General features: G+C 41.1%; 3 protein-coding genes across 10 annotated transcripts; 1 reads left to right on the top strand and 2 right to left on the bottom strand.

Moving 5' to 3' along the window:
* Nucleotides 1–8,764: 8,764 nt before the first annotated feature.
* THOC1 (THO complex subunit 1) lies at nucleotides 8,765–27,861 on the top strand. 2 transcript variants are annotated; one of them, XM_072328280.1, is made up of 22 exons: nucleotides 8,765–8,906; nucleotides 9,174–9,247; nucleotides 9,341–9,401; nucleotides 10,669–10,735; nucleotides 11,589–11,707; nucleotides 12,815–12,863; nucleotides 13,381–13,476; nucleotides 13,759–13,841; nucleotides 14,182–14,255; nucleotides 15,830–15,938; nucleotides 17,011–17,142; nucleotides 18,633–18,733; nucleotides 19,351–19,417; nucleotides 19,609–19,659; nucleotides 20,445–20,515; nucleotides 21,334–21,357; nucleotides 21,799–21,894; nucleotides 22,162–22,227; nucleotides 23,604–23,687; nucleotides 24,000–24,147; nucleotides 25,555–25,633; nucleotides 27,450–27,851. In XM_072328280.1, exons 1-22 carry the CDS (start codon nucleotides 8,814–8,816, stop codon nucleotides 27,743–27,745), a joined length of 2,040 nt encoding a protein of 679 aa, XP_072184381.1. In that variant the 5' UTR covers nucleotides 8,765–8,813; the 3' UTR covers nucleotides 27,746–27,851. The 2 variants fall into 2 exon arrangements, with proteins under 2 accessions (XP_072184381.1, XP_072184382.1); XM_072328281.1 differs by lacking the exon at nucleotides 21,334–21,357 and having other exon boundaries at nucleotides 27,450–27,861.
* Nucleotides 27,862–28,864: 1,003 nt separating this feature from the next.
* USP14 (ubiquitin specific peptidase 14) lies at nucleotides 28,865–44,856 on the bottom strand. Of its 2 annotated transcripts, XM_072328283.1 has the most exons (16): nucleotides 44,673–44,856; nucleotides 43,094–43,239; nucleotides 42,485–42,517; nucleotides 40,971–41,075; nucleotides 39,593–39,696; nucleotides 38,010–38,068; nucleotides 36,020–36,150; nucleotides 35,640–35,720; nucleotides 34,790–34,863; nucleotides 33,246–33,360; nucleotides 32,048–32,113; nucleotides 31,637–31,729; nucleotides 30,667–30,795; nucleotides 30,023–30,083; nucleotides 29,679–29,786; nucleotides 28,865–29,595 (listed from the first exon to the last, which is right to left on the bottom strand). In XM_072328283.1, exons 1-16 carry the CDS (start codon nucleotides 44,686–44,688, stop codon nucleotides 29,444–29,446), a joined length of 1,473 nt encoding a protein of 490 aa, XP_072184384.1. In that variant the 5' UTR covers nucleotides 44,689–44,856; the 3' UTR covers nucleotides 28,865–29,443. The 2 variants fall into 2 exon arrangements, with proteins under 2 accessions (XP_072184384.1, XP_072184385.1); XM_072328284.1 differs by lacking the exon at nucleotides 44,673–44,856 and having other exon boundaries at nucleotides 43,094–43,255.
* A 2,895-nt stretch (nucleotides 44,857–47,751) lies between these two features.
* ROCK1 (Rho associated coiled-coil containing protein kinase 1) lies at nucleotides 47,752–121,082 on the bottom strand. Of its 6 annotated transcripts, XM_072329125.1 has the most exons (34): nucleotides 120,189–121,082; nucleotides 94,070–94,151; nucleotides 90,007–90,107; nucleotides 89,132–89,269; nucleotides 87,768–87,943; nucleotides 86,240–86,324; nucleotides 84,387–84,531; nucleotides 83,956–84,094; nucleotides 83,311–83,402; nucleotides 82,934–83,093; nucleotides 80,533–80,599; nucleotides 76,886–76,974; nucleotides 75,484–75,532; nucleotides 75,129–75,264; nucleotides 74,398–74,489; nucleotides 74,021–74,267; nucleotides 72,214–72,320; nucleotides 70,983–71,133; nucleotides 70,070–70,230; nucleotides 69,644–69,828; nucleotides 68,911–68,980; nucleotides 67,396–67,490; nucleotides 65,724–65,889; nucleotides 64,125–64,218; nucleotides 63,427–63,515; nucleotides 62,159–62,347; nucleotides 61,515–61,680; nucleotides 57,345–57,415; nucleotides 54,845–54,933; nucleotides 53,309–53,387; nucleotides 52,926–53,187; nucleotides 52,156–52,363; nucleotides 50,933–51,010; nucleotides 47,752–49,263 (listed from the first exon to the last, which is right to left on the bottom strand). In XM_072329125.1, exons 1-34 carry the CDS (start codon nucleotides 120,279–120,281, stop codon nucleotides 49,260–49,262), a joined length of 4,155 nt encoding a protein of 1,384 aa, XP_072185226.1. In that variant the 5' UTR covers nucleotides 120,282–121,082; the 3' UTR covers nucleotides 47,752–49,259. The 6 variants fall into 6 exon arrangements, 4 of the variants coding, with proteins under 4 accessions (XP_072185226.1, XP_072185223.1, XP_072185224.1 ...); XM_072329122.1 differs by lacking the exon at nucleotides 50,933–51,010; XM_072329123.1 differs by lacking the exon at nucleotides 50,933–51,010 and having other exon boundaries at nucleotides 76,886–76,959.
* Nucleotides 121,083–121,964: the final 882 nt, after the last annotated feature.

The raw sequence follows: 121,964 nt of genomic DNA, 5'->3' as shown, positions 1-121,964 counted from the left end.
TAGAACGTGTCCTTTGCTAAAGCACAAGAGAGAAGCGGTAGCTTACAGAGAACAGCAGCTTCTTCTGATCTCAGGACTTTTCCCAGATAGTTTTCTTGGTTAGGGGAAGTTTTTGGATGAATTCCTAGTCTAAAGCCTGAGAAAATCTTTTTCACAGTGTATTTCTGTAGTTTGAACTACAATAGCTGATTCCTTTTTTTTCACTTGTTCGTACATGTGAGAGGTTATTTGGACTAGACTGAACTCTGATTAAGGACCACTTCCTAATTAAACAGGCTCCTAATGGACATAGTTATTGGGCTACCAAAAGATAAACATTTGCAGTGCAGCAAGGTGGATTTCTTCTATTTCTGCTTTGCAATAAGGTCAGTTCTCACTGCCTTTAGCTTCTCTTCTGTTCCTCCAAAGGTTTCTTTCCCCTTTCCTTAACTTGGCCAAGCTCTTCCTCCAGACCTTCAAGTTTCTGACTCTTGTCTCCTTGTGACTTAACTCCCATTCTTTTCCTCAGTGACTGTCTAGGATTCTCACTTTCCTGTCGTCTTCCACCTCCACCCAAAGCTCGTATTGTTGAGCTTTGTTGCCCTTCTACAAATTCATTCTCAAAGAAAAACCCATTTGCAAAATGTTACAGCCACTGTTAGCTGCTTTGTTCTGTTTTTAATGTTCATGTTTGAACCAGACTTCAAGCTCTTTGGGGGCAGAGCTGTATTTTAACCAAATATTGACAAGGAAGGTAAAAAAGAGAATGACAAGGAGGAAGGAAAGAGTTTTAGTAGCGCAGCCTGCAGGAACTGAATCTGCAAAAATCCTATCATTTTTCAGCTGCATGACCTGAAAACAATGTGGTGTCTCAAATTCATACCAGCAACAAATGTACACGAAGTAACCTCAGGCACTTGCGGTACAGAAACATAGGTAAATGGTCCAGAAAATGCCTTCCAGCATTCTTTCATAACAACAGCTGAAATGATGAGGCACTTGTGGTGAAAATTAAAGAGGTCCATATCAGAATATGCTACAAATGGGAGGTGTTTCACAAGGAAATAGTAGCTAAAACTGTCACGCTAGTCCAAGTTTTCTGCTTAGCTCACAGTAGTTTTATTAGGTTATAACCTAAAAGATAATACTGACTGAGGGAAGGAGCTGTTGATACCGGGATTACTGTGAATGGCAGCCAGATGTGTGACACTGTGCTTCTGAAAAAGGCCAGATTTCTGCAGTAACAGTGACACAGAGATACAAAGCTTAGTAAATTCTTTTGGCAACAAAAACGACATGTTCTCTGCACTGAGATATAACAAGCAATGTACAGTAATCACTTTCACAGAGTGAGGCTTGGGACACACAGGCGATGATAAACGAGCCAAATTCAAAGGATATTTTCAAAGACAGCAAATAAGACTAATAGAAAACATTTTGTGGACTTTTATTTCTTCAAAACAGTAATATTTATGTAAAAGTACGTTAATAAGTCTGATAATGACAATAATAAAATAATAAAGTTTTAGAAACATCACCCCCCCACACCCACAAAATAATAATAATAATAATAATAATAATAATAATAATAATAATAATAATAATAATTCTTTTCCCGACCTTACCACTCAGCGTCAGTGACAAACGAGTCTTTCTACTCTGGGTTTTATTGCAAGTATGCAGCTACAGCAAGTTTTCTGGTCATCACCCTCAGATAGAATAGCACAGTGTAATTGGGTCAGTGTCGATGAAGGTGATGGACTCTAGTTTGGGCAGAATCCACCCACAAGCATCTTCAAGAACACCTCTCTGTGCTCCCAGCTTCTACTGACTCCCATTTTATTCTACTGCAAGGTCAGAACCCTGGTCTTGATCATTAACAGGCTGGATTCATTTCCATTTGGAAAGCAGCAGCATTCTAGGACCACCGTTCTAGTATACCCCATGTCCCAGATGAAAGACAAGAGTAAAAAATCAGCCATTTTCAGTAAAATGGAAGACATGTCTGTGGAACAATGTCACAGGTTACCCTAAAATCTACCGGCACCCATGACTGGGGTATAGACGGCCTGCAGGGCCGCTATCCCAAAAGGAAAAGAAAACAAGGAAAGAGAAAATAAATACAGCAGCAGTGATCTAAGGAGGCACACTATTTTACTAAATACTATATCTGAATACAGAATAACACAATATAATGCAATATAATTGGAATTAAGGCTAACAGATCAAGTAAAATAAGAGAGAGTGAGTCCCGAAACCGAGAGGCCTACTGTAACTCTAGGCGAAACGGCTGCAACGCTCCCACACGGCTCTCCCCCTGGCTGGCAGGATCCAAGAGAGCGAGTCCAGCACTGAAGTGAGATTATATAGTCCTGGTCATATGACTGACCGTGGTGCTCCCTGGGACATGTAGTCTTCTTTCTGTGAGCAGCAGATTCGTCAAAATTATCCATGCTTAACATGATGTTATGATGTGGAATACAGATAGCAAAATTACAAAATTGCAAAACCATGACATTCCACCCCTTATTCTACATCATTACATTATGCTTATTACACACACACACACATATATAGTTGTGAGCAATCAGCGAACTTATTGTTCTTAACAACTTATATCTATTTTCATGCAAATCCTTAAGCTGAAAATAAAACTCCGTAACTTAACACACCATTATTTACTAAATCGAGGAAATGGCAAAACTGCCGGAAAGAGGAACATGATAACAGTGGAGGGAAGAAAGGGGAAAGGCAGCACTAGCGGGGCGTCCCCCACATCATGGTGCACTCATCCTTTCCCTAAGCTACAGGGCCGCTGCATGGAGGACTTCTTGGGACTGTCCTCCTCTGTCTCCATCAATCTGGATGTCAGGCAGGAGCCCAGAGCATAAGCAGAGGGGAGAAGCAGACCAGCATCACTGCTGGTGGTATGGCCATCCTCCAGGTATCTGTTCCGTCCAGTGGAACAGAAGCATCAAGGAGAGGCTCATCAAGAAACTCCCCAGCAGGTGATCACAGTATCACAGTATTGTGCAAGTTGGAAGGGACCTTAGAGATCACTGAGTCCAACTCCCGGGATCCGAGACTTCTGTGTAGCAGAGCGGCACTTCTACCACTTGCGCCACAGGGGGAATTCGAACCCGGACCTCCGGTGTTACAAGCAGCAGTTCTACCACTGCGCCACCGGGGCACACATTGGTGCCAGCAGCTTCACATCCTGGCCTGGAGAGTCCAGCTCCAAACCCTCATAGGGGAACAGCGAACCCAGGCCTCGTGGCTGCAGGATGACCCCCCCTCACTGCGGGGTGGCTCACTTGGCACATCCACACCATTCTCACCATGGGCTCCTGCTTCTTGCCCAGGTGACAGGGATAGGAGTGGAACTGCTGGGGCAGTGTCTGGAGTACCATGCCTCCATAGAACTTGCTTCTCCAGCCCTAATATGGTATTTTCGGGCGATAGCATGGGGTACTGGTATGTTTCAAGCCACCCAGTGGTTGCCTCCACCATGGTGAGCACATAACGGTTACCATTGCGAGATCATGGCAAGGTGATATAATCAATCTACCATGCCTCCCCATATTTATATTTTTGCCATCGCCCTTCCCCCCAAAAAGTTTTCATCCTCTTGGCTTGTTTAATTATGGCGCATATTTCACAGTCATGAATGACCTGAGCAATAGCATGCATAATTAAGTCCACCCCTCGATCTCTGGACCACTTGTATGTTGCATCTGTTGCTTGATGGCCTGAGGTCTCATGGGCCCATCGAGCTAGGAATAATTCAGTCTTGTTCTGCCAGTCCAAGTCTATTTGAGCCACCTCAGTTTTGGCAGCTCGATCAACCTGATGGTTATTTTGATGTTCTTCAGTAGCCTTACTCTTAGGCACGTGAGCATCTACATGGCGCACCTTTACAACAATGTTTCTTATTTGGGCAGCAATGTTTTTCCACAGTTCAGCAGCCCAAATAGGTTTACCTCTTCGTTGCCAGTTGTCTTGTTCCCACTGCTGCAACCACCCCCATAAGGCATTTTCCACCATCCATGAGTCAGTATAAAGATGAAGCATTGGCCACCTCTCCCGTTCAGCCACATCTAAGGCCACCCCTCATGCCGGACAGCCGGGCCTCCAGTGGGCTGGATGGGGGCAGTGCAGTTCTCCTGCCCCATGGCCATAGCGGTGGGCGCCTGCTCAGCCTGGAAGCGCACCAACCCCTTCCAGATATGGAACAGACCCACCGGGAGAGCTGAGACCGGTGACGTCCGCTTGGGGTTGCGCTGCTCCGCTACAGGCTGCCTCGCCTGGGCTCGGGAAGGAGCCTTGCTCTGACCGGAGGTTGTTACACTCAGACTGGAGGGCGTCGTGCTCAGACTGGAGAGTGTCACGCTCGGACTGGAGAGTGTCACGCTCGGACCGAAGGGCATCTCGCTCAGACCGAAGGGCGTCTCGCTCAGACTGGGGTGTGTCTTGCCTGGACCAGAGGGCATCAAGTTCGGACCGGAGGGTGTCACGCTGATATAGGAGGTCATTTCTCTCAGCTCTGAGACTCTCCATCTCAGTTCTGAGACTCTCTATCTCAGCTTCAGAAACTTTTTCCCTCTCTGCCTTTTCAGCTCTGAGACTCTCTCTCTCAGCTTCAAAATTGAATAAGGCCCAATAGGCATTAGCCAGGCCCCAAATCATTTGTGCCTCCTGAGATCTGCCTGTGCTGCAACATTCCTGCCTCAAATATGCGATCAAGCTCTCAGGATACTTCAAGTGTTCAGGAGTAAAGCTCCATGACGCTGAAGATGTCTGCCTTTTTAAAGTCTCCTCAAAGCCTCTCCACACTCCCTGCCACTCAGTATTCTCTGGTTCTGGGGAAGACTTCCTCAGAATGTTATAAATCCAGATACTGAGTGAGATTAATAAAATAACCAACAGTATGTTCAGGGAAATTAACAGTGTGGTCAAATGGGCATTCAAAAACTGCATAATGGATTCAGGGAAGGGACAAGGAGCATGCAGTCCCCTGAAAAGCAGTTTTACTAGCAGTTTTAACAGAGCACACATTTTTTTTTCCTCTCTCCAATAACGAGATAGCAGAGCTAAAAGTTTACAAAATATTCTGGGGTATTGGCCGTCCGCCTGGACTTTCAAGGTCAAGCTCCCAGGTGCCGAAACGTAAACTTTAGATAGCTCCTTAACGAAAAAAAAACTCGTAGCTCTGTAAAAGCTAAAGGAACAGCAGGGAAAACAGCAGCTTTTGCAGTTTTTCCCCACTTTTGCCCCTTTTTGCCCAAATTTCTTGGCAATCTCCCCGGCATCTCCACCAATTATGTCACAGGTTACCCTAAAATCTACCGGCACCCATGACTGGGGTATAGACGGCCTGCAGGGCCGCTATCCCAAAAGGAAAAGAAAACAAGGAAAGAGAAAATAAATACAGCAGCAGTGATCTAAGGAGGCACACTATTTTACTAAATACTATATCTGAATACAGAATAACACAATATAATGCAATATAATTGGAATTAAGGCTAACAGATCAAGTAAAATAAGAGAGAGTGAGTCCCGAAACCGAGAGGCCTACTGTAACTCTAGGCGAAACGGCTGCAACGCTCCCACACGGCTCTCCCCCTGGCTGGCAGGATCCAAGAGAGCGAGTCCAGCACTGAAGTGAGATTATATAGTCCTGGTCATATGACTGACCGTGGTGCTCCCTGGGACATGTAGTCTTCTTTCTGTGAGCAGCAGATTCGTCAAAATTATCCATGCTTAACATGATGTTATGATGTGGAATACAGATAGCAAAATTACAAAATTGCAAAACCATGACAAACAAACTTCTAACTAAGTCCAAGGAAATTAAGCTTTTCTAGGTACACTAAACAAATTATCTGAAAAATGCCATGAAAACTCATTGGTGAAACATTTCTGCTGCAATAAGCATGATAGAATGGGATCATACGGAACATATTCCCCAGCAATTTACCCAAGAAACTGAGTGGAAAAACAGAAAGTATTAAATGCATAAAACTATTACATACTAATAAAAGGTAGAATTCACTGCTAAACTCTTTAAAAATGTAATTTAAATTTTCCTGAGGGGCTCCTTTTTGCGTCAGTCTAGTTTCTCATTCACTGGTCCATGCACTTTTAGTTGTATCTCACAGTCTGTAACAAACTAAAGTGGCTGGAATGGATGCCACATAAAAATTAAGTACTCTGTCTTCTGCAACATCCCATGACTGGTTCAGAAATTCTAAGTAAGCTCCTTGTCCTAGGCTGATAAGGCAATTTACCCACTTTTCACCCCAGTCCTTCTACACTGGATATTGTGCATTATTGCCCGTTGAATAGAAGAGCTCTCTGAGCACAAGGGAGAGCAATGAGGGGAGGAGAGCAAAGCACCGAACACTAGTGCCATCAGAGACAGAGACTTCAGAGGCTCTGTTCAACAGGAATGTTAGCAGAGTTAAAATGAAAACTCAGCTTGGTCTTGGGAAGGATTTTATCCATAAAGATAGCATCTGGTTTAGGTGAAGCTTTTTGTAATTCAAACTACACACCCTACTGACATAAGGTAATTCGATCTCTGTTGCATCAATTGCCCTCAGAGCACTGCAATACTCCAATATACTGGTTTTGTTAATTGCTTTCATCCATCTGGACTTTCAGCTGGCTATAGCTTTTAATTCTGAGCTGAAAACTGATCTAGTTTGCACTAGCTTTAAAGAAAGCAATATTAACTATTTTCTTCCCCTCTTACCTTCTTACCCAGCATATACTAGAAAACAGACTGATCAATGCTGTACTTTTCTAACATATTGTTAGTCAATGTAGGACATTGACTTCCCTTCATATTTTCATCGCTACCACACTCCACTGAGCTTATGATCCCTAAAGCAGAGCACTTTGTCTGGCAATCCAGTTAATTGTTTGGCTTCTTGTGCCAACCTCATTAAATTCAACAAAGCCGAGTGCAAGGTCCTGCACCTTGATTGGGGCAATCCCAAGCACAGATACAGGCTAGGTGGAGAATGGCTTCTCACGGCTGGAGAAAGAGCAGCCCTGAGAAGAAGGACTTGGGAGTGTTGGTTGATGAAAGACTCAACATGAGCCAGCAATGTGCAATTGCAGCCCAGAAGGCCAACCGGATCCTGGGTTGCATCAAGAGAAGCGTGACCAGCAGGCCAAGGGAGGTAGTTCTACTCTTCTGCTCTGCCTTCATGAGACCCCATGTGGAGTACTACATCTTGTCCTGGGGCCCACAACACAAGAAGGGCATCAATTTGGCCTAAGGAATATCTGCATTCTGAAAAAGACTCAATTTACATTGGCTGCATGTCCTTAGCACACTTCTAATCGGCTTCTTACTGACTTCATAAAAGGTAAATGCTTTGTTTTCTCCTCTTTGGAGAGTTCTGCTCTGTTCTTCTTTCATACAGCTCTGGAGGGGGATGATGACTCTAGAATAATCTCATTTTCTTCTGTGAGGTACTTTATTCATCTGATAAGACACTTTATCAAAATAAGAGATAAGGAATAGTGAAAAGACCTCATAGAGAGCTGAACAAACGTTCTTCCACGCCTGAACGGGTGATTTTCGGAATGCCTCACGGTGTATGCAGGTGACTCGTTCAAAATGATAACTCAGGCCTCATAAGATATGCTGCCTGAGTGAACACTTCCCTCTGCTGGCAGGAACACTTACCAGCACACAGAAAAACTGGCCTTCGCTGTTCGTACTCGGCACCAGTGAGGCCGTGCCTGGAGCACTGTGTAGTTATAGCCCCTCATACAAGAATGACATCGAGGGCCTGGAGTGTGTCCAGAGAAGGGCAACGAAGCTGTGAGGGGTCTGGAGCACAAGTCTTATGGGGAGTGACTGAGGGAGCTGAGATTGTCACTTGACCTGAAAGGAGGTTGTGGTGAGGTGGGGGTCAGCATCTTCTCAGAAGTAACAGCAATAGGATGAGAGGGAACGGCCTCAGGATGTGTCAGGGGTGGTTCAGGTTGGATATTAGGAGGAATTTCTCCTCAGAAAGAGCGGTGCTGCAGTGGCACAGGCTGCCCAGGAAGGTGGTGCAGCCACCATCCATGGAGGTGCTCATGAACCGTGTGGCTGTGGCACTGAGGGATGCGGTCAGTGGGCATGGTGGGGATGGGCTGATGGTTGGACTGGGTGATCTTAGTGGCCTTTTCCAACCTTAACAAGTCTATTATGTTTAATATTTACCTTTTATAATAGCAAATGTAATTAACTATAATGAGTAAAACACTGTAAATATTTGCCTTTCCTGATGAGAGTGGGATTACAGATGGATGGTTTCATTCCCTATGCTACAGGAATCGGGCAGCACCAGAGCTGGTGCGTGACTCTTAAAGAGGGAGGGCTGTGAGGAGGAAAAGCGAAAAACTCAGCGAGTTCAGGATGACGACTGGACAAAAACAAACGAAGCGGGATGGATTCGCGTAACCCAGCTGCCAACAACGCTCTCACTCAGAACGCGGTCAGGGGATACGGCGGTCCGTACATAGCAACGGCGCTCGCAGCGCGACGGGACGGCCCGCAGCGCGCCATGACCGGGCAGCGCTCAGCTCCACACACAACCCACAGCTCCTGCCCTCACAGCGCCGCGCATGCGAGCAGCCGAGAGCGACGCGCGTGTCCCGCCCAGCCCCGCCAGCCCTCGGAGCGGCGGCGTTGCCTCTCTCGCAGCCTCCCGCTAGGGTGGCGCTTTGGCGGCGCTCGGAAGGAGGCTCCCCCATGCGGCGGCGGCGTCCAGCGCGCTGCCCGCCCGTGGAGGCGGGAAGAGAAGCGCGGGGCGGGCGGTGGGGACGGCGCTATGGCGTCATCAGCGCGCGTCGCGGAGCGCCGCTCGGCCGGAGCGATGTCGCCGCCGCTTTTCAGCCTGCCCGAAGCGCGGCACCGCTTCACGGTGAGCTCGGCGGGAGGGCGGTGGTTCTGATCCGCGGCGGACGCGCGAAGCCGGGCCGCGCCGCTGTGGAGCTCGGCCTTTCTTTGCCCGCGTTCGCCCCTGGGCCGGGCCCTGTTCCGGGCCGCCGTGAGGGGAGAGCAGTGTGAGAAGTGATGTGCGGCCGCGCTTTCCTCAGGCGGAAGAAGGAGGCGATCCCTCAGAGCGGCGTTAACAGCCTCCTGCTTTAGTGCTGGGTTTGGTAACTTCTGTTTGTTTGCGTCTCGGTAGATCTCCACCAGAGAAGCTCTGCACCACAAAACCCTCAAACCGCTGTTGAACGCCTTTAATCAGATTCCCGGGAGGTGAGTGGCTGCCCATGTGCGTTCGGGTCGGTGTTGGTGATCTTGTTCCCGCTAGTCGTGCTTTTAACTGATGGGAGGTGTTTGTGTTTGCAGCGAAAATGAGAAGAAGTGTACCCTGGATCAAGCTTTCAGAGTGATTGTAGAAGAGGAAATAGTAAGTAGTACAGCTTATCAGCTGATATAAAACAAACTTGCATCTCCAGGTTCACGGGGTTTGGGAGGTAACCCTGGAAATCATCCAGTTCAGCCCCCAGCTAAAGCAGGTTCCCTACAGCAGGATACACAGGAAAGCATCCAGGTGGGGTTTTAATACCTCCAGAGATGGAGGCTCCACAGGCTCTCTGGGCATCTTGTTCCAGTGCTCTGGCACCCTCAAAGTCAGGAAGTTCTTCCTCATGTTCACATGGGACTTCCTGTGTTGTCGTTTGTGCCCGTAGCCCCTTATTCTGTGGCTGGGCACCACCAAAAAGAGCCTGGTCCCATCTCCATGACTCCCACCCATCAGATACTTATAAACAGTGATAAGATCCCACCTCAGCCCCAGGTCTTATCCTTTCCTCTTAAGTGAGATGCTCCAGGTCCCCATTTATCTTTGCTGCCTTTTGCTGGACTCTCTGTAGAAGTTTCCTGTCTTTCTTGAACTGAGGAACCCAGAACTGAACATGGTGTTCCAGATGCGACCTAAGCAGAACAGAACAGAGGGGGAACATCACCCCCCTTGACCTGGCTGCACTCTTGTTGGTGTGCCCCAGGATCCCATTGACTTTCTTGGCCACAGGGGCATACTGCAGGCTCGCGGTCAAAAAAGAGCGAACAAGTTAATTGAGCAGCTTCATATAGGATCAGGAAATACTGCTTATTACAAACGTTAGTGATACAGATGTTATATAATTAATGTTAAAGACAGATGGTTAAAGGAGATGGTAGTTGGGGCAGAATGGCAGTGTTCTGCAAGTGCCTTCCTGTGCTGGGAGATGCTGGCATGTCCTTTTCCAGTGGCTCTTTGTAATGCTGATGGAATTCTGCTTAGAATTAAAGCCACAGTTCATTGCTTTACACCAAGGAGTCGGGTGGAGCAGGCTACCTGTTTTTAGCACGTAACAAAGCTGCTATACAGTCGGTGAGAGGAGTCAAAGAATGCTTTTGTTACTGCTTGATTGTAGGTAGAATGTGGGATGCTTATATTCAGAGGTAAATGGCTCCGAGTAAGTGTGGAAGGGACAGAAGCGATCAAGTTGCTCACTCAGCACAACCCATATGTACATATACATAACTGATATGTCTGACTTAATAGACCGAAATGTTGGGAACTTGAATATCAGTATATGCTATAACTATGCCTGCTTGGAAACAAGAGCTCTGATTTCATTAAGTATACTGATGTGTGAATGGGGAAGTTTAATGCTACTCCTTTTGTTTAGATAAACAAAGCTCCGTGTGAAAACCTGCTGGCGATTATTTCTCTTGCTATTAATGGAGTCACTGAAGGTGAGCGTATTTTTCTCTAATTTGTTGGCAGCTTTAGGGGCTGCTGGGTTGCTTTTAGTTTTAATTTCTTGATTTTTGGTAAGGTGTTTTCAGCAGTTGTCTTTGAATATATGGTCCTTAGGCTAGTGGTTAAGTCTGGTGAAATATAATGTAATAGAATTTGGTTATATGCGTGGCATTTGTGTTGGAACCTTTTTTGTCAGTTCTACTGAATATCTGGGCTCATCTCCCACATACTGACCTGTCAGTACTCCAGTGTTTATAGATGTTTATATCTGCTTTGATAACTTCTTGTGTGTGTCGGAAACTGTGGTGCTGATCTCTTCTGAAGAGTCTCTCCCGCCCTTGCATTTGTTCATTTGTTCACATTGCTTTTCAAATACTCATTTGTTTTATTAAGCGTAGCTGAATTAGATCTGCACTTTATCAAATGGAGAATAAAGTGGCCTCTGATTGTGATGAATGTAGGCATTACCAAGGTACAGGGAGTGGGCAGACAGACTTGGAGTGCTGCTTCAGCAGTGCTTAGCTTGAGAGAAAGATTCTCAGTTATCCTAGATGTGTGCAGGGGAACAAGCTGTGGGCTTAGAAGTCTAAAAGAGTTCACCCACAGTCTGCAAAGACGCATTTAAAACTTCTGAGATTTTTAAAATAGATCCAGTTTATTATTTGTTATACGTTAGTGCATATATAGACAAATGGTTTCCGTGCAAGCTCATTTCTTGAGCCTGAGCTTTTTGTGAGGCATTGTAGCAACTTTTCTTCTTATTGAACATGATGTCTGCCAAATGCCATACATTATATAGCGTTTGTGTTCAGATTTGCTGAACGCAATATTCCCTGTTCCTCACAGGTATCTGCACTGCATCGACACCTTTTGTGCTTCTGGGAGATGTTCTGGATTGCTTGCCTTTGGATCAGTGTGATAAAATCTTCACTTTTGTGGAGAAGAATGTTGCTACGTGGAAATCAGTAAGTAGTTTTCCATACTAGGATGTTAGACCAAAGCGTTTATGTACCTGAAACACTTTTTATAAGGAGACTTTAATCGTCTTTGTGTCTGTTTATGTTAAAATATTAGCATTAAACATTTTCTCTTTTGCAACTTATAAGTGTCAGATGGCAGAAGTCAGGAAAGTAACAGTAGAAGAGATTATTATAATGTCGATGGTTCTGCTTCTATCTCATTTCTCTCCTATCTGTGATATGTATCACTTATAGAAAGTGGAAAATTTACTTGAGATACACAGTTCCTGTGAATGTTTTCTCTTGACTTAGGCAGCTTCTTCCTCTGCAGGAAGGAAGGAAGCTGCAGGAGATTCCTCCATCTTCAGCTTGTAGGGGAAGAAGTCTTGGCCACTTGTTTAATGACCTTTCCTATACAAGACTGTAGCAGTTGTGAATAGGTTGCCTTGAAATACTTTTGCTCTTGAACAATTTGAGATTTGAGGCCCGTGTGAGGTTCTGCATTCTTGCTATGTGGTTGTGTCATGGCAGGAGTAGAGTTGTGGTTACAGACTGCTCAGCTTCTTGTGCTGCAGGCATTGCTAATTGAAGAGGGAGTTCAGGGTCTCAGGCAGAAGTCTTAGCCTGCCTGCATTTCTTGACCACTTCTGTAGGCATTCAGGCTGTTGTATTTCAGATAACATTGTCCTCTCCAGTGTATTCATAAACCATACCTTATAATTATGTAAAGTAACTCCTATTTTCTTTCTCCCACTGCCAAATGATTACTTCCCATGAATACTCAAAATCTTCTATGCAGTGCTCTTCATATATGCATAGAAATAACATGGAAGAATAAAGGCAGTGAGTGTCATAAATTTGTTTGAGGGGAAAAAAGTGGATCCTTCTCTTGCAACTCATTGTTATGTGTGCAAATTGTGTTGTTTGGTTGTGCTTTTTGGTTTGTTTCATATGAAGACTGGATTTAAATGTTTCGTTTCATGCTTTCTTGAGATTTGTGGGACTGTTTGATTTATGTTGGCTTTACAAACTCATGGCTTATAACTGAATTCAAAACTGCTCCAAAAAGCTTTGCTGTCTCTTGCTGATCTAAATACCTTTTCTCCATTTCAGAACATGTTTTATTCTGCAGGGAAGAACTACTTGCTACGAATGTGCAATGGTGAGTTTTAGTTTTTCATGGGTGCCGGTTGAGAATTCAAGAACTCCCTGAAAGTGAATGGAAGTGAGTTCAGTAATTTAATGTAGACACAGATTTGTTCAATAAGCAATAAAGGTAAAAAGCAGATCACCCATCTTAGCAGTTAGTCATGAATATTATTAATATACAAGTCGTTCTTACCTGAGAGATATCCTCTTCATCGGTGCAGGCAGTTAGGGAGGAACATCAGATACGTATTTATTTCTCAGCAAAGACAAGGCCCCTATCAGGGGAAATACACAAGTAGGATTTGTTTAAACTAACCTTTCTTCACCATTGCAGGAATTCAGAGAATAGTTAGAGTGCATTTGGGAAAACTGTGGCTAATCAGAGGTTGTTACGAATACTTAAATTTACAAATTCTAGTTCCTTTTCAGTATTTAAGTGGGACTTGTAATAAAAAAAGTCCGAAGTTCTAATGTGTGAAAAATTGGAAGCAAGACACATACTAATATTCTTTGCTTTTTTCAATATGTAGACCTTCTAAGGAGGTTGTCGAAATCACAAAACACAGTCTTTTGTGGGAGGATTCAGCTGTTCTTGGCTAGGTTGTTTCCGCTATCTGAAAAGTCAGGTAAGATTTTTCTGTTTCGTCACACTTAAAAGGTTCGGTGTATTTAGTGTTTGTCATATGATAAGCCTATGATAGCTGCAGACCAAATCCACTTGGTGAAAATTGCTTTGCATTTGTATTTTATTTCTTCTACCTTTACTATTGGAAGTGGCTTTCATTTGTTGTCATTTCAGATATACTACTACTCAGAAATACTATTTCTGAGTAGAGGTATCTCATAAACAACCAACTGAAAGGCTTAAAAACTCACAGCTTCTAAGATTGACCGTCTGTTTTCCACAGGACTGAACCTGCAGAGTCAGTTTAACCTGGAAAATGTGACTGTTTTCAATACTAATGAGCATGAGAGCACTCTTGGGCAGAAGGTGAGAATTCCTACATTGTTTTTTCACTCGCTCTGCAGAAAACAGTCCTGCAAACATATGAGGTTGTTTGCACAGAAATGATGGTTCTAACTTAATTGTTATTCTTCCAGACCAAGCTGTTGATACCTGAAATGGGCACCTTTGTCAGTACAGTAAACTGTGCAGGCTTTGAGGGGGACAATTGTTGATTAGGTGTGAGAGCTATGAGCTGTTACTTACAATAGGTTTTCCCTACAGCCTGCAGAGGGGAGTGATTTTTTCCTACAGCTGTTTTCCTGTAGAAAATATATACAAATTATAGTGGCACTGATACTGAGTTCTAATTATCTTTTTCTGTTAGCACTCAGAGGAGAGAGATGAAGGAATGGATGTAGAAGAGGGTGAGATGGGAGATGATGAAGCACCAACAAGTTGGTGAGTTTATAACAATTCTGAAAGTGGAAATAATTTTATGAAGTGAAAGGATTCTTATTTCTTATTCTCTTTACATAGAAACAAGCAGTGTTTCGGTTTCTTTAAGTGGAAATTGCCTGGGTCGGAAAGAAACCTACAGGCTGTTTGGAAATGTTACATACTCTAACTGGTGTTCTTTCACAGCGAGCCCAAATACCTTGGCAAAACTTGTTCTAGTAAACTGTGCTTAGAGATCACACAGAATCACACAGAATGACCCGGGTTGGAAGGGACCTCAAGGATCATGTAGTTCCAACCCCCCTGCCTAGCAGGGCCACCAAACATACGCCTTTACTAGATCAGGTTGCCCAGAGCCCTGTCCAACCTGGTCTTGAACACCTCCAAGGACGGGGCATCCACAACCTCCCTGGGCAGCCTGTTCCAGGACCTAACCACTCTCCTAGTAAAGAACTTCCCCCTAACATCCAACCTAAATCTTCCCTCTTTTAACTTAAAACCATTTCCCCTAGTCCTGCTATTATCAGCCCTTTTGAAGAGTTTGCTCCCCTCCTGGGAGTAAGTTCCCTTCAGGTATTGAAAGGCTGCAATGAGGTCACCCCGCAACCTTCTCTTCTCCAGGCTGAACAAACCCAACTCCCTCAGCCTGTCCTCATAGGGGAGGTGCTCCAGCCCCCTGATCATCTTTGTGGCCCTCCTCTGGACCCTTTCCAAAATCTCCATATCTTTTTTGTACTGAGGGCTCCACACCTGGACACAGTACTCCAGATGGGGCCTCACAAGAGCAGAGTAGAGAGGGACAATCACCTCCCTATCCCTGCTGACCACCCCTCTCCTGATGGAACCCAGGATCCCATTTGCCTTCCGGGCCGCCAGAGCGCACTGCTGGCTCATGTTGAGTTTCTCATCTATTAGGACCCCTAGGTCTTTCTCTGCCGAGCTGCTCTCAAGGACAACTCCTCCCAGCCTGTACAGGTGCCTGGGGTTCTTCCGGCCCAAGTGCAAAACCTTGCACTTTGCCGTGTTGAACCTCATTAGGTTCACCTGAGCCCAGCTTTCCAGCCTGTCGAGGTCCTTCTGAATGGCATCCGTTCCCTCCACCGTATCGACTGCACCACTCAGCTTGGTGTCATCAGCAAACTTGCTGAGGGTGCACTCCATTCCCTCATCAATGTCATTAATAAAGATGTTAAAGAGCACCGGTCCCAAGACAGACCCTTGAGGGACACCGCTCGTTACCGGCCTCCACAGATAATGAGTAAACTCTGTGTATGCTTCTAGAGGACAAGAATATGCTCCTCTTCATTCTCTAGTCGGTGTAAAACTCCTCTAAGATGGCTTTTGCTTCAGTGTGCTTTTATTGTAAAGAAGTAACAGACTGCATGGAAGATTCTCTTAGGGACAAATCTGGATTTACAGACTTCTCAACAGGATTCACTGCTGACATCATTGTTTCACTTACAAAATGAACAGTGTTCTCTAGGACTGTGCATTCCTGAGTGGACTTCAATTGAATCTGACGTTTTCTGTATAGATTTTCATTACCATTGGGATTTTCTGCTTGTTTTTTTTTCCAGTTCTATTCCAATCGATTATAACCTGTATAGAAAATTCTGGTCGCTTCAGGATTACTTTAGAAATCCTGTGCAGTGCTATGAGAAGGTCTCATGGAAAACCTTCCTTAAGGTAATGCATCTGCATGCTTTCAACTAGACATCCTAAGTAAAAATCACTGTTTATGCGATTGAAAGTGAGCATAATGACAGAAGGTGTTGAAAATGATAGCGCACGAGGAAGTAAGTGCATTTTACTGTGTTTTAAAGTGAGCCTTTAGATAGTAAACAGCATATTAAGATGCAGAGTAAATCTCCTAATAACATTTTCAGAAGCACTTGACACGCAGTAATGTCAGAAGTACCTTTTTTGTTATTAATCCAGTTACAAAGAGCAGAACTTCTTTTTATCTCATAATAAGAAAAAATAGCTCTACTAGTCCTAAGTCTTAACTTTGGAATATTGATTATTTTTGAATATTAATCCCACTAGAATCCTAAAATCGACAAGATTCTAATGAAACAGATCTCTATAGAAGCATTGACCTGAGGGTCCCCTTCAGCCAGCTGTTTCAGGTTTGCTTACGATGAAGACTGAGGATGATTTATTGCAAAGATAACATATTTCTTCACGCTTGGTCAGTCAGTTTCTATTTCATAGTAAGAAGCTCCCTTTTTTTTTCCTTTTTTTCCTTTTTTTCTTAATCTTCATTCTCTGTATTCTGGAAATAAGAGGTAACGGCTGCACAGACATCCCGATATCAATCTGGTTAATAAAGCCTACCTTGTCAGCTTTAACAAAGATAACAAAATAACAAGAAAGCCGTGATCGAGAGAATGAAGATAAGGTTTAAGTCTTTCACATGACTTTTACTGACAGATTTTTCTTCCGTTTTAAGGCTCTGAATTGTTTTTTAAGAGCAGGAGTGCAAACTTAACTCTTAACTTATTTACCTTTGCTCGTATATGTTCTGAACATCTCTAATGGTGTTTGGATGTAAGCACTGTCATCACGTAAACCTTTTATTCTTCATAACATCTCTCAAGAAAGCATTGGTGCAGTGTTTGCACGTAACATGTTTCTATTAGTACCTTTTAAAGGTGCTGTTTTGGCACATTTGCAAATGATTTTATTTGCTTGGCACTAAGACTCTTACAGTATTCTAATGAAATTCTTTTTCCCATGGTAAATAACTGTTTTATAGTACTCAGAAGAAGTTCTGGCTGTTTTCAAAAGTTACAAGTTGGACGACACTCAGGCTTCCCGAAAGAAGTTGGAAGAGCTAAAAACAGGAGGAGAACACGTGTACTTTGCCAAGTTCCTGACCAGTGAAAAGGTACAGCATCTCCTGACTCACCATCAGGCTAGGGGAGGTCGAAAGGAGCTTGGAGGGAGAATCTAGTTCAGCCTCCCTGCTCAGAGCTCTCAGCTGGAGCAGACTTTGATCCAGCTGGGTTACGACGGTCTCCACAGTTTCTCAGAGTATCTCACTGCGTTATTTCACCCCATTGATAATGAAGATCAGTTCATTCCGTGTTTTTAAATTTAATCTTCTCTGTGAATTCCCTCTCTTGGTTTATGATTCAGAGACTAATGTTGCTGGAATAAGAGTCTGCTTATTCCAGAAAAGCTTATTCCAGTACAGCTCTTATTTATTTATTGGTTTTGATGTGTTTTGTTGCATTCTAAAAAAGAGTGTTGAAAGAAGAGCTGATGTAAAGGCAATTAAAAACCACCACTATAGTGTTTCCTGAACTTGACTGGTGATGTGTTAACCCCATTTCCTGCCTCTTAAGAGCCTTCTTTAAAATTGCTTTGAAAAAGATATTGGGAGTTTTGATCTCTGTCAGAGTTAACTCAAAACCACAGCAATATCAGATTTAATCCGAAAATGTTTGTCTTTAGTTTGGAATAATTTGTAGCTTTAACTTTTACAGACGTACATGAATGGATGACAGAATGCAAGTCACAGTGCAAAATGAGTTTTCTCTTTCTGGAATAGACAGAAGAGGCTTACAAGCCTTTGGCTTGTGTATCAGCAATTTTATCATAGTGTTGTAAAGAAGTGATTGCTAAATAAGCCCATAAAGTCTTTAAGGAAAAAGAATCTTCAATGTTCTCTTTGTATGAGCTATCAAGTTGCAGCCATGGGGGGAACCAAGCAGTGTCAGCATGCAGATGTAGATGAATGAACCATTTTTTGGTAGCCAGGTCCTTACGTTGCAGCTGGTAGTTCATAGGAAAAGGAGGCAAGCTGTCCTTCAGCTACTAAAAACACTAAAGATTTGTTTTTCTGAATTCTTGTTCATTTCAAGGTGATTAACACGTTAGAATAGGCAGTATAAAACGACTTTAAAAAAGAATTTATAGAATCATAGAATTACCCAGGTTGGAAAAGACCTTGAAGATCATCAAGTCCAACCGCAGCCTAACCAGTACCCCATCTCTAAAAAACCCTCTGCTAAATCATATCCCTGAGTGCCACATCCAAACAGCTCTTAAACACATCCAGGGATGGCGATTCAACCACCTCCCTGGGGAGCCTATTCCAGTACCTAACTACCATTTAAGAACGTGATGTCTATTTTACAAGCAGTTCTAAGAAACTGAAAAGCTCTGATGACTGGCTTTCCTAAACTGTAGTAAATGCCAGTTGCACTGATCTTTGTACTTTGTGGAGTCTTAAAAGTACAGGTGAAACTCAATAGCTTTGTTGTGAAAACAGTCCCCAGCTGACTTAGCTAAAAAGCTATTTTATGGATTTTTATATATTCTATCAGTTATGCACGTCTTTAAAATATGTGCAACTCTTCTGTTTTTGTCTAGCTGATGGATTTACAGCTGAGCGACAGTAACTTCCGCCGTCACATCTTGTTGCAGTATCTAATATTATTTCAGTATCTGAAGGGACAGGTCAAATTTAAAAGGTAATGTGAAAACATTTGTGTTTGGAGATTGGGAAGTGAAGATGTGGTTAAATAAACCAGATATTTTACAAGAGCTTATATCTGTTCATTCCAAGGCTTTTGTGAAATCTGGGGAACCTTGCATTGGTAAATGGAAACTGGCTGTGGTTGTTTTACAGCAGCATGGGGCTGGTCTCATTGTTACCTCTCTGTGCTCCTCTTAGTGTGATTTCCTACCCTCTCTTCCAGCACCTCTGGTGTCTGTTAGGCTGTGTAAAGTTTGTGAGCTTTACTAAGCTAGTAAAAAACCATCTGCTTGTTTTTGCAGAGTCAGTTTTCTGCCAGGTTACTGAGTTCGTTGGGGTCTCAGAATTGCGATACAATTGGATATTGTATTTCTCTCTCTGTGTTGCTTTCACTTTCACTTACTAATTGTTATTAGCAATCACACAAATGGACTTCCTTTGGCATGAAGTTAAACCTAACAGTACAAGCCCCTCTAATTAACTCCACAAACCAAGAGGTGGTCAGCTCATGGGACTAGGTTAGAGCAAATACAAAGGATGTTCCTCAGCTCCTCTGCAGCTCCTCTCAGGAAGCATGTGGTGTAAATGGTTTTGTTGTGGTTTTTCTTCCAGTTCAAACTACGTTCTAACAGATGAGCAGTCTCTTTGGATTGAAGATACTACAAAAGCAGTTTACCAGGTTGGTACAGTAGATACTTCTATAAAAATGGGCACAGACAAAGTGATAACCTCATATAATATTGTCAAGGACACTTAAAGCGAAAGACCACCATTTTCTTTGTTGTTGTTTGGTTTTTTTGCTAAGTATTCTGCTGCAAATAACAGTGCAATAAGTTTACTCTTTGTTTTTTTTTCCCCTCCCAACTGTAGCTTCTGTCAGAAAATCCTCCAGATGGAGAAAGATTCTCAAAAATGGTAGAGGTCAGTACGTTGGTGCATGTCATAATATCATCATAGTATCACAGTATCGTGCGAGTTGGAAGGGACCTTAGAGATCATCGAGTCCAACTCCTGGGTTTCGAGCCCCCTGTGTAGCGAAGCGGCACTTCTACCCCTGCACCACAGGGGGGATTCGAACCCGGGCCCTCCGGTGCCGCAAGCAGCAGCTTATACCACTGCGCCACCGGGGGCACACAATGTCTGAACCTAACTCTGAGTGTAAGGAGGGAAAAAGGCTGTAGTGGTTTAAACTGGCTTTTGTAACACAGGTGTTACATCCAGGAGACTTCTTGTCTTATTCCACTAAAGAAGATCTCAGAGCATCTTTCTATTTTGTAGCCACGTTTTCTCCATGTTTTTGTGAATGTGCATTTCCTGTTTCTCCTGGGGAAAAGTGGAAATGTGCATGTATGTGCTCTTATACATGCATGAGATGCTGATGGGGTCTTTACAGGAAGGAATGCTATGTCCTGGGAATAAGACACAAGTGGAATTACTTCTTTATTTTAGCTTCTTTTCTCCTTTTTTCTTCTACTTTGAGCACCTCTCCTTGTTCACAGAAGCCTTCTCCACAGTCATTGAAGCATGGAAGCGCACTGCTTTTGAATAAGCAAAATTAGCTGCCCAAGATTATACTGTCGACCTTATGACCGAAATGCTCTAAATCAGTTTTTCCTTTAGTTATAATAGCTAAATTAAAATTTGTGGGGCCAAATGTTAAGGTTATTATGATCCTAATAATGTGAAATAATATTCTGTTTCTCCAGCATATATTAAATACTGAAGAAAACTGGAACTCATGGAAAAATGAAGGCTGCCCAAGCTTTGTTAAAGAAAGGTACCTCTCTTACTAAGTAGAAACTTGCTGCTTACTTGAAACGGTGGCTTAGCTTTAGAGTATTTAGCCACAGTGTCTTTGAACTTAATCGGAGAACCTTGACATTATTGTAGTTGGATGTCCCTTCTGTGTGTGCAGAATGCTCTTACATGTGGGTCTCAGGAAGGCATTTCTCATTGTCTAGTGGCAGCATTTTGTTCTCTCAATAGGAAGGGCCCTGTGACTGGGGAGGCTGGATAGTGTCGTCTCCCTTCCTGCCCTTGGAAGATGCTGCAATGAATAAGTGAATGCCTCATACAAATACCGGCATGGATTGCCTCTACAGGAGCCATGGGCACTATGGCTTTAGTAGGGTAGCAAACCTGGAATTTTGTGTTACAGTTTTCCTCTTATATACCTTTATTGACTAAGTTTTCCACTTGGTGATCACTTAGCTGAAAGGAAACTATAGGTAGATGGCTACAGCCATCCAAAGATTTCCTGTGTAGTTAGTTACTAACTAGTGCCAAACTTGAGCTTAGTCTCCGTATGTCTACTTGACTACTGTGAGGCAATGACCGAACCATTTCCCTTCCATCCCTGTTCCTTCTACCCACTGCCACAGCCCTGTTTTGGTGAGGAGCAGCCTGCTCACCACTTCTATGCAAGTTTCCATTTGTGGAGGGCTCAGGCGGAGCCGTCTCTTCCTGACTTCAGCTGTTTGCAAAAACAGGGTGGGGGGTGGTGAGAAAAGAGAAGTTACTTTTAAGGGGGGGGAAAAGGGAAAAGTAAAGTTTTGAAATTTGACTTATTTATAAATGTTCTGTCTCCTTCTTTAGATCTCAGCCAGAGTTTCAGCTTGGGTAGGTTTTACCCCATAACCTCAGTGATTTGGGATCTCCATTCTCTTGATCCCATGAAATCAGGTGCAGCTGGGGAAGGAGAACTTGCAGTCATAGTGCAGACGATCCCAGCAGCAGAGTAGATCACTCTTAGTATGTGCTGCTGGAGTAAATGTGATTTGCTTCTTTCTCTGTAACGGGACTCTAATAAGCCTTTACTTTTGTGAGTTAACTGATCTTGGTGTATGGGAAATCTCTTTCTTTACCCCCTAATTTATGTTCTCCATTCTCCTCTTTCCCCTTCTCTCTTTCCACTCTGACAATCACCATCCTTCTGAATACTTTCACTGTAATTTAACTGTGTCTGAAAGCTGTCTGAAATGAATTAACGTGATTTTCTTTTATTAGATATTACTGCTTTGATCCTAAAGAGCACCTTTGTTGTTTGTTTGTTTTCTGTAGGCCTCCTGATTCTAAGCCAATGAGGCCTGCAAGAAAGAGGCCAGCACCAGAGGACTTCTTAGGAAAGGGACCAAACAAAAAAATCCTTATGGGGAAGTATGTTGGGGCTTTATTTTTCTCTCATTTTGTTGTGGTGTTTTATTCTCCTGTTTCTTTCTTTCTTAGAGGGTTTCTGTGGGATCTCTTCTGTTCGTTCCTCCCGTGTCTGTAGTACAAACCTCCTGTCACGTGCTTTAGTGTAAAGACTAGGATGGGAATTTCTATAGCACCGTTTTGTCTGTCTGTCTTTATTGACTAATGGAATGTGGAATGTTAGAGTGATGAATGTAGAGTTTAATGCGTGTCTGTGGTTCACTTTTTCAGTGAGGAACTGACCCGACTCTGGAATTTATGTCCTGATAACATGGAAGCTTGTAAATCTGAGAGCAGGTAGGTGAGAAACGGCGTGTCATTGTCTGAAGAAAACAGATGTGGTGCAGATGTAACAAAATGCAGTTATGAGCTATCCCTTCTGCTTGTACAACTGTAGGAAATACTGAAAATACCCTTTTACTTAACTGTGTGATGTGGAAGTTTGGGAACCGTCCCGTTTCTTTTCCAAAGAGGGCTTTGCTGGTGGCATCCATAAAGGCTGTAGGTGCCTGTGGAGAGGAGCTAGCTAACAAGCATCCTGAATGGAGGAACTGCTTCTCCAAGGGTTGAGAGCTCTGCTGAGCAAAGCGCCTTCCCTTCTTGTGAGGCTACGATACGCGGGAGGGCCCCTATGAGCACAGAGGCTGAAGGAGTTGAGCTTGGAACCTGAGCTTCTGATTCCTTGTGCATGAAGAGGAGGGAGAAAAACAAAGCAAAATAACAACAACAGAACCACATACACAAATGCATGCTGTGGTTAACAGGAAAGAAAAGGTCCCAGGGAGTCTAGATTGACTTCTGGATTTTGTTATGGGCGCTGTGGCTAGACACTGTCAAGGCACTGTACCTTTTTGCTTTGGATTCTCTTGTCTTCATCAAAATGGCATAATCCTGCTTTACCTGCCTTCCTTTTAGCCTGTCAAGGTCCTTCTGAATACAACACGGTGACCATAATAATTGAAATTGAGTGGGGAGAGCATTGTAGCTTTCTGTGATTGCGAGTGAAACTGGAGTGACTGCATGTGTATAGAGGAGGAGACCATGTTTGTTTACTCTGTCTTATCAAATCACAGCAGGTGAAGCAGCCATTTTACATTCCTGAGTGTGAGCTGTGCATGTGAGAGCACATCTCAAATACAGCCAGCCAGTTGTTACAGATACTTTTACTAAAGTCTGTTTGCCAGAAGTCATGTCTTGTTCTGTATTCCTTTGTCACCAAACATGCTTTAAGATATCAGTGTGAAGAGAGCTTATAAGCAGGAAGGGGACCAGTGATTTAGATAGTGGTATGATGAGGGGGAAATGGCTAAAAGAGGGGAAATTTAGGTGAGGTGTCAGGAAAAAATGCTTCACTCAGAGGGTGGTGAGGCGCTGGCACAGCTGCCCATAGAAGCTGTGGTGTCCCATCCCTGGAGGTGCTCAAGGCCAGGTTGGATGGGGCCCTGGGCAGCTGAGCTGCTGGGGAGCAGCCCTGCCCATGGCACGGGGTGGAACTGGGTGGGCTTTGAGGTCCCTTTCAGCCCAAACCACTGAGCGATTCTATGATAGATTCACCTTTCCATATGGCAAAAGGGCTAAGTGCTTGTAATAGGCATACGTTTATGAAGAAACTGAAAAACACTTGTTTTAGAGTAATATGCAAGTAATATTAAGCTCCATATTTTATTTTCTAGGGAATATATGCCAACACTGGAAGAATTCTTTGAAGAAGCCATTGAACAAGCAGATCCTGAAAACATGGTTGAAAATAAGTACAAGTACGTGCGCCTTTGTTTTGTTTCACTTCGTTTTCGTGTCTTTCATGTTTGGATTGCTAAGGAAAACAAACTGCTCTCTGTGGTACTTTATATTTGTGTCAAACTCTATTAATCATAGAACCTTAGAATGGCCTGGGTTGAAAAGGACCATAACGATTATCTGGTTTCAATCCCCCTGCTTTGTGCAGGGTCGCCGATATACGAGTCTTTATAGGTTTGGACAGAGTCATTATACAATTAGGAAATTACTCCGATCTTTTAGTCCTTTTATATGTGACAGACTGTAACCAGCTGGATTTGTGTTCATTGCAGGGCTGTGAACAACTCTAACTATGGATGGAGGGCGCTAAGACTACTGGCACGCAGAAGCCCTCATTTCTTCCAGCCAACAAATCAACAATTCAAGAGCTTACCAGAATATCTAGAAAACATGGTAATCAAATTAGCCAAGGAGCTGCCTGTAAGTGGTATTATCCTATAATAATGATAATAATAAATGAATTAATGTGACTTCCTGCTTGTCTCTTTCTGCAGTCCATTTGGCACATGGGGACAAACACAAGGAAAGAGTTTGTCCAGTGAAGGACAGATTGCAAAGGAAATTGATTTAATCTGCGAGGCTGCTGTTAAATTTCAGATAGCATTGTCTAGCAGCTGAACTGCTGAGCTCTGCCTTCTGTTCTGTGAACAAACAGCTGTGGCGATGCGAGCATTTCTGCACCCATTGCAAAGTTGCTAGACAGGAATGTTTGTGCTGAGCTGCTTGGGCTCAGTGTTGTGGTGCAAAGCACTTCTGTGGAGGATACAAGCTGTGTTACAGCTCTGGTGTGAGTAGCTGTCATCATTGGGCAGCTGCCTGCAGCTGAGGATACTGTGGGAGATGATTGTAACAAAGCTTACCAGAGTTCTGGCAGCCCCCTGACTTTTAATTTGCATGTAAAGACGGGTAGAGCTGGTGGAGCTGTAAATCCAAAGGCATTGTCTCTTGGCATGCTCAACAGTACAGATTTGAGGCAAGGGCCCTTAGGGGTCTTTCAGGTTTGTCTGTATGCAGTGGTAAGGAAGGCTATAATGCTGGGGAGGAGGATGCTTCTAAGCCTTTGAGTTAGAACCCAGCAGTTCCTTATGAATATAAACCCGTGGTTCTATACGTGAGACCTTTCTTGTCTGCAGAGTACAATGACTGAGGTGTAATGGTTGGTTTGTAACGTGTAGCTTTCATGTTTGTTCAGCCATCAAAGCTAACTGGATGCTAAAAGTGATTTGGAAACAGTACTGGGAAGGGAGGGCAGTTAAAAAGGCACTCGATGCAGCATTTCTGATACTCCTCCTGTCAGGTAGCAGGTGTTATGGCAGGAAACAAATACCTGGGTAAGGCCTGTGAACCTTTTGTTCATCTTGTCTGATGTACGGCTTACTCAGAGAGCGAGAAATCTGCTGTTTGCTTACATGTTTGCCACCTGTAATGGTCTGCTGGGGAGTCTGACAGTACAGAGAAGCTGAGGAATTCTCAACAGGGGAAGGAAATAAGTTTCCCAGTGGTGCAGGCTTAAAGAACATTCTGAGCTTTGAACTTTTTCTTTGTTTTAAAGAAAGTAGTATTGTAATATAAGCAGTGCCCTCCTAGTACTTAGCATAGAAAGGAGAGAATGCTGTGAAGGCAGCGGGACCGTTGTTAGGCTTTTTAATTGCTACGGTGTTGTATTATTACTGCTGGATCCAAAGGGCTGTGGGAGAGTTTTAGTCCATCGCTGTGGGACCACGTTAGATTTTTCCATTCAAACCCACGTGCCAGGCGCCATCGTAGAGCTGTAAAGTTTCTTTAAACACAAAATTCATCCAATGATGTTTAGTTCTCTCATTGTAGCCTCCTTCTGAAGAGATAAAAACAGGCGAAGATGAAGATGAGGAAGATAATGATGCTTTATTAAAGGAGAACAATGAAAGTAAGACTTGCATGTTCTTAGTATTTTCACAGTTCTCTTGACGCATAGAGTAGAAGCTGTGTTTAATGGTAGTTTCTTCTGAGGGTTACCGCTCTCGGTTGCCCTGGCACTCCTCACTTGTGCCCACATTCGTACCAAATAATGTGGCCTTATGCAGCTGCAGCACCCCTTGGTCTCATGCTCAGCAATGCTGACACTGTCTGACTTGTCCACGTTGGAGAGGTGATTTTGTTGGGAGCCCCTTCTGCTGTTTGTGCTGCAAGGTGTATGTGTAGAGAACTGCTGGGCAGCTGTAGCTGAAGGGTCTGTACCGCTGCGTACAAACCTCCTTGAGCGTTCCTCTGCACCTTTCCTCTTCTTTCTGCCCTTTAGATGCCATGGGTGAGGGCCTCCCTAAAGCTGGATGTGTAGCTATGAGACTTTGAGAAACAGATCTGTTCCTCTTCTCATCTCTTTACCTCATCTTCATTTAAAGGCAAAAGCTTCTCTGATGGAGGAGACAGGAGCCTTGCTGACAAATGCCTTCCCTCATTCCCCTCCACCAGCCAACCCCTTCCTTTTTGCCTCTTGCCCATAACCCTGGTTGTTGTGCTCTCACATTTCCTCCCATCTCCCGTGTCTGTGAACTGCTTCCTCCATCCTCATTCACACCTTCATCTTGTAGCACCTTCTCCCCTGTGCTCCGTACCCTTGTCCTTGAGCTCTTGTCCACAGTGCAGGCAGGAGGGTTATGCAAGGCAGGGAGCTCCCACCTGAGGGCCTCAGCATTTGGTTGAGCGTTTTGTTGCTGAGCTGCCGGTGGGCCTGTGTCCATATGGCTCCCGTTGCCTCCTCCATCAGCCCCTGGCCTCTTCATTTCCTGTCTTCGTGCTGGTAGTGGAGTTCTCTTGAGCCTAATGCTGCCCAAATCTACCACCTGAGTTTCACTGTGTTGAATTCACATTTTTCTTTACACGTTGTCTTAAAGCGAAGACTGTGGTCTGTGTGGCGTGTTTATTGCTAATGGAAGTGATCTGGGTGCTCTTTGTTCTGTCGTCCGTGCTCCTTGGGTCTTTCCCCTGGCTGTGGTGGGTTTAGCTCTGATCCGTGAGCTGAGTCCACACGTACCTGAACGAGGGTGAACTGGTCCTTAAAATCAGGAATATGCCGACTTCCTGTGCGTAAATAATTCAGTCATTACATGGTTTTCCTTTGGAAGTGCGTAAAATAACCCACCAGTGTCAAACCAGAGGTTGTAACGGTGATGAGCTGTGGAGCAGCAATTGGCTTGTGTGGTCACCTGGCTTCTCAGCAGAGCACAGGAGTCAGCGTTGTTGCTGTGATGCTGGAATGGGAGAAGCCCTCAGAGGACTGACTACACACTGAAGCTGTTCCCCACTCTGCCCGGAGGCTCCTTAGCAGCTCTTTGCAAACCAACACAGCGTTACCTGGGTGAAGGCTGTAAAGTTCTGTTGGAGCTCAGTGCGTTGTGCCACCGCGGCTGACTCACATTGTGGAGCGCCGGCTCCCCGTACAGATCCCTGTACAGCTTTCACTTGGCAGAGGCAGCTCTGATGTATGTGAGGCTTCAGCAGTTCTCTCTCAGTCATGCAGGCTCTCCTTCAGAGCGGTGACTAATATGGGATGTTCTGCTTGAAACCCAAGTTGTACAACCGTATGAAGCCTGCGCTGCTGAGCGGCTTTTCAAGGCTCACCGAGGGGGCTGTTGGCAATGAAATCAGAGGTTCAGAGTGGGGCAGCCCAGGGAGGGATCGCAGTATCTGCTTGAGACACTCCCTGAGTCTCGCCTTGATTCTTTTGTTTTCTTTTCCTCCAGGTCCGGAGGTACAACGGGACAAACCCATGACGGGGGAACAAATGGAGGCATTTGCCATCAGGCTGGGGGAGCACTGGAGGGTTTTGGCCCCTTACTTGGAAATGAAGGATTCCGACATCCGTCAGATCGAGGCGGATAGTGACGACGTGAAGATGAGAGCCAAGCAGCTGCTGGTTGCCTGGCAGGACCAGGAGGGTGCACACGCCACACCGGAGAACCTGATCACTGCGCTGAGCAAAGCGGGGCTGGGGGACCTTGCCGAGAGTTTGAGCAACGACACCGACAGCAGCAGCTAGCGTGCTGCCTCCCTTCTGGGTGAGGTAATGGTGATACCCTCGGTACTAGGAGCAGGTCTTTGATAGGTATCTCATGTCGAAAAGAAACAATAAACACTTTTTATATAATACTCATCAGTTTCTCTCGTTTTCTGAGAAAATGATTATTCATCCTTTGCGTGCTACATCAGACGTGATGGAAATGGAATAGGGAGGCTGGAGACTGGCAGGGCAGCATAGGGTTGCTTGGAGTAGGGCTCAGGAGGAATGACTCCTACATCCTCCTGTGGGCTTTGGCAGCTCTGGAGCACACAGCTGTACCTGCCGGCAAATGAGTCACTGAGGATACGGGGCTGGGTGGGAGACCCAGGGCAGTGCATCCATCCTCAGAGTGCTGCAGGCTTTGTTCAGCCTGGAGAGTTCTCCCTGTGTGGGAACTCCTCCCTCATGGTGTGAATTGGGGACAGAGAAATTCCTTGTTTGTGAAGCAGCAGCAGTGTGTTCTGGGGCAGGGAGCGGCTTGATGAGTACAAGCTGTTCCTGTACCTGGGTTTGTTCTTAGGAAAAGATCAAGTGTTTCATTTGTTACATTATGTTGTAGCCCGCTCCAGCTTTGGCTGGGGCCTCTTGTGGCACCACTACCATTGGGGAAGCGCCTCTGATGGCCATTTGGATTGGAGCATCTCTTAACACCCATGACTTCCCCTGGTGTTCTATAGCAATGTGGCCACCCTGGCACTGGGAAGGCTGGTGCTAAGGAAGGCCCCATTGGATAGTGAATGAAGCAGCTGTGCTTGGTGACTTGTTACCAATTGCTGCAGCATGAGCTGTAATCTCAGTGCTTGTGTTCGAGGCACGAGGCTGGCGTGGAGCTGCCCCCAGTCTGGATGTGATCCTTTTCCGAGCTGTTTGGTGTCACTCTGTGCACAGTGAAGTAAGTGCAGATTCTGCTCCAGACTAACTCACTGTCATCAATACCACCAGCAGTGCTCTGACCCGTGGGGGAAGATGCTAAACATGCCTGAGCACTGATCCATGTCCCTCTCTACAGCTTAAAAACAAAGTGCCTTTCCTCAGTGCCTGCTGTAAGACATTGACCAGCGATGGCCCAAGGAGTGAAAACAGACACGTACTAAACTACGCTATCAAGCCACCGACTTTCTTTTTTTCTTTTAATGGAGACACAGTGTTGATCACAATTTATTTGTAAAGTCATGAAATGGCAGCAACAGCACAGACTGATCAGCAGGTCAGGCTGGGCAAAACCCTTGATTGTAGCCACAGCTGTTGGCTATGGGCAGCAGCACTGAGTTACGCGAGGAGGCAACAGTTTGTCTTCCACCCGGCCGCCAGCAGCGCCGCGGGAGGCAGAGGACGGACAGCCACTGCACTGTGGTACGAACCATGCAAGAGTAACAGATGTGAGAGTAGGTGTGTAATAAATACTTGATGACAGAAGAGAGGAAGAGGGGGGGGGAAAAAAGAGGGTCGTTTAAAATAAAAATGATCTTCTGCAAGACATTAAAGCTATTGTAGGTACGGTCACTACGGCAGTGGGCAGTCCAGTCTCGTAGTGACTAACTGGTACAACAACGTCCCTCTTCACAAGAAAAGGTCTGAACGAATTATGTATATCCACCTGCGAAAGCTCTGGGGTTAAAGAAGTGATCAGTAATCAACATTTATTTCACACCTAGGCAGAATGATGAGAACCGAAGGCTACTGTTCAGCTTCGTCTTCAATTACTTCAATTCTGCGCGGCCCGTAGAGTAGAACGTAGGCTATATGCCAGTCTCCTCCCCCAGATAACCTCAGGATGTCTTCAGGTGTGACAATGCTGACTTTGTCATCATCAAACTTAATCCACTCATCTGTAAGGAAAACACAGGCATCGCTTGTAACGGAGGGACAGCACCAACAGGCCCTCAGCTCCCTCCTTTTACTTTCTTCTCACCTTGTTTCCTTTTAACCCAGGACACGTAATGCCCAGAGGAACTCGATCTGCCCTGATGCGTTAGCACTGCCTGCAGGTCATAGTAGCCACAGTTATTAGAACCAATATCTGAAAGGAAGAAAAAAAAGAAAGGAAAAAAAAGACTTACAGCTTTTCTTAAAGGACCAATCTTAGTATTAAGAGCACACTGAAGCACCTAAACTTTCAATTCCTTTATTTCCATCACATTCTGAAGGTTAATACGCACCGAAAGGAGGGTCCTCAAGTATTCCTTCTATCTGCTCCCACTTCAGCATGAGCAAATAGAAAATGACTTTAAACCAGATACGTTTGCCCATACTCACCGTCAGGAAAAGAAAAGGGCTCATATTTAACTTCTTTCTGTGCACCGTCGCTTTTACTCAGCTGGAAAACAGAATGAACCGAATTAACGCGGACGTGCTTTAAAAAAGCTTTGGCACAATCACCTCGCCCAATAAATACCCACTGTGCATTTCATTAAGCGGGTTTCTACAGCTCAACTTCTTTTTATTCCAATCTGAAACAGATTCTACTGCAATTACTTCTAGCTGAACCTCCACAAACCTCACCTAGATAGCACCAGTTTCCCAAAGCAACCTGCTGCAGGGAACGGCTTTAGCGGTGGGTTGGACTTTAAGACCCCCAGAAGTCCCTTCCACCCCCTACAATTCTATTTAACCACTGCAGCACACGCTGCCCTGACCATGCCCGCCAAAGCCACCCTGCAACTGAAGGTTCCATTCCTTGCCAGGGACTTGCTGGCAGAAGAAGGTGGTAATGAGAAAATCAAGTGCCAACACGCATTGCTTTAGAACTATCAGCGAAGACTCTTATTAATAAGAGTAGGAAACACTGGAATAAGCATGTAATGCCACAGCCCATAGCATTGATACACAAGATTGGTTTGAAAGCATGTCAGGTGTGCGATGCGTTTAATCGGTGTCCACGGAATTGCCACAGGACTCACATTCTTTGGCTGTTGATTTACTTTTTTGTCTTCAAGGTCTTTGAATTTTGATCGGTAGGAAACCATTTTTTCCTGAAGATCTGGCGTACACAGCTCATACACATCCAGCATGAGAGGAAATTTCACATCCTAGGAAGTAAACAGCAGAAAGAAACCGTGCACAATTTTGTACTCTACGTGGAAGCATTCTCCCTAAGTCACCAAATCCAACTACATGTGACTCAGTGTATTGTGATAACTTCATCTGCTGAAGCGTGTACAGCAATATATATTCTACCATCCCTCACTTCCCCCCTCCAGCCTATTTTGGTAGCACAGCTTGCCATGTAGCACCACTGGGTCCCTCACAACAAGTCAGACATCAAGCATGTCCACAGAAGGGCAACAAAGCTGTGAGGGGTCTGGAGCACAGGTCTTACAGGGAGCAGCTGAGGGAGCTGGGAGTGTTCAGTCTGGAGAAGAGGAGGCTCAGGGGAGACCTGATCGCTCTCTACAACTGCCTGAAGGGAGGTCATGGCAAGGTGGGGGTCAGCCTCTTCTCCCAGGAACAAGACAAAATGGCTCCAGTTGTGCCAGGGGAGGTTCAAGTTGGATATCAGGAGAAATTTCTTCTCAGGAGGAGCGGTGCTGCAGTGGCACAGGCTGCACAGGGAGGTGGTGCAGCCACCCTCTTAGAGGCGCTTCAAGAGCTGCGTGGCTGTGGCACTGAGGGACGTGGTCAGTGGGCACGGTGGGGATGGGCTGATGGCTGGACTAGGTGATCTTAGTGGTTTTTCCAACCTTAGTGATTCTGGTTTTCCATGGTAACAAGGAGCAAAGTTGCTTCACACTCAAACAATGAAGCCGTATTGTTAATATTGCTAAAGTAATTCTAAAGAAAACAATTTAGTAAACAACACGCAAACATTAGTCATCTACCCATAATGAAAAGCATGAAGAATAACTAAGCTCTAATATGCAGAAAGCTTACCTTAAGAACTTTGGCATTCACAGACTCTTTCTCTTTGTAAAAAAATCTAACCATCTGAATGGTCAGGTACGCTGGCAAGCGACTTATTTTAGACTAAAAAAGAAGTTTAGAAGATGCTATTAATTCAGACATATTCATTTGTACCTTAAAGACCATTCATGCTAAGGCATAGGGTACTGCAGGAACATCTTTGTACATAAGAATAAAAGAAGGCCTCCCCTCTTGTAGTCGTATATAGTATTGTACTCAAAGAAATCATCTAGAACTGAACTTAACTCTCTCAGTAGTGGGTACTGAGATACAGGTACTTTATATAAACATCAGTCGCGTGCAGTGATCAGTTTGTGTTTTAGGATAGAAAATAAGCAGCATTTAAAAAACATCAGAAAGAACAACAGAATCACCACTCACAGATTTGATATAGAGTGCGTTTCTCTGCAAAGTCGGAGACAGTTTGGTGATCTCCTCTTGAAGACGCTGTTCAAAAAAGCACAACAGACACGTCCATCATAAAGCACTGAGCTTCAAGCACAGCATGGATAAACAAACTCAACGTTTTTCTGTTGATCCGTTCCATTGCTATCAGCCATTAAGTCATAAGGCATTTTGAAATCCCTTGGCACAACCACCACAGCCATTCATTTGTCCAGCTCCATGTCCACCATTCAGGAGACCTCACAAGACTGTTTCTCTCTGCAGAAAATATTGCTCTACAAGAAAACCACAGTCGAGAACTGAAGAACCCAGGTCTGGTTACAGATGTGTTGTGCCGTGTCATGCTTGGAACACAACTCCATTTTCCAGTTTCCTGCGGCACAAATATTTGCAATATCAGCTGCTGGTTTGAAGTGGGCAGAGCTGTGTATAAGGAGGTGGGGGACAAAGATCTGCTTCTGGGGACCTTCCCCAAGTCAGGGAAGGACCGACCTGGTTGTTTGTACTGGGACTCTGTCGGTACAGGCAATCCAGCATCAGAATTCCAGATCATTCTTTTCTCACTGGTGACAGGTGACAAGACGAGGGGAAATGGCCTCAAGTTGTGCCGGGGGAGGTTTAGGTTGGATATCAGGAAACACTTCTTTACAGAAAAGGTTGTGAAGCACTGCAATAGGCTCCCCAGGGAGGTGGTTGAGACACCAGCCCTGGGTGTGTTTAAAAACTGTTTGGATGCGGTGCTCAGGGACATGATTTAGCAGAGGGTTGTTAGTTAGGGTAGCATGGTTTGGTTATGGTTGGACTTAATGACCTATAAGGTCTTTTCCAACCTGAGTAATTCTATGATTCTATTCAGTCTGAAACGCAAGACAGAAGAAAAATATCTCCTGTTAAAACTATAGCGCATTGGTTTGCATACGGATACCTGCTTGAGAAAGACCACGGCGGGGTGAAAACCAATAAAAAGCTCTGCTGAAGTCTGCTTTGTATGAACACATAATTCATTCCCACTTCTATCTACAACACCCCAAAGAGCCTTGGAACTTACCGAAGTTCAGACAGCAGAGGTGAATTCCAAGTCAGGGGTAAATTAAAAACAATCAATAAATAAAACCACCACCACAAAACCCAGATCACTTGGAATTTCAATTAAATAAAAATCGTAACAACTTACCAGTTTTAGTCCCGTAAACAGATATTTCACTTCTTGATTGATAAAGCAGCTGAGCTGGAGCTGATTCTCCTTTCCTTTAGTTACCTCTTCTTCTTCAGCTTCTGTACATTTCATGCTTCACAAAATTAAGGAAAACCATTGTGCACCAAGGAGCTGAACTACTGAACGAGCTGCTCTAGTAAAAACTGTCCCCCTCATTGAAATTAAGTCTATTTCTTCATTTCTTTCCACACATTCTTCTAATCAATATATTCAAGTTGTTGCGTATGGGGCTTTTTTAATCTACTTTCTTCTAACAAGGTACTTTATGACTGCTTGGAATGCACTCATCCTACAAATGCTGCCACTCAGGAGGCTTGCAACCCAACTTTCCTAACAGGCCTCCTTCTCCTGCCATTGGCCTATCCATCATTCCCTCTTAACTACTCATTCTGCTCCTCTCAAATACTTGAGGAATAGAAGACATCACAGTGCAAGGAGAAAGATGTATGACCCAAAATATGAGATCTTTACTCTTCAGCTTCTTCACTCCTTCCAATACTTGAAGGAAGCATATAAACAGGAGGGGGAACAGCTGTTTACAAGGGGGAATAGTTTTAAACTGAGACAAGGGAGGTTTAGGCATGACATTATAGAGGAAGTTTTTCACAGAGAGGGTGGTGACGCACTGGAACAGGTTGCCCAAGGAGGCTGTGGATGCCCCATCCTTGGAGGCATTCAAGGCCAGGCTGCATGTGGCTCTGGGCAGCCTGGTCTGGTGGTTGATGACCCTGCACGTAGCAGGGGGGTTGAAACTGGATGAGCATTGTGGTGCTTTTCAACCCAGGTCATTCTATGATTCTTCATTACTACCAAGCTATGAGATACAACATTTTGTCTTAGGGGATGCTTCCTTATTTCAAAAAAGTAAAGCCCGCAGTAGAATTCTTTCAGGCAAGTGGTGCTCAGTTGAATGATTTTGTGATGGAAAAAAGAAAAGAGTGACTGCTTGGCTGGACACATAATCCCCATGTGGTCATCTCCTTTTAGTTTTTACTGTAAAAATGTTACTAGAAAGTTGGGAGCTGAGTACATTTCTTACATGTTGTTCCATAAGTGTCTAATTTATTGCTAGAGAAATCAATCTCATCTCAAGCCATCATGTGTCCATGTTAAGTACACCAAGATTATCTGCAAAGCTCAAGGGAAAAAAAAAAACAAAAGGCTATTTTAGGCAGGTAATTACTTTTACTTGGATAAAACATCTCAGAACCCTCACCACAGATAACTGGAAGCCTTTTCTGGGAAGGAAATCTGGTATTTAAATTCATTGGGGTGTTTTTTTTCCAGCAAATTTCCATTATTTTCCTTCCTCTCCTTCTCAAAATATACACAAACTTAACTTCAATTGCTGATGTATCCTGCAATACATCATTCCCTTTATTTCCCAACAAGTCTCTGTTTTCCATGCTACTTCAGATGATGCTTTTCATCCTCCCTGCACTCCATTAAAGAAGCACAAAATCATCAACACCCCGTATGCCTTGCCTTAGTCCTTAGGATACGCAGTTTCAAATTCAATGCTGAAGAACTGATCAATTAAACTCTTCTTTTTAGAAGCTGTAGCTCCAGAGTCTGTCTGTAAAACAAATCCTCTTATGATGCAACTTTAAATAACATGTAAAAACCATCTTCTTAATAACCCCAGTTATTTCAATTCCCTGAAGCCTGTACCTTCACTTCTCTTCAGGTGCATTTTTCCTAGTCCATCCCCTTATGCAGTATAAAGCTTTTTAGAAGAAGAGCATTTATAGCACTGCTGCTGTTAAGGCCACCTCAAAGCATACCAGCAAGCAAGATTTCAATCAAAACGTGCCACATCACAAGTTAAATCTGTCTTTAAATTTTAGAGTAGCCTATCAATGTTTTCTTTCTGCTGCCATGATTCTCCAGAATTCCAGAGGAAGAAAAGAGTCGCTTTTTCCCCATGATTTTATCATATAAACTTATTTCTTATCAGGTTGTCAGTTCTCTGTTTAGAACAGAAACTGTATATCTAAGAACGTTGGTGTTTTGTTTTTTTCCAGACACAAAGATGTTCTTTCAGCAGTTTTTGATTCTTGCATACTAGACTCATAGGCTACTGCAGTGAGCTGCCACATACTGACATGCGCCTCTACCCTGGTCCAAAACACTCCCTAAAAGGTCCAAATGAAAAGTACTCAAAAAAAATACACTACAGCACAGCTTGCAAAATAGACATCACTACCCCAATCAGTCACCAGAAAGCAGTTTCACTTACTGGACTACAGACACGTGTTAAAGAACTCAGTGAGCAGATGATTTCAAAACTTATATGAAGTTTAAGTACAATATTATAAGTTCTGTCTCCAGTTAGAGTGAGACCACAATTACCTCCATCACTGTATCACCTTCTATGCCTTCCAGCTTCTGCTGTAGCACCCTCATCATCTGCACCCAGCACTCATTGGCATCCTAGGGACAGGAACAGAACATGAAACAGGACTAACAGCAGAACGATTTAAAGGACAGCATTACAATCATCCATCCTCACACCGTAAAACCAAACGTAACAATTCCCTAACTAATAAGTTATCTCCGTATCCTTTCAGAAATAGGGCATGAAATTACACTTCACTTTTCTACACGATACAAAAGCCAAAACGTACTGGGTTACATCACTTTCACAGAAGAAGGAAAGCAAACATATAAGCGTTAAGACTTCCAAGATAATGCAGAACTTTCAAGCAAGTGAGTTAATAATCGCTCTTTACCTGTTGGAGGTATTGCCCTTGATCACCTTTCTCTGCAAACTGCGGGAAGGCCATATGTAAAAACTGCAGGAGAATGATAGGTGGGATACTGGAGGAAGTTTTATCCATGGAATCAAACAAGTCTCTAAGAGCTTGAAAAAAAAGTGAATGTTTTGAGAAGTGGAAAAACATTTCTAACATGTCAGGAGGTTTAAAAAGAACAGCAAAATGACAGCAACATTTAAAGACTGAGCATTTCATAGCACCCAACTTGATCTTTCCCAGACGGGGCCAAATTGTCAAGGCAGCAAAACAGGTGCACCTAAAATCTCATTTGCCAACATGACTTTGCAAAGGTAAAGATGACAATTCTGAGTTTGACGCTTCATGCTTCGTCTTTCCTGGCTGCTAACAGAAGAACATTTCTCAGCAGTTCGGATTTAAGACGCATCTAAGGAACAATGTTTCCACACTACGACAACAGCTAAAGAGACCAGCAGGCACTCACAATCCATACTCTAGAGCAGCTCAAGTTTCACCAGCTACTTGGAAAGAAAAAACAAACCATTTTTTTGCCCAACTAAAATATCTAGAAAACACTCATACTTGGTTTAATAGCCAGGAAAAAAAGTAGTGTGGATACATGCGTGCAGACAGTTCAATGACTGTGTGCAATTTAGCGATTGATGTGATTGCATGACAATACATGCAGCTTTCTTTTTGGTTCTGGACACACTATCATGTACACCTTAACAAGCCATTTGATAGCAGTTCACATCAACAGATCACTTCAGAAACATCTCCTAACCCTCATAACCAGCCCGTGAAGTAGGGTCACTCAGTCACTAACCCACAAGCGGAGAGACCACTGAACAGAACTCTTGAACTGGTGAGTATAGGCAACATGATATGTAACCAAGGTTAATTTCTGCCCCTCTTTAAAGAATACGTTCATAGACCTTGGGGAAACTGAAATGACACAGCAACTAACAAAAATGCCCTACGTGTCATGCAGGAGATCTTGACCATCTCGGCACCAGACAGTTAACTAGGAGTAACTGTGACCTTTAATGATTACAACTCCTACAAAGCAGAGCTGTCACCTTAAAAAGAAAATAAGGGACACAAAGTAAAGGCAGTGGAAAGGGGAGGGGCAGGCATGGTTGTACAGAATAACCATTGAACTTACCACCCCAAAATTCGATCAGCAGGCATACCCACAAACTTGACCTCTCCTTCCTTACATTGTTTTGTTTTTCCTTACATGGACTGGTAGAAATCCCAGTGTCCTGGCCCAGCATCATAGTGGGGCAATGAAATAGAGTAAAAAAAGAAAGAGTGGACAAGTAGTACCCTTGCTCATGTCTAAGGGGTCTAACTAGAATTCTAGTTAGAACTTGGAGTTAAGGGGCCATCGTGAGCTCCCACATTGCGAGCACCCAAATCACCACAACTAAGAGTAACTTTCCTTTTCAAAAAGTTACTTTATGTCAGTAGGGTTCTTCAGGGTAAAGGCCAAGACCAGCCTTAACCACTAAGGCCACTGCGACCACTAAGCATCAGCTACCACCCAAACAATAAAGCATTCAAAAAATAAGTAGACAAATAAAATGCATATGCTATGGGTGCGGCATTAGCCTACCATCAACTGAATCCAAGAACTGCTCATGAAAATATTCCTACACAAAACGACCCAAACAGCAGATGGATGGAGTCTGCCATAGAGAGCTCCAATTCTACGTGCCTACGTGTAACACAGTATGACATGAATGCCTGTTATCTAAGCCTAGCCAACGCCGAGTATATTTCTCCTAGCGTGTGGCCACGTATGCTTTGCATGCCATTAAAGCCATAAGCCAAGTGAAATGAGTTCTCCAATGCTAGCAGATCTGAAATTCCTAAGGTGTATGCATTGAAGAAACACACGCTGGGCTCTAGCTGCAATTTTCAGCTCCGTTTATCAGGAAATCACACTCTAGCCTAAAATCCAGTGGTTTCTCTAAACACCAACCTGCAGTAATGTACTGAGCAGAGGCCATTTCTCCTGAAGCTCTTAAGGCACCACCATATCTAGAAGAGAAGAATTTCTTATGGTTTACACTCAAATCTTGAAAAGCAGTCAAGTTGGCAAGCAAATGTAAAGAAATGGATCAAAAGAAGTCAATCATTAAAATCAAAGTAACTGAAGAAAACACCCGTGGCAAAGTCTTGGCTATTCTGCAAGCACATGGAAGCGCAGAAAAACTGGCAACCTTGAGAACACAGAAATGCTGCCTCCCTGATCCATTTTCCTCAAAGATGCTTTCTTTCTTTAAAGAAACTAAGAAAATACTTGAGTAGAAGCTACCCTATTTCTGAAACATATGCCACAGCTGCTTTAGATGCATGGAAAAAAACACGTTCACAAACAGGAGATAAAACGCACAGAGATTGAGGGCAGTCCTCCTCTCTTCGTAGCAGAAGAAAAACAGAAAGAGGTGATGCATTTTGGAGCAGACAGCAGCGTTTCCCACACTGTAAATATGGGAGAGCCTGTGAGAACTTAGTACCTCCCTTTGATTTCTTACTTGACCACCTGCATGGGGAACATCAGCCCTCCTCAAAGGACATAAGCCTTAGAGCCAAAGGAAGGCCTCATGTATTCTTACGCAATCTCATACTGGACTTCAAGTGATGAACAGGAGGCTTGTCTCAATGTCATGCCTCAAAAATGGGAATATCCTTGCAGAAATGAACTGAACAGCCGAATCAAAGCCATATTGTAAGTTTCCCCATTCAAGACCATTCACCTCTCTACCACTGCCAAATACCATCCCATGTCATTACCAAGCAGAGAAGGCCAAACAGAGGCCAGCTCTCCAGTGGAGAATTCCATGCTAATGATTCTTTCGCAGTAATTCATCTGGAGGCAGCCTGGTCTAGTATTAAACGTGGAAGCTGGTGGCCCTGCCTGTGTTAGAGAGGTTGGAGATTCACAATCCTTGAGGTCCCTTCCAACCCGGGCCATTCTATGTGATTCTGTGCGTGAGGACAAATTCAGGCTCATCATTCTTTTCCTCCTCTGATCTTTATGAAATTCAAGAGTTTCTTGTAGATTCCTCACAAAAATAAGATTGGTCATTTCAATATTTTAGTCCAGAGTCGCAGATATTCTACAGTCAGAACTAATGAAACGGATGCTGATGGACACGGCCTTTGTTCCTCACCCACTGCTGAAACCCCAGTTTCTTCCTGTAACATCCACGGCTTTCCCCCAAAATCCTACTTCTTTTATCTCCAAGTACCAAAGGGGCAATAATAACTTCAGAATCTCACAGTTGAAAGCACATTATGCTACAAAGTCATCAAATCTTAAAGACATTCTTCAGAGGAAGAAGAGCCACGTACAATTCTTTCACACAGAGCATGGCCATACAAGTAACACAAAGAAGGTTCAGAGTTCAGCACACTTTAATTAATTGTTCTATTAATCCTTACCAGATTTAATGAGCGTTGAGGTAATCCATAGTATTAAAAGACCGTTCCACAAAATACATGCAATTTCATAAGCTAAAGAAAACATTCTGGTCACGGTATTTTTATACCGAGTCCTACCTTTTAAGGGCCTCTTTCACTTCTGGCACTGAGCGGATACACTGAACTGTAGCATTCATGTAGCAAGTGTTGCCAAGGTTTGTCAATCCACATGGTAACTCCATCTACCAAAACATTTACAAGGGCGATTGAATAGAGCGGTGGAAGCCTTTCTTTCAGAAAAGCTATAATTGAACATAAACTTTCAAGAAAAGGAACCATTGGAGATGAGTAAAACCTAGAACATTCCATCAGACTGCTCTGTTGAGTTTTCCAGAGCCGTTTTCTGACTGTATTAATCTATTTCACAATTCATTGCTTTCAGAGGACATCCAAGAACGCTTTGTTTCCCTTTTGCTCTGCGCGTTTAATTTATCGAGCATGTTCTTCAAGCAGGCAGTCACTTAGAAAGTTCAATTATGATTCGATTCAAGTTTTGACCTTAAAATTCTATTTCCGTGAAACTTCCACATGAATTCACTTGTAAGTAACACTGGTGTTGTAATTATAAACAGTTTTCAGCACGGCTCTGAATGGGATAAAGTTCACAGTCAGAGACAAAAGCATTATTTAAATTCTTCTCTGGAATTCTGTGACAGACCGTCCATCTGCTCTTTTTTACACAACTTCTGACTAACGTGAAGGCCAAGCAATAACTGCGCTAACCAGTTTCGGCAACCACCATAAATCACAACCTAACAGCTCTTTGTTTTTTTTGGAGATATCCTGCATACTTGAGCAGCTGTCAAGGAAAAGCATGAAGCTTAATGATTCCATTATTACCAGGGAAACATAATCCAATCCCAGCCCAATAATGTCAAACCTACTTTGATTTTAGAAAGACAAGTTTATGTGGCATCATGATTGCAAGGAGAACAAACGAGAACACAACCCACCTCTGGTTTCCCTTCAGAAACATGAAGACATATCACGTCCCTGTGCTCAAGGGACATGATTCAGCAGAGGGTTGTTAGTTAGAGTAGTATGGTTAGGTTGTGGTTGGACTCGATGATCTTTAAGGTCTTTTCCAACCTGATTCTACTCTATGAAGGCAGGAAACACCTTGTTGCATCTCTCACCCAGGCAGAGCTCAGGACAGCAGTACGAGGGCAGTATAAGTCATTTCTAAAAGCACCAGTAATGCTCTTTTTAGAGTATTTACTCAACTGCCTGCTTAAAGACAGCATTAGAGATTGGACTTCTAAAGTACGTCCCATACTTTAACTGGGTTACCCATATAAATTTCACGTTTAAGAAGATATAAATGTTAAACAAAAGAAATACAGACTCGAAACACAATTTTAAGCAACTTAAAAAGAAGTACTTAAAAAACTTAAGCACTTAAAAACTTGCCGCTATTCAGAAGTTTACAAGGAAGTGAAGCTGGGAATATGCTTACAGCAGAAGCCAGCTGCTCCTCTGTCATGTCCTCCACAAAGACAGGCCGAGCAATGGGCTCTTCCGGGAGCGCGTCTGCAGAGCCCATCATTAATAAGGTCATCCCCTTGGAACACAATAAAAACAGCAATAAATGTTTAAGCTCAGTTATCATTTTAATAACGAGAAGACACGAAGTCCTTAACATACTAGAGGTATTTCCCCAGAAATAAGCTATTTTTTTCTCTTACGATGATAGAACTCATCTCTTGCCAGTAGCTGACAACTTGAGATTCCAATCAGGACTAAATTTAACATCACAGTGTAACCCAAACGTGAAGTGCTCAAAAAAGCTCCCTTCCTGATAGACGCTGGGGATTATTCATCTTGAAGACTTCAGAGCTAATGTTCTTCTTTCCCTTAACTTTCAGAAAGAACCTCAGAACCAAGGATCACCGAGCAGCTGACTTCCAATTGGAAAACAGTTGCAGCACTTGAGATCCTCAATCGAAAAAAAAAAGCCCACAAGACCTCACAATGAGAATTCTCAAAACAAAAAGGATCCTCCTGTTTAGCCAAGAGCCAGGGGAAACACGTCAGACAGATGCTGGCCAAAACTGGGACCACAGACTTTTATTTTCCCCCCCTGCAAAGCAAGTGGGACAGGAAGTAACACCCTTTGGCCTGGCACATTCCAAGGATGTTAAACTCATCAAAAAGTCAGTTCAGGCACGAGGACAAATTCAAGGGATAAAAAAGAAATCCCGTTACCATGCCTCCTGGAGTGCTACAAGAAAAAGGAGTCTGTTAGCATTCAAGAGGAAAACATCTATACAGAGTAAGGTCCATCAGAGGGGAAAAATGGCTATCTGAGCACCTTAAGGAAAAGGATGAGCTGAAGAGAAAAACTGCTTTAACAATATTTAATAAAATAAATCCCTACAAGTTGAACAAATTGTTGCTAAAATGATAAAGGCAGCTGTAAGCGTGAGAGTACGCAGAAAAGAATGAGACTGTGATATACTGGAGCAACTTTGCTACATCAGCTGCAGCTTATTGCTACAGGCTCCAACAGGTGCTCAGGAACTAACGGCAAGGGTAAGAATCACACTAACTTGCTCGATCTGCTCAATACAACAGTCTCTGTGGTTGCCTGTTTCAGCATTATACAGGTAAGAAACACATTCACTTCTCATTTCCTCACTGAGCGGATTGAAAAGTGTGAATAAGCACAACCCACAGCTTTGCTTTTAACAACAGCCATCTAGTACAGCAGAACAAGTTTCAGAAGGCTGATGAGAAAGGCAGCAGGCAGAGCGGCTGCTTCAGCATCCCCAGCACAGGGAGCAGCAGTGAGAAGCCAGTAAGAACACCTGGGTGCAACAACTCTACAACTATTTTCCATCAAGGGCTGGCTTTTAGAAAAGCAACTACCCGCTCAAACAGAGCTCACACAGAAACAAAAGCTTTACGCTCTTCTTTAGAGGCCAAAATGAATCTCGAGGCAGTAAAATGCAGGTATTGCTTAGAACTTACGTTTTTTATTTTTATGTTCCCCCAGTCATCATCCTGTAAGTAAAGGGAAATAAAAGAGAGGTTATTCGCTTTCCACCAAAAGACATGTGAGCATTCTCCTTAATATTAATCACTCATTTCTAAATATACGACCTCGTTTCATCCAAAATTCTCAGTTATGATGGATTTACACATCATTAGCCTCGTCTAAGGAAAATAAAAAGCAGCCAAACAAGCCACCCTCTCAATAAGGTGCTCGGATATAAACCAGTTTGCTAGGAAAGTTGTCCATGTTGCGTCACACAGAGGTAAGCCTCCAGCAAAGCACCGGACAAAGTTTCCTTCAGCTAAAAAGTTGCATCCAGATTCTGAACGTTCAAAAGGAACAGCAAAACAACTGAACAAGCACAGCAGTTTGGTGAAAACCAGTGAGAAGGTGATTTAAAACTGCAGTCCACCTCACAGCCATTCAGCAACAAACTCAGCAGCTACTTCCAGCAGCAGGCAACGAATCACACAGATTAAACTGTCTGTACTTCTCAGAGATAGAGAAGCACTCAAATATGGTTGCTGTTAATTATGCCACAGTGTTATTAGATCAGAAATAATGCGGAAAAAATGGGTTTCTACCTTTAGGGTTCCTCCTTTAAGCATGACCTTCTGTCGAGCCGGCTGAACCCCAGTCAGGGCAAACAGCTGAGCCTTGAAGACCATTGGAGGCTCATCCGTGTTCAGCTCCACACCATCGAATTTCTCTTTTCCCCATTTCACGTTAACTGCAAACAGAAGCATTTTGAAACCAGATTATTTCCTAAACTGGAAGGACAGAATTACCAAGTCGGAACCAACGTTTTAGTGTCACGGACTTTATAACATGTCAAAACAGTTTGACACCCTTGACGTTAGGGGACACCAAAGCCTAAAGGAGATCCTACTGTAGGCAGCACGCGTACTGAGAACTTCTACAAACAATAAGTGCACAGGAGAGAATCAGAAACTCTTTTGGCAAGTCTTCACCAAAGCAGACATAAAGTGAACTCTTCTGATCTCATGGTGCTGTCCGCTGCAAACAAATTTCTGTAGGAAGCTGGGACATGCATTCAGGGAAGCTTTCTGTTCTCTTTCAGCCGGTTTTAAAAGCCATAGTTTTGGCTCCAAACATTACCTATCCACACTGAGCAACATAAGGTGGTAAGCATGTATTGACACAAGCCCCAAAGAACAGCACACCTCCCGCTTCCTTTAATGCAACACTAACCTGAAAGTACCATGTTAGCAGGGGAGTTGGACTTGATGATCTCCAAAGTCCTTTCCAACCCAGGAACTCAGTAATTTGGCAGTCTGAACTACACTGCTGCCTTCCTTAGTTTCAGCAGCACCTACCATACCTGCATGGAAACACAGCTGCTGGAGCCCTGTCCCCAGTATAGGTGCAGGCCTGGAACCAAGCAGTCACACGGTATTCAGCTGTGCTAGCAGGAACAGGATCACAGAGATGTAAGGGTTAGAAAGGAGCTTTGGAGACAGGCCCAATCCCCAGCCAGCAGGGTGCACAGGAAAGCATCCAGGTGTGTCTTGGATATCTCCAGAGAAGAAAACTCCTCTGGGCAGACTGTTCCAGTGTTCTGTCACCATCACAGCAAATCAGTGTGAGGGAGCTCCCTGTGTTGCACTTTGCACCCACTCCCTGGTTCTCTTGCTGCACACGAGTGAGGACAGCCTGTGTCACCAGTGCAGCACCCAGCAGAGAGGCACAGGAGGGCACGCTACCTGCATCCTGCAAGGCCAGCTCGCACAGGGCAGAGAGGCACACAGCAAACAGCGTGTTTTTAAACAACACCTGTTTGATGGCTTCACATCAGTCGCCCTCACGTGTACATAAGGCTGAGAGCACAAAGTAACACTGACCCACGTGCGTGTTAAGCAGTTAGCAGACCTTGCCCGCAGCCAGCCCTCTCCTCACGTCCCACGACCCCACAATTAGCCCCACCTGAACGACGCGCGTTACGCGGCGCACGGGACCCCCCCAGGCATGGCCCTTCCCCACGTGCCCCAGGACGGCCGCCCACCGCCGCCATCAGCCGTGAGGGCCGCTCCATCGCGGTACCCGGCGGCTCAGAGCGGGCGCCGAGCTTCCTCCCTCCCGCCCGCAGCTCGCAGCTCCCCGCCCGCCTCCCCTCAGCGGGCACCGCCCGGCCCGCCGCCTCACCTGAGAAGAGCGGCATGGCGGAGGGCGCGCAGCCGGAGGCGGGAGCGGCGTTACCGGAGGGAAGCGGCGGGCGGGCGGGAGGGGCGGACGGCGGCGGCGGCAGGTCGGGAGCGGCCCCCTCCCTCGGGCTCTCATTCAAACCGGCCCCTCAGGATGACGCTGCAACGCGGCCGCTGCCGGAAGCGGGGCGGGGTGCGCGCGCAGCGCCGGAAGGGCAGGGACGAGCGGGCGGGAGGGAGCGGGAGCGCGCGTGGTGCTGCCGCTTCCTCCTCACAGACGGGCGGGAGCGCGCACACGGCGTGTCTGTAGGCTAGATCTGCGGCCAATAAAGTAACCGCTGTTAAGCATGTAGAAAGGAGGAGAATGCCACAGTGAAACGTCCCCACACCGTCCCGCAGGTTTCCTCACGCTCCTTCGGGATGTGCCTCTGGAAACCCCAACGCTGCTTCACTGTTCCACAGCATTTCTGGTCGTGCTATCACTGAACTAGCTCATGCTAAGCAAAACACACCAGGGCTGATGATGGGAAAAACATCCTCCGCGTTCTCCAGCTGCCCCGTACATCGCCGTTATCTCAGTCAGTGCCGGGCCCTCTCCTCTACATCGCTCTGAAACTGCCGACCTGGAAAAGAACAGGAGGGCAATTTGCAGCCATGAGGAGAAAAGCTGCTTAATTCACCCTGCAGGGTCTGGAGAATCACACTCAGAATCTGTACTGACTGGGAAGCCTTCTGATATGTAACACAAGTAACGAACATAAGCTGAAGGTCTTTTGTTCGGTGTGTGTGCAGTTAGGGTGGAAATATCCCCTCGTGCATCCCATGTCATAAGAATGCCTACTGACTGACACCACACTGGAGTTAATGGGTTTGTTCCCAAATTTTGGATGGCGGTCGTTCTTTTGTGAACATTCTGCTCTCTAAATACAGTTCTCACTTCCAAACAGTTGACGTGGTCACAAAACAGCCATAGAGATTATCCGGGGCCTGAAAACAAGCTTTTGGATTCAGCAAGGGTGCTGGATCTTTAGTGGGTTGGGGCTGCTCAGAGGAGATGAGTTCGCCTCTTAGGAAAGCTTTGGTCCAGTTCTCTGGTAAGAACCTGCAGACCTGGCTAATGCAGGGCTTGGCCACAATGGTCCCCCGAGGTCCCTTCCAGCCCCTACCGTTCTGATTCTGAGACCACCTGTTCAAGTCAGAGCAGATCCCAGCTGTCTGCTCATGGGTGTAACTGTGGGATATTTCCAGTCCAGCAGTTCATTAACACCATCAGAGACCCGTATAGAGACCATTTATTCATGGCTTCTAAATGAACGTGGAACGGCCTGCAGTCCTGCTGAACTGAAGACGTCCTCCCCTGTAGTGTAACCATCGGAGGATCGGGTCTCATCCCAAGCAAACGCAAACTGCTTCCGGAGTTTGGGAAAGGCACTAGAGGGTGCTGTGCTGAAAGAGAAGAAACGGGATTTGTATCTGCTGGAAAACTTCACCAACGTGACAACCGCTACCTCCCTACACACCTTCACCTGCATCAACAGAGCCATGTTGATTTATGTCAGCTCTTCTTAGCTTGCACATTCACTTGATGACTCTGGCACTGAATTCAATGAGAGCAGGCAAAGCACTTCTATGGGAGAAGAATCAATAATGGCATAGGTAAAAGCAAATTAAAAGGTGGCAAGAGCCAAACAAAAAACAAAACCAAAACAGAGGCTGTATTGAAAGTAGCAGTAAATCTTTTGTTCCCCCAAAATATATTCTCACACTGTTGAGATTACAGGCATTGCTTTTCCAAGCACCAGAAACCTGTGATGGAATTCGTTATGCAAAATATTGCTGCAGATGGGCCCCTTGCTTAGAGTAAGCAAATGCTAACAGCGGTATAAGCGGAGCAAGCCATGATCTGCATGTCTAGACTTCTTCATTACAGTATCTCAGTTGCAACCTATCCTAGACAGACAAGTCAACTTCATTTTACACATCATTACGGCTGCTGCTTCTTTCCCAAGCAAAATCAGCATTTAGAACTGCGGAATTCAACCTTGGCACATGCCACCACTTTCATAGCTTTTTACACCATGCAACCTGTAGAAGAAATCCATCTTTTCTACAAGCCCTCTCCCCTCTTTCCTCTGGTCAGTATCTGTTCGCAGCAGCTTTTATGCAATTCTCCTCATATTCATAAAACGTGGAATCACAAGATATGAGAACTTCTTTTAAGGAAGGTTAAGAAATCATTCAGAAAAGAGGTAGACAGTTAAAAAAGGTGGAAAAGCAATATAAAAACTAATCCAGCCTGGTGAATGACCTGGCTTACAAGGCATTCTCAATTGCTCTAGATATTGCTCTGTACAGGTATAGGAATATCATAGCATAAGGTATATATAATCACATTTACGTATTATTTCCCCTCTCAATACAGAGTAGGGGTACAAAGCAGGTCAGAGTGGCCCCGTTTGTTTTGCAATCTGACAACACTGCAAGTGACTCTAGATCTGAAAGGTCATCTTTAGTGTGCTTCATTCACAGCTCTGGAAGTTGCTGATATTGCCAATACAGCACGCTCCATATAGAGGAACTTTCCGAAATTACATCATCTCCTTCTGCTGATCTGCGTTTCCCATCACCGAGACCTTCCGAGGGCGTGCAGTTGCACGCTGTCCCTACCGGCCCACTCTTCTGCAGACCTCAGTGGATTAGCCAGGGAGATTCCCAGACAGCTTCATGGGATGCACGTGCTGTTTGGTCAGCCTTTCCCTTCTGAACATTCACTGGGTTCCTTCCCCTCAAACGAGTGGGCTTTCTGTACCAGAAAGGATGAAGCATCTTTACAGCAGACCTTTTGCAAACACAAGACACGTTGGAATCATAAATATAGGTTACAGCAGGCCAGGAGAATAAGGAAATAAAAAATCTGGGATGGTCTTTACTACATCAAACAGTAACTAAACATTCCCCAGTCTCCCAGGCACTGAGAAGCAAACGTACTTTGTGCTAGAACCCATTGCAGGCTCTGAACGCTCAGAATCGTGTATAAACTGCAGTCAGGAGAAAACACCATGCCAGTCGTTCTCAGAAGAGTCCTTCCATAAATTACTTTATTTCTCATTAAATGAGCACAGAGTCATTACCATATTAATAACAGATATGTTTATTATTACATATCCATCAGTGCGGCTTTCAATACCACTTGAAACATGCAAATCGTCCTAAGGACGAATCAGTTTTCCAGTGCTTCTTATTTAATACACAACTGCAAAGCCATTATAAATTACTGAGGAGGTATTCGGTTAAGAAATAATATAAAATAAAACCATACTGCCCATATAACCACGAATGCATTCCTGCTACAAAGCAAGAGGCCGACAGCATTTACTGACATTCCTGAATTACCTGAAGCTTTTATGCTAAATGCTTTTTGTTTCTATTCCCGTTGCCCGCACGTTTCTTGCCTTATAAACCAGACCCGGTCTTTCTTTGTAAGAGGAATTCCCATTCAAAGATGGTATTTAATTTAGAAAATGCATCCAGCATCTACAATACTTCAACCAAACCAAGTTCAGCACAAACCACTGATAACGCAACAGGTTTGTTCAGAGGTTTCCTTTCTTTAGTTTTTATATTTCTACAATTATTGACATGGCAATCATACAATTAACTCAAATTAAGGCACTAAAACGACAACGTAAAACCCAGTAAAAGTGTTCTAAGAATAATTTACATTGCAAACAGTGCATACACGTTTGTTAACTTAATGTACGTTATCTCTTGGATTTGTAAAGCAGTACAGTATTCAATTACAGAAATGATGTACCCCAAAATATGCTTCCAAACTCGGTTCTTTTTCCTGTTAGTTTCTAATGCCTCTAATAGTAAAATAATTCAGTATGGCTTGGCAAAAATGCATAGATTAAAGGCAATTACTTGGCTTTCCCCCCCCTTTACAAACCTGCTGAATCGGTATTTTGAGAAGCGTAATGTAAGATATTTAACCCTTTGATCCATTCCATAGTGGGTGATCAGCAGTAAGGCTGTTAAGAGCTCTGCAGTGAAGGCACTGAAGTTCAAGTGATAAGGCTTCGTCTGTAAGCTAGTTCTGCAGTCTTCAAGAGCACAACTGTTGAGTCCCGAAAGCAATTGCAGTCCTTCTCATGGAGAAACCTTCCTCCTCTACTCAGTCTCATATGCTCATCTTGACATAAATATCCCCTTCCGAGGGTAAACAGTCCTCTTCTTTCACCGATATGAAGAAAGTTGGCTGCGTTTCATTGTGATTTACAGGCTTTTTTTCTTTTTAGATCCAAAAAAGGCAGCACCTTTTTTTATACACCTAGCTAAGCTTTATTTGCTTTAACTTGCATTACACAGTAATAATTAATCTAATCTACCTTTAGGCAAACCCGCAATTAAACACCCTCAGTGTGCTTTTGTGCCAAAGCAAGGAGGAGACAGTAATAGCAATCTTAACCCTGAAGCCTGTGATAGTTATGTTGGAAGGAACAACAGCCCATCTGCACTGCTCTGTGTGGTTAAAAAGCCGTTTTTCAGACCGCATCCCGTGAGATCCCATTAAGCACTGTACACGTGGTTAGCTGGAACAAAGGAAAAGGACGGACAGTTAATACCAAGTGTTTAAAAATCTGCTTTGTAACATCTCTGCACGTTTGTTCAGAACTTCAGAGAAGAAAACGTGTTATTTTTTTTACCAATTGACATGTACAATAATAAGAACATGCCTACACAACCTTCCCAACTGCTCTTCACTTCTGACAACATGAAGTGAACACAGACATCAGACATGATAGCATTACTGCAGCTTTACCAGTAAACCAATCAGAGCAGACAAGCGTTCTTGTGGCAAACAGAAGGTGACCTTTGTCCCCTCGCAGGGCTAGGAAAGGCTTCTGTAGGGCTAAGAGCACGCGCATGCAGTTGCCAAAGCTCATCTGATGCACGGGAGGTCTGTTTGAAACATGCATTAACTTCAATAGGTGCTCGAGTCCAAGTACGCTGCGTATAAATCATCCCGCTGTAAACTAGGAAGTGTAGTTTCAGATCTAGAAGCAGTACTGCAACTGCTGGCTAATTCATCATGAAGTTACAATCCATATTTCTTTGTGATTAAGTTATTAAATAATAGGACTAAGAAGTTCCTTTTAAAGGCTCTGATGCAATTCTCTACAATATCACTGCCTGCCAACGACAAGGAAAGCCAGATGAAACCTGAATGAAATATCCTAAAATGTTTTTAAGGATGTAATAAAGTCTGCATCCATCAGTGAGACCAGACTGTGCCGTACCATTTGCCAAGAGAATTCCACATATTTAGCAAAAGCTACGATACACAGAGATCCCATGGAAATCACCATTGCTTCCCTGCTCTCCTCCACTTACTCCCAAAGAGGTCAGGGTCAGAACTGCAGGGTGCAGCGCTGATTTCAGGGAAGCCGATCTAACTCCGCTGCCTGAAAGGACTTCCAGTTTCCCCCTTCCACCTTCCTGACTCCAGAGGAGCAGCCCACCCTCCTACCCACCTGCCTTCAGCTCAGGCAGTCACCACACTTCCCAGGGGGCTGATTCCACTCACCAGCTCAGTGAACCAAGGCTACGGCTTCCTGACATTCAGGACGCTGAACTGTGAATCTTTGTTCAAAGGACCAAAAAGGACCATTTTAAGCACCTACCCAGGAGCAACAATAGGAGAACAGGGAAAGAAGACTGAAAAAGGAAAATCCTCCTCTTACAGTGGAAACAGGCTGCTGGGTTAACTCAGCTACTGCCCAATCCCAGCGAAGTGCTCAGCATGTAACACCTTCTATATGTTTATGTAACTAAATAAACATCAGGAGCACCAGAAGCGGACTTTCCTTAAGCAGGGAATTCTCCCTTCCTAAACATACAGAATATAACATGCGGTGCTATGTGGGCACAGCAGTCACTAACTGGTTCACAGTCAGCAGCAGCATCAAATGTGTCTGAGAGTTAGAAAACCATCCACAACAAAACAGCTCAGAACAAGTTCCTATCTCATCTTTTTCTAAAGCATACATGATAGGTATCTTTTCCTCATCTGCAAGCGCCACGCAAGCCCCATTTTGTTGCAGTTAACCCAGTGTCAGCTGTCTCCCCCTGTGCTGGGGATGGAGCATGCTGCAAAGCCGCCCAAGCAGCTTCTCAAGCACCAGTGAGCTGTGTGGGCTCCCCAGCTGCCTCCTGCATACATGTCACACACAGCACAGCAGGCTGGCAGCACACACGTACCTAGCGCTCTCGCTGGCCAACAGCTGTGCCTCTCTAAATTGCTTATGCTCAATATTCCTCTTCCTCCATACTTGGCGCCTATAATATGCAGCGGTAAAACAGAGCTTGCTGTAGATTCATTACATGTTCTGAGAAACTATTTGCATGTTAAGCATAAGAAACAAAATTTCTAAGGTCAAATATCAATTACATCAACAAGTTTGCTGAGGGATTCAGGCCAAACTCTTGGAGAGTCCCACAACTGTTATCTGTTTGATTCACACCTCGCAGCCTGCGCTCCAAGATGCTGAAAAGATGCAGGATATCGTGTGAGTATTCATCTCTGAGTTGTGAGAATGTGAAACAAAGGAAGGACAAGGTCTGGCAGCACAGGGGAAGAACAAATATACTCAAATAACAGGGAATGATTTCTAAATTGCACCATCAAGATCATTTAAGTGTTGTTTCAGATTATCCCAATTAATACAGCTAAAAGATGCACGCAAATAGCATATTACAATAATTCTTTCCAATTCCATTTCAACCTTTAAAGAGAAATCTGTTATTACACGTTCCAGGAAGACAGTAAAAATGCACTTTTCTTTTACTGACATCATTCTTTACATTAAAGGCTGAGAAATGTCCCTTACAGATGGAAATGAAGCACAACCTGCAAATCTGACATCAGCTGATTATGTAAGAGCCCCTTTGTAGGAAGTCTCTCATGGCAGCTGCGGGGGTGGGTGGCAGCATAAGGAGCAGCTGAAGTTCTGCTCCAAAGGACCTGCTCACCCCACAGTGTACAGGAAGACAGACAGGAAACGAATAGGGCAGAGACACTCAGAATGACCCTTTCCTTAGTTTCCACTTCAAACTGTCCACCTACTCACTTATTCTTAGAAAAAGGACCTTGCTGTACTGTGTGAGGATGCAGGTTAAAAATAAATTTAGCATAAAATCCTAGCATTACAAAACAGGTATTTTAAACCTGGCTCAGGTTAACACACAGGGCCACAAACAGCTTTACTACTAACTCATAGGACAGGAGAAGGGAAATGAGAGAGCAAGGAGAAATGATGAATTCTGTCTATTCCTGCTTTCAGGATCTGAGCACAGGTTTAGACCACATGCTCTACAGTCTCCACTATGGCGTTATTTCACTATTTCCTCTTAAATAAGATTTTACAAACAGCTATCTATGGTTTTTAGTTAAAAAAAGACCCACAGCCTATGAAGTTTCTCACCTCGTTTTTCCAGAAGTATTTTTAACAGCTTTTCGGAATGACTGGTTTGCTGAGGATCTTGTAGACATTGTTCTAGGAGAAGCACGAACAAAAGTAGACGGTGGGTTCTTAGGGATCTTCTTTACTAAATGAGTCACCCATTTCTTCTGTTCATCTTGACAGGATGCCAGCAACAACATATCTCTTGCTGAAGTTACGTCATAACTCACTGTAAGTAAAAGGCAGAAGATGAATTCCTTATCAGAATGAGAAACATGACCTACCAGTTGTTCCACCATAAAGAGCAATGGCACCAACGTGCACACCTGGAATGGTTCGTGTTTTTAGAAGAGTACAACCAACAGGGGAAATCGCAAATATTATTTCAGTATTTGTTCCTTGACTTTAATACTCAAGTAATAAGAGGACCTGCACTGATTTCAGGCTTATGCTAGAAAGCTGTGTGGATACCTTATGACTGACTTTTGGAGCACGTATCCCAAATACTCCATTTCACTGGAGCACTGCAGGAACTCTGCCCCCAGTCTGTGAAGTGGCTGAAGAACCACTCTTCAAAGGTCTTAGCACAGCTTGGTGATGTGGTCACTGCATTGTCCCCAACACGGCCAACTACCAGCTGACAGAAAGCATGCCTGAGAAACCAGGTAGTGGAGCAGCACCTGGGCAAAACCCCTTGTGCTCTCACAGCTGAGCCACATTAGGCCTCCCTGCACCAAAGGCCTCCCTGAAGAGGCTTCTCAAAGCTGCCTCTTCATAAGTAGTACCGATACCTTTGCATGGTGCAATTAACTCCTCCTTTTTATCCAAGTGGTCTCTATGGCACTTCACATGGCATCTTCGACATTCCAGGGCAGCTGGGGGTTTGAAGACATGCCAAAGAGGTTTGGCACAGGCCTCGCAGTTGGCTGGAAAGTGGTATATTGTTGGAATAAATTCATGGCCTTTGTGATTTAGAAAGTTGGTCTTCTCTGCAGGCTGGACTGACTCTACCTCCACATCCTTCCTGCATTCCCCCTCATTAGCATACAGAATCTGAAAAAGGAACGCTGCATGTTACTGTTGAAGCATTAAACATTTCTATACAATTTCTAAAATCACCAAATGTTTTCTTGAAAAGAACTGGAACGGAAATGACAATTCACTTCCTTTTTACCTGGAATATTTTAGGAATTTCTTCAGTTTCTGCTCTATATACATCTCCTTGAGTCACAGGTCGGACATGGAACAGCTTACTAGATTAAAAGAAAGACCAATCAGAAAATGTGACCATAATCAAACTGCTTTCAAGTTCTTCCAAATCTTATTTATGCAAGCAAAATTACATACTTCAAGGCTGCAATATGCTTTTAGGAATTCACCAACACCTTACAGATCTTGTCTAGTAAATCTAGTTAGCCTTACTCAAGTAAAGCCAACACATTTCATAGCATGGAAAGAGGACGATGTTACAGCAGGTCCAAGATATTAGCAAAATTAGCTGTGAAAAAGGCTTTTCAATTCTTTCTTAGAACACCGGGAAGTCTACACTATTGCTAAAAAAGCATACCGATAACCCTGGATGGAAGTACAGTTTTGCTTTTTTCCCCTTTGTCATGTTATCAATCAGTCAATGCCAGAAGATCATAAGGATCAATCCAGGGCACAAAGCATTGAAAGTGCTGTTAAAATTGAAATAAACATCATCCCACACTGGGGGAAGATGTAAAGCCTATCCAGCCTAATGCACTCTTTTCAACGGTAGCTATAACAGATGTTTATGAAAAGAGATTAAGAAACAGCTCAAAGAGAAAATAACGCTTTTCCTGTTTACATGCAAATGGCAGCTTAGGTGCACCCTGACTTGGTGATTCCTTCCAGACCCCTCTATCTCTCAGTCACTGGTAGATTGCTTCATGCATTTTAAAGCCTTTTTTCAGTTACTTCTCTGTAAGGTCCCATAACCTGATCAAACATCACAGCCAATCATGTAACTGTGATGTGTTTCAGAGATACATGAAACATCTTTCCTTATGGACAACCAACATACAGTGGACACTATTTATTTATTTTTCCTCTTTAATAGAAATGGTCTGGAAAATGTAGTTATGCTTTAGGCTTGGTCAACACCAATCCATTCTCAGACTGCAAGAACAAGTTATGAGGCAAGGAGGTGAGACCTAAAATCTAAGAGCCTGTACCTTACTTTGGTGTGCCCCACAGATATCACAACCTGCTTTAGAAAACAGCTCTTTGAAGTAACAGGACAAACCAGTCATTAAAATATTGGGGGGGCTGTGCCACAACTTACCACCCATCCCAATCTTTAACCCGCATATTTAAATGTAACGCTAAATCATAAAAAGAGGTAGAACAGGTAGGTTCCACTGCTTCTGTCCCTGTCATAATAAGCCTCATCTCTTTTGCAAAATCAGACCAGTGACTACAGAAAAACCTACACTATTCTGTGATTTAGTTTCTCTCTTTTAACCATAGCAATGCAAAAAACAAACAAGCAAACACCCAAAACACTGGATCTTCCATTAAAGATAACAACATTCTGAAATACAGGCAAAGGGCAAAGACACGTTTTCCAGTTAGTACAGGAAATTCAGAGTTATTTATGGAATTTTGATTCCAAGCTGACAGATCTCTCATCAGTTTGAACACAGTGCTCTTTTGCCAACACAAAGCTAAGAGTGACTGTACTTACTCTATGTCCAGTACCATGCATGGATTAGACTGGTCCTTGTCCTTTTCATCATTATAGAACAGTATCTTTTTACTGCTCACCACAACGTACTGGGAAAAGAAAAGGCAAAAACAAGTTAAAATCAAATACTAAAAAGAAGCATTTATCCAGTTGTATTTTCCTAAGACCATGAGAAAGTCCTCGTCCAGAGATATTCCTGACAGTTGTGCAACACCACAACCACAGTGACTGTGTATTGCCATGGCAGAACTCTACGATGTCCTCAATGACTTTGGGAGTCTATCTGTACAGAACTCAAATTTCATCTGAGGCTGCAAAGTTGATATGAAAAATTACTCCAACCAGAATGCAGAGTATCGCTTGTTAATACGTTGCAAACACCTCCTGTAGTCCAAAGACCTGCAGGACTCACTGGTGCTTTGCACCAAATAACTGGTAGCCTGAAGGAGTTAGCAACTGAGCTCAGAATCTACTTCCTATCTAATGGAGTAATATGACAAGGAGCAAAAATAAATCAGTAGTAAAAGTGAACAGGTGATAGTCTGGTATACGTTGCAAGTCTAGGAATAAACTGAAACAGTAAAGGAAAAGTTTGCAGAGGAAGAAAAAAGGGAAGAGAAAATAAATGAATGTTCTTCTGCAACAATCCTCTTTCCCAAATGTTCAGTATGCCTACAACACCTGCCCACCCATCCCTGAAAGCTCATTTATATCGCCCTCAACTTAAAGCACAAAGTCACCTTCTCAGTGCTGCTCCTAATCACACAGGATTACAAAAACTTGTTCATATGACAGGAATTATAAAGCTAGTTGTCCAGAGAAAATAAGTTTTGTAACCCACAAGCAAGTTAAGGTCAAACACCTCTAACCTAAGCACTTCCCAGTGAGCTCAGATCTGTAGCATTCACTGCTTGTTGTTCTTCACTAGGACATCTTTGCTACACCTGTCCATAAGCAAAAGCTCAGCCATTGCTGTGGCAGTTCCCTCCCCTGTAGTTTCAAGCATTTTAGAAACAATATATTAAAGATATATGTATAAAAAGGGAACTAAAAGACTGGTCCATCCATATTCAGCTCCATATTCTGGTATAATACAACTCAAAAGTAAGGGAAATAAGAGAATACACAAACAATTTCTCTTGAATTCCAGTTACTGGCAGGTATTGAATGAGTTTCTGCATGACACCGGTACTGACTATTATGTAAATGCCGATCACTCCTCCTACAAGAGCAGACTGAGTTTTCCTCATTACACAGGTATGAGTCTGACTTCACAATCTGAATACAAAAGTGACCTTAACAAGTTCATAGGAAAGTGTCTGACATGTGTGTTCCACAAGCTGTACGCTTCAGCTGAGCACACCTCAACTTACTGATCTCAGGTCCTCAGTTAGGATTCTATAATACAAAGCCCAGTCGAGGTAACTGCTAAATCTTCATGGTGCAAGCCTCCTGCAATTTGCCCCACCACAGAAAACCTCTGTGCTTGTACTCTTTTAATCTGCTTCCACAGAAAAAGCCAATGCCTTCTTTGCCTTTCACAGTAAGAGTGAAGCCTTAAAATGACTACTGCTAACAAATGGAAATTCCAACTCTGATAGAATTTGGTTATCGGATGGTAGACACTGTTTCAAATGCAGTGTAGTTAAGCCAACAAAACACTCAAGTCAACATAGCCCATCATTCAGCAGCTTGAAATTCAGCTTAACAAATTGTCAGAACAATTCATTTTACAGAGGCAGCCACTTGCAGCTCAAATGCCCTCAAAGTGCAGGAACTATTCCTTAAATAGAAGAGTATGAATGGAGTAACTGACTACAATATCTTGCATCCCTGAAGAAGTTTGAGTCTTTTAGTGGAGAAGCTGAGTTTATCTAAGTTTATAAATTTAATCATCCAAGGGTGAATAAATATACTAGAAGTCAAGACACGTAGAGATGCCTACAAGATGTATTCTGACAGAAAAAAGATGTAATGTTTTAGATAATTAAGAGGAGAATAAAGTAATGTGTTTTGTGCCTAAGCACTGCCAAAATCTGACAGCAAGCTGGATAAATCAATTCTAGAACAAGAGTCGGACAGTCTCAGATATCAAACAAAAATTCCTGATACTTGTTGCATTTCCGTCCTCCTTTCACATCATTTTCTTTCTCTATAAAGCAATATATCACAGTATCACAGTATTGTGCGAGTTGGAAGGGACCTTAGAGATCATCGAGTCCAGCTCCCGGGTTTCGAGCCCTCTGTGTAGCAAAGCAGCACTTCTACCCCCTGCGCCACAAGGGGGATTTGAACCCTGGGCCACCGGTGTTGCAAGCAGCAATTCTACCACTGCACCACCGGGGCACACAAACTAGATTACTCTCATTTTTTTTGCTTCTTAAATATGAGCAGTAAAACCAATTCCACCAGTACTGCATGCCTAAAAACAAAGCAAAACAATGATAAAAACCAAAATTTTTCAAGGGAGTTGGGGAAGACAAAAGAAATCTATCTGTACCTGTTTCTTCCAGCCGTGCCGCTTTATGTTTCCCTTGTTTGGTATTGAAAGCCAACCTTCAAGCCTTGATTCTAGTTTGGAAAAATAAAAAAAATCAAACCAGTAAGTAACTGTATAGATTTATGTTATTGTTTATATTAAATAATTATACATAGTAAAGCAAAATAACACAAAGCAAACTACTACTAGAAAGGAAAATTGTACTACATGCAGTAATAGGCAATTACCCATTCAGCAAAGCAGAATAAAAAGCACAGCTGAATAAAAGGAAGATATAAGCATTTACTTCATGCTCCGTCACAAACTTGATCATACAGTTACTGCAGAATAAAGTGAAGCTGCTTTCCTTGATGTCAACATTTAAACACAATGTTCGCTGTTTGCAAAGGGTCAGGCCACAGAAAAGACTTGGCTTTGGAACTGTATTACAGCTTAAATGGAGGACAAGTCAGAAATTTTCAACATAAATACCATTTAACACTCATAGGGGATACATGAAAATGTTCAGCAGGAAGATGCAGCAAGTAAATCAGATCCACATTTCCCAAGGGAAACAAAAAGAAGAGCGCACAAGAGCAAGCAAAGCTACACCGGTGTTCAATTACTCACAGAAGATAAGCATAGGAGATAAATAAATAAGGAATGCAGGAAGAATCAACTAGATATAAGGAATAAGAGACAAGCATTTTATTTAGATTTTCAGTGGACAGCTTTTCAAAAATTACTTTAAAATCATTTATTTTGCTATCATGAAATTACCAATTCAACAATTATACAGAGAAAGGTCACAAGAAAAACAAGCCTGCCTGCCTGACAGCCCCACCTGGCAATAAAACAAGCTGTGAAACAAACACAGCTTTCCAACATTATTCCTACAGCATACGGACTACAAAGAAAAAAAATTTCAAAGGCAGTAGAAAGTGGGTAAGATGTTACAAGTGAATTGGTTGACATTCTTTTCTGTCTACTATATATCTATTCTAGTGAGCAAATACTATTTGAATGAGAGAATTTCTGAACTATGAATAATAATGTACTGCAGTCAAAAATATTTCCTGAATGTGCTCCTTTTCAGCAACAGCTAACGTGAGACTGGAACTAAATGTACTCATGAAAGGGTAGACGAGCTATTTTGTTCCAGCCTTGCCACAAACATTCATCGTGAGTAATATTTACAGCGCTTTTTGATTTTCCTTGACAGAGTTAGCTAACAACTGCAAATGCACATCCGGACATTTCACAAGTATCTGATCCAGACAAACAATATTTATGAGTGTTCCGATTAAGTAATTAAGAAAATATGAGCAACCCAAACTATGAAAAAGATTTTTCCAACTTTGTCTCTACAAAGCAACAAGAAGAAGACAAAGTTAGACTTGAAAATACCTGATGGCCAGCTGGACCCAAACAGAGTATGAAGAAAAACATCTCTGACAGCTACAACTCTTCTCTCTCAATGCATATTAGAAGATGGATTTGCATTTTAAACATCTTCCTAGCTTATATCCATATTGCCACAATAGTGATTCAGGATAATAAATAGGGGTTTTAACACTAAGTTGTAATTAGAGAAGACAACCACTGCTATACTGATTCATGAGCTTTTACTGGTTTTGAGCTGAGTAATACAGGTGCCTTCAGGAGCAATAGAGTATCTTTTCCACCTTAAAGAATTCCTGCTCCTCAGACTCCTCCCATAACAACAAAGTGAGGGATTACTCCCTCACTAACTCCTTCCAGTCAACCCTTCCTATTTGATTTCCTACTGTATTTCCATTTAAACCTCACCAAGACAGCTGGATCGTACTTTGATAGCTAGTCATGTAAAATACCATGTAATAACATACATCAAAATATTCCTTCAGTTAAAAGTGCCAGAGAACTCAGCTGTTTAAGCTATGTGAGCCTCTGAACAGCTTGCCCTGAGATGTGGCAGATGCCCTGTCCTTGGAGACACTAAAGGTCAGGCTGGACAGGAATCCGAGCAATCTGACTGAGCTGTCGGTGTCTCTGATCACTGCAGGGGAGTTGGGCTAGATGACCTTTAAGGCTCCCTTCCAATTCTAACAATTCTACAACTCTATGACCTTGCAATTCAGATGAAAACAACCAATTCACAACAGGTTAAGTGTCCTACAATAGTAAGGAAATATTCCAACTGATTCAGAAAGGATTCTAACACTGGAGACATCAGCTGAAACATGAGTCAATCTGAAGGCCAGTAACAAGCAGAAGATCCCAGCTCCAGTCCTGCTTGACATCTTTATTCTGCAGTACAGATTGTTTTTGAGTGCATCTTCAGTAAATATGCTGACAACACAAATCTGTGTGGAGCGGCTGACTGCCACCAGAGTGACACAAAGCCATCCAGGGGTCCCTGACAGGCTGAGGAGATGGGCTGACAAAAATCTCATTTAGTTAAAAAAGAAGAAGAGTACTGTCCTGCACCTGGGCAGGAACAACCTCACAGACTAGGACATACAGAAGGGCAGGACCTGGGGATCCAAATGGACACCAAGGCTGTGGTGTTTCCTCCCTGGACATCTTCAAAAGTCACCCAGACATGGTGATGGATGATAAGGAACTTGCTCTCAGTTTGCTCACTTGAGCAGGGGCTTGACTACATGACCTCTAGAGGTCCCTTCCAACCTTAACGTTTCTATGATTCTCTTGATTTCCTCTTTTATGGCGTAGGGTATGTACACTTTAAAGACTGTCTTTCTTTTCCTTATTAGAATGATAGTGTCATCCTCCCGTGCTCTCTACTTGACTAACAAAAGTGTGAAGTATGATCATACTAACATCGGAATCTCCTCAAATCACCAGAATTGCTTCTTATTTAGATACTGATCAATTGAGAGCCTCAATCAAACAAACAAACAAACAAACCCCAACACATTCTAAGGACAAAATCAAAACACATTTTAGAAACACACGTGAAATGTCCTTATAATATATATTAGAGGTCCTACCTGTATGAAATACTAACATCAGATGTACAACTGCAGTAAAAGTAAGAGGCATGTGGAAAGAAGAGGGCAAAAAATGAAGGGAAATGAAAGGTTGGTAAAGTAGAAATACAGAGGTCAGGAGTATAGAAGACAAAGGGAAAGACTGTAAGGAGTTCCAGTAATTATGATATTTTAATTAACAGTGATAAAGTTATAGCTGATTTGCCACAGCTTAGTAAACTTCTGCCCCCAAAAACAAAGTGACAGTTTGGACAAACAGAAGCTTAAAAATGAACAACTGCAAAGGGAAAACTGGAAACAACGCACCATGTGAGGCAGACAAAGAAAGATTATACTCCTACCTATAAACTTTCCCAGATCTAGCAGACAGTGTCACATTGACTAAACATTAATTTTAAGGAAACAGGGAAGATGTTACCAGATGGAGGCAAGCGACAAGGGTTTTTTTTTCCCAATATATTACAAAACAGCCACTTTGCTGAAGATGGTGGAGAAGGTGCTTACTATTACTATTCCTATCTAGGGATATAGAAACATGAACATACTGATTACACTCTGCAAATACTGAGGGGTGGGAAACACTAACCGGTGTTAACAGTGGGGCTCCAAATACAATGTCTGCAACTGAAACTCTATGGGAATTATCAGCTTATATTTGGTATTCTTCTTACCTGTCAGAATACCACACTCTGGTATGCATTACAGAAATTCCTACAGTTTGGTGGGGTTTTTTCCTTCCACAAAGACAACTGTTGCCGCTTTTCATAAAAATGCTACATTACTACGACTGAAAACAAGATCAAGGCAAGTCTGCATTCAAGATATAAAACGCAATCAAGACATCATGGAAATATGCTGGCCCTCTACTGGATTCACTCTACACTGCAAACTGTAGTTACTACACTCAAACACCAGCAGTGACAGCTATAAAGATATTCCTTTCACAAAAATGGAAATTTATAGTAATACTGTGCTGTAAAGTACAGGTGTGATGCAAGAAGGAATTAGGAGACTAGGTATGAGAAACTGAACCATGAAAGTGAAAAATACATTTAAAAACAGAAGTAGAAATGTGACATGGAAAGATAGTTGGATGGTATTTTCAAGAAGGTAATGACCTATTTGAAAGACTGAAAGAATGGACCTTCCAAAACTACGCATATGCAGAGAAACTACTTCAAATATGCTTTCCTCTTACCTGAAAGATTTCCATCAATTTCATCTGGCTGTAGACTAGAAACGCTGCTAGAATCCATTCCTTGCTGGAGATCCAAAATTTTCCTTCGTAGTTGTTCTATGTCACTCTCCTTACTATCCAGCTGCATCTGTAGCTCATTCCTGTATGTTGACTCTTCTGCTAGTTGCTGTATTTATATACACATACATTGTCACCATGGTATCAAAAATAAGGAAGAAAAGTATTTAAAAGCAAGACCTTACTAGTTCTTTTTTCATGAAAATCTCTCAACACTTTTGATAGCATTGACATAAGTTATTATTGTAAAAGTGTTCCTAAAGTCTAGGAAAAAAGATTATGATGAAAGATACAGCAATGCATTGAAATAGAAAATGTTAATAGAACTTTCACCAACAAATTTAATCTTCCAGAGAAAAAACATGTGAATACTGTACTACACAATATTCAGCTTTCATAATGTACCAGTCACATTCACGGTTACCAACTGGGAATGGGGAAATGAATGAAAACAAACACAGCTGCACTAAAATTCTGCAGTCTAATACATCAGCAACAGAACTCCTTTTCACTAGTGCAAAAGGAGCTGCATGTTTTCCCTGGGCAGAGAACTTCATAATGTAACAAAAATGAAGGGTTTTTTTTACCGCTTGCATTTCATTAACCTCCTTCTGGTATTTCACCACCATCTGATTGTATTTCTCTTTTTCTTGATTAAGCTCCAATTGTAGTTTTCGGTTTTCCTTCTCTTTCTTCCTCAAATCCTGCATGCTTGCTTTCTTTCTATCTATTTTAAAATCTTTTCTATTCATTATCTCAGCCAGTTTGTTGACAGCCTGTCACAAGAAAGAGAAGATAAGTCAGAAAAGTAACACATGAGAGCAAGTATCACATAAAGCTTCCAAGCTTATCTAGTTAGAGGATGTGCAAGTCCTTGTGATCTAAGAACAGACTGGGAGAGGTGTACTTCAATGAATCATTGTAATTAATTCCAAAACTGAAAACATATTTTCAGTTTAGTATTTAGTTTAGTATTCATATTTTCATTTTAGTCTGGGGAAAAAGGAGGGGAGACCTTATTGCCCTCTTCCAGTACCTGAAAGGTGCTTACAGTAAGAGTGGGGCAAGTCTCTTCTCACTAGTGACAAGTGACAGGACGAGGGGAAATGGCCTCAAGTTGCACCAGGGCAAGTTTAGGTTGGATATTAGGAAGAACTTCTTTACAGAAAGGGTAGTTAGGTACTGGAATAAGCTCCCCAGGGAGGTGGTTGGATCGCCATCCCTGGATGTGTTTAAGAGCCGTTTGGATGTGGTGCTCAGGGATATGATTTAGCAGAGGGTTGTTAGAGTTAGTGTACTATGGTTAGGCTGTGGTTGGACTTGATGATCTTTGAAGTCTTTTCCAACATGGGTAATTCTATGATTCCATGATTCTATATCCCTGTGGGTACATTAAAATGTGTACCTCAGTTACTGTATTTCTCACACTGACACCCAATTCAAATAGCCAAAATGGTGATAAGTGCTCGAAAAAGACAAACCCCTGCCCCATTCCAACTTCACCAATCATCTCCATCTGTCTTTAGAAAGTACTGATTTCCCAAAACCACAGAAATGCTGTTGGTACAGAAAAATTTATCTCTAGTCCCTGAAAAATGCTTCACAATACTGGCATTCACAAGCCAGTATAAGTGGTCCTTACTCACACTAGTAATAATCGCAAAAAGCGCTCATAATCAATTTTACTTAAACTCTAAACATCAGGAATACGTACTACACATCATGATTAGCGTGAAATTAACAGAAATCTCCATCACTACGAGCTAGTTGCACAAAAAAAAAAACCCAAAACAAGCTGAAATATATCTGGTATGCAACATTGTTTTTACTTTATCCAGTTACATAAAAGTTATACCTGTGTCTTCAGAGTTCTCTCAGTGCTGATACTCTTCTCATATTGCATTCTAATATTGTTTATTTCTTCCTCTTTTTTCAGCTTGTATTCTGTTAAAGTAAGATTCAACTTTGAGATTTTAGGACAAGGTAAGCATCCCTAAGCTTAAGCGCATAAAACTGTACCATTCTAATTTCCCCTTATTCCTATTGCTTCACCTAAATTATGATGTTACTGATCTGTGACAGAAACAAACACTTCATTAAGTACACTGCACGCAACATGAAATGAGTGAAAAACCACTTTTCCTTAATAATTTTCATGCACTTGAGGTACAGCTGGCAGAAAGGTGTTGGACAGACAGGCTGAAGAAGAGCTGTACCATGCAGGCATTCCTGGTAATGCCTGCAGGAACCTGTATTTTAACTTGCTTTAAAATCTGAGGGAAATAGGTGTAGTGGCTCACTTATTCCTGCCTGCTGAAGCTGAGGTTTTAATTGTTCTCAACAATGAAAAGGCAGCGAATGGGAATGGAAAAAATACAGTAGAGAGTGGCAATTCACATGCAATTTCAACATGACACGTTTTCCATCAAGTCACTCCACCACTATGGAAGACATATAGGAATACTTTTCCAGTGTCCAATTTTCATTTGCACATGTACTTCACATTCATTTGTGCTTCATTCCAGGTGCTTTAAAACTCCAAACATGACATACCTTCTTCCTGTTTCTTCATTTTTTCACTGATCTCTGAATTTTCTTTTGTTACTAAATCCACATCTTTGGTTAACGTGCTGTTAGTTTCTTCCAGCTAAATGAAAACAAATACATTTAAAGACAAAGATCTTGCCATATTTGTAAGATCATTTTCTTCAATATCCTTAATCTGTAACAGCCTTTTACTTGGAATGTCTTCAAGGGTCCATTAAAAAAAAATTGCTTCCCTTTCAAAACTGAACTGTAAAAATGGTACATTCCTTCTAAGCTGCCTTGACATAGCAGAAGGTCCGAGAATACAGCTGGTCTCACTAAGTGTCTTTTGAAAAATCCTCTTTAATTGAAAATACTCTAGAGCACACAATTAAAAACTAATCAAAAATAGATAGCACTCATTGAATATGGTGGTTCACGATTAATTTTGTGGCACTTCAGGAAAAAAAAAGTACCCAGAGACCAGATCCAAACGCTGCAGAAAGAAAAGCAGCAGACAGATGATAGAATCCCAGCATTCAAGGCTGGAGAAGATTCAGTGAAACGGTTGCTAAATAACTGATGTTTATGGTGAAAAACAAGTATAAATCAGTACAAAAAAAACCTCTAAATTTTGTCTGAGTCAAAGTATATAGAGGTAAATCATTAAACAGGATTGGGAGAAAAAGCTGTAAAGAAAAACCATTATGCTTTAACACACAATCAAGATCACTTGGCTAGCTACCGAACAAGTAAACATTAAAAACAATATCAGAGTATTTGAAACCAGGAAGAACACTGAGCAGAAGGTGCTTTTTCTATGCCTGGGTGACACAGCCTGAACATTTTTAAGGAACTTTTCCACTTTTGAGAGTCAGAGCATTTCAGAGGGCACAGACTGTTGGTGTAATTAACATTATTATCATTGCCTTCATATAGAGTTCTAATGTGTGGCAACACTAACAGATAACTTTCAGTAATTGATCCAAGATGAGCCGTTACAGTCACTTTTCCACTTGCAGGATTCTTAAGAGAATCCGTATACATGATGTCAAATGAGAAAACAGCGATAAAATAGCAATGCTAGATATAGACATAGATATAGATGGATTGCTCTTTGAAAACTCTCAGTTAACGACATTTATAAGCACACTTAATACTCAACAGCTATGCTACAGAGTATCTTTAAAAACAGCAAGGGGAGAAGGGGCTCTTTTAAATAAATAGTTTAGCAGAGGGAAAGATCTCAAGATTTCCATGTATATATAAATATTTTTAAGATTAAGCAGTTTCACAGTAAGATTCTACAGTACACCATCAAAACCAGATTTTCAGAAACAATTATATATATTGAGCAATGACAGGAAGTGGCTGGAAAACGCTTAATAACTGAATTATAGACATTGGCTTGATGTACATACAGTATGAGCTCATCCCAGATTCTCACCGTCTACATTCTTTTGTTAGTTCAGATGATGGGATTTAAATGTTTTAACTGTCTGAGCTCAAAACTCAGATATTTAAATAATCACTAATTATGCCCACAGGACTCTACAAATTAAAATAAAAAGATTTTCCTTTTGGCTTGGCGGACATATTTAGTTATTAATTAGTCATATCATTTACCCTTCTTATGATGCTGTCCTTATCTGTCATTTCTTGCCTATGTCGTGATGCTGCTTTTTTGCTCTCCTGACTCAATTCAAAATACTGCTCTTCAAGAAGTGCCCGTGCCAACTGTTCCGACTCAGCTTTGGTTTCAGCTAAATCCAGCTGCGTAGTGAGTGTTTCTCTGTAAAAAAAGACATTAAGATTTTGCTTTCCTTTGCAAAGCGTTCTGTATTTTCAGCAAAAACAAACAAACAGACTCAAATTATACCATTCAGTCAGTTATCATTATCTTAGCTACAACAAGAATTAGATTTTAAAACAATGCTCTGTGTGTTTGTTATATTTTGATGAATAAAAAAAACCTACGTCAGCTTACTATAATTCAACTACAATTTCAGTCATCTAGAAAACACCAACCCTTTGGAAATCAAATTTCAAGTTATCCTGTCTTCGAGGAATAAGAAATTTGAATGTCACGTACAGTGGGGTCCATCAAAAGGTACTCAGTCCTACCAATGTTAGCTGATACTTCACACAGGATTACAGCTCGCGTGCTCTCAACTATTTGAGAAATAAAACCACATTTCTGAAAACGTAACGTGGTTCTAAGGAGGTTTTGGCACAAAGAGTTGCAAATTCTGTCTACTGCTCGACAGGCAGTTCAGCATGCAAGCCAAACCATCTTGCTCTTGCTTGGTGTACAGGCGGGGCACCCATATGCCCTTGCAAGGAAACCTATGTCAAGCCAGTCTAGCACCCAGGAGTGAAATGTACCCAGCAATATGTGACATCGCTCACGATGTGGGAGGAAAATAAAGGTGGTAATCCATAAAAACAGGTGATGGAAGGACAGAAAGAAGTCTCCCCTTCTCTCTGTTTTCTTTTTGTTTGTTTGCTTCTTTTTAAGTTGTATACTATTCGACAACTTTGTGTAGATCTATATTGTACTCTTATATTTACTACCACGTCGTTTCTTTCTTCCTTTCTTATCTGATCAAACTGCAAAACTTCAACTGCAAAAACATTCACCCTTCAGATTGCTTAGAAATGATAATGCTCAAGCACAATGAGGAAAACTGTGTCATGTGTATGAGACTAAATCCCCTTCCCCAGAATAAATAGATATTAATTAAATTAATAAATTGAAAAAAAACACCCTTAGGATTATTCTTTCCACATTTGCTTACTTTGAAGAAAGCGTAACACAACTAACAAAATGTTGAATTAACAGAACTGGTTTGGTTTTAAGTAATCGGGGTGTGCTGAAGTCAGAATTTCAAGTATTTTCATTATCTTTTCCTTCAGTTATTCTCTTGGAGATGGAAACACATGAAGTACTAATGAGGATGGTGTAGTAATCAAATCGAAGCAGTTCCACAAACAAAAGTACAATAAATAGAGACTGGAATATTTTTTGCCAAAATTTTACATCCTCCGAAATTCTCAGAAGTCAGCACTCTTCTTCCAGCCATTACGCTTCAAACCCGTACAAATATGAACTGCCATATTTGTCTGTCAGCGCAGGCAATCTCGTGTGTATTTGCCACCTCACAGGGTGTTACAGAACAGTTCTGAAGACTGCCTGGTTTCAAAAGAATTAAATATTTTACATCTGATTAAAATCTTCAGAAGTGAAAACCTTCTTATGGAAAAACTTAGGCCTATTTGACAAGAACAACGGGCATACTTCTCATTTTGCAATTCCTGCATTTTTCTTTGAGTTTCTTTATTCTTTTCATCAATTTCTTCCTTCAGTTCCTTAACCTGAGTTTTGTAAAGTGTCTGTAAAAGAAAGCATAAAAATATTATTATTATTATTCAAATTCCTATACTACGATTCTTCACGGTTTTGGTACCTTGTTGGTTTTAATCTGCCAAACCAACAAACGCCAGTACTGCCATTAATAATAATTCTCTCCACCACTTCTGCCCAGTATGCTCCCTTCCTGTTACTCTCGTGTTGGGAAATGATGTGATTGGGTTAGTTTTCAGTTTTCTAGTGTGGCTTTCTATGTGACCGTACAAACACATCCATTGACAAAATGGAAGGCTGGTGCTGGGACAAGCAGCCTTCTTGGAGACAACAGCACCAAGCATCCCCTTTCAACATCACTGCCTCAAAATGTCAGTCAAACTGAAACCTAATCCTATCCTACACTTCCATCTGTTGTATTCTGTTTGTATCCATGCTCCTAGACCGCAGATTTTCTATATAGATTGATTTTGCCTAAACTAATAAAACAGAGGTCTTGTCTATGTAAACAACTTTTGTTCTTAATCACTGTATTAACATCATTAATTCCTTAAGTTAAAATTTGATCTTCTAAGTAAAAGTACTTCGGCCAAGTTTTCAGACTGCACTAACAATATATTGTTTAGACTGTAGGCTCATGGGAAAAAAACAGTAAAACACCACACATTGGATTTCCTTATTGCCAGTATGCTATGGAGAAACGCACAAAAACCTAGAATGTACTATAAAAGCACAGTGACGTGCACTGTTGTAAACACCAACTGTTTTTTACTGCTCCTCCAAGGAAGAACTGAATTTAAAAAGTACTTCTGGAAGTAAAACACATTCGTGTGCAGTCACAAATTATTTAAAGTTCTGGGCATTAGTGAAGTTCTCATCTTACTGTTTCTGTTCACAGAAATAGAACACACCAGACTCAATCCATGAAATGCACATATTGGCTCCATGGGCTATACAATAAGGCTCTTCCATACTCTTTGGGGACTCAGGTGCAGAGATGTTATCTTTATATGAAGATGAGGGGAAAGTGCCAAATACTACCAGATCTATGGTTTTTAAATATATTTCTAGTAGATCAATCACACAGAATATATTCCAGTAAATATTAAGAGTTTGAGCTTCCTATGAAATTTGCATGTCAGAAAAATCTCTCTCTCAAGATAATGAAAGCAACTACTCCACTGAACAATTAAGATAATTGAGTTATTCATTACAACATAACAGAAGATTTGACAAGCAAGCAACTAAAAGGGAACACATAAAACAGACTGCAACAACATATCAACGTTCACTAATTGTTCATTTTTGTGTTTCAAGTAGATTTTGTGAATTGCTGATTTATGTCAGGTTATTTCTGTTTACATTTTTAAAACATTAAGTATGCCTCACTATTCAAACTATTCAAATTCACACAAAAACGTGGCATTCAAAATTCTTCGCAAGGCTTACCGAAAAATACTGCTCCGCTTCAAGCTGATCCTGAAGCTCACGCATTTGACCTTCATTTCCTCTGTACTGCCTTTGAAGGAAAAAAAAAAAGGAAACTGTTTAGGAAGCCAGCTAATAACCAATAGCAAAGGCCAGTCCCTACCAGAACAGCAGCCTAAAATAATTTCATATTTGTGTACACATTATTTCAAAGATGAAGATTTTGCTTCATCCTACCATTGTGATTTAGTTACATTCTTTATTCTAACTGAATGATGAAGGCTTTAGCTATGTGTGCTAGGAGAAAAGTAGTATGCTAAACAGAGAAATGTCGAGGGTTGAGTTTTACTTTCAGCTGAAAGAAGCTATGATAGAAAGCATGATTAATAAGAAGCATCTTCAGATAGATTAAGTGCTGTGAAAAACAGGATATCGGGTGGATAAAGAGGAAAAATTGTTGACTTTGGTGCAGTAAGTCCCATACAATTAAATAAGTACCATCACATTTGATCCTTAAAAAAGTCAAATCTCAAAAAGAGCATCTATGCCAAGAATTACTCAGTATCACAGCTCATAACAAAAATATTCCAACACTGAAGGCTACATATAGAAATGATAACATGCAGCTAAAAATACTCTTTGTTTAGGAAAAAATGCCTATGCATCACAGAACATCTTTCATTAATAGGAATGAGCAAAACAGCACGTGTATAATTAAACAATTTTTTCCACTTTACCTCAGATTTTCACTTACTTAGCAAGTTGAGCCAACTCAACTTCCAGTAATCTTTTTGCTTCCAGTAATGTATTGATTTCTTGTTTCAGCTGCTTCTCAGAACCCTTCAAGTTATCTGCTTCAAAAGCCTGTGCCTTTAATTCATTTTGTGCCATTATTCGTTTATTCGTCTCTTGCTCTAGCTGAAGTGACAGATTCTTTACCTAAAGGTGAAATTATTTTAGTTTAGAAGTGTCTGCTGAACAGCCAGTTGTACATGGTTGAATGTTTAATTTATGGATTACTTGTCAAACAGTACTGCCTAAATGCTACACATGGTATCATATATGAAAACATCCTTAATTTCCAAGTATTTCAGTCCAATTATCTTATTTCTCACTGTAACTATCCCTTCTTATTTTCTTATTTGCACAGAAAATTCTTAGCAATGAATGTTCTACTTACTTCATCCTCCAGTCTTTCCTTTTGCTGAAGAAGGTGTTCCAGTTTCTGCTGAGATTGCTTCAGGTCAAAGTCTAGCATGGAACACTGTTTTTCAGCCTGAACTATTCGATTCTCTGCCTTTTCTCTTGCTGCCCTTTCTTCCTTCACTTTTTTTTCCATTTCTAAACAAGATATAGGAAAGAAAAACAATGGAAATGAATATGTATCATCTGAAAGAATCTTTTTATAAACACCATCTTAAATACCCAAATGTTTTTCAGACCTTTCTGTTCAGCTATTCAGACTCTTCTGACATTAGATGAACAAGTTAGAGCATAAAAATCCAAAATGAAGGCTCTTAAGTGACCACTATGAAATGCTATAAACAAAGTTTACTTTCCAAGAATGCATAGTACAGGGAAAGAAAGGCTATGCTACCATTCAGATAAGGTTCATGAAAAGTTAGAAACTGGATTCCAACAACCCTCACAAAGACCTTATAGTCAACTGTGACAACATGAAACCTCTCTCATTCATGGACATATATGCATACAAAAAACTCTTTGGACTCTTTAAACACTTTAGACAACCTAACAGAACGGTCAAGATCGGTCTTGATAATAATTTATTTCAATTCCAGTTAACATTAGCCAGCATTATAGGATTCAATGGCATTTTAGAAGCCAAGGAAAGTTCTGAATTGCAAAAGCAGTAAGTTATTCAGAACATTAAAAAGCAGCACACTTTCTTACCATGCAGGTATCACGTTAAAGAAAATCTTTTAGAATTCATCATTTTCATTATGTTTTGTAATTTTCATCTGTCTTCTTGTTTTCATATCAGTGACAAAACACTGTGTAAGAGTACCACATCATAAGACCATGTAATTAAAATACTATTACTTATCCATCCAAAACTTGCAAACTAGACTTACCACACATTGCAACTGATTTTGCCTCCTCTATTGACTGATGTTTGTCAGTTAATCGAGCTTTAGTCACTTTGTGTTCATTTACTTCCTGTTCTAGGCGGTCTTGTAAAGACTTGAGTTTGTAGTTCAAATCTATCTCCAAATTATTCTTTTCCTAAAGATAAGGGAAAAAAAGAGCTATAATAGTTCTATAGTATCTGAGGGAATACTTCCTCCTTTTTCTTTTTTAGTGCTATCTTGCTATGAAGGAATTATCGGTGTTCCACGCTTATAAAGAAAGCCAACAGACAAAAACTGTACTCCATGCTCTGGAGAAAACTTCATTAGTTTTATTTATTACTGTGTAAATTTGTACCATAATGAAAATTCTCAACTTGTGTGATTAGCAGTCACCTAAATTGGAAACATCTAACTATCCCACCAACATTGGAGCAGAAAGGAATTTTTATTACCTTCACCTGCGTGCAGTTATGTTATTTCGTTATTAGGAGCCCCAGCTCCTAACAGTAACTCACAAAAAAAAAGCACAGCAGATGGGCACTGAGAGACAGGACTTGTCTTTCTGTCACTACTTCCTGTATTTCCTAGTGAGAAAGATCACTTCTTACAGCTTTCCACATAAGCAATTATCTCTCTACTTTATTTGGATAGGTGACACAGTAATGCAACTCTTTATCTGACATCAAAACAGAGAAATAACTATGCAACCTAACTGAAAAAAAATGGTGTAGGATTTACTTTTATTCTTCCTTATTAGTTTCTCTACTTTGGGGCAAGGACCAGAGATGATAAGGGAACTGCTGTTCTCTGGGAAGGAAGGAAAAACTCAAATGGCTCAGCTCTAGGTTGACTAAAAAGGCCCAGAACGGATCCTGCCAAATTAAAATCCAGTAAAAACCAGAAATTTAAATCACAGGTTTTACAAATTGCAATTTGAGGATTTTTAGGCAGTGAGTTTCTGCAGAGGAGGTAATGCAAACAGAACAAAACATTACTTGCTATTGGCAGGTCTGGATCCTCGACTGACTCATGGCAAACATGAATTATACTCCCAAAGCTACAAGTGAGAACCATTTAAGGACTTGAAAGACTTATCACTCTTATGTGAATATAAGTTAGCCTGTCTTTTTAACACAGACTGATTTACAGCAAGGACATAATAACAGATGTTGCTAATTTCAAAATACGATCAAAGCTGTTGAAGAACATTAGCCTCAACATCATCTTACCATACCTTTTCTGTATGATTAAGCCTATCTTGTGCTTGTTTTCTTTCTGCTTCCACTCTTTCAAGATTATTTTTAAGGTTTTTTAATTCTTCTTGCAAAGTTGTAATCCGAACTGTCAAAAAATAAGTATTATTCAGTATTTGTTAGTAAACTTAAACTGATAATCTTGTCAACCTTCACTGACTTCTGGGACCATTAAACACTTCCAACTTCTTCATATATACAAACACTACACATTATAAAGGAAACTGACCTCAGTAGTTACACCCTTAGAAGCAGTTCCAAGAGAAAAAAACAAAAGTCACATGCAAAACTTGGTGTCCGCATTCCATCACTCCCAATAGCTATTTTGCAAAATTAACATTCATTAATTCTGCTTGCGGAGAGCAACAAATGCCTTTCCTAATGTTACATCCAGTAATGCGTAAATAAGGCATATTAACAAAACCAAGCTCATATGGATACACAGGTGTCAATGCAGTATGTATTCACCTAACTGACTAGAGCCATTTTCCATGAATAGATGAACTATTTCTTCTCCTCAGCATCTACCACAACACCCTGGGTGGCATCACAGTTTATATACTGAATACCAATTAATAGTATGCATTTCTAGTCTGTAGATTTCACACTAGCTTCTTTAAAATAAGCACATACTTGAAAAAATATTTGCATTGCTTTGTATTACACTTAATACCTTAGATACAGGAAACGCAATATACAACCTCAGTTCAATTCCATCTGGCTACAGTGCAGAATGTTTCACTTAATTTGTAAGTACAGTAAGAAGGGTGTAAGATGGTCGAGCAGAACGTCTTCCTGAATTTTATCTTTCTGCATTCATTTGAAATGTGCTTTTAAAACAGCCACGTCAGTGTTTGAAATACACAGAAGCTATTCACATATATACCAGCAAACATCTTATTATATATACCTTATCACTATACCTTTCAGAATAGAGATCCCTTCCCTGCAAACCCCTGAGTTAGATGAAGTCAAAAAACACATTTAAAAGTGCACAGAAGTCTTCAGCTATTTCGCACTTCCCGCTTGCAATTAATAACAGGCTGCACCAGACCACACTGCATAATTTCAGAGGAAATGCACACTAATTAAACTGAAGCAGCTTTTTCATACTCGAAGCACAGTGACTAGACAACAAGACTCTTGGTACTTCTTAACATCCACCAGAGAAAGAAAAAGTTGATCTTATAAAACTAAAACACCCAAAAGTCCTCAGCACCTCTCTCCGGTCTACACAAGTAAGCAAAAGATTGTGCCTCATGGGAAATGATTCTCAATGCTGTCAACAGGTGGATTAAAAAGGCAAGTTAGGAAGCAGGCTCTGACAGCCCAGTCACAAGCAGTCATGAAGCAACATTATCTGAACAGTCTAGTACTAAGAATCACAAGGATAAATGGTAATAAGATCCAAGCATCCAGTTCTGTATTCCTAACTATGCTTTTCATCTTACTTATGAAGTAACACAGGAACATAAGGAGAAAAACATTAATTTAACAATAAACTAAAAATGTGTGCCAACTTGGCTGCTGCGCCAAGATGCTAAAATGCAGTGTTGGGTCTTCGCTAGCACTACCAGCTTATCATATTCTTTTACTGGTAATGTACTTTTTGCCTCATAATCAGCGGTTTCCCTAAGAATCTTCTTTTTGACATTTTCCCTTGCAAGAGCCACTCAGACACAATCAAAAATTCATGAATTAATGAAATGCACAAATGCGCTTTCCCCTTCTTCATGTAATTGTACTTTATAAGCAGGCTTACAACTTCTAATTATAGAGAAAATTTACCCTGTAGTTCTCCAATCATTTCTGATCCATGACTTCTGTCCCTTCGTTCTGATTCCAAAGCTGCTTGCAGTTGATAATAATCTTTCTCCACCTGCAGTTTTGCGCTTTCCAGAACTCTGCACCTTTCCTGCAGTTCTCTATTCAGTGATTCTACTTGACTTAATGACTTGCTCATTTCTGTGTTACCCTTTCTCAGTCTTACTGCTGTTTCTGATTCTGTCCGTAGCAAATCATTGGCTTCTTCTAGCTGTTAAAAGAAAAATAAAAGAAGATTCTCAAACATGGAAATTTATTTATTGGGAAAAATTTTGTTGTATATGAATGCATAATGCTGCTCCTCAGATTTTAGAAATGAAGAAAGCAAACAAACAACATACTTGTTTTTGTAACTGTGTTATCTTCTCATTCGTAATTTGTGAATGCTGGTTGATTTTTTTCAAGTCTTCCATTTGATCTTTTAACGTAGACACTAAAGAGAAATTACACCATTAATAAAGCAGATTAGCAAAATTCTTTAGGTTTTATACAAACACATTTGAACATACCCGTCCACTGACATTTAAGTTTTTTGTTAGCCTTTTTTGTATCATAGAGTCATAGAATGGCCTGGGTTGAAAAGGACCACAATGATCATCCAGTTTCAACCCCCCTGCTATGTGCAGGGTCACCAGACCAGGCTGCCCAGAGCCACATCCAGCCTGGCCTTGAATGCCTCCAGGGATGGGGCATCCACAACCTCCTTGGGCAACCTGTTCCAGTGCGTCACCACCCTCTGTGTGAAAAACTTACTCCTAATATCTAACCTAAACCTCCCCTACTTCAGTTTAAAACCACTCCCCCTTGTTCTATCACTGTCCACCCTCATAAACAGTCGTACATTTTTAGATCAAATTCCATGCCTGCAGAATAACAACATGCTGTAGAAAACAAAATTTGAAAATAAGGCAAAAATAACTTCTTGTTAAGAGTCAAGAAAAAGCACTGAAAATGTGTGTTCCTTACTTTAAAGGATTCCTTTCAAAGTTCTGTAGCACTTAAGATGTTAACACTGTAAATTATTACACACCATCTACCTCATCTGTTGCAATGTTTGGACTATGTGACATACCTTCATTCTCCACATTCCGTCTCTTTTCACTCTCTTGTTCAATTTTTCTTTGGTAGTCATTTATCTTATGCTGCAGTGCCATCTTTTCCTTCTCAATCTGGGAAACTGTTAACTCTAGGTTCTTTCTTTGATTTCCCTAAAATTAAATCCATTGGAGTTTACATTTGAATGAATGATACCTAAACAAGTATCTCTGCAAATAATTAGTCAAGGAAACTGACACATCATTTTCAATGGATTCATTTTGGGCTCCCTTGAAAAAGTTTTAATTTAAACTGAAAAACAACTTGAGCTGTTGAAGTACTATCCATACTCTTCATCCAACTAAGAATGCTTCAGTGAGGAAATACCTTACCTCTTCATCCAGTTCCTTCATTATCTTGTCTAGCGTGATGTTTGAAGACCTAAAAATGAAATGATTAATGAGGATATATTACATTTTTCCAGTTACAAAGTTTTCAATCATCACTAAAGCGCTGCATTTTGGCTAATTCCATTTTCTTGTAGGTATTTAAAAAGCAAAGAAAACACTGAATCACCGAAAATGGCTCATCAAATATCTCAATTTATCAACTTCGCTGCAGATTATATACAGAAAACTATAGGTGTGATATTTTGTCCCTAAACCTGAAATGTAAAGACAGTAAATACAGAGAGTATCTTCAAATTGGAATATTCTGATGAACTACTAAGACTACCTCTAGTTTTGAGCTTCCCAGATAACTAATATGTTTATTTCAATAGTAATCAGCTCACTATCATGTATAAGACAAGATGTTGAAGTATTATTCGAAAGTCTCAGTTGAAATAACTTATTGGAGCACAGTCAGAGAGCAAAGTTAAGCACACTATAAAACTTTGAGTTAACAGGAAAAAATCTTAACAATTACATTTTGGCAGTTGCTTATCCCTCTTCAGAGAGATAACAAGGAGGATTCACACAAAGTCATCTGCCAGCTACAGTAAGGAGCTGTCACAGCAACATATCCGATTAACTAACTCTACAGCAAACAACACGGTGTACGAGAAAACACTGTTGTGCTCTGAAAACTTCAGTAGCTGCAGGAACTACTGCAGTTACTGAATATACTTCAAGCAACCTATGTCCTACTTATATAAATCAATCAGAACAAATAACAGTGAAGTGGTGTTTAAGTAAGAGACAAAGTCACAAGCATAGATTCACACGGGATCATTTTGGTTATCAGTTTCTATTTAAGTAGCTCATACAGCTACAGACTTCGGACCTAAAATTCAAGCACTAATTCTTCCTATATCCTACACATAGTGTAGCTTTCTGGCTTTACTCAGGCCTTCAGGAAAGGACTTTAAAAGGAAAAGAAAGAACATGGAATGACTCTGAGTAAAAATTTCTATAGTTATTAGAAAAGAATATTCCCACTTGTTTGATCTTAAGCGCACCTGCAAAAAGTGGGCAAATTTACACAGATCTACTTCAACATAGCAGAAACAAAACCTCCAGAAGGAAAATCCTTGGTCATACCTATCAGTCACAGGAGTTAAAATAAATGGGGTTCTGTAAAAATTACCATGTATTTAGATAGCAGAGACTTCCTTCATACTATATTTAAGAAAACCATTCAAATGTTGTTTTGGAACGATTAAACCTGTGCCTGGAACTCTCTTGTAGAAACACAGCATACTAATGTTATTCTGGTAATCCTTAAAGTAGTAATACAGAATTGAAGTGTTAGATACATTAAAATTACATAAAGAAATCAAATTCAAAGTCTCACCTGCACTTTTGCTCCATTTCATCTTTCAGCTGCATTTCATTATGTAGCTGTTCTTCCAAATCATAGATCATCTTCTGCATATTTTCCATCTTAAATGTATATATTTGTACATGAAAGAACACGCATTAAATTCAAAAACTTCAAAAAGGAATTTCAGTACATTCAGAGCTACATAAAGCTATCACAGCTGACTCACTTTGAATTAAACACTATGTTTTTAAGCTCATTTACACCCCCCAATGCCTTTCCTCCAAAAAACCTAAGTTAGTTACAAGTTATCATTTGCACAGGAGTAAAATTTTAGGGCTGTATATAGTTCCACCAAACTTCATGGGACAATGCTAGGTCAAGTATGCCTTCTTTTCAGTATTTTTCAGAATCACAAGTATTGTGTTAACCTCCATTTCTTTTTTCTAGCATAACCTACTAAATATACTTTGCAATGCATCTTCAGTTCTCAGTCAGGAAGCAGAATCAGGCCCATCAGTTATTAGCAGTGGGGGGAAATGCTCTTAATTATTAACTCAGGAGGTTTTTTTTTTACAGATAGCCCTGTTCTAAGGTTTGAAAAGAGTAACAAACTTCATATGTTAATACAGAATGGCAATTTGCATTTACTGTTTGCCTGCAAAACGAATTCTTCAATTCATTCTTTCCACGCAGTCTCAAAATAATTGCCTTCTACTGGATGTCTGTGCACAATAATTTCACTCCAACATCAGCAAAATCCTCAATTAACAAGACGGTTTCAGCTTCGAGGAAGCTCATTAAGTCAAATCTGTGCTGATTCGCTCTAAACTTTCCCACTGATCTTGTAAGGACCTCAACCTTAAATTTAGCTTGCCCACATTTCTCTCAGCCTTTTTGAACAGCATGGAGAAAAACTACAGTCCTTATCTAAGCAACACATGAAAGCAGTTTGGACACTTGGCTGTCTTACTTCTTCTAACTTCAAGAACCCTTATAATTGCCCAACTCCTTTTTGCACAATCATCCCAGAAAGAGGAGCAACAGAACAGTTCCTCTGATGTCCACTTCTTCCACTTTTTCCCCTCAAAATACACCTAGAAAATCTAAAACTGCACATTAAGACCATAAAGAGAAGCACTCCTTCATTCTTGTTTCATAGCAACAGTAACTGTCCTCCAAAAGGACAGTCCTCTATTCGGTTCTAAACTGGAGACACAGCACGCTTCAACCATATTAAACGCTATTAATATAATATAGTAATATAATTAATATAATATTAACCATATTAACCGTATTAAACAGCTACAGTTGAGTTTTTGTCTACTCCAGGCAAATGTCACTCTTAATTCCTACTTTCAATCTTTATTCCTTTCTATTTCAGTAGGAAAAAAACAGGAGCCCACTTGGGCGCTCCCAAGAACCAGACGTTCTTTCTCATTTCCTCATTTTTCTTCCATCCATGCTCTGAAGCTTCAGTTTTCAGAGGAACATAGATAAGGCAACAAGGGAATAACCAGAAACCACATATTTTATATATTCACTGCTCCATGTTCTGTGTATTTACCTCTACCTACCAGAAAGCCTTCAAAGAACAAGGAAATGCTGGAAGAAATAAGACTTCTCAGCACTTATGGAGCAGCTCTGGTAAACTAATTACCAGTGTTATATACAACAGCACTATTTGGAAGAGAAAATGCTTGTAGGCAAAAACCACTGTCAACTCAGAGGAAGAGTGAAGGAGAACTAGTGCACAACACATTTATTCCACCAGTATTAACTACTAAGAAACAAAGCAAGGCTATTTAAAGGTGGGCTCTCACTCAAGTGAAAAGGATCCACTGTCAAAACACAAAAATAAAGGATCAAGAAATTTTAAGATAATTTCTCATCCACCTCTTGGTTACTCATGTTAGTATAAAGGATTTTAGCATACTCATTTAGCAAAAAGGAATTAAATGTGATGGAAGAAGAACAGTTCTAAAGACCTTCGGCAACTGAAGTATTTTGATACTGACTCTTTGTAGTTTGGACCTCTATTGCTTCCTTTTGCTTCTTTTTATCTCTGGATACTTTTACAGGGGTCTATCTAATCTTACTGACCAGTCACGTTACATTAGTGCAAGACAAAAGGCAAGACAAAAGCTCAAGACAAAAGCACTTTTGCACAATCTGATATCAATAACCTAAATAATACCTTCAGAAAATCCTGAGTTAATTGTAATTAATATAAAAGCATTCCTCTGTATTTTACTTTCTGTTTACAGCAGAGATGCCAAGAAAAATCCCCCCAAAGTTGACGCATTTTATTTATTTTTTAAATCACTAAAGCATTTTGCATCTGCTTTTGGCCCCTGGGCAATGAAGAAAATTGAAGATCCAGTGCAAAAATATATGTTAATCTCCTTAATACCTCCTGAAACACTCACAGAAGTTGAGGGTAGCACTAAATGAAAGTAAATAATCAGACGTTAAAGAGGTTTGAAATTCAGCTAGAGGATAGTCAACTCCATTTTTCTCTGACTTCATGGTCTGATTTTGTGAGACTTTACACTTGTGAAATTTCTGGCACTCAGTTCCTCAGAGAAAATCCTCAGTATTATACCACAAATACAGATAGTTTACATTGTGTTATATTTCCAGAAGTAATTATTTTGCTAACCATGTGTTAACATTACCGTTTTCATTGCAGCATGTAATGAAAGGAAAAACAGCTGAGAGAAAATTGTAGGATAAAAATACCCCATAGTAAAGATTAACACTCATTTAGACCTCACTATCACCCATATCCTTCCAGAGCTTGCCCTCCCAGAACTGTTAAAATCACAAGATACTGCAATAGCCCCGGCAGTTCAGACAGTGCTCTAGGAATCTTTAGCTATACAGAGGTGTCACACCACTAAGTCTGCAAAGTCCATTTAGTAAGTATCTTTAAAGTCAACCCAAGCTCAGAGTAGATCTTTAAGTATCTACTAATATGTGGGAGTCTAGCTCTGTTTTTAATTTTGCTACACTAACACTCATATGCTGATGAGAAAAGGTAAGTAAATCAATCAAAGCCAAAAAGAGTTATTTAGAGTCTATTATCATTTTTGTCAGCAATTTATATTGGGGGGGAAAAAACAACCTGAAAAATATCACATGGAATAGTTTACTTTACACCAAAACTTACATAGAATTAATGCATGCCTTGCTCCTAAGATATCAGCTTACCTTCCTGGTAACCTGACATCCTGGTAACCAAGATGTTTAGGAAGCAGTAGCCAAAAGAGCCACTGAACTTTTCTGCTCATTCCTTCAGACAGGTCAGCTGCTATATAAATAAATGCAGCTTCTTGGTGCCCTGAATCTCAAAAGCTTGAGGGGCATCCTTGAGAAGGAGCACAACAACCAAGCTTGGAAATTTTCTTTGAAAAAGAGAACTCCCGCATTGCTACCTCACCTGCCATCTCCCACAGGAGTATGCAGCTTCAACCATTTGATTCCCATTTGTTAAAGTTAATGTTTCAGGAAGGACAGAAATTCAGTTTTTCCAACAAATTAAACCAGCACAGTTCAATACCATGTAGAGCTCTCCTCTACCTCAAAGCACTAAAACAGTCCGAGCCATTTAGAAATCAGTTTATACTCATACATGCAACAGACTCTCCGGGATACAACAAAACATCAGGGAGACATACCACGCTTTTATCCATACTGGAGCCTGTTCTGTTATCGTTGGAATTTTCTGCAGAGACAGATAAATACCTGCAACAACATTTTAAAAGTTATTTTAAGAACTGTTTAAATGGAAAACGGAAACACGGAATATAATCACACTAAAAATAGTACCTTCCAATTTTATGTTTTTTGTCTCAGAATCTGGATATCCAAATAGTAACAGAATCAGATTATTTACCATACTTCAAGATTTAAGCACATTTAATTGAGCAAAAAATAAACAAAAAAAGCCGCATGCACAATTAATTGTAAAAATTGGCTTCAAGTAGTAAAAAGAAACGTGCAGCAGCAGATCTCTTGAAAGAAGGATTTCTGCCAAGTATTAATACAACCACTCTTTTTTTAAATAACTATTAAAAAAATCTTTCCTTTCCATGGTTACAATACTCTCTCTGGCTTGCATCCCATAAATATTTATTCCCTCACTTATGAAACAAGTAGTAATGAAGCAAACTGCAGAGACCGTGTGTGCATAACTTCCAACCAAGTCATTAGAAGCTCCACACGCAAAGCTGTCCTGGAGTGCTATCTCACAGAACTCTCTTCTAAAAATACCACATAAGTCTATTTGTTGTGATTCTAAAAATTCAGGCAAATAAGTACAAGTGACTGATAATTACTTCAGTATTGGGTGTAACATTCATGGACTGATAAGTGCTGTAGAGATATATGAAGGGTTCTTAACTACATCAGATTATGTGAGGAAGAAAACTACAGCACATGAACAGAGGAAGACAGATACATCCTCTTTCGTTTCACATGAATCAAAACCTCTCCAAAATATCAAGGAGGGCAACATCAAAGATATATGCAAACAAGTCAAATTAAACATCAAGACTGCTTACAGAGAACCAAATGACAAAGAGAAAACGTGATAGTTCCCTTTAAAAAGGGACTGACTGTCTCAAGTTCAGGAAGCTATCATAATTTGCACACCAGGGCTATTGAGCAGCAAAAATATCATACTGAAGCAGTCACAGCACCAGAGAAGAGTAGGAATAACCTCAATCCAGAAGAGAAGCCAAAAGCTACAAATTGCTGTAAACTGTTCTCAACCAGTACTCCAAAACCTGTGCTACAGGTGAAGTTCAGTAATGAAGAACCATATATTTTAGTTTGGAATCACGAGATTACAGCTGTAGAAAGTATTCTTTACTAAATACCATATGACTTCCTCTAGTGACGTAAGTCTCATCATCTTATATCCCCATTTCTTTTAACTCTAAGCATATGTGAAATAATAAAAACAAAAACAAAAGAAGAAGGGAAGTGAAAGAAGCATGCAATAAAGATGCAATTTAATGTTTGAACTACTTTCAATATAAAAAGGGAATTAAAATTAGGATCACAGGCATAGCAGCTAGGAACGATCATTTCAGACCTTTCAAAACTGTCGAAGTCAAAACAATAGGTAAAATTATTGGACTGTTGAACTCACACAAACTATCTGCAAAGCTTGTTTTTACTATATAGAAAAATCCAGCTCATTGCTGAGATGTAAAGAATTTCACTGCAAGCTTGGAAAAGCAGCCCATCTTCTATCCAAGGCTGAATAAGATTTATTTTCCTTTAAAGCTTTCCTATCTTGAAATGCTATTAAAACTAATAGTCGTTTTTTTTCTGACACGTTCTACTAGAAGACTTAGTCCATTTTAAGTGTGACTGACACCCACAACAATAAAAAGCGGCATTCAAAGTAAGAAAGTTAAAAGGTTTTTTGAATATAGATTTAGCTATCTGCAGTGCCTACAATAATAATGAATGTTAAAGTATGAATCAACATAATCTCAACCGATGTCACTTAAAGTTTTGTAAGGAACAGCAAAAACTGAAACATTACAATCTCAGACTGCAGCTGAATGGTTTAAAAAAGAAAAACTATATAACAGATAACAGGGAAAAGAAAAATATTTTACTTCTAGTGACCCATGGAGAAGTTAAGACAGGTTTTAATTTATCACAAGACTCCAAAACTGACGCAAAGCGTGTAATCCTTGTATAAAACTTAGGAACTTTTCCACAAAAGTGACATTTATATCCCTGATTCATGACTACCCGGATATTTCACTGCCTTGTAGGCAGCTCTGACTTGTAGCAACAACAGCCAATGATTATTCTTGCTCGGTTTCTGCTGCAGCACTACGTAATATTCTTACCAGAGAACAAGACATTCCCAAAATCAGTGTGATATTTTAAGATACCGATGACTAGAAATATTACCTATCAAAGTGCCAAAGTGTAATTTATTAAGATTCTGACTCATTAGTAAGCATCTGTTTGGCTTTTATCTATATGCTGGTATGAGTTAAGACAGGAGCGTTGACTAGAGAATACATCACTAGATTGCTTGTTTGTACATACCGACGGTTGCTGTAATATGTAAATCCAACAAAAGGAAGCTGGTTGCCCACGAATGCTTTTGGAATGGGAAATGTTTCTTCCTCTCCTTTGTCTTCATCAATATCATCAAAATTACTAGTGTCTATGTCACTACTTAAGTCGGGCACAACTGGTGCTACAGCTAGGAAAAAAAGAGGAATAATTATACTTTAATAATCAATTTATCGGTCAAGTAATATTTAAGAATTTAGGAGGAATGTCTCTTTGGTGTCTAAGAAACCTCATTCCTTGCTACAGAGTAAGACTAAATTCCACTGAAAAGAAATATGGCAGTAGTTTTGCTAACATGATACATTACTAAGCCAGATCACAGTGTCCGAGAAAAGCGTTATACTTACTGTCTCTGAGAGTCTCCCAAGCCCACTGATCATCTTTGAAGAAAAGATGCCGTTTAATTTCTTCTACGCCATTTCGTCCCAGTCTCACTTCCCTGGAAAGAGGTGATTTTTTCAGGATAGCATGGACAACGACATAAATCATTCCAAAAGAAAGCAAATTCACTCTACAGCACATGTAGTGACAAAGTGAAAATAATTACCTCTCCCACCAAGGCAAGAAACAGACATACCTCAAAGCTTTCAAATATGAAAATAACTACAGCAACATCACAGGTACATTTCAGAACAAAATCTGGTTTGAAATCTTGTCTACAAGAACTCCTGCTGCTACTGTTTCCATCATCACAGACTGCCTAGACAGCTGTCAAGGAGACCGTGCTGTTGCTTGCATCCCATGCAGCTCAGCAAATGCAGTAGTCCCCTTCCATTGCAGCACCAGGTCTCAAGCAAAGGTTATACTTATATGAGTAAGTAGTGTGGGTACAATCGGACCGTACCTACAACATTAAAAAACCTAACACCCACATTTCATCTAGAGGGTGCACACACCAACACGATACAGATACACACACATAACGTTCCTTCAACATGATAATCTTTCTTAATGAAAGCTTACTTTCATTTTGATTAAAGTTTAAATCTCACCTATCAGTTAAAAAGGCACAAATAAGGTTTTTTGCCTCTTTAGAGATCTCATTGTCATCAGGGAAGGTAAGGGAGTTCTTGTGGTTCATAATCTTACTGTATGTTCCAACCAAAGAATCTGCATAAAAAGGTGTGTCACCTGAAAAGGCAACAAGACAAACATTAAAAAACAGATCAATATTGTGGACTTGATGCATAGCATTTGAATTACATACACAATACATGTAAGCAACTAAATGAACAACAGACAAGGACAAATATTTGAGAACTGTGACAGAATAATTTCCAAAATAAGCTTCATGAATGTCTCAATAAGTAAATCACAACTTATGGCAGGAAAGAAATAACTGAAACAGTTAAAGCAATAATGCTACTTTAACTTAAGAGTACAGTTAAGTAGTAAAACTCATTTTTGTTATCCTACTACTCACCTACAAGCATCTCATACAAAAAAACTCCAACTGACCACCAGTCACATTCTCGTCCATAGTAACCGTCGCCACCCTGGGACTTCAGTACTTCAGGAGAGATATAGTCTGGTGTTCCTACAGCTGTATCACATCGTACCATACCTTCCTACAAAGAGAAAGAAAATAGCCAGGCCCAAATGTAAGGGCCAAAATTGCAAGCCATTTTCAAGAGTTTATGCAGCCTAAACAGCATCAATAAATCAACATCAACTTTAATTAACAAATGTTCTTCTTTGAACATTTGAATGGGTATTTAAACATTTTTAATCGCTAAACTACTAAATCCAGAGCAAAGCACTTGATTACTTGCTCATGCAAGTATGAATGTCTTACATACTGACAGGACTTAGGGTAAACAAGGAAAGCTCCTCTGTTAGTGTAAGAGTCCAACATTTGGGATTTTGCTGTCAAGACCAACTAAATTAACTTTTTCACTTCCAACCCAATATCCTTAAAGCTTGGAAGACTGCAACGTAGATAAGGCCCTGAAACTTGAAGCAGAGACTTCAAATTGTGTAACAGATGAGAAGAATGTTTTACATTCCTCACACTGCTAAGAAAGGCAGAAGAGCAGAGTAATCACACTGGTAATGGCAACTAGAACACTGAAGCAGATATCACACGACCCTTTCCAGTATTCAGACACTTCCAGTATAACACTATAGTATTGCTAGAAATGGATCAGTAGAAAAACTGGTACAGGAATATATAAATAAGAAATATAACACAGCAAATGTTGCATGCACAGTAAATCTAGAATGCACCTGTATCAAGCTCCTGTCTACACAGTCCAGTTTCTCTTCCACAGAGCTACTTTACTCATGCTCTTCAACACACAGCTAGCATTGTTTAGTACAGAACAGAATGCAAAGCACGACTGACACAAGTTTACTTCTGTGACACTAATATACAAATTCCTATATGTTTACTTCTGTTTGGCACTTAAAGCTTAAGCACTGGGATATTTGTCTGTATTTCAAAAGTTCCCACTGTTAAGAGCAAAAGCAGTCCTCAGAAATCTACATTAAGTCAAAATCAAGTCAAATTATCTCTCTGCTCCTCAACTGGAGGGGACTGGTTATAACCTAAGACAGCTTTTTCTATTTGTGCACATAACCTGCATTTGGTTTTTACTGGTGCCTTTTACTTATAGCAAAACAGCTAAACGAATTGATTTATTCAAAGCTCCTAGAATAAGCTGAGAACATGATGTATATGTTACACAGACTCTATTCGTACCATCTCTTTCAGGTTGCTTTTCAAGTACATAGGTGCAGGTTGACAAACTAACCAAATCTGTGTAGGGAAAAAAAGTGTTCCACGGTACTTGAAATACTTTTTAATTTTATTTTGAAAAATAAATAATTCCACTATATTCTTCAACCTGTTACTTTCAGATTCACCTTTTTGCAAGGTCAGCATATGGTAGAAAGTATAATCGGGGTTCAACAACTTAAGGCAACAGTTATGCTTCTTTCATCACTGACTAACTATCTTGAAATAATCTCATTCTTTCACATTAACTTCGATAACAAAACCTTAAAGAAATAGTCCAGAAGGATCTAGAGACAGTTAATAGTCTGAAAGTGTATAGAAGTTGATGCAGTCCCTATTTCCAGAACCATTTTCATATTCTATATTGTAATTTAATAGGATGCACAAAGAATAGTAACAGGAATAGAGGGGAATCTTGGACATCTGTCATGACATCTGTCATGACATCTGTCAAAACTAAAAAGTTTTCAGTTTATTTTATTTTCACTTTCAGATACGCTTTCCTTTTACAAACAGAAAAGTTAAAATCTTAAGCCTACCTTGTTCATTTTCATACAAGTACCAAAATCTGCTAGTTTTAAATGACCAGCTTTATCTAGCAGCATATTATCAGGCTTCACATCTCTGAAAAGAGAAAAATATTTGCATTAACTGATCAGTTTAACTGATGAAAACAGTAGAAGTCATCCATTTTTAGATCTAACATAGTAAGTAAAACAACTTGAAAGCACAACCATTTCCTCCATTTTTTCCTTCTTAAAGTATCATGCCCTACATGCAGACTGTGGAACTGAACGTTTTAAGACGCGGTACTGAATGGAGGAGCACAGCCTCAAGTCAGTGAACTTCACAAATCTGGATGTTACTCTTGCTCCAAAATAAAATAATAATAATTTCAAAACCCAAAACACTGAGTGGTTTAAGCCCATCTCCATTAAGATCCAGTTCAGCTACATAAAAAATAAATCATCAAATTGCTGTATTGCTGTATGCCCTTTTCCACACAACAATTCTCTCTAAGTGAGACTCAGCTTCATCTTTCTCTGTCACAGAAATGCTTCAGTACCCCAAACTATGCCACCTGGCACAGGGGCCTGAGAGCAGACCTTACAAGTGAAGGCTGAGGTAAAGAAAGCAGCCTCAGCCCCTCCCACATCCTCTGTCGTTACATCAGCCCTCATTTTCATGAGCCTCCATTCACTCTTCAAATTAAAAAAAAGAACAAAACCTGTCAGCCTCAAAGTATACTAAAACTTCAGGAAAAGATTTGCAGTGCTGCTGACAACTGCAATTGTCTGCTTTCTAAAGAATGCAAATACACATGCACAAATGGTTCTGCCAGACCATTCATTAAATGTAGTATAGTAAGGGTATCCTCTAGATCCTGTTTTAAGCAATGGGTTGATAGCTTTGTGCTTTGCTTTTTTTTTTTTTTTTTTTAAACAAAAAACTTATGTGTTAAAGCTGATCTGACCAAATGACAAATGCAGAATATATACCATGTCCTTCTCAAGCTGTTCCTGTATTTTCTGTTGATGAAATTATCCTTGTTCTTCTAGTTAATATAGTTAAAAGATAAACAGACGAAGTTCAAACATCAACAGAGAACATCTCAAATCTATCTGACAAGTGACTTTACCCACAAAACTAAGCTAAGTCCTTTTTACTTTCTGCCTGTTTTCCATCTGGCCTCTTATAAGAAAATAGGTGGCTGGAAGATTTTCCTAACCTTGTTCAGTCTCTTGTTGAATGGCTCACTGATGCCAGGTGAGGCTCTAAACACAGAGCTGAAAGTTATTAATTACTAATAGTGTATATTACCACTATCAAATTCTCAAAACAACTTTTTCTAATCAAGTTAAATGAAATAATTTGGGGTCAACTTATTCATGTCACTTTAGGTCTGCATCTGTTAGGTCTGTTAGTAAAGTGGGACAATTTTATTACTCTCCGAACAGAGGAACTGAAAAACTTTATTTTGACTGCACCACCTCATTAGCAATTAGCAAATTTAAAACTATCTTAAACAATTAAATTCTGACAGAATTAAATACTTTTTTTCCTCACCTGTGTATAAAGCCCATTGAGTGAATTGCATCTAATGCAAGAACAACTTCAGCAGTATAAAATCTGGCCCATTTCTCAGGAACATCATAGTTACTCATTAAATTTACAAGGTCTCCACCAGGCATGTATTCCATGACCATGTAAAGGTAACGATCATCTTGGAATGCGTAAAATAACTGTAAAAAGAAAATAAAAGAACAAGTCGCTGAATGTTTCAGATATCTTTCATCTTTTGCTTGTTGGAAAACCATGGAATTCCTGTGCCGCTGGACTTACAGAGTAACAGAATTGCTACAACTACTGCAGCAGCTCTGCACTATCCATTAGACCTTCTGAAAAGGTCTTAATCTCAAGTCAATTTCTGCTGCATTTTCCATTCTTTTATATTACTACAAAAGCAGTAGAGTTCTGCCTCCAGATCACAATTTGCTGCAATAAATATTGAGATAATTTCAAAGAGAGTTCATTGCATAATAGAACGTAATGCTTCCTCACTCCCTGGAATGAAAACTGACAAATATGTAAACATGAAATTAACGTACTGCAAACATCTTCCCGATTCTATTTGTGTTATCAGTAAATATTTATTATTCTACTGTCAGTGTATCCATTGTTTAGAAAGTAAACTTCAATTTAAAACAAATATTAAAAGGTAGTACTTCCCTTACAGTAGTCAATGCTCTGTTCAACACAGAAAATGATAAAACATTCTGTTGGACAATCACTCCTAGACAGACAGTGATGTAGTTACCTCTTTGACAGCAGTAAAATTCGTATGATTTTTAGGTCACTCTTGAATGACTTTGTTTAATTCTAACTTAACAAAAAAATGTACATGCTTAAGGGTAAGAACAGTTTAAACAAATGTGTTAACATGCGCACACAAACATATGATGATAGCTTCAGGCACCCTCCATATTAACTTCAAAGGCAGCAATGACTCTCCAAACATTGTAATAACACTGAAATGAGGAAAATGTAACCAGAGAAGGCATAATTTCTAGTCAAGCATATACAAAAAATGGAATATGCAGAAGCTACATCTTAACCATATTTCTGATACATGGACCGCTTCAAAGAATTACTATGGAGCAGGCCCACCGGTTCTAACTTCTATCTAACAGAGTTCTAATAATTAGCAGAATAGCTCATCTTGCAAATGTTACGGCAAAGCAGTTCTGAAGTAAGTACAACACATGCTATTTGTTGCAAACAGCATTCCTGTTGTAAGTTGTGTATTTCTCCAAGAGATCAATGTAAGAAAAAGGGAATTTAAGAAGCTAAACCATGAAAATACAAGTCATGCAGCACTATCACGGAACTGTTCTACACAAATGATATTTTTTAAAGGAATCTCACTGTACCTGAACAACCCAGGGACTGTTAGCAAAAGCCATGATATCCCTTTCTTCCCAGAAGAACGCAGAATCTGATCTTTTTATCATCTCAAATTTGCTCAGAAGTTTCATAGCATAGACTCTTCTTGACGATTTATGCCTTACCTATGACGACAAGAGTTACATACAAAATACATTAGTTTCCCACATTAATACAGGAAGAATATAACTGAATATGTTTCCTGCTCTTAAGATACTTGCTAGAACTATCCAACAGCATCTGCAGGCAAAACAAATGTTTTATGACTTGTAGGTGAATATCCCTAAAAGGACATGGTGGAGGCACCTTTTAAAAACTATTAAGACTATAAGCATTTTGGAGATCATTAGCAAACATAAAATTGCTGCTTATGTCTGGTTTCTACCACCAATTCTCAGTTTAATAAAGCAGCATAAACAAGTCCAGTTGCTGATGTAACATCAGCAGCACACATCTCCTCTCACCTGTGAGAAACTTGAACAAAACCCCAGTGTAGGTTCTGAACTGGCAGAAATTCTTTGAGTCCTGAAGGACTGTTTGAGCATCCATAAATGCAGAAGCAAAGGTTGATTTTGCGAATTACAAGTAATATATATTCCACTTCTTAATAGAAGTATGACTTATAGTGCAAAACAGGTGCAGACTGAGAGTACAGTAATTCGCAAAAACATTTCCATGGGATAAAAAGAGGTAAATTTCCATATATAAAATATAATGTATAATACTATGCATACGTATAATATCTAAGTAATATAAGGTATACATGTAATATATGACTCCATCTTCTGAACTCTGTATTCAGAAACAGCTGTATCAGGCAAATGCTACAGAAGACGTTCTGATGTATAGAGACAGGACTTACCAGCTGAACCTCCCCAAACGCCCCTCTGCCGATCACCTTCACCACTTCATAATCTTCAGCTTTCATCCGCAGATCTCTCATTTTATTTACTGTGTCTTTATCTATGTGAAAGAAAAGTTCACATTTCATTTATATCAAATTGATTAAACTCATTCACCTCTTACTTTGATTTTTTAACATTACTGGAAGACAAACTCCTCAAAGAGAGGATTTGGATTTTATTTTAACCTACTTCCCTATTGGGAACTCCCCTGCAGAATGCATGACTTCACTCTCTCATTACTGTAGTAACCAAACCTGATATAAACATAATACAAGACTGATGGTACAATCAAGTTACTGGACATCTTCATTTGGCTTTTTTTTTTCTAAATATTTCTTTCTAAATAATTATATTACCAAAAAAAATACAGCTATGCATAAATCTCATATCCAGTATGATCTTGCTTGTAAGTAGATCCTTTATAAAAGACTATTTCTGGATAACTATGCAATACATCTGAGAAAATGTTATTAAGAATACATAAGAGACACTTCAAGTAACTATTTTTTAAAAAAAGCCTTTCAGTATTCTGCACTTTCATTAATCCTTTTACTGTAAAAAGGAGATTTTAATGTAAAACACGCAGTGGGAAACATGGTAATTATTTATATAAACCTGTCATTCTATAAACTACGATCATTTACCAACTCCCAGTGGGCAGATACTCTAATTCCAAATTTGGTCAAAGATTAAAACGGTCTATTTTAATCCATGTGGGTCAACACTGGCATGAGATTACATGGAAAAGCTTCAAGTTTCAGTATTTCTGAAAAGAAGGAACAGATACTAAAATACTCCTAATAAAACAAGTTATACAACAGTATTTTCTTTTCAAAAATAATATTCTAGGCCTTACAGCAAACCTTGGAAAGAAGTACAAGGGAAGAGAAAGAAGAAATGTCAATTCTATAGCTCATGTTAACAAAAAAAAGACTTGGCAGACAACAGAAAACTTCCATTTGATTGCAGCATACATTAGCCATTAACTATAACAAAGTGGCATATGCACGATTAAAATTCATTAACATTTTATTATTCTACAGGAACAAACGCAGTTTTGTTTGAATAAATACTCCATCAAACCACTAATATGGAGCCATCCCTTTACAATGCTACACGCCCCCAGCTGATTTCAACATATTTCATACAAGGATCAAAATATTCAGTAATTTAAAATAAAATGCATTGCCTTGTTTGCACACTGCAAAAACTGACCTATGACAGGAGATGGGTAGGACTGCAGAGAACTGAAATGCAGCAATTCTTATGAAATCATAGAAGCACTGAGGCTGGAAAAGGCCTCCAAGATCATCCAGTTCATGACAATGATTTTCCAGTCGCTGTTAACTTATTGTCTAATCATCTCCTAACAGTAAGTCCTCCATAAAATAAAGCAAGCTTTTTTTTACATTATTTGTAATGTAAAAGATCAGAATTAAGTTGTACAACAATGGTGTAAACTGTCTGGATAGCCAATACCGCAAGAAGATATTTTTAATGGCTTTCCATTCATCAATAAAATGTTCCTGCATGTCTTAAGTTAAATAAAGTAATTTATTTATTTAACTAAGAATTTTGAGACAAACTAGATTTCACCATTCCCTGTAAGGTCACTGCTCACAGGCGCACAGCTTGTTTTCACATTCCAGCAGTGACAGCAAAATTACATCTCTAAAAGCAGTCTGAAGCGAAAATAATTTGGTCTGTTCTCTACCCTTAAATTCCTTCAGGTTACATTTTACTCAGAAAAATTCACACCTACAAGATATACATTCTCAGACCGTGAGCAAGCATTTTCCTTTCCTTCACTCATCTCCAAATGCAAAAGGGAAGATCTTCTGAAACCTTCTGACAACTTCACTATTCTTAAAAACTGCATTCAAATTATGTTTTGAAATAAGAATTTCCTTTGCCTAATCCGACTTCTCCTTTCTCCAGCAGTTTCACCACACCTTCTCTGCAAATAACTGAGTATACAATCTGGTCTGTTTTCAGTAGTGTGTGGGGACAGGACTAGGGGCAATGGGCTGAAACTTCAGCATAGGAAGTTCCGCACGAATGTGCACAAGAACTTCTTTACAGTGAGGGTGACGGAGCACTGGAACAGGCTGTCCAGGGAGGTGGTGGAGTCTCCTTCTCTGGAGATATTCAAGACCCGCCTGGACGCCTACCTGTGTGACGTGGTGTAGGGAGCCTGCTTTGGCAGGGGGGTTGGACTCAATGATCTCTAGAAGTCCCTTCCAACCCCTACAATTCTGTGATATGTTTGCATAACAATGTGTACAAATTCAAGCATAGCTTGAACTGTGAGAAGTTTAGTATTAGATGTCAGGCACTCCAGCAACCAGCTTGCATGCACGCTGAGCCACCGACCATATCTAATGGGCTTACACTGGCACAGATTGGGAATAAAATGAAACCGCCAATTCATTATTGTGACTTAAACCAATTTCAATGAAGAGAAGAAAAAAAATCAGGTTATTTTAATGAAATTACTTTGCATTTGCCACAAAAACGGTTTATTACAACATGTAATTACAATGTTTAAGCTTGGAAAAAAATTGAATAAAACCTAATTTAATTCTAAGGTCTGCCCATTCAATCCACAGGCAGCAGTAAGTCTAGAATCAGTAAACACTTCTGCCATCATTTCCAGAATTCATCTGTTTGATAGAGTGTAAACGACTTTGCTCTTTAATGATGTGGGTTTTTGGTTTTGTTTATTTTGCTTTTAAATAAAAAAAGCAGGCAATACCTCTATCAGTACAATCAACATTATTCATTAAGAATATTAAGAATGAGAAGGATATCTTGTTGTTGTGGAAAAATAGAGAGCAATATGATAAATAATATGACTTCCTAAGGGGTGAGGGGTCTACAGCATGAGTCTTATGAGAAGCGGCTGAGGGAGCTGGGACTGTTCAGTCTGGAGGAGGCTCAGGGGATACCTCATCACACTCTACAACTTCCTTAAGGGAGGCTGTGATGGCTTTGGCCTCTTCTCCCAGACAACAAACAGGACCTGAGGAAATGGCCACAAGTTGTACCACGGGAGGTTTAGATTGACATAAGGGAAAACTTTTTCTCTTAGAGGGTGGTCAGGCACTGGAATGGCTGCCCAGGGAGGAGGTGGAGTCGCCATCTCTGTCAGTGTTCAAGAAGTGTCTGGATGAGGAGCTACAAGATATGGGTTAGTGGTTTGTGGAAGCAATGGTGATAGAAGGCTGGTTGGACTAGATGATCTTGTAGGTCCTTTCCAACCTTGTGATTCTATGATAAGAGTAGAATTAACCTGAAGGTATGTGAATTCTGAAATTCTTTTAAAAAAGCAAACAAAAAGCACAAAAAACGGCAGGGAACAGAATTAACGAGAAAGTGAAATAAGGCAGTGCTACCTTCCAGTTGCAAAATAAGAAAAACAACAACAACAAAACATCTCGTTTTCTTCCCATATTCTTTTTTCTGTCTAGATAATAAAACAGATTATTTTGTACCTACTAATTCCTTTAAAAATCAGGAAGCTACCATGGTGACCTAACAATTGTGTATATAAAACAAATAATACTTCTACACTGCAGTACTGGATAAAGAAAAGAGACCTTTTATAATATAAAGTGAGCTCTCCAGTCTGTCAGTGAACACTTCAATATTTCTTAACACTGCACACGTTATGTCATTTTACTGCTAATTGCTTTAAGTACGTCAGTACATGACATTACACAGCAAGCTACAGGAATCCAAAAGGTTGCCAAGAACAAGGAGACAGGCCTTTCTCTTTAAGGGTTCTGTAATGCTGAATACATCATCACTTACATTAGTAAACTTGAGCATTCATTTGCTGGGGATTACATTTCTACCAGTAACTGCATCAGTACTGACTGGGAAACAAACAAATATGACTCTTAAAACACCTCGCACCCAAAATCTCTAATGGCCTTTCAAAATGCAGCAACATATTATTTTATTTCAGTTGATATTCCTAGTCCCAGTTAGTCAGTAACCACAATATTAAATACTTACACCTGTTTAAGAAGTTATCAATGTTTTTGTTTTTTCTTAAGGCAGGAAAATCCAAGTCATACACCAAAGCATCTAATCCATCCTGCAGAAAAATAAAAGAAAAAAGAGAAAAGCAAAATTAAATGTTTGGGAAAATACAAACTCTGGTAGTCAGAGAGATGAGATTAAAATGGTTGTTCTTATCAATTCTCCATACAAACAAAATTATTCACACTTTTAGGAAGGAAGAAATCCTATACTTTTAAGGTCTTGATAAGTGCCAGAAACTTTGTCTTAAAGTTTATGGTCTTAATTTTACAACAGGCCTGTATTACACTTTGGTGGTTTACATCTCCTCAGAGGAAAACTAAACAAAAACGTTACCGGCTGAAGACCACAGATAAGGCATCTAATGAAAAGCAATCAAGTATCCTAGGGGGCCATTGTGAATTATACAAGTAGCGCTCATCAGCTAGGTAACAATCCAGTGACAAATAAGCAGATGGACAGGAAAGCCACGGAGTACAAGCCACTGGGTGCTAGCAAAGTGTGCAAGGAAAGTACTGCTACTTACTGCCACCCACATGCCCACACCACCTACTACTGACTTGCTGGAGTCAGCTCGAAGATCAGATATCTTCAAATTGATCAGTCCGGACCTGATCAGATCTGGGTTCGACTGCTGTTTGCTTTGATGAAATTATGCAATACACAACTGAAAGTTGATCCATCAGTCCTAATTGCTACATCCCCCAGGTAACTCTGCTTGAAGAAATGTTACAGTACAAGCTTTCTGAAAGCTTACTTTACAGGAATATATATTAGAAGAACGTATTTTATAAATTGCCTTTGATCCCTGACGTCAAATTCTAGCCTGTTTATTTCCCTCAGTGTACAAGACCTTGTAAGCTATGCAAATCAAACACTACCAGTATCTAAACTATTCATAGGCTTGCAGTCCTCACTTTAAATTTAGTGAGATATAAATATCTAAGATGTAATGAAAGCAAGCAGTAAAATGATGATAGAATGCAAAACCATGGGTAAGGAAGTAAAAGTACAAGGCTAATCAGAACTGCTTCAAAGTTTTGTTAATTTCGTTTTGTTTTTATTTTAATTTTGTTAATTTCATTGAAACATCGATAGTTTAAGTTGGGTCTCCATAGAGTGGATTAGCTGGAACTCTAAGAAGCATTACAATGAAAACCATAGTCAAGGAAATTACCACAGTATTTTCACAGCACGTAAAGTCAGCTTTTGCATCTTGAGTATATGAAAAGCCCATCACTTAGAAGTTATACTGATGACAAGAAAGGAAAGCAAACAACAACAATGAAGACATACTAATGGATCAGAAATATAAACAAGAGAGTAGGAGGTTGATAACAACTTGGACTCCAACCAGATTGGGAGTTAGTGCTAAATCAAATGCAACTTGGTGAGAAATACTTTGTGTCTTACTAAAAGATGACTTTTCCAAAGATACACAGTAAGCACCCAAGAAAACCACCAGAGAATCCCACCTTTTGGGCAGCTTCAGGAGAGAAACCATTGAGTGTTGATGTGCTTCATTTTTATCCTTCTGGGCCAGGAAAACTTTAAAAACTGACTACAAGAAGCGAAGACTAACAGAAATATTGACACATTTTTAACATCAATCTTAATTTGCATCATGACTTTTTCATTCTGAATTAAAATACAACGTTACCCAGAAAAATATCACTAAGTACAGGAAGGGCCACAGCTTCATTGGTCTGTCAGGTGCATGTGTGCCTTATAATAAAGCTCTGAAGCCAAGATGAGGGGGGATTCACATTTAACAAGCCAGAGCAAGCTTTCAGAGTTGTTTAAATCAGAGTTAACCACGGAAACATTTCCTTTCAGATCTTTGAGTGAACTCTCTCAAGTCAAACACCTAAGGAAAATAAACTTTGCAAGATTAACTCAAACCAGTTGGTGATCTCAGGTTCATGTCAAATCACACAAAGGACACCTAAAGGTATTGCAGACTAGCAGCTTCCCACTCACCACAGACCCATTAACAGTAACCCCCCCTTGCTACAACATCCAGAAAAGAAACAGCTACTTCAGGTGCTACTGCTGGAGAAGGAACGGGGAGGAGTGCCCAGTGAGAAGGCAATGCCCTGCAAAAGTGGCACAGGTCACAGGGATAGGAATACATGACAGAGTTACAGCGATAAGAGTTAGGAGAAACAAGGTCAAGTGAAAGAAGACACAACCATTATTGCTGATAACTGCAAAGAGAACTTGGCTCTCCTGTTTCCATCTTGCTCAACATGCCACCAGACCCCTGCCTGATACAGACAGGAAGGAAGATCTTTCCTTCAAGACCTATGGGAGCCATATCTCCTCCTCTTCAATTACAGTAATCAGACACTGTTTATTAAAATAAGATGTTTTCATAGTATCGAAACTATATAAATGGGAAAAAACTCGTTTCAATACATATCTTTAAGCAGCACAGCCAGTACATCTTACCAACACTTACAGCTTGGAAGCATTTTCAACTGAAGCTGAGCTCTAAGGGAGTGAAATGGAAGGCCAGTCTAGACTCAAATACAGTCTCCAATGAGGAGGACATGGATGTCTAGGACAGAGGACATGAACAAGTCCAGCATACAACAATGCCTCTTTAGCAGATGCCAGAAATTGCATTGCTGTATTTAATACCACACCACAATTTTCTTCAATAATTTTACCCTCATTTGTTCTACTTGTTCAAGTGTTTTGCAGTTACAGCATCACATAAATAACACCATAGCCTACAGGGTACATGAAAGTACATCTCATTCTATGTACTTTGTCACTGTGCCTCAGCCACAAAAGCCATGATGACTACCCAGCTGTCACTGTGCACTGCACTAGGTACTATAAGCCAAATCTAGTTCAACACTCAACAAAGATCAGAGTTTATCCACCCATGCTGAATTTCACCTACTACTATTAACCATCCAGGCACCAGCAGATGCTGATTTTTCCCTTGTTCTGCTTTAAATTTTCACTACCTTTTAGCATAAATCCCCTCGTTATTCACTACTTTCGATCACTTATTTCTGAGAAATACCACAGGCCTGTTAAACTGCATTACTGTGAGTGTGCTGATCGCCAACTCTTAATTTGAATACATGAATAAATAATAAATAAATAAATCCTACTATTTTTTGTCAATTTGTACAAAAATCTTGTCTAGAACAGTCTAAGTAAGGACTCCAGTATGAGAAACGCTGTAAGCATTTTCATTAAGAGGCATGCAGACAGACTTTTTGACTTTCCCTTCAGTTTTTCTATACACACAGAGAACAATAACACGTATCATTAGCATACATATTAGTTACATATTTTATTAGCTTTGGATTTCATAATTCAATAATTCGTAATCGGATTTCAATACATTAATATGTATTATGAACATCTTTTCATTAAGATTCCCCAACAACGTGTTTGTTTCCAGCAGTGAGGCTTAAACAGTTCCACATCAGCTGGTGCTGACGCGCTCACGAAGTTTTGACCTCTTCCCAAAGCATTCACAAATCAAGCTATCACTCCTACCATGACGGCAGCGGGCTGCCTCACTCTGTAAATACACTCCTTAAACTCAGAATTCATTACAATACATGTAATACTATTTTTATTCAGACATAAGAAATAAACTTCAATGCAATTTTAAAGTGAAATTTAGTATTAAAATAGAATAAACTCTTATCAAGCAACCCCAGTGTGGCAAAACACATTATCACCAGGTTTAAGCGATATAAAGTCAAACACGTATGACCTACGCTATCAGGGCACAGTCACAGGATTATTTCTAATGTTTAATATTATTTAACTTCATAGACATTTCCTTTGGATGTATCTAATGGGAGTGTACGACAAAAAAAACACAACAGAAAAAGGAATAAGCCCAGATGAAGCACAACTACTGAGACAAATGTTGATTTTACTCTTTATCTATCAGACAACTAAGAAACCTAGTGAGAGTTATCAGCATACAAAAGTTGCATTCCTTGGACTGACTGGCAGTTACCCAATTTTAGAGTCTTTGCTACTTTTCCTTTTTTGGAGTGAGCACAGTAAGTCTGAAGAGCAAACAACTCTCACCATCCATATTTTAGTTCCCCGCATTGTAACCATTTTCCTGTTTATTTCTATAGTACTAGAGCTTCCTCCCATACTTTAAAGCAACAAATCTGACTCAGCTTTATCCTCATGGGTCCATCGTAATTTTTCATAACGTCCTACATTACAAAATGTACATAGTTGGTCTGTGCTGAATTGTCTATAGAGACAGTAGCATGAGAAGTTAGTTTCTATATCCTACCTGCATAACTTGCACAAAAAGTAGTAACTAAAATTCTAGCCAAAGAAAAAAAAAAAACCAAAAAAACATGTTTCTTTTAATTGCATCATCAGATCTTTGTATTGTTAAAGGGACCTGGAAAGGCTGCATAAGTTGGCAGTCTGGTGAACTTCAGTGCAGGCAGATGCCAAGTCCCACACCTGGGGAGGAACTGCTCCTGCTACCGGTACATGCTGAGCACTGACCAGCTATAAGGGCAGCCATTAGCACCCTGGGCTAATGGACACAGCATCGTCACCCGAACAGGAGAGGTGATCCCTGCCCACCACTCAGCTCTGGTGAAATCACACCTTCACTGCTGAACCCAGTTCCAGGGCCCTCCAGAGACAGCAAATCCAGAAAAAGGCCATACAGATGACTGTCATGAGAGGCTGAGAGAGACAGCCAGAGAAATGAAGGCTCATGAAGATCTTATCCATGCATGTGAAACAGAAGGGGATGAAAAAGAGAAAGACCAACAGTGGTATCTACTGAAATTAAAACACAAGATTTCATCTGAAGAGAAGAAAAATTAGTAATTAAACACTCTTTTAAGTGTGGTCAAATACTGGAACAGGTTGCCCGACACCCCCACAGAGACCCTGGGAATCTAACTGGGCATGACCCCGGGGCAGCCTGTTCCAGCTGACTGCTTGAGATGGGAGGCTAGACTATACAAGCTGCAGAGTTCATTTCCACCCTGAATGATCCCATGTCGTCTGTAACACAGGAACTTCCTTCTATTTTCAAGGCTACAGCCATGCTTTTGCTTTGCATGGAAGTAGTATTAGGAATGAGTTATCTTGTCAAAACATCCTTAACACCCCACCATAAGCAGGCAGACCCCATCACAGAACTTAGCTCCGCATGCCTGATGAAGAGAAAAGCCTTGGAGCCATCTTTGAGCTCTCTTTCTGATCTGTGAAATATCCTACTGCCAACTGTGAAATATCCTACTGCCAACTCCATTGGTAAGGAAAGACACAAAGCTTTCCATTCCTCTCATGTCCAGCATTAATTCCTCTCCACTTTATATATATATATATTTTTTTTTTCATACAGACCCTTATAACCTACTAGTTTCAGGCAAGATTATTCTTCGAAAGCCAACTTTCAGGCCAATAGGACTACATTTATCCATCTTTAATTAAGTACGTAAAAGATTATACAGTTTTAAGTTAATCGCATTTGTTTACGTTGCTGCCCAGAGAACACGGAACTGCAATTTAGTACTTCATCTTTAAAGTAGACAAGTGAATGTACACAGAGTTAAGACACTTCACTTAAGAATTTTCATTACACTGTTAGACTAGGCAAAGTATACAAACTGACATGAGCTTGAGTACAGGGCCCTTGATTCACAGCACCTTCTTGTTGCTGGCATCTACAATATTACAAAGCTCATTACTCCTGTGTATCCTGCAACACTCACAGAGCTTTCACTAATTTAAGTCCTTCACAAAGAAACTTTTTTCCCAATCAGTAAGGAGTTTAAATCATGGAAGGTTTAAAATCTCAGTAATAAGATCTTGAAACCTCAAGTTGATGGTATTGAAAGCACTAATAGTTATTGCCTTCATTAGAGCATTGCAAAGATTTTTTCCACATGTAGCTGCAAGTTTCACCTGTATCACAATTCTACATAGTTATATGCAAATATAGCTTAATTTGTAACTGCCTTTTTAGCACCCATATTCATACAGAAGAAATCCTTCAGCAAAAGACAACAGACAGGCAGACAGAAGCTGAATTGCTCATTCAAAAGCACGCAGTACTTTGGGGTCTTTGCATTTCAGACATATTTTGGGTTCTACACGTTTCAGAGGTTTTGTCGCCCCTGCCAACAAGAACCTCTAACACCATTACAGCGCTAATTTCACTACACTAGGAAATTAAAGTGTGGTTAATAAATATTAAATCCAAGCTTCAATTTAGTACGCTGGTATTTTACTACTTCAATAGATCGCCTTAATTAATTCCATTTAATCTGATATCTTTAAGAACAGCCATAAAACAAGAGAACGGTGTTTTCAGGGAAGATGAAGAATATATACACACATCAATATATCACCAGGAACACATTCCAGTCAGACTTATGCAGAAATAGGTGCAACATGAGTTTGGAAGCAGACAGAGGAGATGAGTAAAAGCAGTAAAAACTAACTGCTATTAAGTCCAATTATATTATTTTACTGTGTAACAAGAGAGATCTCTTGATAGTTGTAGCTGATTTCCCTTAAAGAAGTTCACTTGCATGAGCTGATTTGCCATGGTACACTCTCTCACAATCTACAAAGCTTCTGTACCATGCATGGTATGTTCTGCCATCCAAAAGATCCCTTACATGCAGAAGAGCTGTATAACTATCTGGAGGGCTATGCTGGTTTTCTGACATCTCAATGTGCAGGAAACAAAAAGAGATGGCATACATTAGGTTTATACGATTTATCAAGCTATATTTGAATTCACGCTAGGATTAAATAAAGCATAAGTACGGCTTCTTAAAACTGTCCTTTCCAATAAAATTACATTGAATGAGTTAATCACAAATACACTTAAAGTATATTGTACTTAAAGGTCTGACTGGCATTCACACCACCACAGATCCAACACTACACAGCAGCTCCAGCACTAAGCAATGGAAGTTCTTCTTCACAGGTCTGGAGCTCCCTGCAACCACACCAGCCACAGAAATACCTTGGGAGGGAAATGACCTCACATCCTTTTAAGTTATGCAAGTTAGCCTGTTTGCTGAAAATATACCGCAAACCCTGCTCCCACATCTCAAATGTTAAGTAACTTGGGGGGGAGCTAAATCTCACATGCAAATTACATCAGCAAAAGTTGAGATGTCTACAGTATTAGTTATCTTCAGAGGACACTCATCCACAGGCAGCACACAGGCCTAATGCTTCTGCTTGTACAGTCCATTTGAACACACACACAGTTACCAATTCAGAATAACAGAGTCAACAGTCTAAGACTCATTAGAAAGCAAAAGTAGGATGGATAAAAACACTGCAGACAGAAACACTGGTACACAACTGTCCTTCAATAAAACAGTAAACACAACTGACAAATCAGAGATGTGAAAAGATAAGCTGTGCCAATATCAGTCCAGAAGTCCAAAGGTAATAAACGACTTCAGCCAAGGGAAAGCAACTGTACAACACCACTATAAAGCAGTGACATTTATAGCAAAGGAAACATCCCCCTCTGCATCTGTTGCTTGGGAAACCACAGTTTGCCTCTCCAAGCTTTTTCCAGGCAGGTATCCATGAAGCCAGCTTTCAGAAGCTAACTTCAGCCAGCTGGACAGTGTGAGAGCTAGCAGGGTACCAACATGTCCATAAGAAGAAATGTAACAAGTGTAAGAGGTATTTAATATGCAAAACAACCTTAGCTCTTTTAGCTCAACATATTACAACATTTCTTTCCTAAAACTCTTTGAGAAGTCAAAACTGGTTTCCTATTAAGAGATGAAAAGTAGCCGTGCGTACCAAAATGAAGGTAATGAGAGAATTATGCTAAAAATACTTTCTAGAAACTGAAAGCTCAACCTGTGGAACTATATGGTGTCCTTTGGAGTCACGCACAACCCACAGACTGCATAAAAAGGTGGAAAGTTGAGCACAACTCCCTGAGAACATCAGCTTTGGAAAGCTGCTGCAGTTGTATGACCCCTGTCAGAGCTCTCGCTTCATTTCTGCAGTAAACATTCCATCACCCGTCAAGCAGATATCTGAAATATGCAACTGACCAAGGATAGAGCGCTACTTAAGAATTGGTGCATCGTTACACAGCTTTATAATGCAAACACTCGCAGAGCCCATGGGCTTTTTTTTCACCTATCAATTAGTAGAAAAACTCCAGCTTCAGTAAAAACAAAAGATTTATATATACAGAAAACTAATGTTGTTCCATATTCACTTTTTTCCATGATGTAAATAGTTACAAGACGGGTCTCAAAGTCGGCTTTTTTTTTTTTTTATTTTCAAATAATAAAGGTTTGATGAGATATACTTTATTATTATTATTCTCTCATTGTAAAATTATGGTTATAATTTATAATAATTATTTATTCTAATTTATTATTGATTATTTTACTTATTTTTAGGAGGAATTTTTTTACACAGAGGGTGGTGATGCACTGGAACAGGTTGCCCAAGGAGGCTGTGGATGCCCCATCCCTGGAGGCATCCAAGGCCAGGCTGGACATGGTTCTGGGCAGCCTGGTCTGGTGGTTGGCGACCCTGGACATAGCACTGGGGGCTGAAAGCAGATGATCATTGTCGTCCTTTTCAACCCAGGCCATTCTGTGATTCCATGATTTTAGACAGAGGCAAGTTAATTCTACTGCCAAGCACTGAGATTCTTCAAAATGGACAGGATTTTGTTACTGACAGCAACAATACAGCAAGCTTTACACATCTGGGGGGAATTCACACCGCTAATATTGAAAACAAAAGCACTTCTGAGAAAAACCTGCTTTGAGATTCTGGAATCCAGTACGTTAAAGATTTAGAACTGACCTACAAGTAGGATCTTATCCACTCCCTTTAAGAAACTAAAAAAGAAGTGGCAAAGACACTCACTTCATCAAAACCCCCCGGAACAAACAAATGGTAACATAGGCAACGCCACTAGTAATGCATCTTTAGAACACACTGGATACTTATGTGTATTTTCAAGTCACTAACAGTGACTGCTCTCAACAGGAAGGACGTTTGCATTCACCAATAAAGCCAGAAATCATAGCAAGCTCGAAGTAGGACTTCATCAATAGTTAAGACCAACCTCTTCCAGGCCACTTTTCACTCCGACCACATAGTAGTCATGACCAAAACCCTAAGTGCTTTGGAACGTGAATTAAAAAGAGAGGTAACCAACAAAAATTTAAAACCTACATGAAAACCTGGTTCTACATTCAAGTGCTGCAATTACAGACCACAACCAAAGCTGTCTACCACAGCTCAGGGTGGCTTTTGCAGTTTGGAGTTTCCTACATGATAATTAGTAGGGTGTTTACTACACGTAATACAGCAAGAACACATGCCGCTTCACCTGAAAGTTTCAAGTACACATTTTGAAAACTAGAGGAATATAGATATTGTATTAGGAAGTCATCAGTTGTACCCCCCACTTCTTTCTAATCTAGGAAGGGCCCTGATGTATTAGGCTTGCAAGCTTGTGTAGGGATTTGTAAATAAGTTTTTCTACATTTCTTTCAAACCTTGAGATTTATGCTTGGGAAAACTAAAGCCATTAGCTTCATATACTAAGAAAGAAAGCATGCCCCAAAATTTTCAGTACAGTTGCTCAAGCCAGAGAGACATTTCAGCACAGTTGCTCAACCAAGAGACAGACAGCAAAACATTGTAAAATACTGGTATCCAGCTGTTACTATGTTGGGTATTTACACTGAGTTTAAGTACTGCTATTGGAGGGAAATAAAGAATCCTAAGAAACTGATGAAAAACAGCTCTTCTAACATGTTTCTCCAGATGCACTGATATCACAGACTAGCGTACAACATCAACTCCTCTTTAGTTCTATGCCCTCCACGTATACAGAACACTTCAGAACTCGGGAAAAGCATTCTCCCTGCCAAGAGGATGCAATGGACTGATATATATCCTCCACGGGCATGATTTTCTTTTAGATTTAGCAAACAAATCTTAGCCCAAGAGGAGAGAGAGCCAGGACTGCCTGGACCACTGCCACTACCATGGAATCTTGTCAAAGTCTCTCCTGCCTGTCCTTACAAGGGAGCAAGGCTGAGCTTGGGCTGATTATGTTAATCTCAACAGGAGATGAGGACAAACCATACTTTAGTCACACCATATAAGACTGTCATGAAACAAATCAGGGCACTCCAACATTATGTTTTCTGCTCCTCCACCTCACAGACTATTTGGAATAGTTGTCATTTAGTTTATCTTTAAGCACAGAGCAAAACTGATGAAAGCATATTTTCTAAACAAGCAAGCAAGCAAACAAAACAACAGTTAACTGAATGGCTACATGTGAGTTGTGTCAAACTGCTAGATGATTTCTTTCCTAGACACTGTCTTATGAAAGCTCTTCTCCAGCAGTCAGTTCAGGAAAGGCAATGGAAAACACACTACTCACTTGACTACCCACATGAAAGGGTTCATTGCATTATGTACTGGCTATCAGCAGTAAAGCCACATCCAGCCAGTCCAGGTAACATCTGCTCCTTCTGATTAATGTAAAATCTGCTTTCATAGGATACCAAGCAAAGTAGGCTCCCAATTCCCTAAATACTAGAAAATACCAGCAAGTGATTATACCAGAACATCACTTACTGAGCACTATCCCTTTGAATTCAGAATTAACTTTCCCTCAGGCCTCCTCCACTTTTCCTGCCAGAAGTCCCTGCTGGACTGCAAAACCAACTTCTGAACAACTATATGAAAACACGCACACGTACACAGTCATTTTAGAAGCAGATGCTTGCTGTCAGCCATGGCCATTTTATAATTGGATGTAATTACCTAACCTCAGAATTCACAGACTTAAGTGGAAATTAAGAAAACAGTTAAATCTTCTGTGGTATTCAAACAAAATGCGCTGGCATGGAAATAACTGTCATTCAAAGTTAACTAGATCGTGAAATGTAGCTAAACAATTTGGTTTAGAAGAGAACAAGAATAACTACTTCAGCTTTAGGAAAGGTCTGGAAATGTGCACATATACGTTCTGTATACATCAGACATAAACACATCCCAAACAGCACTTATAAATACCCTCAAAAACTGATGTATAATTTTCATTCACATTTCACTCAAATGTTCAGAGCTTCCTCTCTTGCTCTTTCCAATTTGGACATAATGTAGACCAGGATGTGAACTGATCCTTTTTTTCCATACAATTTCATAGAATCATAGAATCAGTCAGATTGGGAAATACCTTAAAAATCATCAAACCCAACCACAACCTAACCATACTACCCTAACTCTAACAACCCTCCGCTAAATCACATCACTGAGCACCACATCCAAACAGTTTTTAAACACATCCAGGGATGGCGACTCAACCATCTCCCTGGGGAGCCTATTCCAGTGCTTCACAACCCTTTCAGTAACGAAGTTTTCCCTGATATCCAACCTAAACTTACCCTGGCACAACTTGAGGCCACTTCCCCAATCCTCTCTCTCTATTTCCGCTGCCATTTCCCCATCTCTCTCTCAACCTACAAAACTATAACAGGACAAACCTCAACTGTCAAAGTTAATCTTGCTTCACTGAAAAACCTCCTAATCTGGCCATATCCTGGAAGATAACAGTCCAGTTTATAAAAACTGTTTTTAAATAAATCTGCAATAAAAATGCAGGTTCAAAAATGACTATGTCACTTATGATACCCCAGACTATAACTCATTTGAACATATTGCTGTTAAGGAAATAAGAGGATGCCAGAAAATTAACATCAAGATTCAAACCAAACCCATCTATGAATTAGGTCACTTCTGAAAACCAAAAGAAAACTTCATTGTTGTCCAGAAGACAAGAGGAAGAGATCACAAAAAGAGCTGAGTGGAACAGTTTCAAATTCTCACATGCTGTTTCTTTACATAAAGGTTAACCTTAACAACTGAAAACAGTCTTCTGAAAATCCCACAGTCTGACTCACTCTGGTTCCAGACAATATGTGTATATGTGTATTGTCATGCAATAATGTATCAGAGATGTGATTTTTAATAGCCAAAATGCCAAAGACACCAGCAAGGCTGACAGCAGTCATTCCAGTACTAGCCAGAATGTTATGCACTTTCCAATGAGTGTGTTTTGTTGCTAACCATAATACTGCTCCCTGAAATATAAATATGTATATATCAGCTATATATAAACGGTACATTTTAAAAAGCATTCATCTGAATACTACAGCAACCACACGTAGCACAAGGGCAGCAGCAGTATTAGGCACTGATTTACAATAGGGACTCAAGAAGCTGTTGCAGCAAAACTGCCTTGATGGCCACCAACCTCAGGATTGTAGCTGCCGATCCTTAACACCCATCTGATAGTAAAAATGTAATTCTAAAACGAACCTCTGGCATCTTCAAGAATAAAGATTTGCTGGGAAAAATTCAACTAGAAACTAATCTGGTATTGATACGTGTATTTAAGTTATGATCCTAAGTCTTTACATTAGTACCATGCTTAGAAAAAGAGGATTACGACCCACTTACTGAAAACTCTGCTCTGTGGTAACTCTATATTTGGAAAGTCATATAATGGTTGAGCAATTTCACACCTAAAGTCATCTATCAGTTGGAAGAAAGTTATCATGAGATAAACTAATGAATATGTAAGAACAATCCTACTTGCTTCTCACCAGCTACTTACTCCTGCCTGGGAGAGGTCTTAATCCAACTGCAAAATCTGAACTTGCTGGATGAAGTCTTAGGAATGTCTTCCCAGACAATCCTCACTGAGATATACTGAATGCAACAAAGAAAACAGTTTACTCTCCATGACCTTTCCACTGCATTTTCTTTGTGAATTCAGAGAATTTCAATTTCAAGTTGCCAGTTAGATATTTTCTAAATGTTTTGCATCATAATATCTGCAGCAGTTCATCTTTTTGTTCATTCAGGAACTAGATTTGAAGTGTAAGCATTCTGTGATTTAGTTTCCTCCATCTGTTCATGCCACCACATTTACCAACTGTTTCCTTCAGTTTTGGTGAGGTTTTTTTTTCTTGTTCAGTTTGTTTGTTTGGGGCGGGGGGGCAGGTTAGGGAGCTCTTTGGGGTTTGCTTTGATTGTTTGGGGTTTTTTCCACATTGACCCGATCTGATGTGTAAGATAAATGATATGAAAATTGTGTTGATTAGCATACAACATCCTGTACTCTGCTGTCCCCTCAAACAATGGTGCACACGGTAACCATTGAAAACAGACTGTCGCCCCGATATTCAAGAACGTTTTTCCTAGCTTTGGTCACAAAGCGTCGTGAGAAAGGGAAGAGCAAACAGTGAAACACAGTATGCATGTTTTCTCTGCAGCTTGAGATCACGGTGCATTTGATGCCTCTTTAAATCAACTACACACTGGCAGAAGGAATTACTTGCATCGAGTTTGCTATTTTGTGAATGGCATCACAGTCTATAGAAGAAGCTATGACAGGAATGTTTCTAACAACATCTCAAATAGGAAATTCCAATTTCACAGCATTGGGAACTAAGGCTCCTACTAAGCTTTCTGAAGATTCAATTGAATTTGCAGGGTTTTTTTAATTATTATTTTAAAAGAAAATGCATGACCTTCCATCACATCAATACAGAAAAGCTAATCAAGAACATACCAAACATTTTTCCTTTTAGTCAACTTGCATTTAAACATCCCCAGTGATTAATGAAGCTCTCCACAGAAAGACCTTCCTGGAAACCTGTGAAATAGACTTTAAGAAGTAAAGAAGTCAAGCAGTAGCTGCACATGACCTCATTAAGGTAGGAAAAAACTAAGCACTCAAAATATGATGCTAAGTATGCTTTCGGAAAAAGAATGATCTTAATTAATGACAACCTTTGTTACAGCCCAACTATTCAGGCAAACAAAACATTTCACTGACCCCTACCCCTCTGGAAACCATACCAAACAGGTACAGCCTCCCATCGTTCTACGGAGCATTATCAACTGAGCGACTGTTTATCAGTTTAACTGCAGATGAAAATACATACAATTTCATGTAAACAGTTTGATACGCACCACCCAACTCAGACGGGTTGTGCCGAGCTTTTTCCATAGAAAGCATCACGTCTCTTGAAACTCATGCGTAGTGTCTCCAATTTCCATTCCCAGAAAATACAATGAATTCCTACCATAACCTACGCAAAGTTTGAGACCAATGTCCACCAGGTTAAGAACATGACAGTTTCTATGCTACCACAGACCTTATGGCACCATAAGCATTTATTTTTATAACAATGCAAAGCAATTTTAAGCTCACATACAACACAGATAAGTAGACAAAAATACTACTTTTCTTTATTAAGGCAATGGCTGGCAGTCACAATCACATTCAAATTAATTAGCTATCCCAATTTTTCTGGGCTAACTGAAGAAAACAACTCGAACACAAAATACTTCATCTGAAAGCAACAACTTCAGGTCAGTTAAAACATCACCACTGAAATGGTGAAGTTTAATACAGCATCTTCATTAGTATGTTATAAACTGATTCACACCCTCCTTCTGATTTAAAGATTTAAGACCTTGGATTAAAGACTCCAGATTTATGGTCTTTGATATGGGCACCTGAGACCTGATGTCTGTTTTTCAAGCATACACCATGGTGCTACCAGTGTAATTTCCCTGCCTCTTCTAAGAATACAACCAGTACTTGCCTCTGCACCATCAAACCCACAGCTGGGAAAAATTAGTACTTCCTTATTTTAGAAGCAGGACATAGAAACGAAAACAGTGCCTCAGTTAAAGCCTAAGGAAACCGGAAAACCCTGACTTAAGTCACCAAAGGCCAATCAAATGACTCCAGCCTCAAACTCATCTCTAATTACCTTCCTAATTTCTCTGCCTTATGTTCAAACCTTGTATTCATATCTGTATCTTACAGATGAGGCTTCCTTATAAACAAAGGGTATTTTTTTTGTTCTTACCCCTTACCATAATCATTTGTTAGTGAAAATCTGATTATTCCCAGCTGTAGAACACAAGGTGAAAGCACAAAGGCAAAAGCAAAGTCAGATACAGCAGTGATGCTCTCCATTGGTTGATACTTCATTTGCGAAGTAGGAGAAGAAAAAAAAAGAAAGGAACATATGGCACACCAGCTTTGATTTCAACTTTCATCTTATTAGGCTTGGCATTTGATTGCTACTCAAAGTAGCGAAGTGGAATGACTGACTTTGCACAATCTCAAAGTCAAATGAACAGGCAGTAATTTTTTCAAAACTAGTAAGAATGAGGAAATGTATGGTCAGCAAATACACCTGCTGCCAGAGCAGAATTATGTTAACCTGGAAGCCTAAGAATTGTCAGTAACGTCAATTCTGCCTAAATGATTTTGTCACCTACCCAATTATTTTCCCTTCCTCTTATCAAAACATGAGTTCTAGTTGAAGAACTAGAATATAATTCACCTCCCTTCTACATTAAGAAACCCCGGAATTCTAGAAGCAATGTTCTGTAGAGCATACAGGCATCTTGCTCAACTTAAGCAGAAGTTCTTTTGGCTTATACATATTGCCAGTTTTTCTCTAGAAGAAGAAATGAGGGCTAGCAAAGAAAATAGCTCATTTCTATAGCTCCAGGATGGAAAGACTGTACTTCATTAAACCTGAAAGTGATTTACTAATCATGATGCAATTCCAAGGCAAGTAAGACCTACAGGAGCTTGAGCTAAAGCTCACAATTCAGTTAGACAAAGTTGCAAGTCACTTGTAAAACCACAGTGTCCATTTAACATGGTTATGAAAAAAATATATGTTGATTTCAACTCCTTTGAGAAAACAGTTAAATATATGAAGACATCAGAGGAGTTCTGAAAGGAGTCCTTCAGAAACTGCCAGTCAGATCTCCCTTCCCCTCCCCCATTCTTCTAAACTCATCACTTCATAGACAAAGTTTTAAGTTACATATAAGATTTAACTCTCCTTATTTTAACAGCTTGTTCTAACACACCCCTCTCTCAGATACACTGCTTTCTCTCAGAAAATACAAGTAATGCAACACAACTGGCAGGCAGGTTTTCTTGTGTGATTTAATCTCAGCAAAACAAGACATAGTTCATCTCTTTTGGTGCAAGACAGCCTGAACTGAAGGAAAAACCTTCAGCTGTCTACTCTGCTCAACTTTTCAATTGAAGAGTCAAGTTCTCCTTCCCAGGGGAAGTGCGATCAGATATCTAGTGGCAAAAAAATACTTCCCAACCTGCAAATGCAAAGTTCTAATTAATCTTTTCACTTATTCCTGTTACCCATCTGTCAAACTGCAAGGAAAAAGAATATATTAAAAAATTCCTCTTCTCCCTGGAATTCCTGGTTCTCTTCTTTCCCACAAACTTAACAGGAACTTTTATTTTTATGAAGGTGAACTTAGTAGGTCTGACACCCCTCCTTGCCATGTGATTAAGAAAGAGGTTGCCATGCCCAAATGGAAAGGTGAAGTCAAGAACAACACAGCCATCCAGAGTCTTCCCTGACAGTAACAGTTCAACTGCACTGCATTGGAAAGCAGAAATGTCCACAGGAGTCAACTGCAGTCACAGTCCCAGAACCGCAGCAGTACAACTCCAGCACTGTAACACTCTCCACTTGTTTTCTTTTATTCCGACATCTCAATTTGTAATCTCTGATTATATCTCAAGCACAAACTACTGACTTTTATTTATGTTTTTTTTTTAAATATTGCATTAAGAAAGATAAAAAGCTTTATTTTGAAAACCTGAAGACATTTAAGACATTTTGGTTTTACAAGCAAAAAAGCATGACCCTGAACTGTTTGGAGATGCTATGTTCAGAACTCATACTAACAGCTTGTGGAGTATGAGCAAGGCTGAAAATAGACAAGAGCCTTTTAGTCAAAGACAAAAGCTCTTCCAGGAAGCATATTAATCCGTTCTCTTCATGAGAAAGCCTCAATTCTTAATGATATCTCCAGCTCCAAATTCAGTGTACTTTACGGGCGAGGGAGCAATAAAACAAAACACAACACACATGCCCCATATCAACAGCTAAGCTTTCACTGCACAGCTCTTAATGGGCAATTTTTACTGCTATCTACTAGTGTTAGCAACCAGAGTCCCAGCTTTCAAAAGTTGTTACGACTGTTGCCAACATTAGCAAAGGAAAAGTTTCAGGCTCTAATAAGTTTGTAATTTGACTGGCACAGTTTTCAGCATCGTATGTCTACAAACTGTTTAGAGGATGGTCTATTCTGAAACAGAGGCTCAGAGGAGATTTTGTCGCTCTTTACATCTGAAAGGCAACAAGTGATAGAACAGAAGGGAACAGCCTTGTACCCTTGTCTTTGCAAAGGGAGGGTGAATTCCCTCAGCTTAACACTGAAAGGATCAGTTGTGCATCTACAACTCAGATGAAACAACCTTCTAAGAACTGGCATAACAAAACATCAGTATAGTCAGATTTCATAACAAATAAAGGCTAGTGAAGAAATTTCATACATTTCCAGTTCTAGCACCAATGGCAGCATCCAACATAAAGATAAATATACAAGGTGCTAGTATTACTTCATTTTCAACAATATCTCAACATCCTACCTTGTGTTCTATGCACCCTGGTATCTGTGATAAAGGCATGGGGCAAGCATAACCAGCACAAACTCTTTATGCTACTTTCCAGCCCTTTCCTACCTGAAGAATCTTCCCCATCTACTCTTACTCTTCCATCCCCTGGCTGGAGAGGTTTCTGCCCCCTCATAAGACAAATGTGTTCAAAATATCAAGAGTAGAATAAGCATGCTGGGCTCTGTCACCTACACTGCAGAAGATAACACTTGTTGCACTGACAGGTCGCAATAGTCACAGCATCACAGAATGGCTTGGATTGGAAGGGACCTCAAGGATCATCAAGCTCCAACCTCCATATCCAATACTAGACCAGGCTGCCCAGGGCCCCATCCAACCTAGCCTTGATCACCTTCAGGGACGGGGCATTCACAGCCTCTCTGGGCAGCCTCCCTCCCCTCTGCATATCCCCCTAAGGCAGGCTCCTGTCCCACCAGTACTGAAGCCCTTCTTAACCTCCCTCACTGATTGCCAGAAAGAGAGTGATTTACGTACTGAGACACTGGAAGCACAGAACTCCACAGTAGCATATTCATGAACAACCAGAGGGGCACTACTAGAGTATAAGTTTTTTATCAGAATGTCCAAATCTAACTCTACACGTAGTGCGGCCACCTCCAACCCCACACCATCATGGCAGCAGCTCTTCCCACTGAGCAGCCCAAGCCTCAGCAGCACCCAAACCTGAGTACACTGTCAGCCCCATCCAAACTGAATAAAACCAGGGGGTGCAGCGCAGTGCCAGCCCAAGTCACAGCCAGTGAGGTTATGTACTTTCATACAATGGCTAAACATAGACCTGTGAATAGCAAATAAAATGCCACCTTGCTTTCCATTTTGATTAAGGAATTTGAGAATAGGTTTTAAGACTGCCAAAAAAACCCACTGTTTTTTTGGTTTATTTATGGCCCCATATGCAGTCAACATAAATATATTACTTACACATTTTCAAATGGAATGTGTAGAGTCACAACCAAACATGAGACCAACTCTCTCTACCAGACATCTATAAGCCCTCTCTTACCAGAGAGAAATATCCCCCACTTCACAGCCATACCTCATTCATGTCATTGCTTTTTGGCAATAATTTTTAACAGCTGTTTTTAAAGATGAAGCACATGAACAGTAAAAAATTATCAGAAATCTCTGACAAGCACCTTGAGAGCTCACTGCAAATGGCAGCCACTGCCATCAAACCAGAGCAATGTGTAAGGTTCACAAAAACAAGGATGCACATCCCACTAGTTTTACAGTAACACCTCATATTTTATGATGGTGGTAGTATGGCAGTAAAGGTGCCTTCCCACCCATATCCTGTTATACGTTGTTATAATGTGACAGATGGCAGCAGAGGGGCAGTCTGACAGAATGGCATCTGACATGGAAGCGTGTATGAAGCAAAGGTGTGTCACTGAATTCCTCCATGCAGATAAAAACAGCACTCATTGACACTTGCTGAATGTCTGTAGAGACCAACCAATGGATGTGAACAGTGAGGCAGTGGGCAGTGCATTTTAGCAGCAGCAACTGTGGTCCACCAACACTGGTGCAGACTGTTACAAACATGGCACGCAAGCTCTTGCTCACCACTGGTGTAAACTTAGAGCTAACAGTAGTGACTGTGTTGAAAAAGAATGTTTTGAAGCTGAGAACGTTGTCTTCTGTAGCTGAGAACAGTGCTATTGTGCTCTTTTTATTGGTTGCTGCCTCCATGGAAATAATTAGGAGGCACTACTTTTGGAGCAACCCTTGTATATGTAGTCCAAGATAACCCTTTACTTAGTGCAGACCAAGCTAGCCAAAAGGTTTGGGCACCCATCTATCAGAGCAAGTCATCAATTTTCCTCTTCCCTCTCCAATAGGAAAATTCTACATCTAATCTATCTCATCTACCATCGCAAATTAAACTCAATGAGCTTAGCAGCCGTCCTGGTTTCAGCCCAAGCACACCAATGTCTAGTTGTTGCTGTGAGATGGAGGCACACCCAGGGCCAGGCCACTCCGCAGGGCAGAGCCACCACCTTCACAGCATAACAGCAGGGGTGTGGCAGAGCCAGCACAGGTGCCAGAATAAGGCCAGTGTCATTCCATACCACGCGACACCACGCAGAACTCTAAAGGCGTGGGCAGGTGACCGGGCCAGCTGCTGCTTGCCAGGAGGGCTGTGCAGCATCAGTCAGCAGGTGGCAAGTAATCACACTGCAGCTATATATACTGGTATCAATGCTTTCCTGTTTCCATTTTATCTTGTGTCTTAGTAAATAGTTTTTATCTCAAGCCACTAGCTCTTGTTTCCAGTTCTCTCCCCCATCCTGCCCAGCAGCAGCAAGCTCACAGCTGTGTGGTGCTGAGCTGCAGACAGCTTAACAGCAACTTTCACCTCAGGAACTTAGCTGCCCTTCAGAATAAAACCTCCAAATCTACAACTGATTACATGCAGGAAGTTTCTTCTGCTTCTCTATGGCAGATCATTTCCAAAAGGTAAAGGTTCAGACTGCAAAGGCTTACTGACCATATTAACAAGGCTAAAACACTCAGAACTATGCATCAATTCCAATGAACGATGACTTTGTCTCAGTGAATTTTATTCTCCACCACAGGGCATCAACTGAGTAGTGATATTGCTGAGAAACAGCAAACTGCAGGTTTCCTATCTGAAGTCCCCAGCTGAAAAGCAAAGCTGCTAACCTTTCCTTCTTTGGATAGTACAGAGTGGATGTGAGGAACTTAAGAGTTGTGGAGCCAGGCCTTTCTTCTGCCATTATTTATTTGCTAAAGAAACCCAGCCTCTGGAGAAACAGTATTTTCACAGCATCCAGTGACTACACAGGAAAACAGCCATTTGTTACAGTGTATGCGTGGATATCTAACATCAATAGACATGATCAGGAAGTATTCCAGCTCCCCTGAATACACTTGTGCCTTGTCTTTCAACTCATCTATGTATACAATACTATGTAGCACTATCTGAACAGCACGCAGCTTTTAGGGGGAAAAGAGAAAGACCAAAGTATTAGAATCCAAGGACTTGACTAGTTTTTAGTTAATATTACAGTTCATTAATTTTGGAAGGAAAAAAAAACAACCCACCACCCATTCCACTTGTGCTTCCAGACCACTCATAAGTTCTGTAGAGCAGACATATAACCTAGAAAGACTTTATTTCTCCAGAGTCTCTCCTACAGAGGTTTCCAGACATCAAACCTTTACATTATCTCAGCCCACATAAACGAAAAAAGAGAACTCCATGGTTGCTTCTTTTACACAGGGCTTCCCGTTTCTCCAGACTAAGAAATGTAAGAGGCAAAACTGAAACACAGAAATCAACAGCTGGATTTAAGTTAGAGCCTGTAATAAAGAGATTTTAAGTACTGTCCCCATGACATTGCATTGTATAAATATTTACAGGGAGTGGCAATCTTTCAGTAAGCTAAAAACAATGAGTTACATGATTTTGAGTATCAGAATAGACTTTGACCTGTGTTTTAATGAGAACGTGGTACTGATCCTGCAGCAACATAGGAGGAGAACTGGACTGAGCAATTGCTGCGAGTCCACATCATCTCTGGACTCTCATAACTAAAGACAGACCTCAACATGATGCCACAACACAGGTGAGGCTGTTTGGATATCCATCCACACCAAAAACCTCACAAAAATAAAACGAAACAACCAACCTGACTGAAGACACACTATAAGAGAACAAATGGCCTCAGCACAGCAAGACACCAAGATCTCCACGCTACTTCTCCTTTTCACAAAGATCACGTTTCAGCTCTTGTTCAACCCCTGTTTATCAGGGTGTATGTTTCAGCAGACTATCAAGGAAGATAGGACTATTTGTACTTGTTTTATACCAACTATAACTGGGTGTTGCCTGGATAGTGTTTACAGTTGTACCAATACTGTCTCATCAGCCTTCTGGCTTCATTTCCACTTGAATGACTGAACAAATTAAGGCAGAGGCAGAATAGTTTTCAACCATTTTCTCATTTTATTCTCAAAGAAGGAAGTTCAGCTTCCCACTGTCTCCACTGACAACCGCAATTTCTTGATGACAAAGGAGTTTTGATAAACAGCATCAAGTTCAGTAGAAATAGGTTTGTTTGTTTTTTAAATACATGTTTTGGAACCTCTCAAATTCAGGAGAAGCATCCCGCATTGAGATCAACATCTCAGTGTTCCTCAGTGGGAGTCCTAAAAACAACCACTTTATTTTCAGATAGTGTTGAAGTACATCCCAGGGAATGCGCTAACAGCAACTATGAGGCTACCAACATCATCTGGTCGTAGAGCTTCTAAATATTTATGACATTCTCAGTGAGTGGCTCCCAAGCATATCATCTTCCTCAAAGAAGTCAAAGACTTCCAGCCCTGCAGGTTGATTTTCAGTTTGTCCAATGAACAAATTCCACGCGTTTCCATCTTTCTTTCCACCACCTCCGAGAAATGAAAATACTCCACGGTTGCCAGGGAAAGAATTTTGTTTACAAATGTTATTACTCCAGAAGAGCACTCATCAGCTATTAAAAGTTTAGGGGTGTTTCTTCAGTCCCATTCCTCTTGCTGAAACATCTCAACATCATCTTTCCATTATCGTTCTTGATTAAGACTTTTAATAGGAAAAATCTACATGCCCACAGTCTCTATAGCTTTACAAGCAGAGAAACTGGCAAAGTTCATGATTCTTGTATAAAATGTACCATACACTGTGAATAAAAGGCTAACATTCTGACAGTCCCACTGGTTTTACTGATGGTAAAAAGACCCCTAAGAGATGCAACCTGAAACACAAATCCACCATGTAACTGTTCTTCCAAAGCCAACTTCCAGTTGCACCCTACCTTTAGAAAGGTAAAAATATATTTATCATTGATTTCACATCAACCTATATGCCATAATTCATAGAGGTAAGAAGGCAGTATTAACCCACAATCACAGTTTTAGATAGAAAGCTTGGACATCTTGCAGACCCAGAATTTTACATCAGGCAGAAGTCTCATTTTAGATCCTACTAAACAATGAAACCATTTTGGAGATGATGAACTGAAAGTGTCCAAATCCTGCTTCTTCTGTGCAGAAGCTTCATCAGCAACCGCTGATAGACAAGATATTTTTAAGACTGAGATCATCTCAAGTCTTACTCACCTACTCATGTAGCTGACTGAATATCGGAGTTACTCAAGCATTCACATAAAACGTGAGAAAGACTCTTTGGGGGTTATTAACGGAGCACAAACAGCCCCAAAGAGCATTTTCATGAGCATTTACTTTTCAACTCGAGCACGGGCAGCCTCAGGTCAACAAGCCCTTCATCCATACACAAATTATAGCTCTGCCTTCTCTGCTCTTTAAAAAACTGGAAGCATGTGAACTCCAAGGGTTTAATTGGGAACACGGAGATGAAAGAAACCTGGTTTTATTCCAAAGTTGTTGGAAAACCACACTCAGTGAATACTACATTTTACTGCTTAATAACATCAATGAAATAATGAGCTCAAGATAAAGAATAGTTACTTACGCCGCCCTTAACTCTATTTATCACGGCCACGATGCTCCCAGTACCTGATTATCACACACCTGTGTGTGACAACTTCACAACCTTACTAGACCTTTTCAAGACTAAAACTCCTAGGGCCCGATTCTGAGAAAAGCCCTACATGATGCTGTAGTCCGTACCTGACACAGAATGCAGGTTCTGGCCTCCTCAAGGCTCTCTGTGAAAGACCCTGTCTATACCTTCCCAGCCCAGTACTAAATCAAATATATGGGAACCGCAAAGATGCAAATTGAGTTGTTTTCTCTTACTCCCTTCTCCCTCCTATGCCTCAGCTTTCTGAATTTCCTTCCTGTGTCATGTAAATTGAAGTTACATAGTCCCAGGTGTGCCTTCTCTGACAGCTCTGTTGTCACAGCTCTTCTCCCACACCTTCCTGAACCCAGAACACACTTTCCTTTGTAACAGGCCTTCCTCCACCTCTTCCTCCAGTCGCATTATTGTTCTCGTACCAGTACACATATAAATTTAGGATACTTCCAGCACACAGAAACTACCTTGGGACATTCACACAGACACAAAAAAAATAAATAAATAAAAATGACAAAAGTGCTGTTCAGGTTACTCCATATCTACCTCTTACTGTATAAGAACTACAGGCTGATCAGGGACTAAGAAGGGCTTCTTCAACCTAAAGAAACTCCAGCATTTTTAAGCCTACACATCTCGAATACCGGAAGCTGAATTTAAAGCATCTGTGCTATAGATGATTAAGAGTTTGCTAACACTGTTGATGAGAAAATGTGACAACACTAAATGATGCCAACTTAGGTATTTTCGCAAAAGAAATCAAGGTTTTTAAGATTTAACAGACAAACAAAAGATAAACTTTTTTTTGTATCAAGTCTGATCCTAAGGACAATATTTTTATTCACACACCAGGTCTAGAGAGCTGGTACACATTTCTCTAGCCTAAAGAAAAGGGCTCACCTCACAGAAGTACCTCAGGTGCAGACCTAATACAACTACGCTTTTCTTCCTTTAAAAAATAACCATATAGATTATGAGTTTAAATATAAGCCTAGAGCTAAGAGCAATGCTTGCAGTGTGAATCATGCTAAGGAGAGATGGAAGGTGTTTTGGCTCTTTAGGAAAGGGTTACACGCTTCAATTCTGCAGGAAAAAAGCCTTAGAACTGATGAAAGCTTTAAAACAATACAGCAACCAAACCCAAAGTTAATCTACCACATGACTTCTGAAGAAGCACTTTTTAAAACTGGTGTTATTGTAAGATATTACCTGTAACGGGAGGCTAACAATAGTAGTTCTGATGACTATAACATATGAAAACTGCTTTTAAAAGAATACTCAAACGTATGCCAAAAACCTCAGAAAACTGATAGAAAAAACTAACTATAAAGGTCATTCTTAAGACATCAGAGGCAAACATATGTTCCAAAATCTAACAGAAGCTTGATAGGAAACATCCCAACAAGTTCATTCCCAACCTGAGACTACAGTTCAGCTCCAAATAGCGATTAGCATAACTAAAAAGGAAGTAAATCCTTAAACTGAGATCAAGGAGCACAGTTAAAAACTGTACCAACTGCACCTTTGCTATCTGCAGCCTCTTTAGTACTGCTGTGGGAAAGCCTCTATAGCAGGGCCCATGCACACACTAGCAGACTGACTCACAGTCACTGTCCAACCCCAGACATGATTCTGTACCCCTGACTTCTATCAGTACATGCTGGGTGTAAAAACATATGATCTGACAGTGCTGGCTTAAGCCATCACAATGGAGTAAGCATATCCTATGTACCATCTCTTTTCTCATCAGCTGTGGTTCAGAGATTAAAGATACGTAAACTAGAACCAAAGCAGCAAGTTGCCTGGAAGATGCAGTGATGTTGTGGCAACAACATCCACAAGGTCCTGCTTGGGTCCAGGGAGGTAGGTCTGACCTGTCAGCACCTCAGCATCACCAATCAGCTGAACAGAGAGCATGCTGCCATGAACCTGTGCACAGTCATTCACCAGGTTTTTATCTCCCCACTGCTTTATGCTCAAGCAAGCTACATGCTAAAACCCACGCTAAAAAGGATGAAGAATGGCTATTAAGAACTATCCCCTCCTCCAATCCCCTCCCCTAAACGTCAGAGTTCACACTAGGAACAAACCCCACTGACACGTTCCCTTTGAGACAGGAGAAGGGGGACATGGGGACCCACCTACACACTTCCGAACTTTTATCACTTCCTACAGAGAAATTCACTAAGTTGGCATGAAAGGAAAACCCGCACTACTTGAGGATATCTTTGCACATATCCAAGAATCCATCCACATCCCAAACTGGTTGGATTTCACACATGTTTTGATACTTGATACTTTTTATAGCCAGAACTGAAGCATCACCCACTTCTGTGCAAGCAACTGTCAAACAGCATAGAGTTTATGTCAGGAAGTGTTATGCTTGCTTGCTCATGACAACACTGAAAGCACTAGGGAGCCACTGAGCCATCAGGTGTGGGAAACAGGGAAACAACTAGCAGGCAGCTGTGAACCTCAGACCTAGCACAGCACAGTGTGCACTTAGCCCCCCTGCATTGAGTACTGCCCCACCTTCAAGGGCACCTTAATCCTTCAGCATTAAGAGAACCATAGAAACACAGAATCACTTTTTTGGAAGGGACCACCCAGTCCCACCCTGTGCCTTGGGCAGGGCTGCCCCCCAGCAGCTCAGCTGCCCAGGGCCCCATCCAACCTGGCCTTGAGCGCCTCCAGGAATGGGGCACCACAGCTTCTATGGGCAGCTGTGCCAGCGCCTCACTCGAAGAGGACCTCGCTGAGTGGTCAGTGGATCGCACCGAGGCTTTCTGCCTGCATACAAGATGGGCACAGGGCCACAAATGAGGCGGGCAGACGCGATGCAGTGCCACCGGGCAGGGAAATAGGGGAGAAGGCCCCAGGGCACATCGTCACCCCTCACTTACCAGCAAACAGTCCACGTTCACTTCGGATTTGGGATCCTTTAAAGTCCCGTCGATTTTTTCAAACCGAGACTCGAAACTCTCTCCGGTCGACATGTTTCCGACGATTAAAAAAGCTTCCCTTATTCCAGATCAAACGTTAAAAACAACGAAAAAGGAAAACATATAAAAAAAAATTTAAAAAGAAAAAAAAAGCCAACGACAACAGGAACCAGCACGCACAAAAGAGAAACCGCAGAGCCTACGCGGGGCTGAGGAGCGCTTCCTGCGCAGTCCTTTCAATCACGGCGGTCTCCGGGCGAGTCCCCGCGCCGCGCCGAGGGAGGATTGGGCCGCGGGCGCTCCCGCCGCTCACAGCCCCGCCGAGGCTCTCCGCGCCCTCCCGCCTCCGCGCGGGCCCCCGTGCCGCAGCGGCCTCATTCCCGCGGCCGGGCAGCCGCGCTGGCAGCAGCGTAGCGGTTCCTCCTTCTCGTTCTGCAGCAGCGGCCGGGTCCGGGAAGCCCGAAGAAGCAGCGACAAGACGGAGGGGAGGAAGGTGGGGGGGAGGTCAGAGTGGCTCAGCGCGAAGCAAAACGACCCACAAGGCAGGACAGCCCTCCCGGCGCCGCGCCTCAGCGCCTCAGGCTCGCTCCGTCCACGGGCGCAGGTAGCGCGGAGCTCGCTGCCCCTCTCCTGGGCCGTGCCAGCAGCTCCCCGCGGGAGCGCTTCAGAGAGGCGATAACGGCATCTTCCTTCCTCTTCTTCCTCACTGCTCGCCGCTGCTCCTCAACCTCCCGCAGTCCGGGCCGCCCCGGGACCGAGCGGCGTGAGAGGCAGGAAGGAAGGAGGTGGCTTAAGGGGAGGGCAGAGCGCGAGGTCCGGCTGCGAGACGAGCCGCGATCGGCACCAACATGTCCGCCTTTCCTGTTTGAACAGGGAGGGAGGGGGTGCGCCTGCCAGGGACGCGCAGCGCGCACGCGCGGGAGGAAGGAGGCGGAAGGTATGCGCGCGCGAGGCGGGGGCGGCCTTCCTTCTCCGCCGCCCAACGGTCGGTGGGGGCGCGCGCGCGCCGTGCCCGCGGGGCCCGGGAAGGAGGTGGGCGGGGCGCGTGTGGAACGGCGGTTAGGGGCGGTTGGGAACTGGAGGCGCTTCGACAGCGGCCGGGTGGTGACGGGTCGTGCAGGTGGCACCGCGCCGTGCGGCTGCCCGCGGGAACGGCTGGGAAACAGCCATCCGTAGCCAAACGCTTGGGCGTGTCAGCTGTTCCGCCGTGGATATTCGCTGCCTGCTGTCTTTGTGCTGAGAGAAAGAAGCGCTCCTTGCGGTCTTGATGTTAAACGAGGTAAAATGAGCCGTGGAGTGATGCAGAAGTTGTCACGGTGCGATTAGGCACCCGGCAGAGTGCAGGCCCAACTCGTCACTGCCAGTTCTGCAAGGAAATCGCAGAATCGTTAAGATTAGAAAAGATCTCTAAGATCATCATGTTCAACCATCCACCTGCCGCCATTATCAACCACAAAATCGTTTCTCTCAGTGCCACATCCACACGGTTCTTGAACACCTCCAAGGACTGTGGCTGCACCACCTCCCTGGGCAGCCTGTGCCACTGCAGCACCGCTCTGAAGAGAAATTCCTCCTAATATCCAACCTGAACCTCCTCTGGTGCAACTTGAGGCCATTTCCTCTCATCCTATCCCTACTTAGGCAGGTAAAAGGGCTGACTCCCACCTCACCACAACCTCCTGTCAGGGAAGTGTAGACAGCAATAATGTCACCCCTTAGCCTTCTCCAGACTGAATG

The sequence above is a fragment of the Excalfactoria chinensis genome, chromosome 2 (assembly GCF_039878825.1).
Source record: "Excalfactoria chinensis isolate bCotChi1 chromosome 2, bCotChi1.hap2, whole genome shotgun sequence".
NCBI classification, from domain to species: Eukaryota; Metazoa; Chordata; class Aves; order Galliformes; family Phasianidae; genus Excalfactoria; species Excalfactoria chinensis.
The sequence above is the reverse complement of the archived record's forward strand: the minus strand, read 5'-3'. Positions and strand labels throughout refer to the sequence as shown.

Excerpts from the sequence above, each read along its gene's own strand:
- THOC1 (XM_072328280.1), top strand. The coding sequence starts at position 8,814 with ATGGCGTCATCAGCGCGCGTCGCGGAGCGCCGCTCGGCCGGAGCGATG. Across the intron at positions 8,907-9,173 it reads AAGCGCGGCACCGCTTCACG|ATCTCCACCAGAGAAGCTCT; the intron begins GTGAGCTCGGCG and ends GCGTCTCGGTAG. Across the intron at positions 23,688-23,999 it reads ATGGTTGAAAATAAGTACAA|GGCTGTGAACAACTCTAACT; the intron begins GTACGTGCGCCT and ends TGTTCATTGCAG.
- USP14 (XM_072328283.1), bottom strand. Across the intron at positions 42,518-43,093 it reads TTAAAGGAGGAACCCTAAAG|GATGATGACTGGGGGAACAT; the intron begins GTAGAAACCCAT and ends CTTTACTTACAG. Across the intron at positions 41,076-42,484 it reads GGAACATAAAAATAAAAAAC|GGGATGACCTTATTAATGAT; the intron begins GTAAGTTCTAAG and ends TTGTGTTCCAAG.
- ROCK1 (XM_072329125.1), bottom strand. The coding sequence starts at position 120,281 with ATGTCGACCGGAGAGAGTTTCGAGTCTCGGTTTGAAAAAATCGACGGG. Across the intron at positions 84,095-84,386 it reads TTTGTATGAGATGCTTGTAG|GTGACACACCTTTTTATGCA; the intron begins GTGAGTAGTAGG and ends TTGCCTTTTCAG. Across the intron at positions 83,403-83,955 it reads TGTGCCTTTTTAACTGATAG|GGAAGTGAGACTGGGACGAA; the intron begins GTGAGATTTAAA and ends ACCTCTTTCCAG.